The sequence below is a fragment of the Calypte anna genome, chromosome 2 (genome assembly GCF_003957555.1).
Source record: "Calypte anna isolate BGI_N300 chromosome 2, bCalAnn1_v1.p, whole genome shotgun sequence".
NCBI classification, from domain to species: domain Eukaryota; kingdom Metazoa; phylum Chordata; class Aves; order Apodiformes; family Trochilidae; genus Calypte; species Calypte anna.
The window spans coordinates 130171253-130315431 of NC_044245.1; the positions used below are offsets into that span (position 1 = coordinate 130171253).

Consider the following 144179-nt stretch of genomic DNA (forward strand, 5'->3'; position numbering starts at 1 on the left):
TTTTTTTCCTGCTGTGGCAAGACAGACATCTAGAAGTTCAAAAGGAACAGGATATTAAAGAGCAGACTGTGAGAAGTTGGCATTAAGGCCTATAGATTCATGCTATTATCAGTATGAAATCAAATCAATACTTAAAATAAACAAAGAAAAAAAATCCATCTACATACTTGAGAAAAATTCTTCCAGGATAGAAAGGTATGCTAAAATAATTCCAAGATAACAGCAAACCCTGAAGTCTGAATCATTTCCTTTCCCTCTCTCTTTTACCCCTAAAGGTATCTTAACTTTCATATTCATTTTCCCTCACTGCTTTTTCCTCAGTCCCTATTTTCACTTGCCGAAATAAATGACAGTGTAAATAAGAAACGCAAAACTAGTTTTAAGCTACTTATTTCATTAATTAGAATAACTTCTTTGACACTGCAGGACCAGTTCCAAGCAGTGTCTAGCATTTCATTTGCATCACTTCTCAGCATTTTAGACAATATTGCTGTTTTTAGGCTGAAAATAATGTGTCATGAACTAAAGAATAAGTTTTAAGAGACAGGAAAAATGTATGAAGATTCTCTGTGTAGCACATTGCTGCTTTTCTGATGTTTGTTCATGCTGTGAGCTCAGAACCAGATCAGCATAGCTCTTCTTCTGAAAAAGAAGGAAGACCAAAAGAGACCTGCAGTAACAATAGGGTCACACAATCTTTGTGTATTCTACAAAAAGAACAGACTTTATTTTCCATGCTGAATTTTGGTGAACTGCAGTTAGTTAGCAAACACTGCTAATGGACAGAAATTTAAATTGTGAATGCTCTTTAGATACAGATATTCAAAATTCCAGCCCCTCCCTCTAAAAAAACCAAAAACAAAACCCAAAACAAATAAAAAACCTCAACAACCAAACAAAAAACCCCACTACAAATAATAACGAATCTCCACACTCACACCTACCTTTAGAAATAATAATACTTTCTTTAAACACAGTCAAACTAACCGTGCATTTAACAAACGTGCTTGCAGGTTTAGAAACAATGTTCAGGCAGCATGTTGAAGAAGCAATGAAGGAAAAATCACATTTGCAGTTGCATTCTCAGACATTCCATGGGAGAAATTATATAATCTTATTAATAACAGAGTAAATTTAAAATATTAAGTATAAAATAATTTAATCAAACTTCTGTTTCAAGTAACATAACAGAAAAATAATATTTTGCTTCTGTAGGGGAGATCAAAATAGCAGAGTTAAAGGAATATTGACAACTCTAGTAAAAGCCTAAAATACGATGTAAATACAGCAGCGTCCAGCAGAAGGAGCCTATGAGCTTACCAGACTGATTTTGAGATAACTTTAAAAAAAACATGGGGAAGCCTACTGCAATACAGAGATTGAATGTACAGTGTCCATTATACTTCTTTACAGCAAATACCAGCACACACCTCAAGTTTGTATACATTCATTTTCTCCAAAAAATGTTACTTCCTCAAATTTTACAAATAGACTACGAACGGGAAATTATTTCAGCAGCACTGAATATCTCTCACAGTAGAACAAGATAATACTTATATTCTTGAGATAGCTAATAAAACCTTTTATGACTTGTCTGGTGTTTTATAAGCACTTCCTTTTTAATCAGGAGAAAAAAATTATCTACTAGGTTTGATATATTAACATCAAGCCTTTTTCAGTTGGGGATCGTGAAGTAATTTCAGAAAGTATTGTTTACCTTGTTTTATCATGGAAGAGTCATGCAGGGGAAAAAAGACTGATGACACAGCAAGTAGTTTATAGAGGAAGTAATAGAATTTGTATCTAGTAAGTGTAGATTCGTATGCTCCATACATTTCTCATATCTATTTTTAGTTTCATAGTTCTCAAATTAATTTAAAAGTCAAGTGCAAACTTTCTGGTGGCTTATGGGACAAAATATTTAATATTCAGGAATTCGAACTAAATTAAGAACAGAATTCAGACATTTAGACAAAGAATAATTTCTGGCAAATGTAATCTTAAAGCATCCTAAAGAGATTTAAATGTTTGTTGTTAGAGGGCAATGTAAATGATGCCTATAATTTAGACACGAGGTCTAGAATCACCTCACGTTTGTAACACTAATGTACATTCCCCAGTATCACACACTGAACATTTATGCCTTGAATAATACGTTTTCTATCCTTGCTTGACACAGTTCACCACAGTTAAGAAAACAGATAAAGGCAAAGGTTTGGTGTAACAAGAATATTTTCTCCGTCATTTAAACTTACATCTGCAGCACAACTGACTTTATCTGGAACACCCAGATCTAAAAACACAGAAGACATTAATACCTTCAAAAATATTAATAGAAAGAATGGCATAGCTAAATCGTACCTATAAGATGTGGATCACTTACCCCTAATTTATGAGGCAACTCAAGATCTTCCAAAGCAAAGGTGCTACATTCAAGGTATTGCTTACCACAACTGATAACCTAGAGCAAGAAGTTACATTGAGAGAAAAGAGAGGTGTAAAAGGAACATTACACAGCCAAAACACCATTTTCAGTTGGTCTGTACATGCGTTTACTGCAACGTCTAATTACCCAGCTATTAAGATAATTGACAGCTACCGAGGGACCAGCACCCTAAGGGTCTCCCTCAGGTCTCAGGGTGTCCCGGGGATGCCGGGCAGGAGCAAAGTAACAGCTTCACCTCCTCATTCGGCAAATTGCTGGGCACAGGAAACAGCCGGGAGGCCCCTGACCACGGAGTGCAGCTGAGGCGGCTGGCGGGGCTCACTGAGAAGGGGTGAAGGCAAGGAACCTCCCTCCCCGCTGGCTTGAGGAAAAAGAGAATCCTGCTGCCTCAGCAGCTCGCTGCCCGGCTCCGGGACCCGTTGCCCTTAGTGAGCAGCCGCTTCGCTTCCCTCCGCCCTCACCGGCTCCTCGCGTGCGGCTACCGCTGCTTTCCCTCCCTTGGATTTGAACTACCCGCCCTTACCAACCGCTGCCGCCATGCCGCCCCTGCCCCCTCCGCGCTGCGGCTCTGGGGAGAGCACTACCGCCCTGGGACCAGGGGAGGATGTCGGCGGGGCGGGAGCCTGAGGAGAACGGATCCACCAAGCGGGAGAGCCCCCTCCTCAGGAACACTTATACTCCTGCCTATAGCTTCCGCCGCACCCAGCCCACCATTAAAAGTGCCCCTGCGCCGTTCTTCCCCCCTCTCGTGCTTCTCCCCAGTGCCTGATGAGGTGCGACTTTCCCGCCTCATTGAGAGCCCTCTCTGCCACGGGGTACTAGGGCTGAGGGGCGGCTTCAGAGGCGCTGGTTCATTGCCGTCAGCCCCAGGCTTTCACACGTGAGGAACCTTATCTGCACCACAGCCTTTAAGATTGAGTTGTCGGGGTGCCGATTAATGGGAGTTAATTAGTACATTTGTACCCGCTGGCCCAGGAATGAAACAATCACAGAGCGTTTGTCAACTGTCATCTCCATTGAACCAACAGTCACTCGGGTGAGAGATGCCCCGTGGAGTCGTGTGCTTTAATCTGCATATTAAAATAAAATTAAAAAACCCAACCAAACAAAAAATACACATTCTCATACACATTCAAAATGCAGCCGAATACTTGGGTGTCAGTTTCTACTGAGCTCGGTGCTGCTAACGTGGGCTACAGGGGCTCCAACCATGCATAGGAGGTTGCCGGCGGGGGGAACAGCCACGCGTCACAGCAGCCGCCCCGGGCGAGGTGCAGTCTCTTGTCACACGGCGGCAGAAGAAAGACAACATAAATCAGCGTTGTACTTTCCTTACGCTGGCTGTTACTCTCGTTCACCTCACTAATATAACATTTACTCCGTATTAACTCTAATTTTCTTGTTTCTTTCTCCGTTTACACTTCCAGCTTTCTCCCTCCACTAGCACAATGTCAGGTCTGCAGGAGATAATGGTGTGCGGTTCAAAAAGCAGCACCTACATCCAAAGAAGCAAAGCAGAAGCTTTTCAGAGAAACCCCGAAATTAAGTAAAGTCATTCCTTTATGTGAGGTTTAGCAAGCCTGCAGCTTTCCTCTTTGGCACCCTCCGCTCCTGCAGCCTGGAAAAGCCAAGTCGGTGAGTGGGAGGGATGGGGCAGGGGTGCTGGCCAGGCTGAGAGGGGCCTGAGGACACTCCGGATTAACAGTTACCTACACAGAGACGGGCAAAAATGACATTTTTAGGTTTAAAATATTGGTTTATTACGAGAAAAAAATTAAATATACAATAGAACCCAAGAAAGGCTCTTGGGGTATTTTCCCCTTCTTTTTTTTTGGAAGGAGAAAGCATCAGACTCTTTCAGAAATGTTATACAAGTTTTCAGAAAGTGCTTTCTGCAGTAGCATTTATTTGACATGAATCGAAATAAAATGTTTTCCAAATAATTGTATTTACTTATAAAATAAAGTTTTCTGTGAAACTGCAGCTTGTCAGCTCCTTAAAGCAGGAAGCAGCAGCTAGAAGTTATGTCACTCAAACCCGGGTGAACTTATGAGATTTGTATCAAATCTAACCTAGAAACATAACAAGTTGTAGTTGTGGCATTTCATGCAATACACATAAGAATCACACAAACAAGGAGTGTGATTAAAAAAAACAACAATATAAAAAAAAAAAAAAACCAAACAAACAAACAAACCAAAACCAACTAACCAACAGAAAAAAACCCCAACAAATCAGCTCACCCCAAACAAACACACACACATACGCACAAAATCAACACAAATAAACTAAACCAACCAATCAAAACCGCAACCCAAACCCGATAACTTTGTTTCTAAACAAATAACACTCGGTAAATCGGTCTGCCATACTCTCAAGCTCCACTGAATTTCCTTCCCACCGAAAAAGTACCCCTCGCACCTAGCCCTGCCAGCCATTCCTCACGTTTTCCTAACAGTTCCCCAAGAGCTGTCTCACCTTACAGGACAGAGGAGATCTCCCACATAGTCACAACTTCTCCTACTCTAAATCCAAGAAACATTTACACGGCTGGTGTTCGTCAGCCCATCAGAATGGGGTTTCACTGTAAAATCGCTCTTCTTAAAGAAGGAGGGCTTAATCACAAATGGATAGAGTGTCCGAAGCTTTGAGATCTGGTAAAACTTCCTATTTTTCCAAGGAAACAGTTAAAGCACGCCAATGATCAAGTAATTAGATTATTTATCTTGTAATAGTAGAGACCTTGTTTTCATAAAATAAACCGTCAGTTAAACTTTTTCATGGCGGCATTATTAGCAAGTCCTTCTAAAATTCAGTTTGAAAAACGGATTTTAAAATACGAAACGAGTCTGGTGAAACAATACCATTTTAAAAAAATTTTTTATTACTGTTTATTTAGCAGGGTCCGAGCTTCCCCCCAGTCCCCTTTCCACTCCCGGGACACACTCACCCCTGCACAGAGGGGACCGGTAACGGCACCGGGAGATCAGAACCGAGATTAACAGCTTTGCCTTTCATACACTATTTTTCTTGCGTATGCTTTCTTCTGGCACTCAGAAAGTTATATTTAGCTTTATTCATACACAGCAGTGAGGAGCTGTAGGTGAGCTGCCTAAAATTATAACTGCATTTTCAGTACGTTTAACTTATATGCGAAATGAGGAAAACAGCCGCGATTTCTTATTCCTCCTATTTGTTTTAGATTAGCTATAGGTTATGAAGATGATTTGCTTCTAGGAGAACATAATAAATTATGACTGATATGACATATCAGCTCCTTAAGGAAATAATTTTTATTCGGTATCCAGAAACAGAGAAGACTTTTGCTTCAACGGCATATTCACAAAACACAGTGTTTGTTAAATATTTTTTCCAGGAATAAAGCAAACATAGCTAATTCTACACGATGTTTCAGGATTTCTGCCGCAGGTGAGGTCGAGACAGCGACTGAGAACCGTCTGGTTCTGTTTCGGTTCTGTACACAATGGACCCGAACACTAGAACTGGTGTCATCATACAACCTTGCTCTTAAAACACGGCGTGTCTCAGGTGTCGGGATGGTTTGAGGTTGGTACCTACGGTACAGCCCACACGACCAAAACACCAAGACGTCGTTTTTGTCCACGGACCTCAGGTAGATCGTTTCTGAAAACAGGACCTTGGAGGCACAGCCCTCCCCTCCAGGCGAGCAGACCCGTCACAGGGTGCGTTTTCTTTCCGAGCACCTGCAGTGGGTCGGGTACAGACACAACAAATACCGAGCGCCTTGCTTCTGATTTTATCCAACCGCGCATCTGCCCGCTTTCTCCTCAGGGAGCTGGCGCTGCGGTTCCTATGGAATCTCACACATTAAACAAACACCACCCGAGACCCTCGCCTGTTATTTATTTATGTGTTTATTTATTTATTTATGTATTTATTTATCCCCCCTCAGGGTGGTTCCCAGCCGTAGCTCCGTTACTTTCCCAGCGCCGCAGCCCCCCTCACGCAGCTGGCAGCGTAACGGCTCCCACCGAAGCCCGCGGCGCCGGGCGGGCCTCGGAACAGGGCCCGCCTCCAGCGGCGCCCGCTGTGTCGTCATCAGCCGGCGCCGAGAAGACTGCGAAGCTGGCGGAGGTGCTTGGGGTGGAGAGTGGGCTTTTGGGGATTCTCCCGTGGGAGCTCGGTGGTCCTGTTCGCGGCGGGGAGGGCAGTGGCGAGTAGCGAGTAGGGAAAAGCCCGGCCCAGTCTTCGTGGACTTCTCTTCCGCGTAAAAGCCCTGCGGGGCGGTGGGGGAGGCCTCGGTGCGGAACTGGGGGGACTGTGGCTGAGGAGCTGGGGGGATGTGGTGGGGAGCTGGCCGCCGGGCTCCCTCCTTTGTGAGCTCTGAGAGACGCGAAAGGGTGGGTTTGCCTTTCTGATGGGTGCGTGTGGCGTTCTTTCGGTCACGGTAGCGGGATCGGCTCCTCACGCCTTAGCGGTAGGGTTGCGGTTCCTGCCCTGTGCATGTAAGTGCATCTGTCAGCTTGGCGGCGCCTATAGCTGCGGGGCAGGGGAAGGCTGGCTGCACCTTGGCATCTCCCTGCAAAACATGTAGCTATAGTTCACTGCTGTCCTTGGCAGCAGTATTATTTTGTTGCACGACCACCAGTAGCTCAAGTTGTTTAGCAGCAGCTGCGGGCTTCCCTAGTTCAGCTCTGCTTTAGAAGCTGCTGCTGTTTTCAAGTGCTAACGGGTGACTGCTTACATCTTACCGTATGTACTGACACAAAAAGACTATAACACGTGTAGATTAAGCCACCGCTATGGCTATGGGGTATCAAAACCTTACTTGAAAACTGTAGAGGTTAATGAATTGTCCCCGGTTCTCTCAAATGGAAAATGGGGGTTTTAACAAGGTGGCCCCTTGTTTTGATTGTTGTTTGTCCGGGTTTTGGTGTTGTGGTTTTTGTTTGTTTTGTGGTGTTTTTTGTTCTACCTATAGTCTCTTCCTGGGTTTTCTAAACCCTTAGATGAATGAAAAGGTAAATTAGATTAGCTAGTGTTTTATTGGGGGGGGGGAGGAGGAGAGGAATTTAATAAGGTTTATCTTGTTTATGATGGCACTGTTGTTATGAGTAATTTGATATGATCCCATCTCTGTGTTTGGAGGTTTTCAATACCAGATTAGTAAAGCTCTGAAAACCCTGATGTTACTCTTCTTTTGAGAAGTCAAACTAGATGACTTATTCAAGTCATTTCCAACCTGAAACATCCAGTGTCCTGTGTATCAAAGACTGATGGAATTCACTTGTATTTACTATTAAGGAAGTTTTTAATTCTTTCCTAGCTCCAGATTGAGATACTGGAATGATTTGGTATGTCTTGAAAAAAACCAAACCAAACCAAAAAAACCCCAACTGATTGGCATGTTGTATGTTTTTTATTTAGAACATGGATTCACAGAAGGATGTTCAGCCACCAAAGCAGCAGCCAATGATTTACATTTGCGGAGGTAAAGAAAAGACATCAGTGGTTTTTTTTTTTCCACTTGTTATGGAAGATTTGGTGGTTTATTAATTTTAATAATCATTATAATGCAGAGTGCATAAATACAAATAGTTGCACTGTGGATCCTGATGTTATTTAAAGCTTTACACACTGAAGGGACCTCAGAGATCATCAAGTGCAACCCTTTTACCACCGTTGCGGTTGCTAGACCATGGCACTGAGTGCCACATCCAGTCTCTTTTTAAATAGCTCCAGGGATGGAGAATCCACCACTTCCCTGGGCAGCCCATTCCAATGCTTGATCACTCTCTCCGTAAAGAAATTCTTTCTAATATCCAACCTAAACTTCCCCTGGCACAACTTAAGACCATGCCCTCTTGTCTTGTTGAAAGTCGTCTGGCAAAAGAGCCCAACCCCCACCTGGCTACACCCTCCTTTCAGGGAGTTGTAGAGAGCGATGAGGTCTCCCCTGAGCCTCCTCTTCTCCAGGCTGAACAGCCCCAGCTCCCTCAGCCTCTCCTCATAGGGACTGTGCTCGAGTCCCTTCACCAGCCTGGCTGCCCTCCTTTGGACCCGCTCCAGGACCTCGATATCCTTCCTGAACTGAGGGGCCCAGAACTGGACACAGGACTCAAGCTGTGGCCACACCAGAGCTGAGGACAGGGGTAGAATCACTTCCTTGGACCTGCTGGAATATTTTGGACCTCTCTGGAATATTTTGTCATTTAAGAAAATAAACATGGGCCTCTGGGGGAGGCTAAGCTGAAGTTTTTATTAGTAGATAGTCTTGGTGTATCCAGACTGGAATGTATTCTGTGCAGTAATAATTTTGTGATTAATAGCAAAATCAGCTTTGATCTTAATATTAGTGAGATTTTTTTTTTCTTTTCTCACAGTATCTTGATATCATTCAGCTCTTGATACAAATTCACTACAATTATTTTGTATTGTGGTTTGTTTGCCACAAATGGGAATTTGACTATTATGGCTTTTGAAAGTTATCTGTGCTTTAACAATGCTGGTTTTGTTTACCCACTCCCTTTCTCTTTCATCACATCAGAATGTCATACAGAAAATGAAATAAAGGCAAGAGATCCTATCAGATGCAGAGAATGTGGCTACAGAATAATGTACAAGAAAAGGACAAAAAGATGTATCCTTTACATGGGCACTTGAATGAATTTGGGAAGCTCTGGATAGAGATAAGGTATAAAAAGGAAACCAAATGGCTGATTTGAATAATTATGTAAGAATTCTTCAAAGCCAAAAAATAATACGGTGGAGAAGAGTACTATCGGGAAATCTTTTCAGTGTGATTTGTGATCTTGTCATCTTTCCTGACACTTTCTCTCTTTTTTCCATTTTATATGCAAAATATAATAAGCAGAGATAGTTTGCTGGGTAATGTACTGTGAGTTTGTGATGGTATTCAGCATTTCAAGGAAAGGAAAATGTGAATTAAAGATGAGTTTTGAAATGCTTTTATGTAGTTAGGACTTCAGATTCAGTGTCTCTCCCCTGCAATTTTTTTTTCTCTCCCTATTTTCTTTTCTCCCTGATCCTTTTTTCAATTACAACACTTTTTTTTCCTTTAACTGCACTATTCTAGTGGTTGTTTTTGATGCCCGATGACTTCTGCTGAAGATACAGCAACTTTATGCTGCAGTTTAATCTCGCTGATAACTTTGCTCTGTAAATCCATTGCTGTGCAAATGCACACTCTTATCTGTGTTTTAAGATATTGAAATATTAAAGTTTCCTGTGTTACTAAATTTTGTCTGTACTGTCTTCCAGAAATAGATTTCTAAAGCTGTCATTTAAATTCTTGCCAAAATAGGTGTTAGCAATTCAGGAGTATTGTATTTTTTTTTTTCATTACTCTCATCTAGACTTGATAGGCATTTTAACTTTGTTCAATGTTCTTTTGACTCCTTTGAACTGCATAACTGTGCTTTGAATAAATTTTTTTTGAAAATGGAAGGCTCCCCAAGACTAGGTCAGAACCAGATCTGGATTTCGAGAGGGCAAATACCAGATTACTTCATAGGACCCAATTCAGGCACCCAGCTGTGGAGGAGGTGTGCGAAAACATCTCGGTAAAGGAGAGGGAGACAGATGTTAAGCAGCAGTGTGTAAAACAGTGTTCCCAAAGTGCTCCTTGACTTGGTTGTACTGAAGGAAAGAATTAAGACTGTGCCATAGAAAATTTGGGTGGTGTTCCAAAACCTAAAATAGCAACGTGTTTTGCTTTTCAGACGAATTTTCAGGGGTCTGTACTAAAAAGGTCAAAGTGGTTGTTTTTATTGATGACCCAAATCTTTATGCATCTGTCTTTTTGGAATATGGGTTGAATAATAATGCTAAAATACCCTTATCACTGAAGTGTACCACAAAATACCGCTGGATTGTTTCTGGTGCTAATTTAGCCTCCTTAAATGCTTCTAAATCTCAATTTTGGTGGTGCTAGCAATGCCGAGCTGACGCGTTTAACTCGTACCGGCCGCAGTAAGGTCCCTCAGATGAACTACCGTGGGTCGTTCGGTTTTTCGTTCGTGTGGGGAGTCTCGCAGGGCTGAGGGGTCACAGTGGGGTATGGTGCGGGGGTGCCTGGCGCTGGCAGGGGTCGCGGTCCCATCCCCTCAGCTCCTCAGCCCCGGTCCCGTCGCTTCGCCCCGCGCTTCCCCAGACCAGCAGCGCGTGCGCGGCAGCGGGCCCGGCGCGTGCGTCCCTAGCGGCTGAGGCGGCGGCCGGGCCGGGCCGGGCCGGGTGCCGGGGGTGAAGCAGCGAGCGCGGCGCAGGGGAGCAGGTGGGTGTCGGAGGCCGCCACACGACGCCAGTGCCGCCGCTGGAGCTCGGTGGAGCTTTGTGGCAGCCTCGCAAGGGGGTCACTGTCGAGGGAGCGCAGCCCCGCGCCCGCCACTTCGCCCCCGCTTCCCGCTTGGGCGCCTCCCTGCGCGCTGCGGCCGCCATGTTGTACATAGCAACAGTTGCTAGGCACGGGCTGGCTGCGCTGCCCGCGATCCGGCCGTGGCGGGAGGGAAGCGTTTGATGTGGGATTTGGAGGTAAATTCCCTACTCCTAGGGGTGAAAGTTACACTGTCAGTGGCCGGGAAGCAGGGGACGGCGCTGGGGAGCTGCCCAGAGTGCCTTGGGCCGTGGCGGTGCTGTGTGCCCCATGCAGCCGCCGGCTCGTTCCCACCGCACCGCCCCAGAGCTGCTCTGGGCACTCGGTGAGGGAACTCCCTGTTCCCAACATCTATGGAAATAGCGAAACGGGAGAAAATGTTGCAGCTTTGCGATGAGTGCCTCTTTTGTGGTTTACTCCGGCCTAATTATTTCCTGTATTTGCCTCTCTCCATCCGTGTTGTTTCTTTTCATGTAGTGAAACTTAAGTTGTTGGGACAAAATTCTGTCTTTATGCAACACCTAACACCAAGTAGCTATTACTTAAGTGACACCGTATTGTAAATATTTTTGTGCAACTTCAAATTTATATGTGTAATTAGGCTAGATATTATAAACCAGTTATTTTAATAATTTTAATTATTTTTAATTGGGTTCATATCCGTACATAGTTGTTACCACATGCTTGCTAGCTGCCCTTATACTTGTTAAAAGTAACTGAAAAAGGAGAACTTCTGCTCCACAGATCTTGGAATCAATATAGAAAAAAAGATAAAAAGATAAAAGGTATCAGGAGACAGGAACTGTCCAGTTTGAACACCTCACTTCATCAGTTCAAGACTTTTTGGAAATTACTCACATTAGTACAGTAATATAATCCAGAAGATGCAGTTTATGAGGAAAGACAAACAATCGGAATCATTTTGGCTACAGAGAAGGCAAAGGCTGTGGTTCTGTTAGACATACTGAGCTGGTTAACATCTCTCTGAAAAAAGTAGAGGATCATCATTCCCACCACTTGTTGTGTTTAAAGAAAAATAGATAATGTGGTAGGCAAAAACTGGCAATTTTTCTTGAATCAGTCTTTCAGACTTCTTCTGCCTTGCAGAAGCCATAGGGTTGTACATATTTTTTCCAAAACCTATCTCACCTATAACCATGCTTCTATCAGTAAACTGTCAAGAAGAGTTTGTGTGATCAGATCTTCACATTTGAAATTATCCTTTTGTGGCAACAGGTCTGCTTGCATAACAGAGTAGTGCTTTGGATCACGAGCACTTCTATTCCCTAAAATACCATTCAAAATACATATTAAGTGCTTACAGATTCACTTAATTTTTTTTCTTTTTAATCATTAGTTATGGGTGATGAGTCAGTACCATTTTTGCTGGACCAAGGAACCACTAAGACATATCAAATACCCATTAGTCATCTGGACTACAGGTTCATTGAAAAATGCACAGATGTTAAGTACCTGGAAAAGATTCTCACCATATTAAGGTAAACATTATATTTTCATTACTAATTATTTTCCTATTCTGTAAAATCCAAAGGAACCCATACCTAAATACTCTATTGGTCTTGAGCCTCTTTGTGGCTTTCTATTTCAAAAATAAAAGTAACAATTTAAAGTAATTTTGTTAGAAGTGTCTAAATGGAGACACTAGAAATCCAAGTCCTGTTTTAACCATCCAGGTCTGATTAACTTAATGCCAGGTTTTTCTGAAATCCATTTAGTTCCGTAGTGAAGCCATCATACCTGACTGGGGTAATTTTAGATGCTGTACCTGTTGAGCTCTTGCTGAAAATTACACATACTTTTTTTTAGTGAGCACTGTGATAATTTTGAACTGTCCATGTCCTTTGGAATGTGGTTGAAGGTTAACTCACTGGAATTTTGTGATCAAAATTTTATTAGGTGATAGTAGAGCCTAGTTGTAGTAGGAAGATAGTCAGCTGCAGTCACTGTGGTGCCTACACAGACACTACACATGTAGAGCAGTATGGAGGATGTGATACAGTTTATTTCTCTTTTGTAAGTTTTATATCTTTGCATTTTAAAGGTCTGGTGAAGAGGGATGGTATCCTGAACTTACCTTGTTTTGTGAAAAGCGTATTGAGCATTTAGATCCAAGGAGCAGAGCTCTGAGAAAAGATAAGCCTGCAGCTACAGCTGCTGACTTCACAGCTGAAGAATGGGAAACAATTAATGGTGAACTAATGGTATGGTATAACTTTAGTCTATAATGGTCTGTAATATAATTGCTCTGATGTATCAGTCCTCCTCTTGTGCCTGAATAGAATGTAATTACTTGAACAAATGTGTGTTTTTTTCATATTTTCTTTAATTAATGTCCCTGAATCTTTAATGTCCATTTTATCTCTACAGGGTTTTTTTATAATTATTTTTTATTCCAAAAAAGCACAATTACCTTTTTGTCTTATGCTTTTCCCCATTAAGATTTGTTAGTGTCATTACAAACTATGAAGTTCATCTGCTTTCCTTTGCAGATATTTATTTGTTTTTTTTCAGAGCTGGCTGACAGAGATGAATGAAGATAATAAGAAATCACAGTTGTTGAGAACAGACACACTGTATGAAAAACAAAATAACTTGCCTCCTATTCGTTGTTCCAGCAGCTGCCTTCCTTCTAATCAGGTATCTGCAATTTTCTAATGTATGTTAGTTATCTGTCTTTATAAAAGAAAAGGAGGTGTGGGATGAGATTTCTTTGAATTTGAAATCTTTTGAATTGTCAGATGTTATAATAGATGGCTTCAATTCAGGTTCCACTATTTTCTTTGGAATTTTGGGACACTTCTAACAAATTTACTGAAGGATTTTACTTTTTGGAAGTTGGGAAGTTACTGTTACGAGAAGATCCTTTCAAGTAATGTGATATTCCTTGTTAATTTGACAAAATTTATGGTATAACAAAATAGTTATGTATCAGTAAATGCCTGATTTGTGTTCCTATGTTGTCAGAAACTAGTATTTATTGTCAGCAGGAGCTTAGACATCAGACCAAGACATTTGGGAATAACTAGGCAATCTCCATTATGTGGTATGCAGGGATGATCTGAATTCCAGTGTAATGTTTTATAAGTGGTTAGTACTGGGTCCAAGACGTGCTTTTGTTTTATTTGGGGTTGTGTTGGCTGTTTTTTTCATTAATCTATCCTCTTACACATTTTTCCATGTATGTTCCTCTTTCTATCCTGTTTTGCTGAGATGAAGAATACCACTGTAGCTTTACTTTTGGCTTATGTCCTATATAAATGTTTCTTAGAACAGAAAACGGTAAATAAAATATGAACACAGTGAACCCAGATAAGAATATAAGCATTAAATTAAGTGGATATAGTTTTGCTGAAGAGCATATGTGCTCCACTCAAAGACAAAATATTTATTCAGTTTTTTTTCTGCGACTTTAAAGCATGCAACAGTCTTCAGGTCAAATTTTAAACACTTTTGTTCTCCAAGTGTTCTCCATATAAGGTGGTTTTTTTTGTTAGCATTATTACCCAGGAAACTTAGAGAGATCTTTATGCCTTATCTGTGGTAAATGATTTCCATTCCCTTTTATCCTTGCAGACAGCCTCTCAAGTAATTGTAATATATCCTGGAAAAGGGGGGCCTGAAACTGAGGTTTAGGATTTAATCTTTTTATGTAGCAGAGCAGTTATACCACTACTGAATAAAAAGAAATAATTGCCAAAGCATGCACTAAATTTATACCTTTTAATATGAAATATCAAAAAAAAAAAATCTATTAATATTCATAATCAGCTTTTATTTCTTTCTTACTGGTAATCTTATACTTTTTAACCATTTTGATAATTAGTTAGGACTATTTTTTACACTGGCTTCACATTATTTTGTAATGTGGTATAAAGTAAAAAGCTGGCATGATTAAATTTCTCTGCTAGAAAGAAATCCACAAATCCTTCCATGATTTTATGTTGTTATTTGATTGGAAACTGTTAATCTGATCTGATGCATTAAAGGTTGAGTATCATCAATGAAGCCAATTCTGGAAATACTAATTGCACCAATGGATACAAGTATGGTAAATGGAATCATCTTATATCTGTAACCAGGTTTTCTTGCTGATACTAGATGTTGGCACAGTTTCAATTCACTACTAACAGTTAACAACTCTATGCCTTTTTTTTTTATTGGTGTAAAGTCATGGAGAGGAATTTCCAAATATTAATGGAAAAATAGTGAACCTTATGGGGTGTTTCTCTCTTTAATATAACATGGATACTGTAGAGTAAAAGAGGACTGGAGATACAGCTTGATGAGTTTTTCTGTTCTTAGCTGTCCACATTTCTTAATTATTATTTTTACTGCCTCAGTTTTTACAAGACAGAACTAAATCATAGGTTTAAAGTTATCCACTTCCAAAACAGTGTATTGATGGGATTTCAGCAGACTTTGGTTCTTTTTGCTGAACAGTTTCTTTCGTAGTACTACTCCCTAAAGATTTCTGTCCTCAGATACTTTTTCATGCTACAATCCAGACCATGCAACATATATGCCAAGCTTTATGTTATAAATCTAAAATATATTTATCTATATAATCTTGCTATTATTTTATATACTCTGAAATGAAAAAGAATACTGTCTATCAGGCACAGAATAGTAATGCCTTAGGCTATCACACAGAGCCTAGAGAGGAGCCAAGGCCAAATTCTGCAAACTGAAGGCAGTCAGTGCATTGATCAGAAATTGTTCATGGTCTTCAGACCCTGTGGGATCCATGCACTGTGAATTCTGGCAGGGATTTATGTTTTTTGGTTTTATGTTTTTAGTTACACAGGATGCAAATGTACATTTTCCATTGAAGCCTCCTGGATGAGATGCTGAAATATTACTGATTTAGAAATTCCAGACACTTCTGGATCTGCAGTGGTCCCAAGAATATTTCAAAGGCCTAATATTTAAAAAATCATGCATTTTTGTGTCAATACTTCTGCATTATTCTTTAAAAGGACAAGCTCTAGTTCTTTCTCTAAATTCAAGTTGCATTAGTGTAAATTAGGCATTCTAAATGCCTTATGAGTTTTCTTCTATGAGTTTCATTGTTCTTGTGCTCACTTAAGGACTTCCCCTTTGAAAAAATATTTGATATTTATTAAATTAGTAAGTTTGTAATATATGCCATGTGTATACATAACACTCGCTCATGTTTCAGGAAGCCATATTCAGGAGTTACCTCCTCCAGACATGTGCTGATCACTAAATGTATTTGTCATTTTGTCCAGCTCCTGGCAAGACTGCAAGCTTTAAGAGTAATTCTGAAGTTATATACTATGAAAGTTTGTGTAACCTAAGATAATAGATAGTCAGAAGTGTTTACAGGAAGGGTCAAATTTGCATTATTGTAAATTGAGGTCTTCACGTCCAACTGCAAAAGTATTTCCTTGTTACAGTGTCACCACTGGTAAAGCTAGTTTAAGAAGTTGCTGCTTGTTTCTTTGGTCCAGTTAATCACATGTTCAGTGGAACTGGTTACATATATTTAGGGATATCTGTAATCTACAGTATATGATTGTACTGTAATCTCTATCAGATTGTTTGTTTGAACCCAGATAATTGTAAATCTGCAGCTCTACAAGCAATTACCCTGGGCTAACTCAGTGAATGATGAATTGTAAAGCAAGAGGAGCGCTGAGTGTCCAGAACAGAGTAGATGAGAATATTCTGAACTGGCTGTTCCACTGTGGAATACCTGTTTGGAACCACACCTTGCTATTAAGTCAAGAAGCAGGGAGGGGCATATCAGAAATGCAGTCTTATGACAGAGGTAGAAGAGATACCACAGGTGCCAGGTATGGAAATAGTGTAGGAGATTAGGGTAGGAGATGGGTTGCAGTACAAGTCAGTCAAATCTGTTACCAGGACTGCTTGTTGCAGGAAGGACCAAAGGGTAAATTGTAGGTAAGACAAAGCTCAACGATGGAGCTTGTCTAAAAGCTAGAATCAGAGTAAATTGCTTTGGGAGTTAGCTTGAGTGGAGTGTAAAATAGTCAAAGAAGTTCAGACATTCTGAAGTTAATAATTTGTAAGTTTGTTGTGAGGGTTCCAGGGACACTCAAAATCTGTGCATTGCATTCTCTTGGGAATGGCAAGCCTGAAGCAAGGTTACTGATTCAATGTCAATGAAAAACACCTCACCACAAGTCTGGATTTTCCCCATACTGAATTCTCCCCTCCTGTGGTTAAAAGATGTTTGGGAAGATGGCAGCATAATGCACTGCTTTGGAAGAGCGGCCTCCTGTCTGGAAGTTTTATTCAGTGTCTCTTTGGCAATGAAGAGGAAGTTAAGGCTGAAGAGCTCCTTGGATTTCAACACAAAATATTTAAATATTGTCTTTAAAGCAAGACAGATTATATTTTCAATGCTATGCTGAGATTAGTTATGATTAGTGAATAGATAGATTGCAGAAAGAAAACAAAAAGCTGTCAATTTCCACTTTAATAAAAAATTCTATTACAGACTGGCTGTTTCTTTTTCAGAAGGAAAATTTACAAAGCAAACAAAGAAATAAGAAGAACACACCACGGGATTACAGTGAGTGGGACAAGTAGGTTAAATCCTTCCTGTTGAAGTTTTTTATTAAATCTTATATCTTTAATAAAATGTTTTCCAAAAACATAGCATTAAGGTCAGCATTTTAGAGAATTATGCTACTTCAGTGAAGCTTAATTTTTTTATAATAAATATTCTGTTAAAATGCAAATGATGAATTGTGGTGCTATTAGCTGAGAACAAGTTAATCTATGCTTCTGTACAAGCTGCATGAAAGAAGCAAGGCAGAGGAATATATGAATAAAAAGTGATTTTATTTCAGATTTCCTCTCAACATCTAAGGGATAAAATCTATGGAGTTATGTAAATGCAGAGAATTACAATTAGCTTCATTTATAATTTCTGAAAGCACTATTTTATTTAACATGGGTTTATAAATTTGATCTATGTATCTAAAGCCATGGTTCTAAAGTAAAACCAAAACTGATGAATCCCCATTCCTGCATTGAGCCCCACTGACCTCAGAAAATGAGCTTGAGACAGATGCAGCCGTTTGCTCATATTGAATTGCACATAATCAGAGGTTTAGACTGTTGCTGACTGTTCCTGGAGTGGATGGAGCCCTGATAGAAAGACACTGTCTGCATCATGTAATGGTGGTGCATTACCCTCCCAAGTTATGCAAAAGATTGCTTGCCCACAATTTTTGAACATGGAAGGGAAAGAGTCATTTCTCTGCTTTGCATGGTAGCAGCTACTCTCTGGCTCCAGAAATCTGGAATATGATAGTGCAGAGGCACTTGTTTCCAGGGCACTAGATGGGGAGCTAAATTTAGAGATTGTGAAGTCTGAATAATGAAACTCTTAATGTCTTACTCTACCTCAAGACCCCTACAAAGCCCCCATCTGCCTAAGATGCTGTTCTTACATACAGTTGTGCCTATCAGTTGTTTTCATGAATGTATGCTTCAGAAATTGAACAGAGGTCTTCCTGTTCAAATGTGGACAAACAAAATAGGTTATCAAAGTAACTTCTGCAACAATTTACTCTTATCCCTCTTTCTTCTGTATGATTTAAAGCAATTATTTGGGGATTAATTGAACATTACCTCAATCTCTTTTTTTTTTTTGGTTTATAATAGAAACAAAGTGTGCATTTTCATTAGCAGAAGAGTCTTTCTGTGCAGAATTACTGAATTTGATATTTTTATTAATTTAAGGTTTGACGTGGAAAAGGAGTGTTCTAAAATTGATGATGGCCATGAAGAAAATAATTCAAAAGCAAGATTATTTACTAGGCCAAGTCAACCTATAATTAAAAAGGAAATAGACACAACTGGTAATGTCTTAGAAACACATAATTTTTCTTTACTTGTAATACTGTGTTATAGTGTGCGAGTAAAAATTGAAGAAAGCATATTACAGAATTAAAAGTTCCTTTATCTATTTTTCAGCCCCTAGAGATCCTAAAGTTGTTAGGAGGTCAGCTGAGTCTGAGGTTTTGAACAAAAAAATCCAGTCTTGGTGTTTGTAATCCCTTAAAAATATTTATCTTGTGTTTATGTTGAGAGTGCGAGTTAAAGAAGTAGACCCTACTCCTGCTATTGTAAACCAATGGTAAAGATTAGCCAGCTGCTTGCATTCTGAGTTGTATGCATATCAGAATAATTTAGGGGTTTACTACAGAAAATAGAATACAAATTTGTCTTTTTGTAATCCATGTTTGTTAAAAAAATAATATACAGATTATGACATTCAAAGTATTTTAGTGGACAGTGTTTGATTGCATCTGCACAAGTTGTTAGCTGTTATGTATAATTTTTTTCCCAGGTTTGACAAACAAAGAGAAGATTTTTATTGCTACTCGTGAAAAAGAAAAGGGCAATGAAGCCTTTGCCATTGGTGATTATGTGGAAGCAGTGACTTATTACACTCGGTGAGTAAATACTACTGTGTTCTTTTATCTTAATGATTGCTCCTTGTGAATAGAATTTAAGAACGTGAGAGTCCTACAGGTTACTTGCCTTATTTAGTGTGCAGTGAACTACATTGAGACTTAGGCTTTACTACAGTCAAGGTAAGCAACATCCTCTGTTCTTGCTTCCTCCACTGAGCCACTCAGCAAAGCAAGCTACCAGGCTGGTGTTGGCATGATTTGCCTTTAGTCATCTATGCTAGCTGCTGCCAATCACCTTCTTATCCTTCATGTCTCTGGACAGGAGTTCAGGATGACTTGCTCCATAATCTTTCTGAGAAAAGAGCTTAGACTGTCCAGCCTATAGTTTGCCAGGTCCTCCACCTTGCTGTTCCTGCAGATATATTCAAAATTAGCCTTTACCAGTCATAAGGAGCATCTCCCAATCACCATGACTTGTCAAAGATGATACAGAGCAGCCTTGAAGTGACATTGGCCAGTTTCTTGTACAGACCATCTGGAACTCCTGTGAATCCTATTTGCTTAAATGTTTCTTAGCTTTGTCTTCCTATATTGTAGGTACTGCTTCACTCCTACAGAATTTGCCTCTAGACTCAGGGACCTGGGAGACCTGAGAGAAAACCTTACCAAGGAAGAAGGAGGCAAAAAAGCCACTCAGTACCTGAAACTTCTTAATTTCCTTTGTCCTAGTCTTCTGACACATTGACCAGCGGGACCACAGTTTTCTTAATCTTAATTTTGCGGCTGATATACCTTTAAAACAAACAAACAAACAAAAAGAAAGTCCACACCACTTTCTCCTTCTCACACTCATTTTCTCTTTTTAACTTCAGCTAAGCTTTTGCTTTCTTAATTCCATCACCTGCACTTAGCCAGTGTCTCTATAATCCTCCTGGGTATCCTGCCACCACTGCCATCTGCTGTGTATTTAATTTTCATGTTTTGGCTTAGTCAGGAATTCTCTGTTCATCCCGGCTTGTATGCTTGCTTAACTTCTGCACATTGGAAAGGATCATTCTTGTGTTTTCAGACAGCTGTCCTTAAAGATCAACACTTCTTCTGGCATTCTTTGACCAACAGGACAACCTCCCTGTAATAGTGCCAAGCATATTCCTGAACAGGCAAAGATCTTGCCTTCTGAAGTCCAGGGCTATAATTCTAGTATTAATCTTGCTCATTTCTCCCAGAATCCTAAACTCTCACCACCTCATGGTTTGTGTAGCCAATGCTATTGTTAACTTTTCCATTCCCAACTACTTCTTGATTATGAATAACAATTCCAGCAGCACATTCCCCCTTGGCAAGTTTTTGATTGTGTCAAGAAGTTGTCTTCAGAAATTTCACAGATTGGTTTTTGTGCTTTGTCATTTTGCCTTTCCAACAGATTACCAGAGTGGTTCAGGTCCCCACAGGAACCAGTTCCTATCTGTAATTGTGAAGCTTCCTTTAATTGCCTGAAGACAACTTCATCTGCTTGCTTTTCTTCATCAGGCAGTCTGAAGCAGGTGCTAACCATGATGTCATCAGATCTGTCTGACCTCTTTTTCTTAACCATCAGCTCTCCTTGTCAGTCTTTTGCCTGTTCCAAGACAAACCCTGCTGGTTCCAAGACTAACCTACACATGTAATCTCTGCTTAGACTAGAATGCATCTCCTCCTCATTTACCTTCGTAGTCTTTTTCAAGAGCCTGCATGCCTCCATTGCAGCACTCCAGCTATACAGTTTACCCCACCTCTCTCTTGTTATCTCACCAAGATCAGAGCAGCATGGACCTTTTATTCTTTTTTGTTTCCCATGCTTTGTGCATTTGTGCACAAGTACTTGAGATTGTCCTCCAGTCATGCTTTTTTTTCCTCAAGGAAAGTGTGAGAATCCCTTCCAGTATCCAGAATATCCAGAATCTCTTGCCCTCAGCATTTTCTTACTGCCCCCTTTTCCCAGTGACCACAGAGTTCTTCTTGCTAAGTTACCAAGGGTTTTCGCAAAGATGACATCAGTGTGTCATATGGGTCCCAGTTGCCCTTATTCCTTGGAGGTGATCCTGTTGTAAACAGGAGCTAAAGCCTTGCCTACACTACCAAACATGCAGCCAGACATGGGCCTGAATGATTTGTTCAGTGCTACCTGAGTCCTTCCCTTCTATAAGCAAGATGAAGAAGTATATGTGGCCCACCTCATGCTCTTCATCAGTCTCCAGAGCTCTGCAGTTACTCTTGATAACTCTCAAAGGTTTCATTTGGCACTTGCGTTTGAGTCTACATGGATGGCAGCATGAATAAATATTTTAAGGGACAAATGAGTCATGGCATCTTCTCTGCATTATCTCAGGTCTTTGACCTGGCAAGGCAAAGACTTCTAAGGATGGTAAACCTAGTTGGTGGATGGTTGCCTCTGGTCTCACAGGAAGGTATTTCTAACCACTGTTGTGGTTAGAATAACAGTATTAATATTGCTTTCAGCTTCCAATACTGAAGTGTTTGTACAGTTAGGTATTTTAATGATGAGACTGTCATGGTCAAAACTCCCCTTTTTCAGGAGTATCTCAGTAATGCCCACAGCAGCTGCATATAATAATAAAGCTCAAGCAGAAATCAAACTTCAGGACTGGGACAGTGCTTTGCAGGACTGTGAGAAGGTGCTAGAAATGGAACCTGGCAATGTAAAAGGTAAAGCAGAACATAAACCTATCCTTCTATGTATAAAATGATACATATCCATTCATGCTATTAGTTGACTTAACTGAGCTTTAAATCAAGTCCAAATATAAAGAAGGAAACAGCTCCCCAAAGTAATTTAAACAGCATTTTGGGGGTTGGGGAAGTTTTATGAAGTACAGCTTGTTAATCTCTTATAGGTATTCTTATGCAGTAGCATGGGACTAACTCTTTGTTTTTACATTATGAGTATGAGTTTGTGCAGCACCTTGTTTCCATAACACCCACACTAAAGTATTAATTACTTTAAAAGTGATACAAAAGCAACGAGAGTTGCTGATTTAATCCTTTCCGAAGGCAAGGAATTGAATTCAGCCAACTGTATTTCCATGAGAACAGGGAAAATATTGGAAAAATATGAAAAGGTGCTCCAGAATTCATGATTGATATCTCAGAAAGGTGTCATGTGAAATTGCATTGTTAAAAATGAGCAAGAGAACAGTTATTACTAATGCAGTCATTATGAAATAAATGCAGAATTAAAAAAATGTTTTACACTTAATATGTCTGGAAAAAGTAGTGTATTTTTAGCCACTTTATGCTTTTAAATACATAAATATTACACTTTATTCCTTTTGAGCTCTGATACGCCGGGCCTCTGTACACAATCAGCTACAGAATTACCAGACAGCTATAGAGGACCTGAAAGAAGTATTATGTGTTGAACCAGAAAACACTATAGCTAAGGTAAAGATGGGCTGAGTATGGCTAGAAGAAGTTTGTGTACAGTTGTAGTAAAGTGAGTGCAGTTTATATTGTTTGATTTGAATGTGAGTTTGAATGTGGAACTTAGGTATTTGAATATGTTCACATCTTCTGTTAGCTGCTTAATTGTCAGAACATGTGGACATAAAAGTCCTCTCTCTCATCGTAATTTTGGTGCCCAAAAATTTACTGCTGAACACTGGTATTAGTGTCCTAGCTGATGAAAGGTATTCTGGTATTTACCTCAAAAAGATCCACTGGAATAGGGGTGCTTAGGTTTGACACAAAATTTCTGAGAAAAGTCAGAAGAGACGCCAAGCTTTTATTTTATTTTTATTTTATTTCTAAAAGACTGAAATTGAGTAGTAACCTTGGATTTGATACTGACTTTTGGAAAAGTCATGTTTGTTTTCTCTGGTTTTATATTGGTAATGTTTATCTCAGAAGATCTTCAGGATCTTATGTGGATTATTTAACATAATGTAGTACAATTCATAAGCCTACTAGAAAACGCTTCTGCACTTACTTCTTTTTATGTATTGCAGAAAAATCTGTTAGAGATTGAAAAGAAACTGAATGGTTTAAAGCCTGAATCTGAGACTGAAGGCAAAGGAAAAAGAATACAGATTCAAGATATAGAGGATTCAGAAGGTGATGAAGAAAGAGGGGAAAACAGAGAAGAACATGAAAGAAGCAGAGGAGAGAAAAGTAATGTCATGTTATTTCTTATTTTATTTTACCCTGATGACAAAATAATTGCCTTTGATATTGCAATGTTTATTCACACAATTCATCCATATTTGTTTGGAAAGAAATTTACCTGTTTCAAAACTAAAATAACATTCACTACTTACAGTTGATCTGAGTGTGAAATTTACAATCCAGTTTTATCTTTGGAATTATTTCCAGAGAGGATATAAAGGACACACATGGAAACTGTTGCTATAAATCACCTACTTCTCTGTCTCCTGCATAATTTTATACTTACCACTCATTGTGGACCTTTTGACATGTTGTGAATTTCTTCAGGTATTAGCAAACATTTTTTTCTTCAATTCTTTCTCTTGCATGGCTCACCTGCCTTTCTTCCACCACATTTTTCTTCAGCAGTTTTCCTCTCCTAATTGGATCAAAGTGTGTAAAAATTTGATTTTTTTTTTTTATTGTTTGTTTTGAAAGGTATAAATCTTTAGTTGTTTTTAGTGTAAGAGCTCTGAGCTCTGTGTGCTCTGAAATTATCTGTTAGAGGTAAACAACATGTAATTCTTGCACTGTCTGTAGCTTACAAACAGTTGAAGCATAACTCCCATTCCTATACTAATGTATGATGAAATGCAAGACTGCTGAGATTGAACTACTGGTGGCACGATCAGACTTTTCTGAGGAAGTGAGGAAGCAGAGGTTACTGAGCCTTGCACTGGCAGGTTGCTTTTAGATTCACCTGCCTATAAGGGCTCCAGCCTGCAACAGAATAACACCCCTGGGTTGATTTCCACCCTTTCTTCTTTCTGTTGGTTCTTCAAGGGATGACCACTGTGGCTTTTGTGTGGTCATGGTTCTTTGTCTTGAAATTAAATCAGTCTTTGGGTTTTCCAGCTTAACTGTGAATATTAGAGTGTATGTGTGTTACATAGTAATGTATTATTTGCACAAGAATGTATTGAAAATACGTTTTTTAAAATCAGCAGGCACCCACAAAGTCTTCTCAATGAAAACCCTGGAAGAAAGCACGGATCATGTCCCTAGTCTTAAATACGAGTTAATTTGGGGTTGGGTTCCTTGAGAGCATTCATCTGACTAAGTGCCTTCTAGCTCCATAGGAAGACTCCCATTCTGTTAATGAAAGGTTAAGCTTTTAAACACAGGGAAGATTGTCCACTGATGTCAGTCTCATACGTGTCCATGCGATATACATAAGTATCTTTGAGATTTAGGAGGCAAACAGCTGCAGATTACTCTGTGTTTTAAAGTACAACTGGAAAGAAACACAAAGTCATTTCAGTTGTTGAATAAATTGTTATGTTCTGTAAACCTAGCAGCAATAAGTAGACTAAGTATATATCTTCTCCATACATGTAGTCACGTAGTCAGAGTGAGTCCAGTAATCCATGTATTCTAGTCATGTAGTCACATTTATTAAGACTCTAGTTTGTAAGCCACATGCATTCCTACTAAACTTTTAATTTTGAGTTTGAGAGAAAACCAAGAAAATATTTTTTGCTTTACCTTTGAAGAGTTGATTTGTCAGCTTTAAACAAAGCAGTGTAAATAAAGTGTAGTGTTTCTTCATCTTCTATGTATCTGAAAGCAAAAGCAAATAAAAGCCTTTTGTTAAAATAGAAATAAAAATGGCTTATGTCCTAGAGACTGTAAAAACTGGTATACAGGCACTGTAAAAACTAAAGTCCATGCATGTACTTGACAAAGTACCAAGTACTATTTTCTTTATGTTAATCCTTTATCTGACTTCAAGTTTCACTGCCTATGTGGTATTCACTCTACTGGATGCCACAGCAGTCAGCTACAGAGCATAACTGTGATTTTTTCCGGTCTCTTCTATCTGTTAACACCAAATTAAGGTCTTTACCATTGATGACAAGTACCATGATTTGGAACATTTCTTAAATTGAAGATCTTCTCTTTGTGTCAGTTCATTATCATGAGACTTTCTTTTCTTTTACTAGATTGTCCTTTTTTCGCTATGCCGAATAGGCACAAAATTGCTCTCTGCATCCCTGATGAATTATGTTCTGTGTTCTCAACTGATCTTGACCATGTATGTTTCTCTGAATAGGCTTTCTGCCCTTAAGTAAACAGAGCTGTTATCATAGTGACTGATCCGCAGCTTGGCTAAACAAATAGCGGTTGGTAATCCTCTTGGAATTTCTACTGTAGGGTTTCTAAACTTGCTTTATGAAATGCACATCTTCAGATAAAACTGTATTCTTTTTCTTTACATTTTTACTTTTTCTTGAATCATTCCGTGTGCAATAATGAAATGTTTATTTGGTGTTTCAGGTAATTCTTCACTATATGTATTAATCATTCATGGCTTTTTACAGAGAACAATGAGTGAAGTCTTAGATTTGCATTTTGGAGTTTCTGACTTCTTGTGAAAGAAAACTTCCTGGGTAGTGACAATTAGAGTTCTTTCTTACTCAAGCAATCAGTTGTGCTTGCTGTTGTATTTTTTGCATTCCTGATACTGCTTTCTGCTGTCCTCTATCACAGGCTCTGAGAGAATGGAGATGTTACCTGTTGGATAATGCTTACAGGTTGCGCTCTATCCTTGCTTACTTGATCTTCATGCCACAGATGAATTCACACTTACACAAATCTTATGTATAAACAAGTGTCATTCCCATTGCAGCTTTGGATAAATTGGCTGCTTCTGTTCTCCTTAGGGTTAGGAGCCTTGCTGTTAAGGTCTTGTATGAGGACACTTGGTCACTTTGTTATCCAACATTGTAGTTATTCTGTATTGTTTGATCCTCTGTCCAGCATGCTTGTTTGTTTGTTATTTTTAATTTTTAGAATTGTAAACTCTGAAGAAGGAGCTCTCATGTATAATGAATACATATAGCATCTAGCACAATGGGGCCCAACCTGCTGTGACTTTGAGGCTCTATTGCAGATCTATGAATATGAGAATTTAGATCATGTTAAAAGAAAAGAACCAAAAATTAACTCTAGAGTTGCATATCCTGAAGTTGAGAAAACCCCTCAATTACACTGGTCAGTAAAAATGTTTACCAGTAAATATTTTTTAATTCTTTACAAAAAAAGATTGTTCCTAAGCAGAGAACAGAGTTCTTAGATTGTTCTGGCTCTGAGCAAGCCAAGTGCAATCTCAATCAGCTAAAACAATTACATTTAATACAGAAGTACAAAGCAGATGTTTGCTGACCATGTGTGGCACAAAAGTGAGAAACTATTTAAAATTATAAAAAATTAATCTGCAGAGACTTGAACCATTCCAGTTGCCTTCATATGTCGCTAATTTAGAGGAGATAAGAGTTAAAAATGTTTCCTGGCTTCATAATAGGCAAATTCATTGTGAACTAAGCTTAGATACATTGCTTTTCATTCTGCCATCACTATTTTGTGCCTGCTTTGGCAGGATAAAAGCTTTGTGTAGCTGGAAATTAATTGTGAATTAAAGACAATATAATCAATTATAAAAAAATACTTCAGATATTCCTTTTAGAGTATCCAGTGGCTTTTATTTAAGTTCCTAGCTTTTATTTACTGTTATTCTGTTATTCTGGTTAAAATCCTATCAATACTTTTTGGTTTTGTGTTCTGTTTTGATTTTGAAGTTCATAAGCAGTGATTTTTATTTTTTTTAAGGCAAAAACCTAGAATACTGCTTTAATGAACGCTTTTTTCTGTACAGACCAAGACAGGAATATTAAGTTATAAACACTGAAAGACAATGAAAATTAGATTTGAGAAATATATCTATAATTTTGTGCATGTTTACTCAGTCCAGAAATATGTAGGCAATTACCATAACCTGACTGCTAAACAAATTAATTATTAGCATTCTTACTTTGAGGTTGACTTTGAATGCTTTAAATGTTTCCTGTTTAGTTCAGGATTGGTTCTGTGCGCTTCATATTCAGGAAATTTTCTTCTATATTCAGGAAATGATGTTTGCATTTATGACATTTATGACATTCACATCATACATTATCTGCCTTCCCTTTTTTTTTTGTCTTTAGCAACTGGGGTGTTTTTCAAGACTGTTTTGATGTGGTTTCTTTTCAAAAACCTTGTCCCGTCACCTGTTTGTCAGTGACATTTAAAATGTGGGGTGTTGGGGTTTGTTTTTGTTTTTGTTTTTTTTTTTTTTTTGTTTTTTTTTTTTGTTTGTTTGTTTTGTTTTTTTGTTTTTTTTGTTTTTTTTGTTTTTTTATTAGAAGGTATGTGAAGTATTCCCTGCTTTGGTGGACATAAAATGTATATGTTTTAGCATTTGTCCTAAGGAAATTATTATTGTAGTACTACTGTCTTCACTCATCTGCCCAGCTAGCCTTTTACCCTCATCCTCCTTACCAAATAGGCCTTCAACTTCTTTTAGCATATTTAGCATTGCCAATTTTGATGGATTGATGGATGGAAGTTTCAAATATAAATAATTTGCTTTAGGTTTTGCCAAAATGTCTGTGTGGATAGAATAGTTTTATCCTATCATTGTTTTCACCTGCAGAGTATGAGCTTGGTATGAAACATGATATTTCAAATCAGATGCCATAGCTATGAAGGGATGCAGTTGGAGCTTTTTTCTATGAGGCACTAGAGAATCTATTGTTTTATGAGATAGTGTTGAGTTTGGTTTCAGTAACATTTTGTCCATTTAAAAAAAATTACGTAATTTGGGACAACCTGAATTTCACCCATGTCAAACCAGCTTCAGAAGTTTAATTTGATTCAGTTGGAGGTACCACTCCAATATATGAAGGTATAAAAAAATTGTGTGGGACAGATGAGCACATCAGGTTGAAGGAAGGTGAAAGCCCAGCATCTTAACATCTTACGAAAACAGTTGCCTTTGTGTGACAGGTGGTATCAAGAGTCAGGCTTTCTGCTGAAATCTGTGTCTGTATACTGTGGTGGTGATCTGTTAGGAACTCAGGTGAATAAGAAAATTATATATGTTTGTATTTGATACCTTTCATGTATGTTTTGGCGGTTTTTTACAAATTAAGAATAGTTGTGAAAACAGAATTACCAGAAGTGTCTAAAAAGACTTTTCGACATTGTTTAAAAGAAACCTTTTTGAGAAATATGTTTATAATTTTTATCCCTCCTATTCTATGTTGTATTTGAGGAGAGTTTTGAAGGGTTAGCTGCGTGTTCGAATTTCAACATGAGAGCATTTTGATTTAGTCCCAGTATTGTAATAGCCCGTATTTAAAGAGTTAAGTTCCAGGTGAACTCTGTACCATTGGGACACTGCAGAGCAGGGTTTTTTTTAGGCAGGAGGAATGAGATTCCCGTGTTGTGTTCTCACTAATGAATCTCAAGTTACAGGTAAGTAGGGATTTTTCTGTGTTCTTGGAAGTGTTGTCTGAGGCAAAATCTTGGTAACGTTAAGATGCCTGGAGGATTTGTAACCGGGTACACCCCTCCTTGGCCAGGACGATAGTTTCTTCTGATGATGCAAGCTCCAACTCAGGTCATTAACTTCCCTGCAGACACCGCCGTGCCACTGAGAGGAGAGGCGGCGAGCGCGGCGGCTGCGATGGGGAACGCGCATAGAAAGTTTCATAGCAAAGGAGGAGGCAGTAAGACGGAAGACAGAGAGACACAAAAGCAGAAGGAATCCTCCGAGAGCCGATTAGAAAAAGGCACGCCAGAGAAGCAAAAGCAAAAGCATTTGTCAGACCATGAGGATGAAGTGAACGGCTACGTACGGAGTGACCGAAAGAGTGAAAGCCCCGAAGTGAGGATCCGCGGATCGCCGGGAGCAGGGGCTCAGCCGGGTGATGCTGCCGCCGCTGCCGCCGCCGCCGCTGCTGGTTGTGGTGCTTGTGGTTCTGCTTCACTTCCTTCGACTGCAGCAAAACTCAGAAGTGAAGGAAACGAGTTATTTAAGAATGGACAGTTTGGAGAAGCTGCGCTGAAATACTCAGAAGCAATTGAGTATGTCACCGGTCGAGGTGAGTGCAATACCTTGTACTTAAATCTAGGATTCTTTCTAGATTTAGGCTACTTAAAAGGAGCTACAAATGACCTAACCTAGCCTATTCATGGATTTTTCGCAGGAGCATCTGTGCAGTAAATTCTTTGTCATCATTAGAGGATCACTTCTTACAAAATATAGGAAGCTGCATGAAATAGTATTTTCATTTCCTCAGGGTAGACCTGTTTGCTTTTATTTATGTGTTTAAATAATTGCATATTCTGGGTGAAATGATAAAGGAAAGCTCCTTGCAGCTTTGCATTGTCAGCAAACTGCATCACTGCAGTGCAGCTTACAGTATGGAAGTCTAATTCCTGAGTGCCAGTTCAGTAATGGTCTTTGATTTTAACTGTAACTTTTTCTAGAACAAAGTCCAGAGGATTTAAGTATCTTGTACTCAAACAGAGCAGCGTGTCACCTTAAAGAAGGCAACTGCAGTGACTGCATTCAGGATTGTAACAGGTAAGTTGCAACCACCCATGTAGGGCAACAACATTCCTTGATGATGATTCAACACTTTAACTGATATATATTGTTATTGCAGTTTGACTTAGAGCAGTCTTAAGCAAAGTCTGATTCCATGACTAAATTATAGGTATCTTTGTCAGTTATGTAAACAATTATATAGAACTAGGGAAGAAGTAGCTTTTAACTTACTGTCTTACTGTGAGGGCAACTGTTGGGCTTCTTGTGTACATGGAAATGCATAGCAGGATTAAAATTTTCCATACAAAAGCTGGCATACTTCAGTGATGCTCTGTAGTAATTTACATTTAAAAACTTTGTTAAGCCAGATGTTTATCACTGTGTTGTAAATTGCTTTCAATAATATATATGGTGTATATGTGTTTGTTCTCTGTGCTTGGTTTGTTGTTTTGTTTTTTTAAATATATACTTGGCATAGCTATGAAGAGAAATTACAGCTGTTCACAAATTGAGCTAAGATCCTTTGTGCTTATTGTGGCTTTTAAGGATACAGGAGTCAGAGAGAATCAGACATGTTCAATAGCTTGCAAACACTGCCTTCCTCTGAATTATTACTGTATTTATAAATGTCTTTTTAATATTTTTGTAGATGGAGTTAGTAAGACTGAGGCTTAATGTGCAGAAAAGGATCCCAAGACAGTTGAAATTTTACTAATTAAGCAGCTGGGTTTTTTACAGCACAACCCAACTCTTCAAAACCAAACCAAAACCCTAATAATAAAATATGCATGTATTGCATATTAGTTAATAAAGGTATTAATTAATATTTGGCTTACTGTATATTATTTATCTAACAGAAAAGTTTTCAGAAAATATACCCTGAAAAAATTGACTTGTTAACAATATTTTGTCAAAAAAGATGTAGGACTGTAAGCAGCTGGCTGATAAAAAAAGATGGCATACTTAATGGCCATCACATTTCCCTGTAAATGAGTTCGCACTATGTAGGACTTTAACAGTAATAAAAAGGTTTGGGGTTTTGTATTCTTAACAATTAGAAGCTTATTTTCTTATTGCTTAGTGAAGTGTCCTTAATGTTGTGGGTATTTTCTGGATAGGAGGACCCATGATGCTTAGTGAACACAACAGAGGTAGAAATAATTTAGAGACTGGGAAGCACAACTGCAGAACTGCAAACACACATGAGTTAGGCAGATCTTACATAGGCAACAAAATGTGAAGGATGTTCTGCAAACTGGTTAATTGATTTTGAAGTAAAAGAGCTTGTGGTGTTTATATTAGTGATATAAAAATAAGTATCAAACATTTATATTTTATTAAGGTCTGTCTATTTAGGGCTTGGAAGTGTATCGGAACCCCCCTGTTTGTCTCAAGGATCTGATCAGGAGTGCCTTTGATTCTTGTTACAGAAAGTGAAATAGGGCTCTTATGCACTAATGTTATTTTATTTAGTACTGAGGTATGGGTTTGGTTCCTGTCTGTGTTATGTTTGCATTGAACGCTGGAAATGTAGTTTTCCATTTGCACCGATGCTATTTGTCGAACAGCGTTGACTTTCTATGAGTTTATTTAGGGTTGGTTTTTTTTTCATTCTTGATATACGAGCCCAAAATTGCATTATTACTCTTCTAAGTTACAGAATGTTGAGCATTTTTGCAGAGATTTTTAAGGTCTATGGTGTTGTGTGCTGTTGTATTTTTCAGATACACTCAGCAAAATAAAGAAAAATGGAATGTTGGAAATGTTTATGAAATTGAAATTGGAAATGTTTACCCCTAGAAATCACTGTTTCTTTAGCTATATGAGGAGTTACAGTGCAAAGCCAATTTGCAGCAAAGAAGGCCTGTACTCCCAGCCAGTGTCAGCAATGTAGTCAGCAATGGATAGATGGCATCTATGATGACTGGGTTAGGTTTTGGCTTCCCTAGTACAGGAAAGACAGTGATCAACTGGAGTGAGATCAGTGAAGTGCCACTGAGGTGGTTGTGAACTCTGGAACTCATGCCTGGAGAGGAGAGGCCAAGAGAGCTGGTTTTGTTCAGCTTAGAGAAGATTGACTTGCAGGGGTCCTAAGAGCAGCCTGCCAGTAGCTATGGGGAGGTTGTGCATAGGATAGATTGTGGCTCTTTCTGGCACTGCATTATGGGAGGACAGGAAACAACAATAAAAATTGAACCAAACAGAGCTTGGACTGTGTGTTTTAGGAAAAACCTTTACCCCACGAACAGTGTGGGACATCACCACAGGTTTCCCAGAGATGCTGTTCAGCAAAGAAAATAGGTGTCACTCGTGTCATACTACATACTTTTTTTAATGTGCGTACTTCCATCTAAGGAAGAGTAAATTAAAGTCATGTAGGCAAAATCCCCATAGATCTAGGTATCCTTAAGTAAAATAGCTTTGCACTTAAACAACTGCCATTACATTAATATTTTCTTGGTGATGAAAGTAGTTTTCCAGATGGAAGACAGGGATTTGAGTAAATTGTAGTAAAAGCATTAACAATTTCATAACTGCATGCCATTCAGGGTATTCATATAAGCCACTTAGTCCCCTTTTCATTGGTTATGTTACTGTAAGGCCCAGCTGAAATCACAAAGTCATTATGTATAGTTGTATATATCATAAAGTAGTTTTAATAATAATATTTCAGTGACTGTTTCAAATCTGCATTTCTCTTTTGTTTACTCCAGAGCTCTGGAGCTTCAGCCGTTTGCCCTTAAGCCTCTTCTACGGCGAGCAATGGCCAATGAGTCCCTGGAGCAGTACAGGCAGGCATACGTTGATTACAAAACAGTCCTACAAATAGACAGCAGCATCCAGGCAGCAAACGACAGTGCTAACAGGTAAATCCACTTCCAGATTTTCTATTTGAATTGGTCCAACTGGAAAAGAAGCTCAGTTTTGTTTGGTTTATGTTTTTCCTCTGTCCTGTATTCTTCAGAGACAGGGGTTATCACAGCAAAGTGTGTTATATATGACTGGAAGACTGGTGGGTTTATTTAGTTGTTTTCCCTTAGCTTCACAGTTTTCCTCTGCCAGCACTATGTCACTTTCTGTTTTAAAAATGTAGTACTTTAATGGCTTTTTTAACTGATCCTTCAACTTGCTTTCTTTCCTAACTTGTTTTTGATACCATGCAAAGTAATATTTCAAGGTCCATAACTTTTGTCTGACATTTCTATTTCTTTTTTTAATTATCACTCTTCCTGTGGCAATTGGGAAATATGTGTTCAGTGTGCTGCAGTTCCATAAACACTGAAGTAGCTTAATACAGCATTTGGCTGCAAAGTTTAGAGGTGTAAAAAATATAATTTAATATTATTTTAACTTTAGTGTTAATACCTCCACATTAATTTTTGCTACCAAGAGAGATGTCTCAATATCTATATAATTTAAGAGTGTAAAATCAGTGCATACACACTATAGTAATGATGTTCCTGTTAACATGTAGTTAGTGCTGAAGAGTGAGGATTACAGGAATATTTATTTCCTTTTCTTTCCTGTTCCTTTTTTAGTGGGCAAAGAAATTATTTATGAAAGCAGAACAGCTATTACTCATTGAGCAGGAACCCACATGCATGCAGCTTTTAACAGTGGAATCTAGTACCTTTTTTCTTTTTAAGACAAGGCCATGTGCACTTACAATATTACTTCATTACCCAGGAGTCCATAATATCTTTAAATTCTGTTTATTTGAACAGAGGTGGCCAAAGGAGATTATGACACCTTACCATCCCCTCTTAGAAGTGTTTTTGTTTTTACTAGCAAATTGTTAGTGATCTCCCTTGTCTGTGCTGACAGTAGTGCACTTGTGTTAGTGAGGTAACTGCTTGACCTGGTACCTGTGTGATGATTAAACTTATTTTTTAAATCTTCTTGGCTTATTTTATCTGTAGATTATCTTTTCATACTCCTCCTTGTCTTGTAACTTGCTTGGTAATAAGCTTGTTTCCTTTTTTTTCCTTAACACTCTTCCTTTTCTCCTCTCTAGGCCTTCCTTATGTTTTTAGCTTCACTGCTCATTACTCTTTCCTCCCTGGCAACCCATCACCTTATTTCAGCTGCTTCTTCCTTCTTCTCTTCTGCTGGTAATTCATTTTTGCTTGCAAATTCTTAGTTTCTAAAGCACGGATCTCCTGCACAGTTGAAATTTTACTGGAATTTATTTTGTAATATTTATAATTTATTAATTAAACTGAAATTATTTACCAAAGTGATAATTTGATTTCCAAAGTAACAGACCTTTCTTTAAAATTAATTTTAACAAATTATAATATTTAGTCTACTGCCTTCTAACTTAACCTCCAACATGTAATTTAATTTTTTTTTCTGTTACAAATACTCTGCTTTTAGTGGAGAATTTCTTTGTTTTTAAGTTCTTGGGGGAAATTGTATGGTGATGCAGTAGAAAACTGACAGGAAGAACTCATCAACGCACTTGTGTCTGAGGATGGTTTTGGTAAATCATGTTAAGGTTTGTCTTTCTGTACTTACCTGTATAAAGCAGGCTTTATAAAAATCTTAGAATCAAATGGCTGTTCAGTCTGATATTTCCAATAATCTTCACATAAAATAAGTAGATTTTTTAATATGAAGCCTCTATCTGATAATAGAGAGCCTTTATTTTCTTTTGATTGCAAAATGATCAAGAAATTAAAAACGTAAGTACGTATTTTTATGAGAAGCCAACTGAAAACAAGTACGAACAATTATTTGAGTGTTTATCATGTTGATTAGGTGATGTTCAATTGTGTCTTTAGTGGTTATCCTGAGGTGATTTTTAGATAAATTGAAAGACACTTTCTTTTAACAGTGTGTGCCAAGTCACAGGAAAATGCATTTCCAGCATGCTTTTAACTAGTGGCATTTTCCTAGCTTTGTGAATATCCATGGATTTCCTACTTTGAGTATTTGAATTTCCTCTTTAGTGTTTTGTTACTTGCTTTTCACAGTTAGAAACACTACAGAAGCTTTAACGTGGAGCAGTATCTTTATGCATTCCCATTTACTGAATTGAATCTTCATTCCAGTTGTCTCAGCTCCTTCACTATCAGTTAGCAAATTGTCTTGGTAGCTTGGGAGTTTTTATTACAAAGTCCCATATGAGTATTGTACTGTACAAATAAATTTGTGATAAACTAGAAAACTGCACCCAGAAAACTGAGTGTTGGTGCTGGGGAATGAATGTCTTTCTCCCAGCTTTTTCATGAGACAGATGTGCTTTTTAAGCTAACCCCAGCTCAAAGGTACGTAGTTTTGTAAATGACTGTTCTTAGATAATTATATTACAAGAAGTTTATCTATCATCAAAGACTGCAGGGTCCTTTCAGTTAATTTCTATGAATTAGATAATTTTTGGTGTAAATTTTTAAGCCCACTATGCCAAATGGAGAAAAACTAAACAGGAGGTCAAAGGGACCCTGCTTTACTGTAGATAATTGTTATTTTCTATGGAAAATACCTAGATGTAATTAATTGCCTTTTTAATATGAAGTGCAAAGTTTTGTCCTCTATTAAAATAAACAGAATAAATCTTAGGGCTGTTTAATTTATGGTGGTGTGCCACACTTTCCTTAACAGTTGAATTCAGGCTATTAAAAACCCTATAGTTTATTAAAATTAGAGCAAACCAGAACCTGGACAGGCTGCTTTGTTGTTACGTTCTATAAGATACCTCTTAGTAATGATACAGGTAGAGCAGAGCCTCTGGGAGGGCATGTGCAGCTACCACATAGAAAAATACTTGTCCTGTTCACTTAGGACAAGTGAACAACAACTTAGAATGAAGCAACTAGGTAATTCTGTGAAATGGGATATTCTTTGTGTATTCTATATAAGGAAGCTTATATTCAATTCAGAAATAAAAAATTTTATATTTCATGGAGCATTATGAAATACATAAAAGCACATATTTCATAGCTCTTTGAACTTCCTTTTTAATCTGTACTGTTCTTTAAAATATTTTGATCTGTTTTACAATGAGGAGGATTAGGACAGGTGCTGCTGCTTCTGTTGTTTTTTCCTTCAGATCTTAATGAGAAAAGAATTTGGTCCTCAGTACTCTGCCATAGCATTATACTGAGGCTTTTTTTAATATAATTGCTACTAAAGTATTTTTTAAAACACAAAACTAAGCAAGAAGATTCAGTTGGGTAATTTATACTCATTCTATCTCATTCTTCATGTCGCATTCAGGGCTCATTCTATTTTTTTAATGTGTATTCATGTAGCATGTTTCTTATACCTGTGTTAGATGGAAGTGCACCTGATATACAAATTCCAGATTTATTTGCTATAGTATCAGCATGACTTGCTTTTTCCTCAATGTAGAGTTTTCCTTTGTTAAAGTAGGCATTAGATTTATTATTAGATTTATTAGATACTTAAGCTCATTTTGAGATTAGAAGATGTTTATCTTGCTATTATCCTCATTGTTGCTTAATATATTTTTATTTCTTTTGAAAAACACTACCAAAATTGTAATGCAACTGTGAAGTCTTCTGTGGCTTTTTTAATTATGTTCTTAGGTCTTTCTCCAAAATCTATTACAGTAATGGGAAACTACCACTTGAATGGATTTTGGATTAAACCTCTCATGTATTGAAATAGTTGACAGCCTTATGTATTTATGTTGGTTTAAGAAAGACTAAACAGGTTTTATATATTTTACTTGCATTTTTACATGAGGATAAAGAATGACCAGTTGACATATTTATGACTTGTATTTAGTGCAAGTTAGGTACATACTTTGTGACCTGCATTGTTTATTTAGAGAACTGTTGTGTAAGAGGTTTCATCTGACATTGGCAAGTTTAGGTACCACACTTTGTCTGACCTTACTGTAATCTAAACTTGTTACTAAAACACCTATGAACAGCTGAGAAGAGTAAACAAAATAAATACATCAGGTTTTTTTCTATTTCATTATTGCATGCTATACACAATATTTAGAGCTTAGTTGCAAAATCAGTCATTTGCTTAAATATTTACAGGTGACACAAGTCAGCTTCTTGTCTTCTAAATACTAGCATAAATACTCTAATAAGTGGAAGAAGTCTAGTTCTTAAATGAATGCAATACTTTTTGACTTCTGTGACAATATTTTTACAAAATAATCTTAAAGATGATTGTCCAGTTGTCTTTTTAAAAATTGGAACCATTATTCCATTTGGATGCAAGTTAATAAAGCATGAGTTAAATATGTGAAAAGTCATGTTTGTGAGACTTTTCTCTTTCAGAATAACAAAGACGTTAATAGATCAGGATGGTCCCAATTGGAGGGAGAAACTGCCACCAATTCCAGCTGTCCCAGTAGCTGCTCAGCTACACATGTGGGATGGAGGAGACACTACTTCAGAAAATAAGCCAGGAAGTACTGCAGATACCAACAGAGAAGAACAGTTACAGATGAATCGTATGTATAGCTAATGCAAGTATATATACCAACCAGAAAATAATGTTAATTGAGAAATGGAATATGATTTAATAATGTCAAAGAAAGCCAAATTAGATGATGATCTTTTATGTGATTTGATTTAATGTACTTTATGGAAGCACATCTACAATATTTAAGGCAATTTATGTAGTTTGCAGTGCGTATGGGTCAGGGTATGAGCTTATGTATGAGTTTATGGGTCAGAGTTAAAGGGAAAACAGGGGCAGTGATGTGAGAGTGGGAGTCGGCTAGAGGCCAGGATGACCAAGCAGACAGGGCTCTCTGCAGTCCCATGGGAGCATCTTCCCATGCACAGGCTGTGGTCCTCACGGGGGAATTCCAAGCCCTCCAATGTCTGCTGGAGGGACAACAGAGCAAGGCACCATAAATCCAGGAAATTCCTGGATGACATTTACTGATGACAACTTCCTTCTCCAAGTGATAGAGGACTCAACTAGAAAAGGTGCTAGGCTCAACCTAGTTCTCACTAAAAGGATGGGCTTGTGGACATTGAAGCTTAAGGGCAGTCTTGGCTGCAGGGACCACAAAGTTATAGAATACAGGATCCTCAAGGCAACAAGAAGGCTGTGCAGCAGGCTCACTCCCCTAGACTTCAGGAGAGCAGACTTTGACCTCTTCAGGGTCTACTTGGTATGGTATCATGGGCTAAAATCCTAGATGGGAGAGGAGCCCAAGAGGGCAGGTCAGTGTTCAAGTATCACCTCCTCCAAGCCCAGGACCATACATCCCAAGAAAAAAGAAGGCAGGCAAGAATGCCAGGAAACCTGCATGAACAAGGAGCTCCTGGACACACTTATACAGATGTATAAAGAAAGTCTACAGAGGGTGGAAGCAAGGGCAGGTAGTCTGGGAGGAATACAAAGAAGCTGTCCAAGAAGCCAAGGATCAGGTTAGGAAAGCTAAACCCCAGGTAGAATTAAACCTGGCCAGGACCTTGTTAAATTAAACCTTGTTGCCAAGGGCAACAAGAAGTGTTCAAGAGGCAGACTAGGGAAAATACGGGCCCTCTCTAGAAGAAAACAGGAGACCTGGTTATGCAGGGTACGGAGAAGGCCGAGATACTCAATGACTTTCTGCCTCAGTCTTCACCACCAAAAGCTCTGGCCACACCAGCCAAGTTGCAGAAGTCAAAGATAGGGACTGGAAGAAGGGAGATCCACCCACTGTAGAAGAGAAAAGAATGGGTTGAAAACAGCCTTGAGGAGAAGGACTTAGCACTGTTGGTTGATAAAAAGCTCAGTATGAGCCAGCAATGTGCACTTGCAGCCCAGAAAGCCAACCATATCCTGGGCTGCACCAAAAGAAGCGTGGCCAGCAGGTTGAAAGAAGTGATTCTCCCACTCTGCTCTTGCGAGACTCCATCTGGTGCACTGTGTCCAGTTCTGGAGCCACCAACACAAGAAAGGCATGGAGCTGTTAGGACAAGTCTAGAAGAGGGCCATAAAGATGATCAGAGGGCTGGATCACTCTCCTGTAAGGACAAGGCTGAGAGCTGGGGTTGTTCAGCCTGGAGAAGAGAAGGCTCTGGGGAGACTTTGTAGTAGCCTTCCAGTACCTGAAGGGGCCTACAGGAATGCTGGCTTTTAGTGATAGGACAAGAGGGAGTGGTTTTGAATTTGAAGAGGGTAGATTTAGGTTAGACATTAGGAAGAAATTCTTAAGTGTGAAGGTGGTGAGAACAGGTTGTCTGGGGAAGTTATGGGTACCCCCTTCCTTGGAGTGTTCAAGATCAGTTTGGATTGGGCTTTGAGCAGCCTGCTCTAGTGGGAGGTGTCCCTGACCATGCATGGGGGGTTGGAACTATATGGTCTTTAATGTCCCTTCTAACCAAAACCATTCTGTGATTCTATGATTTGATGTAATTTCTGAAGTCACATAAAATCAAGTATAGCAGAAATAGTATCAGCTGTGTATTGAGTACTACCACAACTTTCCCTGACATCACACAGTTATAACTGAGTTTTCCCAAAAAAACCCCATGACCTGAACAAGTGAACACCCAGCTTCAGTAACAGAATCAGATGCATCATTTATAGGTGTCATTTAATTGTGCTTGAAAGCATTGCTCAACTCTTCAGAATAGAAAGGCCTCTGATGGCCAGTGGATGTACAAATGAGTTACAGAACACTGTTTGAGGAGGTTTTATTTATTTATTTTTTTTTACAATGTATTGTGACTTTGACAGTAGCCATTTAGTAGTCACCTTTTAAAGATGCTAATGTTGGACCTGTTTACATGTAAGTGCTGGGTGCCTAACTGCTTTAGGGCACTTTTTTTTCTCTTGTTTTTTTTCCCCTTCATAGTAGTTTCTATAGTTCTCCTCCAGTAAACCAGGTGAAGGAACCTTTCTGGTTCAGCTTTTATTGACGTTAAACACTCTTTTTTGCAAAGGAAGGCCTTAACTATGTTAACTGTATAATTTTTTTACTCCTACTTGACTGATAACTGGTTTCCCTTTGAGTTTATTTAAAAAAGAAAAGTAGTGCTGAAGACAATCTGACTGGGCAAATATGTAGCAGTGACAGGGTTAGCTGTCCATAATGAATTACAGCAATAGTCAATTCCTCATATAACCAGCACCCTTGGGCACTTGCCACCTGAGGGGTGACTGAGGAGGCAGAGCAGGGAAGTGCTGAGCACAGGCACTTCAGGCTCAGTGGCTTTAAAGGTGATATTTCAGATAGCATTGAATCTGTCTGTAGCTGATGTAAAAAAAGAAGACAATTTTCAAATACGTGCATGTATAAGAACTGGACATTATTTCTCAAGAATAAAGCATGGTCTAGAAACTTGTGATAATACGGTTTATATGTGATTTGAATAATACTGCACACTTAACTGTAGTAACACTGCAGAGAATTGCTTTTCATTTAAGAAACATGAGGCATGTTGTTTAATTTAAGATCAGTTTAATTGATAAATTCATAGCACTTGTCAGTGCATGTCATTACTGATTCATCACTCTTAGGGACTGGGCAGCTATTGTGTTTAACTTGTTTTTTTAAAATTAAGTAGAAAAATGGTATTTTCACAACTGTTGCTATTAAATATAAATGCTTAGCTTGAAAAGTGCTTTTTGTTGTACTGATTATACTCCAGGCTTTTTCTGTTGTTAAGGAATACAACTTGTGGAATTTTTCTTTCAATGTACAGCCAATCTATTTAATCTAAACCTTTTAAGTACTAAATTCAGATCTTTATAAGAGAGAATTTGAAGATCATCATAATAAAAATTACACAGATAAGTGGCTCCTGAGAACACCAGTGATTGTGTTTAGCCTGTTAAGAAGCTTAGGAAACTGTCTGGCACTGTCTTCATGAAGTGTGATCTGTGGCACATGTCTCAATCAACTTCAGATCAAGTGTGCTGTGGTTAGGCTTTGTTTTTAGAAATACTCAATTCAGGCTGTGTAACTATTTTATTCACAGAAGAAGTGACATTAAGGCAGACGTTAAGGTTGTTGTTGCCTTCATGAATGTGTACTAAATCAGTGGGATGAAATGGTAGTAGCTGATGTCACAAGTGAATTAGTAATAAACTTCAGGTAATAGCTAAGCATTGCTGTTGGCTGACACTTTTCAGCAATTGTCTGTTTGTCTTCAGTTACAGTTTAGTTGTGTTTCATGCATGATTCTGTTCTGGTTTCATGTTGTTATTTAACTTTTACCTCAAGTCCACACAGGAGGCTGCCATGTTGTTATAAAAGAACTCAGTGAGTTAAATGTTGGTTAAAACTATCTTGTTATATGCAGTGCTTAAAACCTGAAGCTTGTCAGGGGCTCATGTTCTTTAGCAAGGTATGAAAAATAGATTTTTCCATTATAATTTATTTAGAGCTTTATTTAGAGCTCTTTTACTAATAACTGTTCACTGTCAACAGAGATGTGAAACTATAGTCAGGGTTGATTTTCCACTGCAAACATAGCTAAAAATTGTGGTCTAACTCAGAAGCATATGCAACAAATAATGTGTAGTTCAGAAGGAAGGACAATTAGGGAAGAACACAATGTTAGAAAGTATAGTCAGGTGTTTTCAGGTTCCTCAAAACATCTTTTACTATCAGAATATTACTGATGGATCACTAATCTCTACTGATGTGACTGTCATTGTCAGTTTAGCATAGTAAGTGTGGTAGGTAGCTGCTTGCAGAAAGAATGTTAGACCAAATTATGGCCACATTGATGGGATGATGGATCTAGGTGGCCTTTAATCCTGCTGGTTAAGTCTCCACTGTTGCCAATAAAAGAGGTGGCTCAGGGGAGGTACATGGTCCCTCTCAGCCACTCAGAAGGGGCAGATGGAAGTGAACACGTAGAGTGGGCAGTTGCATTCCCATTATTTTCAGCAAAATAGTTACCCTGGTGCATAGGGAAGAATGAGATATGGTGGTTTATGTCTGCCTTAGAGCATCTGGGAGATCTGGGGCAGAAATTGCAATGTACAGACTGATAAAGTTATTCCAGTTGCCAGGCATTTATTCTTAGTCTGTGTAGATTACTCAGCTACCCGTAATGAACTGACTTTCTTATGTAACACTGTGATCCTCTTGCAATGCAGGTGAGGAAGCTGAGGAGAAGTTCAAGGCATTAAAAAGTGAAGGGAATGATTTTGTAAAAATGGGTAAATACGAAGAAGCTGTAGATAAATACAGTGAATGCCTGAAATTAAATACTGAGGAATGTACGGTCTACACTAACAGGTAAAGATCCAAAGCCTATCCCTGCTTTGTGGGATAACAGTAATTATATTTCCTCATCGAGTTTTAGCATCCCTTCAGTCACTTGTAAAAAAAGGAGGGTTTTTTTTCCCTCCTTGAGGAGTGTTTCTCATAACGAAATTGATTTTTTTGTTCAACTGTGTTATTTTCCCAAGGGGAGCAAGTATTAGTATCACTGATGTATATCTTAAAATCTTTATATAAAAAGAATAAGCAGTACTAGCAGTTATAATTAGCATAGCATTTTACAGCATTGTTTGAGAACACTGTTATGATTTTAATTAAAAACTAACATGTAGTGGCAGTATGTCAAATATGAAGAGTAATAGTTCAGAGAAAATCTACGTTTTGAGAAAATAAAAGTAGGAACACGGTCATAAATTGGCAATATTTTAAAGGTTGACTTAATTAATTTATTATGCTGTAATCTTATCAGGTTTCACAAACTAAGGAGGATTTTATTAGACCAGTACTTGTCTAGGAGACTTCAAAGTAACAATTAGGTGCAGAAAGCATTATTGCCTATGTAATATGGAGCACTTTTTTACTGGAATGCCTATATGAAATCCATACTATAGCCATTACCATATTTTCATGCCCTAACTTAGGATCTACTTTTAAAATGCGTATTTGCCTAACTTCAAGCATTAGTTGTACTTGAATTTTGACTTTTATTGCAGGAATTGGCCTTCTCTAAGTTAATCCAGTGGTTTATTACTACTTACTGGGTTTGATGTACCACAAAAAATACCACATGGAGACTGAATTTTTGTGAATTATTGTAATTAACATTTATGAGTCAGATACTATTGGCACTACAGCTTTGTAGATTTTACTTATATTGCAGTGTATTCTGTTTTTCTGTGCTAGAGCTCTCTGTTACTTGAAACTGTGTAAATATGAAGAGGCTAAGCAGGATTGTGATCATGTTCTTCAGAAAGAAGATTCTAATATTAAAGCTTTTTACAGAAGAGCACTAGCGTTCAAAGGAGTACAGGTGAGGAAAAAGAACATGACAGGTATTCTTAACCACTTCTGAACTTGCTTATCCCCTTCAAAGGCAGCCAGGTAGTGGTAGTTAATGGGTGTATACAAACAAAGTATGCAGTGTGGGTGGTTTGTTATTCTGTAGAGCATAAGGCATACATAAAAATGTTATTGCAACATAAATTGCACGTTGGCTGGAATCGTTTGAGAAGACACAAGAATATTGGTTTGACTAGAGATTGGTTAAGCAAGTTTCAAATCTGTTCTAATGTTCTAAAATACTTTTGGGTATCCCAGTCTGCTACTGCATCTTTGCTGGTGACAAATGGATTCTCCCCAAGTCTTTCAATCCACAAGAAGGGCCGGAAGGAAGAGCCGGGAAACTCCAGGCCTGTCAGCCTGACCTCAGTGCCTGGCAGGGTTATGGAACAGATCATCCTGGGGGCAATCACACAGCACCTGCAGGATGGACAGGGGATCAGACCCAGCCAGCACGGGTTTAGGAAGGGCAGGTCCTGTCTGACCAACCTGATCTCCTTTTATGATCAAGTGACCCGCCTGGTGGATGAGGGTAAGGCTGTGGATGTGGTCTATCTGGACTTCAGCAAGGCCTTTGACACCGTCTCCCACAGCATCCTCCTGAGAAAGCTGGCTGCCCACAGCTTGGACAAGCGTACTCTGCACTGGGTTAAGAATTGGCTGGAGGGCCGGGCCCAGAGAGTGGTGCTGAACGGGGCTGCTTCCAGATGGCGGCCGGTCACCAGCGTTTTCCCCCAGGGATCAGTGCTGGGCCCAGTCCTGTTCAATATATTCATTGATGACTTGGATGAGGGGATTGAGTCCATCATCAGCAAGTTTGCTGATGACACCAAGCTGAGGAGAAGTGTTGATCAGCTGGAAGGCAGGAGGATTCTTCAGAGGGACCTGGACAGACTGGAGAGATGGGCTGACTCCAATGGGATGAGGTTGAACAAGGCCAAGTGCCGGGTCCTGCACTTTGGCCACAACAACCCTATGCAGCGCTACAGGCTGGGGACAGAGTGGCTGAGAGCAGCCAGGCAGAAAGGGACCTGGGAGTCTGGATTGACAGGAAGCTGAACATGAGCCAGCAGTGTGTCCAGGTGGCCAAGAAGGCCAATGGCATCCTGGCCTGTATCAGGAACAGCGTCACCAGCAGGTCCAGGGAGGTGATTCTGCCCCTGTACTCAGCCCTGGTAAGGCCACACCTTGAGTACTGGTTCAGTTCAGTTCTGGGCCCCTCAGTTCAAGAAGGATATTGAGGTCCTCGAACAGGTCCAAAGGAGGGCAACCAAGCTGGTGAAGGGACTCGAACACAGATCGTATGAGGAGAGGCTGAGGGAGCTGGGGCTGTTCAGCCTGAAGAAGAGGAGGCTCAGGGGAGACCTCATTGCTCTCTACAACTACCTGAAAGGAGGATGGAGCCAGGCGGGGGTTGGTCTCTTTTCCCAGGCAACTCTCAGTAAGACAAGAGGGCATGGTCTTAAATTGTGCCAGGGGAAGTTCAGATTGGATATTAGAAAGAATTTTTTCACGGAAAGGGTGATCAGACATTGGAACGGGCTGCCTGGGGAGGTGGTGGACTCTTTGTCCCTGGAGACATTTAAAAAGCGACTCGATATGGCACTCAGTGCCATAGTCTAGTGACTGTGGCGGTAGTTGATCAAGGGTTGGACTCGATCTCTGAGGTCCCTTCCAACCCAGCCTATTCTATGATTCTATGATTCTATGATTCATCTGTCCAAACTCAAATCTCAAGCTGTGTGTTTTGGCATCAGCTCATATTTGAATGTTTGCCATATTAAGCCAGAGGTTTTATTATCTTCTCTCTCTTCCTTCTCCAAATGCATGAACTTTAATCAGTAATCTGCTTTTTTACTCTGTAGACAGTGTGGAGGCTCAGCTTTTTCCATCTACCTAGTGGTGTTGTCTGTGCTCTGCTCACCTTGCATACAGTTTTTTGAGTATCCTTTTACCTGATCTTCACAAATGCAGACTTTCATTGCTCATCTCCATCGTCAGTGTGACAGAACATCTTGTATTCTGGCACTTGAACCATGTGGCTTCTTTTTCTCATCCCTCTGATAGTTCTCCAGTGGAGGTAATTAACCTCTAGGCTTGATAAGTCTTTGATAGCCATCCTTACCCTACCTGTCAGCTCTTACCTGTTAGTGTATTGTCAGCTTCTCACTTCTTTTGGCTTGTGATGGCAGCTGTCATCATCTACTTTGCATTAAATTTTACAGCCATCTAAAGAAGCATTTTAAGTTCTTTCTGCCTTGTTGCTCTTTACACCTGGAAGGGATCACTCCAAGCATCTGTCATGTTCCAGCAGCATCCATCCAAGGAATACTTGCTTCAGACCTCCATTACCTTTAGTCCCTTAAAAAATTACCTGGATGTCTCTCAGTTTACAGATTACTTGAGGACAAGTAATCTGCTGTTTGTGCTCAGCAGTATACTGGCCTATTCTCATCCCATGTTGTAATTCCAAATGCAGGTTGTAAAAACCATGGGATAAATGTTGTTTTTGATAAAGATTTTCCTGTTACAATAGGTATGAAACTTGGGAAAGTTTCAAATTTAATTTCAAAAATTAAATTAATTTCCAATTGATTTCAAAGAAGGTGAGAAGTCTTTATTTTGTGTCAAATCTTTTCTGTAATTGTGCCAAGCTGCCTTGTACTACTCATCCATACCCCTATGGTGTTGAAGTTGATAAAAAAATAATATAAATATGGGCAGTTAGAGAGTGAGTCTACCAGTCAAAAAAGGGAATTACAAACTAATGAAGAATGTCAAGAATTGGAGAAATAACTTTTGCTTTTTTTTAAATCCTAGGAAAAAAATCCTATTTTTATATTATTGAAGACATAGCCTGAAACACACTTCTGGTGGATTCCTTCAGACCATTCTGAGCTGGGGAATCCAAAACATTCTTTTGTGGTTGGATTTAATGCCTTCCTTATTTCTAATTCCAGGGATGTGAGTGATTTGTAAAACCAGAGAGAGCAACAAAAGTGATTTGAGGTTGACAAATTACTCTGTAATTAAAAATTTTTCAAGCTAAAAGCATATGGTTTGGCAAAGACCTAACTAAGCTGTGGAATTTAATGTAGTAAGAGAGGTTGGGTTTTTTCCACAGATTTACTGAGATGTAGTTGAGGGCAGATCAGGAACAAATCATGCTTGGGTGATGAATCTGAACTATAACATGGGACATAGGACTGCAGACTGCATCTCCTAGAGCTGATCATCCAGTCTTTTGCTTTGGGCACAAGTCTTGCACCATCTTTGTGGAGAAGTCTGGCAAGCTGCAATTTTAAATCCAGGAGGGTTGGTTGTTTGCTTATCCTTGTGATCACTTCCAGAAGTCTGTTCCAGAATCTCCTTTCTCTGTAGTTGTCAGTCTTCACATTGCACTAAAAAGGTACTGCTTAATTAGCAGCTGTTTTATGATTAAAGCAATCTGCCCCATTTCTGCAGTCATTTGCTGAGGCTAAATAATTCTAGTTCTCTTACTCTTCTTTCATGACACAGGAGACTTCATTTCACTTACAGACTTACTGAAGTGTCTCTGCACCTTGAATACTGGTCATCAGTACTGAACAAAATATTCTGTGTAGGGAAGAGACTGTGACTTGTACACTAGAGCTTTTTATTACAGTTGAGATGCAGAGGAAATACCTCAGCTGGTACATGAGGATTTTGTTCATAATAGGAATGACTTACAGAACCTTATGATACTGCCAGGGAACAGAATTAAAATTAGGTCCTGTACAGAAGTAAATTATGTTAACTTTTTTACTGTTTGCATGGTCTATGACTGTTTACTGTTACATTTCATCCTTATTTTTGACATTCCAGCACACAAGTGACATTTCCAGCCCTCCTTGTGATATTTCAGTCTTCCTTAAAATTAGTGCTATTTACTTGATCTTTCCAGAAAATTTGGTTTTAAAAAAATAATTTCTAATGCCAAAATTTGAAATAAAACCACAAAACAAATGACAAGACTGCTTATTGATGAACTGTGTACTAATGCCACTCTTATCTTCATGTTTGTCTTTCTAATCCTGTTTATCCCAAAGTTCATAATGTAATCCAAATCTTCTCAAGCAGCAGCAAAAATTTCCCTTCTTAAGCTGTAAGAGATGGTCTGTTGGATTGAAGACCAGGAAGATGTGGTATATTTTTAATTTAAACTTAATTAAACTTTCTTTTATTGGCCAAGTATGCAGACTGTTGATGAACTTAAATTGTATTAATCTTGAGGAACTGTAACTCTGGAAACAATTATGCTTGAAAGCAGCAGCCTTCAATGATCTGTCCTCTGATACAGGGAATATACAACTCAGAATAAATTAGTTCATATTACGTATTCAATACAGAAGTACTTAGTCACAAAACAATGTCAAACTCATACTCAATCTGCTTCTCCCCCTCTAATGAAATTACACATCTCTGTTTAGATTATTTTTGTCTACTTAATATGAAATCCTAGCATTTTTGGTTTTATTTATTGTAAAGGACAATATGGTAGTTCAAATGTATTTTTCTAGTGTTGTGCTTATGAAAAAATCTGTTTTGCCTTCTAATTACAGGATTACCAAGCCAGTATTGATGATTTCAACAGAGTACTTCTCATAGATCCATATGTTGTCGAAGCAAAAATGGAACTAGAGGAGGTAACCCAACTGCTGAACCATGACAGCAGCACTGCAGCTGGTGGTCAACAAAAGCAAAGGAAGAAGATAAGCATACAAGAGGTATATCTGTTCATTTTTAAAAGCAGGCAATACAGAAGCCACACGTTTGATGAGATAATATTAAAGCTTTTGTTTTGCACTTCTTATCTCTGCTATTTCCTTTTTGGGGGGTTGTATTTTTCATGTTATTTTGAGGACACACTGGAGGGTTCTTGCATATGATGTGTTCAGTGTCCATTACATTTTACAGTAAAGTTTGGGCTGCTTTCAGGTGTATTCAGAACCATAGCAGGAAGAGAGTCCATTTAGATGGCATTAAACCAGGATAGGCTCCCAAAAAACTGCTTAGACTTTGAAATGACAATTTTTTGGAATACGGCTGTGCAAATGCAGTTTACTGGGGAAGCCCCTGGAGCTGTGCTGGCAAAGGCTCAGAGTCAGCAGGCGTGCTGGCTCTTCTTGTGCTAGTAGCAAAGTTACTGGTCTGAAGGACAAAATCCTGCCTTGAAGAGCAAGAGTATGAGTGAAATACCTGTCAGATCTTATGAAGGAAAATGTGGTGTAACTTTCATGTACCAGATCAAAGAATTAGGCGGTGAAAGGATTTTCTCAGTCATCTGATATGTTTGGATTGTTGCTTTGATGGTCCTTTAAGAATGTTTTGGGGCTTTCTCTCTTTTTTTATTGTGAAACCTATAGCTAAAATACACAGTTGCCAGTCTGTACAGTAATACTGTAATTTGAGAATGTAATTCCAAAATGCAGGTAAAATGGGAACTGCAGTGATTATTGTAGAAATAACTCATTCTGTTGAAACACTTCACGTTGTCACGAGTTCATGGGATTTTATGTAAGTAGTGTAAGCTGGGTATAGTGTTAGTTAAGCTCTGATTTGTGACAGCCAGAGGGACCTGGAGAGTGTTCTGGGAGGTTAGGAAGTGTTGAGTACATTGTTCAGAGACCAGGTAACTACGCTGCTGGCAGTGGTAGATTTTCCAGGGGTGGGGCAGGAAACATAAATGTTTGCTGTCATTAACTACAGCTGCCCTCTTAGAGAGCCTTCCCTGTTTTGTCTGCTGTAGTGCAAGCAGACTGCAAAGAAAAGTAAGAATTGGGATTTATCATTATTACTCCATTTTAATCAAGCTATAATTATGTATATAAGTATCAAGATTTCTCTCTTGATACTAAGGATTGTTGAAAAAATAGAAAAAATGTTTATAAGCCCAACTAATGTAGCTCACAGCACTGTATGTACGTGATCCTCAGACTTTCTGAAAACTTTGGCATCCCTTGGAGAGACTACATTCAATGACACCTTACTCAGTTTGTAATAATTCCACAGCTCTTGATTGCTTGGAATGGATTTCAGCAAATGTAGTCAACCCCATTGGTAATTTTCTAGCAACTGATGAAATGAGTACAGGCTGCAAACTCTGGAGAAGTTAAGTGGGTATTTAGGCAGTGAGATCATGCTGAGCTTTCTCCTTCTTCAGTGAGATTCGCAAAGAGGTTGCTGTTGCAACCTGATGGAACTGTCATGTACCTGAAGTACAGGTACCTGTACTAGTCTGAAGGCCCAGCAGTGAACTGAGAGGTGGGTATCTGGTGACAGAACTTCAGTTCTGCTTCTCTCCTGCAGCTTCACTCCTCATACATGTATACACAGTGGTCCTCAGCCTTCTCCCAGTGCACACTTTTAACTACAAGCCTTGAAGATTAATTAGATGCTATTCTGGGGGGAAGTAGGACATAGAGGACTCTTTTATGAAGAGTAAAGTGTAACTATAATTTAGTGAAATTATAGATCTATTCATAAAATTTATGAAGCTTCAGAGTATTCACTTGAAAGTTATTTATTGCCATTTTCTCTGTGAAGGTGACTGAATCTGATGAAGAGGAAGAGAGACCATTTGCTACATCAGATGATGCTGTGACTGATCATGTTCCTTCTAAGGAAGCAGTTCAGAAGAGTGAACTGAAGACCTCTGAGAAACTGCGTATTTCTGAACCATCTAATGCTTATGACTTTGGTCAGATAATGAACGCAGTGCGTGCCAGTCAGGATATAGCTGCTTGTGCAGATCTTTTAACAATTACTGATCCAGAAAAATTACCAGTGCTACTAAGTAACAAACTCGAAGGAGAAATCTTCTTGATTCTTATCCAGTCATTGAAATATTACATAGTTGAAAAAGACCCTGGCCTTGTATATCAGCACCTTTTCTACTTGAGCAAAGCAGAAAGATTTAAGGTAAGAAACTCGATTGAACCTGTACTTAAGTTGAACAGAAACACAAAGGAAATTTTCATATCTTACAAATTCAGTCTATTATTTCCTTTTATCTCTATCAAATCCTATGATTTTTAATCAACGTGTGTTAATTATAAAATTTAATCTGTTTTTTTAGGTGGTGCTGGCCCTTCTTAGCAGAAATGACAAACAGCAGGTTCAGCAACTGTTCAGCAACTTACTTTCAGAAAACCAGAATCAGCAGTATTCTTTGGAAGATCTTCAGAGCCTTAAAAAGGTTTATGAACTTTAAGAAGTTAAAATTTGTTGGTCGCATGCACATAGTTCATGTTTATAAGATGGATTGATAAACTCTGCAGAGTTGTATGAGTTGAAACAGGTTTTTACCCAGGCTGTTGGAATTCTGTTCTGTTTTGACAGCATATGCATATTTAAAACTTGCTGCTCTTTTTTTCTTGTAGTTGTAAACATTTTTAATCCATAGAATTCAATGCATGTGTTTGTGTTCAGTAACAGTTCATGTTACATGTTATTTGGAATACAGATTTTATTTAGATTGTGTTAATTATATATATGAAAATATATTTTACAGTTAAATAACTGGATGGTATGATAGATAATACACTTTAAGTCATCTCCTAAGATTTTGTGGGTTGTGTGTTCTTGTGATAAAGAAGTGGTGTCTTCAAGCTGAACGGGTCAGCTAGAAATAGGTTTGCTAACATGAATTTGCAAAAAGTATTAAATGCTTTTCAGATAAAACTACAAACCATCTATTTCTTCACTCTCCTTCCTCTATACAAAACAGTTTTGGTGCAGCTTAGCAACAAAGGTGAATGAATAATATATTAGCTTGTCATAGAACCTTTGAATCAAAAGAGTTAATTATTAAATAAAACAATATGTTTTTAAAATTATTAACAAGCAAGTACTTTTTAGTGCACAGAGGATTAAATTTTTTCAGTATGTGGAAGGACTGTGAGTTTGCATGGCTTTTGAAGTGACTGGTGAACAGGAGAAGTGGCTGCACTTGGCAATAAAAATACTTAACTTGAGTTTTATAATCAGATTATTCACACCACCAGCTATCTCTGTTTACAGGCATATTCATAAAGCTAAAAGTAAAACCTTTTTGTGGACCAATATGGTTTATTTTTGTTATTTCAGGCAGTACTTGTTTTATATTTGACTCTGACAAAGCTCGCTTTTTCCAGATGAAGCTTTTAAGTTCTTCCAAGCACCCCAATGCCTTCTTTGCACATGTGATATAAATGTATATCAAATACTAGCACTACAGAAATACTACTAAGAATGTTGTTGTAATGTTTTTCTCAGGTGTATATTAATTAAAAAAAATAAAGTTTGTTTCTGGAGAAGAACAATTATGGTTTCTCTTCTCTGGTCCTACACTGCTTAGCCTTATTCAGACATGTGGATTATAAATTTTGTCTTGAAGCAGAGTGCTAAGAATGAGGTTTTTAATTCCTAAGGAACTGTCACTACTAGTGGTGGGTTTGTTTTTCCTTCAAAATTTCCTCTTTTTGTGAGAATGTCATGTTCAGGACAGATCCATAGCTCATAGAATCTATGCATAACCAATTGTACTTCACCAACAAAGTGCCAATCTCATTCTTCAATCATAGTGACATAGTATTCACATTCACTAACTTGTGTCTTAATGGTTTAAATCTTTTTATTTTTCACACTGTAGTTAAGTATTTTTAGAGAAGATTAATTGTATGTGTGCAACTTCCTGACATGGTTTAGAAAACCTAATCAATCTTCATTTAATAGAGTTCAGAGTAGTTTTAATAATAAATTGAAGGGTTGTATTAATAACACATGGATTAGGAAAAAGTTATTTTGCTAAAAAGCATAAAAACCAGCTATGTAATTTAAAAATAGTCTCACTCATTTGAAAATTGTAGTTGAGTAAGAGACAAAAGTCACTGCATAAAAGCCTTTGGTGAAGTTGAATCTGTGCCACAAAAATCCCAAGTATTATGAACTCTTCAGCTGTCTGCTAGGAAAGAGTCTTGACTGCTAAGGTTGGTGTCTTATTTGTATAGTTCATTTTGAGACTGATGACAAAAATGGGAATTTTTGCAGCAGTAAATCATCAAAAATATAATGTAGTAAATTTAGGAGACATTAAAAAACCCAAAACAAACTACTTTAAAAGACAAGATTTTTAAATGGAGTGTTCTTGACAAGTCCTCGTGTATCCATGAGGAAACAGACACATGGGTTTTCAGAGACAGGTGTAGAGTGTCACAGTTAATTTTAGGACAGTTTTAATCAATCCCTTAATTAAACCAGAAACCTAAAAACAGGTTTCTAGCAGCACTGTTTCCTGCCCACGGGGATGTCACCCATTTCAGTGTGAGATGCAGCCTCCAGCTGTGGCAGTGCAGGGCCCTGGTGTCCTGCTTGCTAAATGCCACCCTGGTGAATAAATGCAGCAACAAACATCAGAGTGGGTTTGCTTGTAAGCAAGAGGAGGCACAGGGGGCAAAGAGGGGAGTGAAGTGTCCGGGACACAGTGATGTGTTCAGAAACACCCTGAGCACAGTCTGTGAGGGAGGGGTAGCTTGAGCCACATAAAACACACCAACATCAGCCTGGTGCCTAAACCCCGCCACTCTAATTTAGGCTGCTGTGAATTTTAATGTTTTTTACTGTGGAGATGGTAAGCAGTAACAGTCCTGTTGCCAGCTCAGCTCCTCAGGAGCTGGTGAAACAGGTGCTGGTGTATCAGCAACTTAACATTTGTGGTTGAGCTTCCAGCTGCTGCCAAGAGGCTGAATTTTTGTGCCAGGCAGGTACCTGTTCCCTCTGCTGCCTGATCCATTCATTTGAAGGGGAACCCAGTGCAGCAGTTTCAGCACATTTTAGGTATCAGCTCAGAGGCTGGTGAGAGGATGCTCTTACCCAGCTGTGCTCCCGGGACCTTTCCCTCTTTTGCCTTCCCCACAGTTCCAGCAGAGCATGCAGTTACTGCAGCCAGGAGCTGGTGGTGGGGCAGTTACAGCAGGAGCTTCACACAGAGGTCTCTCTGTCTGCCTACCTTGCCCTGCTCACTCTCTGACACTCTGCCGTACAGACAGGTTTGCTCAGTGCTGAAGGGCCTGCTCTGCTTTGGTCCTGTGTTCAGCCCTGCCTGATGCTGGGGTTGGTGCTGCTCAGCACTGGCTGCCCGTGCTGTACCTGCAGCTTTCTGTGCACTGTGAGTGCTGGGAGGTGAGGTCAGGTTTTCCATGCAGAAGGGAAGCCAAGCGAGGTCACACAGCATCCAGGAACAGACTTTGCCGTGAACCCTGTGTTTGTTTTCCTGATAGAGGAGGGAATTGCCTTGATGGGGATGGTGCAGAGCTGCAGCCACTCTCTGCAGGAACTTCAGCTCTGCTGGTCTCCCTGCAGCACATCCCTGTCCCTGCCTAGCAGCCTCCAGCATCTGGAGGACCTTCCTCACCAAGAAGGACCAGAAACCAAAGCTACTGTATCAAAAAAACCAAACCCCAAACCCAACCCAAATCCCAAAAGCACATTAGATGGTGCATAGGCCCCACACTAGGCAAGGTCAGCAGCTCTGGAAGCAGAGGATAGGGAGCACTGCAGACACCTGAGCTGTGAGCCCACAGCTGAGCATGGTTACTCATGAGCATCTTTTCCTACCCCTGCAGCTGCACAGCATCCCTCGTGGGTTGCTGCATCCCGGGGTACTGAGGCAGCAGAGCCCACCAAGGCCAGAGAAGCTACAACAAAAATCACCAACTTCTGAAAAGTTGTTGTAATCTCTCTGCTATTGAAAAGCAAATAATTAGAGAGGATAGAGACGTATAACAAACACATATATAAAATCTGGCTCCTTTTGGATAACAAACCCAACTTCTTTTCTTTTCTTTTTTTTTTTTTTTTTTTTTTTTAATAACCATGAATTCCTGAACATTTAGTTGTGTCTTGATGCTACAATCTTCAGCAAACTAAAAAAGACAACTCTTGCTTCCACTAGTACTCAGGGGCACTTTAAAATAACTGTTTCAATTTAATTATGTGAAATAGATTGCTATATTATTCATTTTAGCAATAACTTTGAACTTCAACAAAAATGTTTTATCTGAGAGAGCCCAGGAGGAGGTCTAGATGCAGCTACTCAGAGGATCTCCAGCACAGCCCAAGGGCTCCCTTCAGAACAGGAGGATCAGAGCTGCCATGTGATCTCATCAGGACCCTTTAGAGAAGTGCAGCTGAAAGCAGGGATGCTTCTGTGTACTGAGCTCCAACTCCTAACCAGACAGACCAGTGTGTCCTGGCCAGGCCTTGTCCAGCACCTTTTCCAGTCCTATCTTCAGAGGATGGTTTCATGCCCTCACAGAGCATGGCCATGCCCCCACCTCCTCAAGATTTCTTACACCAAGATTCAAAACCTGATATGAAAAATTTTGCATCTACTTAGAAACCCATTGCAAAACCGTAACACATGAGCTGATGGATACTTGCCAAATTTTCCTCTTCAGACTCCAAGAGACTGTTCACAAGTTACACTGTGCAGTGTCTGTTGCTCCCCCCCCCCCCCCTTTGGGACACAGCAGCTTTGGCAGCAAGGCCAGCGTTCACACAGACAAGCAGAACAGTACGAGACCACCTCCTTCCTGGAGGAACCCTGGGAGCTCTTCATTCACTTGTCCAGTCTATACCCTTGGTTTATATCTTATGTCCTTAAAATATCATCTTATGAAGAGCAACAAACCACAAATTTGGATTAAAGTAGTATCTTCAGAGCTGTCTTCCAAGACTTGTGTAGATTGACTTGTTAGCTGTGAAAGTTCAATGCTACTCTTGTGTTTTGTGTGTCTAACTCTGCCTCCCATACTGGCTTCATGATCATCCCAATGGCTGGAAACATGGAGTTTCTTGTGGGATCCCACAAGGACAATGTAAAGGTAACAGTACTACACAATTTCATTGAAAACAGAACTGGTAGGCATTAAAACTATGGTTGTTAGCCTAATCCTAAAGAGACAGAAAAGAGAAGAAAATAGAAGAGGAGACAGAGAGGAATCATAGAATCATAGAATCGGCTAGGTTGGAAGGGACCTCAGAGATCATTAAGTCCAACCCTTGAACCACCACTGCAGTTACCAGACCATGGCACTGAGTGCCACATCCAGTCTCTTTTTAAATATCTCCAGGGATGGAGAATCCACCACTTCCCTGGGCAGCCCATTCCAATGCCTGATCACCCTCTTGGTAAAGAAATTCTTTCTAATATCCAACCTAAACTTCCCCTGGCACAACTTAAGACCATGCCCTCTTGTCTTGCTGAGAGTTGCCTGGGAAAAGAGACCAACCCCCACCTGGCTACACCCTCCTTTCAGGTAGTTGTAGAGTGATGAGGTCTCCCCTGAGCCTCCTCTTCTCCAGGCTGAACAGCCCCAGCTCCCTCAGCCTCTCCTCATAGGGTCTGTGCTTGAGTCCCTTCACCAGCCTGGTTGCCCTCCTTTGGACCAGCTCCAGCACCTCAGTCTCCTTCCTGAACTGAGGGGCCCAGAACTGGACACAGTACTCGAGCTGTGGCCTCACCAGCACTGAGTACAGGGGCAGAATCCCTTCCCTGGACCTGATGGCCACACTGTTCCTGATCCAGGCCAGGATGCCATTGGCCTTCTTGGCTACCTGGGCACACTGCTGGCTCATGTTCAGCTTCCTGGAAGAGAAAGAAGAGAGAGAACGAGAGAGAAGAGAAAGGAAAACAAAGCACCACCCAAAGGTAGAGGGAGATAGAGAGAAAAGTCACCACCCAAGGATCCAGCAGCATCCCGGGTGTCCCATGGCAGAGAAGAGGGGATTGGTGGACCCACCCTGGGAGAAGGGCAATGGGCTGGAGTTTCTCTTCCTTTCATGCCACCCATTTCTTGCTGTCCCACAGCCACTACCCATTCGTTGCTCAGCCTGACTTGACCTAGAAAGTTCTGTCAAGTGATTGCCTCCCTTGCAGTTTGCCTCATTAGCAGAATTAACAGGTTTTGGTTAGGTGTTTTCCTCTAATTGTCTCTCCTAATTAACAGGCTCCAACCTGGGCCTGCCAAGGAGCTGCTTTTTTTCAACTTTCTGACTTCCCTCTTCTCAAGCTGTCTCCTCTCAAGCTTTATGGCCTCCCCTGTTAACTCTTCCCAAGGCCCTCAAAATGCCTGAGGCATACGCATCCTTCATCCCACTTGTTACAGAGAGAGAAAAAGGCAGAGTATCAGCACCTGCAGGATTCCATGGCCTGGGGGGGTAGGGCAGTCCTATGCAGAGCTCCAGGCAACATTTCTTTCCCCCTTCCCACCCCCTCCCCTATTGTAAGACATCTGTTGGAGTCGGAGGGAAGAGGTCGTGCTCCCAGTTCCCAATTTGAGGCAAAGCCTGACTGGAACCTCACAATGATAAAGAATTCCTTCATGCCCACATTTCTTAGATTCTTCTGCCCTTTGAGACTGAAGGTAACAAAGACAACGTGACCTGTCTGGGGTTGTGTTTCTCACCAAGATCAGACTTGGGGGTTCTTTGACCCTGACAGAACATTTTGCTCCTGCAGCAACATCAGATTGTTCAGTCTGAGAAGACCACATGACTCTTACCTTGGGGCAGAGAGGAGCAGACAAGATGCTAATGGTGCTTTTCAGACTCTTCATTCCTGAGTTTCTGCTCCACTGTCTCATTTTCACCTTAATCAGACTTATTAGTGTTTGTACCTTTTCCTCAGAAACACGACCTGATGATGGAGAACGTCATGTGGCTTTTTTCCCTTTATAAAGAAACAAGACTTTTAGATGATGGGACTGCCAGGCAACAAGATGGCAGTACAGACACAGACAAGCAGTGTTATTTCCAAGGGAGAGAAACCTCTGGTTTGCAGGGTCCACACCAGAGCCCAGGCTGTGGCAGCGGATCCACCAAGAATTTCTGCCATTTAAAAACATCTTTAAAAATAGTCACTTAAAGGTCTAGATACACCCTGAAGACTCCACACCCAAGGCAGAGGCATCCAAGAATGCTGTTGCCTTTTACAGTGATTTGCCATCACTGCTCACCTGCAAGGCAACCTGAGAGGTGATCTGCTGACCCCTTCAGCTCCCTGTACATTTTCACCTCCTGTCTCAAACTTTTCACCTTTTCACAGGAGAAGCATCTTCTGTATGAGAGTATTGACAGAAGTATATCTGTTTTTGAACTTAAAGTTCAGTGCCTTTCTACATTCATTAGTGCTGGTTAGACTGTCTCACATATGAAGTAATAATACCTCTGGAAAAAAAAATTAACAAAATGTATTAGCAAAACAGTTTACTCCTAAAAGCTTAACCAAAAGAAAACAGAAAAACTTACCTCTTACCTACATTTCAACATTAATTACATCTTAATGTGGCATAGAATATTACCAAGGATGACTTCAGAGTGACTAAAAATAACACCATCTTTTGATAAAGTTTACTTACACGAGTAAAACATATTTCCAAATTCCTGCACAGCAAAAACAAGGCCCTGAGAAATTAGGTTAGGTTTAAACTCACAGAAATAGGTCTTCCACCTCCCAACTCACTACTATTGCACCTTCTGGGAACATACACAATTTTCTGAGGCTAAGCAGCATACTAAACAAAGGGCCACTAGAAGTCAGTATTTAGACATTTATTTCAGATATGCAGCTTACACACATATTATTGAGCAAAACTGAATTGCAAATATACAAATACTGTAACAAGCATTATCAAATAACATAACTGGCACTAGTGTTATAAGCATATTACTGAAACTGGTGAGGATAAGTCATGGAAGAGGACTGCAGCTGATGGCATTTTATTTTTATCCAACCAAACTTCCAGTAGCACCATAATGGCAATACATGAAACACAAGACAGAACATTGTTAACTGTTATTCTGATATTCACAACTTTTTTTTTTTTTTAAATTTTTAATTTTTTTTTTTAATTTTTGTGAATTCCATAGCAAAAAAAAAAAAAAATGTTAATAGTGCAGGCGCTTTGGCCAACTTCAGTTTGTGTTCAGCTGTACATCTTCCATATACAAAAGAAAAGGAAAAAAGCCAGCATATTTGGAACCCATCTTTGCATCTGGGCAGTCATTGCACTGCACTTTGAATCTGGGACTGAAGATATGCATGTCTTGCAAAGAGATGTCATGACCACTAAAGCCTGAGTGAGTCTTTGGTAGGCTGATACTTCATTATTATTATTATTATTATTATACATTTATCTACCACAGTCATTTTATTCACTAGAATTTTCTTTTGTGATCCAAGGTGGCCAAAGAGGACATTCCAGAAAACATTACAGTAAAATCCTCAAACGACCAGGCACTTCAAACCCAGTCTTTTCCAAAGGCACCAAGAATTGATGGGGCACTGTTTTCCCCCTAATGAAAGGTGACAGCATCTGCTTTTCTACAATGCTTATAAATCACTGGACTGTTATTTTACAGTTTTTATACACTATATAGGAGCCTTATCTGCTGCATGGTTGGTTGCATGAATAAATAAGTAACCCCGCTGTTCTTCACAGGTGACATCTCCATTCCACCATACATTAAGTACCAATTTTTTCTGTTTCAGAATTATGTAAAATGCCATAACCTTGCTCAAAGTGTACACACATACAAACACTTCTGACACAGGCTACATCCATCTGAAGATATGCGGTTCATTCTGCATGCATTCTAATTACAGTGTGTGTCCAGTTACGAAACAAAATTATCATTATGAATATTCACTGTTGAAATCTGTTAGTATAGGTCTCTGCAAAACTTTTGTTTCCCTTAAATATTGTTCACACAAGAATGATTTTAAGTCACTAATGTTCAGCTAACACCCACTTATCCCAAATGCTGTATTTTCCAAGTGAACAGTGCAGGACATATTCATTTCAGCATTTAGCATATGAAGAATTTGCCAATTTTTACCTAAATACACCAAGTATAGGCTTTCAAGCAAAGTTGTGGCAAAAATACAAAACATGGACGTATTTGTACTGCTGTAATGCACTTGGTTAAAGCCTTCATGTCTCTTCACACAGGTCTAAGATCCATATGAAGTATTTTGCCTTCTGAGACAAGTACATATAAAACACAGTTGTATCAAAACCTTCCTTCTGCTGGTCACCTGAAACTTACAGAAGTTGCATGTAATTCAACCAGCTTTCAGACAGGATTCTTTAGTGGTAAATACATTTTTGCAGCACTTACAGGCTTAAATTTCAGTCTGAATAGCAGTGCTTATTTCCCCAGCATGTCGTGAATGGTTGTTGTTTGTTTCTTTCAGCGTTTCACCTACACCTAAATCTGTATCTTTTGCAGATCCACTGGGAACACCTTCCTCAGCAATGTGAGTCAGCTGTGGGACATCAGTGCTTGGGGCTGCTGGAACAGGCCCAGGGATTCCACTTGGCTGTGGAGAATTTTCCAAGCGATCGTTTTCCACCTCTGGGAGAACACTGACTGCGGTGAAGCGAGTGTGATAGTCACTGGAACCATGGCTGCAGGAAGTTTTCATACTTTCCATATCTGAGCAACTAAACTCGGAAAAATGACTCGAGTGAGAATCTGCTACAGATGGAATACTATCGCTGAGAGAGGGAGAGTCAAATTCACTGGAGTTTGTGCTTTGTTGTTCCAACAGCTGAGCATCCATGTCCTCTCTGGACTCATTTATCTTCATGCTGCTCTTCTTTCTCAGCTTACCTTTACATTTTTTTCCTGCTGTTGTTTCTTTGGACCACTTGGTGGCACTGGATTTACTTTCTGGCAAGCAGGCCGACGAACAGCCGGGATTGCTGCGGCCTGCGGCGCTGCCATCATCCACGCTACTGCTGCCGCTGTTGTGTCTGAACTTGGCTGGTTTCGACTCAATATCCACTTGCACTTCCATACTGTTGCCTTCCCTGGAACAAGGAAGAATCCGTCAGTGTAAGTGATCATCTGCGACAAACCAGCTAACACAGCAAAACAAACTCTTTACAAGGTATATAGCAAAAAAGTTGAGAAATGTAACTTGTTTTAGGAAAGTTAAGTGTTAGCCAAATAAACTGCCCAAAAAACCCCACGATGTGTGAAAGATCAGACACTTGTCTGAGCTACTGCAGTGGCATTTCTTTTTGTAAATAGCCTTGGTGAATGTAAGTAATCACATGTAATTCAATGAGTAACAAAATTTGCAGTTTCAAAGGGTAGTCATTAAAGTAGAAAAGCTGAGACATGCTTAAAATATCCTATAATAAACAAGGCTTGTTAATCTTCTGTTTGCACCACATAACTCTTACCTGTCCAAAGGGATGTAGGAGTTCAGAATGGATCCTGCCATGGCTTTGGTACTGGCATTGTCACTAACTGTTCCCAGGCTCACTGTGCCAGATTCTCCACTCAGACTGTATCGCTCTTTCTGCACATCTGCTTGGACTTCCAGTCTTGGAGAGAAAGAAAAGAGTTGCACACACTGCACTGCTGCTACAGCTCCAAGCACCCTAGTTGAAAATTATTTTTCTATTGCCTTGTAGAATTTTTCCAACATTCAGTAGTTAGAGTTTATTATGAACTTATTATTAGTTGCTCCAGTACAAATGCACTGAAACAGGTTCTCTCTTCCCAGTTTCAAAAATGACTATTTTCTGATAAAAAAAAGAGACAAACATCCAAAAGCAAAATCAAATTAACTTCCCACCAAATAAGTTTTGCATGCTAACTACAAGTTCTGGGGTTTTTTTATCCTTAAGGTTTACAAGAACAACTTCAAGACTGAGCTGCAACTGTACTTTGGTTTTTTCAATCTTAATCCGAAGGGAATGTAAATTCAAGATTTTACAGTTCCCATTTCTGCATCTGCAAAATTATTACTAAGCAGTATTATTACTAAGCAAAATTATTACTAAGAACTGTGTTCTGTACTCTGCTTTATACTGTATCATTATCAACTGCAATAGGAATTATAGAAACTTGAGCAATCTTAAATTGGGCTGAGCAGATAAACCAGAAATCAAATAAGATTTTTTCCAAATGTTTTGTTCAGTGAATTGGGAGTGGTTTTTATTTTGTTTTCCACTCTCAGGTCTTTGTAGAAGAGGGCAGGTAAACCTATCTCAGCAGTCACACCTCATCTGTTGATGACATCTCAGCAGTTGAAACACACGTGGAAACCCTTGATATGCTATACTGATTTCCTTATTCTATATAGCCTGGACTGCCAAGTTACTCAAGAAAGTTTTTTTTTTTTTTTAAAGAAAGTGTTAGTGCCAGATTTAAAGATGAAATCCCATTCTGAACTCTAAATGGTAAAAATCCTTTTCAGACATTCCCTTTCTCTTCAGGGTGCAGGACAGCCAACAAACAGTAAGGCCCCAATTCACAGGAGATACTGAACATGAAAGTGATAAGAAGCTGCCACCTCAGCAAGGTCAGGTGTTCAGCTCCCTCTCCTGCTGCCTAAATCTATTTTCAATCCACACTCCAGCCAGATACTCTGAAGGCACAGCTTATTACTTGTAGACTATTGAGTAAGTCAACAGTTCTGACTCAGGTGTGGGATGTGCCAGAGAACATGACTGTGCTGGACGTGAAGATGTCTCCCTCTGATTCCTGGGAAGCAGGAGAACACTCTGAAAAAAAAAGTCACTCTTCCTGCCAGACCAGAGTCCTCAAAGAGATGAAATAAAGTTTGTCATTGGAGAACTGCCTCTATCTCCCAGAGGCAGTTCCCTTTAATAGGAAACAATTTAAAAAACAAAAACAAAAAAAACCCCAAAACCCCACCCTAGTAATGCCACTTGTTCTGCTTACAGAGCTGGATATGTATGGCAGAAAGCAAGCACCTCTCTTACCTGTTAAAGCAGCTAACCATTGCACTTCCTGAGAGGCTCCCTGTTATACTAGCCCCAGCCAGGGCCATGGTACTGGCAGTCTCACTGAGGTTGTCTCGAATGGCTCCTATTCTATCCATGTGGCTTCCACTTGCACTCAAGCTGCCAGTCAGTCCTCCAACACTTCCTTCACCTATGCTGGGGTTATGACGTGCTTCTGCTACTGAAGTGGTATCTAGACAGAAATAAAGGAGGTCTGTCAGCTAGGGAAGTAGAACTTCTTAGTTTCTCGAGTGTGACCATGGAAACCATTCCTGAAATTATGCTGAGAAAACAGCTTTATAAAGCATACTGTGACCAAAAGATAAGTTGGTAAAAAACAAACAAAAACACAAAGAAAAAGAGAAGTTGCTATAATGGTTAGGTACTTCAGATATCAGACAGTTAACTATCTATAGGATATAACATGGAGTTAAGGAAAATAGGTTCTATCACAAAGGATATTGCTATGTAATTAAAAATAGCACCAGATCAGGATTAATTTCCCCATATTATAAAGATTAAAGCCATCAAGCTTCCACACACCAGTACAATGAAAAAGCAGCATTAATTTTATCCTAAAAAACTTTTCTCTGTGGATAAGACTCAAATTTATAGCAATTTATAGAAAATGAAACACAGAATTTTCTTACCTACAGCTGCATTTGTCCCACCAACATTTATATCATTTTCATCATCAAATTCTATCCTGACACCTTTTCCATTGCCTGCTGACACACCACAGCCTCCACTTCGGCAAAGGGAAATTGGGACAACTCCATACACATAAGCCAGCATAATAGGAACACCAATACCTACAGAGCAAAGTACAGTCATTCATTAAATGTGACTTACATTTTAGAGCCTTCCATAAAAGTGATTTAATTTTCCATGAGAACTTAATTTTTCACATGTGAAAGAAGTCAGGAAGGAGCAAAATTAAGAAATATTGGTAAATTAGCAAGGTTAAATGACAGGAAAGTACTTTTAGCAGGCACAATGTCCTGTGTGAGCATTAGTAGGCAGAGGAGCTTAATGCTTGCTGAACTATAGACTTCCAATGCATCCATAACATCTTTTACAAACAAAATTAATATACTTTAAAGGTTCGTATAAGCTCAACTGGGGACTATTATAATTGTTCCACCTGAGAAGCAGAAATAAGAGATCTATTTCAGAAGTTATTCAACTAAAAATGTTACTACCTCTACTAATTTAATAAGGTGTTCGATTTTGCATCCACTTAAGCCAGCAGGGCTTTGCTATCAATATAACAGAACTTCACATTACTACTACTGTGGAACCTTTCCTGTTTATTGTATCACACTGACTCAATTTTAAAAAGTTAATTTTAGAAGTTATCCTTGAAAACAAACAATTCTGTAGAAAAGAGTGGCAGGAGTTAAAGGAAGGCACTGAAACTGTGGGCTAAAGCACACACAAATGTACATACACTTCCATCCTACCACTTCTAGGGGGCTGTGAAAATTACACCTTTGGCATATGACTTAAATGACTCTATGGCTTTGCTGATGGAAGTACACAGAAGGTACAGAAGAACAGCAAGCTGGCACATTCTTGAAAAAGCCAGGACAGAGGCAGACCCAATGCAAAGGCTTCTCAGTCTAACCTAAAAGAAGAAGGTTTGTTCATTCAAGGAGGAAATCCATATTCTCAAGACCATTATTTTGTAATTCTTTATGTCCTGAGACTGGTAGCCATGTGTTAATGGCATGGGGCAAGAGTCAAGAACTCCACAAAATAAAACCCAACTGCTTTTCCAAAAAAGCTAAGTTTTATCTCTGGTCAGGAATATGAAACAGCTTAATAGATTGAGGTAAAGCAGATCTGTAAACACATCTAGAAGACTCTGTGTCTCACTACTTGTCTAGAAGGGATCTGTGACACCACAGCTACATGAGAAGAGTGCAGTGCCAACAGACAGCAGGGAGAGTTTTATGACTGACACAGCTGCACTGGCACAGTGATTCACCATCCTTAACAAACAATTTCATGTCCAATTTAAACCATCACTTGCTAAAAGAGGCCCTGTCTTCTTGAGGCCACTCATTCCTCTCTAAGCATTCCTTCTGGCACAAGGGGGAAACACTGAATCCATAACTGCATGATGAATTGGATCAGGGGACTGATCCAGCTTAAAACTAAGTGGTAAGTCTTAACACGAATCAGTTATCCATGGCAGCTTACTGTGCAGCTGGAAAGATGCTTGCCCTGCAACACAGTAGAAGCAAGGCAGTGCTGGGCAAGTTCACTCCATTTGAAAAAAAATCAGGCTTTGCTTACAGTGATCTTGGAATTACATGGTAAGATGGTAAGTATTTTGTAATGTACTGCCATATTTTCCTCAAATGCTATCCTCAGCAATCTTTTTGAAAAAGAAGGTGATAGAATTCAGACTGACTCCTAAAGCATAACAAATACTTTGTCAACTACTTCCATGTTAAGTGTAAGAGACAATTTTTCTTTTGTGTTGAGAGAAGTTTGGTACTCAAATATGAACAGACTCTGTGGCAACAGTTTTTTCTTAGTCAGTCATTTAAAAAAAGCTTTAAGTACTTGTTTTCAAAGCCAGATATGACAATGTGAAAATTTCAATTTGCAAGATAAAAAAGAAAAATTAATTCTTTGTTTTAATGCACCATTTTTTAAGCACTGTATTCTCTGTTCTGACCCATTAAATGCATATATAACCTCAGACTCCACACTGTCTCATTTACTTCACCTGTAAAAGGAAACTATAAGACCTTTCTCAGGAATTTTATTCATTGAGTGATTGTAGAGTTCTGGTGGCAAGGTGCTGCCAATACACTGAAGTAATAGAAGTAATATTTTACTTACCTACAGTGACTGCAGCTACAACTGGAGAAACAATCACAGATAAGGTGACACCACCTGCTATAGCCAAGTTTCGCTTGTGCTTTGAAATGTCTTTGCCTTCATATCGATTGTGAATCTTAGGAGGAAAAAAGAAAGGGTCTTTAGAGTATTATCACCATCAATAATACATTATTGCAAGGAAGGAAGAACTGACATAAACCAGTTTGGAATCTGTACTCTGTTCTCTTCCAGAAAGACCACATTCTATGTCAGAATTTATTCCTTATCTCAAAGAAAAGCAAACATTAATTTCTTAATTTTAGACAACTTCCTAAAAGTTAGAAGTCCTCCCATCCAGCAACTAATACTACAGTTTCACCATCAAGGTTAAAAAACCTAAGTAACTGAACAGCTTTACTTGTTTGTTTAGTTATTACTCCACCTTACATCTCTGTTTTACAGAGATTTCCCATTTTTGGGTGTTTCACTTACTCTCTCTAGGACCATGGCTTTTCAGGGATATGCACTTCATCTGTCATCATACTAGTTCACTATCTTAATAGTTGTCATAAGACTAAGTTAATCCTCACTACATCTAAGGAGGAACACAAAAGCACCAAGAAGATAATCACAATGTTCTAATAGCAATATGCTACTGCAAAAATAATTCCAAATTGAGCTGCAAATTTTCATAAACATGTTTTCTAAATTACAATTTCAGTTAGAGACTTGGTAGGGCAGTTCTCATTTTGGAATAAATTTAGAAGTATTTGTTCAGGAAAGACAAGCTAGGGAAGGGCAGAGAAGACACAGCATTTCATATAGAGAGAATGTATTTACTTGCTCTGAGGTATATTATACAAAGAGCAACACAGAGCAAGTGAGCACCTGAATGTAGAACACACCTCTGGATAACAAAGGAAAAACTGACCATGAAAACTCTCACAGTCTGGGTGTGTAAGAATTACAACCACAGGCACACCAGGTTCCATGGACTATGTAAGCAATCAGCAGGATCATATCAGCCACTGAATTTTACTGTTACGGGCAATCTTAACTACTGAAAGAAAAGGCATACAACAAAGATATCTATAAAGGCTATTGCAATCCTTAAATGTAAAGCAACAACAAGGAATGGAAGGAAATGGTTATACAGGAGAAACTAGATGAAACATGAAGCTAGGAGATTACATCAGTAGGAATTACTATGAAAGACTTCAGAATACCAAGTAAAGAATATCCGAATAAAAATGCAGGGACAGAAATAAAACAGTTTCAATAAATGCAGAGAACTTGTAAGTTACAGGCCTTGTTTCTATAAAAAGAAAGGACTAGCACTTCCTTAAGGAAACTTTTATCAAAGCACAAGTACAAACTCTTCCAATGCAGAAGACAGACAGAAAGTTGTAAAAGAACACGAAGCTTCACGCATCGAAGCAGTGGCAGCATTAAAAAATAGAAAGTAGGTCAGATTACTATGAATGGGTATAAAGGAACAGCATGAGGGTGTCAGGACAAAATAAGAAAGGTTAAAACTGAGATGACAAAATGGAAGGGGCATAAAAGTTAACAAGAAATTTTTCTACAACTACAGTGCTAGCAAGAGGAAGACCAAAATGGTTCAAAATTTGCTATTATCAGAAAAGAAAGATAGACAGCAGATGAAACTGGAGACGTTCAATTTTTTTCCCGTCAGTTGTCACTAAAGATCAACTGTGAGCCAGGTGACTGGCTCAGCAAACATCTGAGCTGTCATTACTTTCCTTTACTCCCTAATTGAAACACTTCATTCTATACATTTTCCAGGAGATACTCCCTGGACACAAGAGCATTCAACATTTTCAATTAACCTGGAAGACAGAAGAAGAAAAAGAACGTGTGTGTTGAATTACAGAAGAATACACCTTGCAGTTATTGCAAGAATGCCAGAACTCATCCAACCCTTGAGAAGTTGAAAAAATGGCCTGAAATTACTAAGATGCAGCACAATGGTAATCAGTTCAAGATTACCCTTAGAAGAAACCAACTGCCTAAATTACCAGTACAGAAGGGAAGGATATGCATTTTAGAGAACACAAAATAGAAACAGCATTTTATTAAGAAAAAGGTAACTAGCATTATATATGCACATGATCACCCCTTCATCTAATTCAGTAAAACAACACTTCAGCTTCCCTGTTGTATTCAAACTGGACAAAACCAAAGGCACTTTGAAGAACTGGAAGGAAATTGAGGAGATGAGAATCAGAGGCCTAACCCGGTGTGGGTTTATTGACAGTTTGTCAAGAAAATTGCAAGTGCTAAGTTTGCATAGAGGTAAGGATGAAAAGTGGACTTTAAAAATATCATAGAATATGTAATGGGATACTGCAAAGCAAAAAGATTCTTTATGTCAGGTGAAGATAGAGCAATAGGAACTCAGTGTATGAAAAGCATTTACAGAATTGTTAGAAGAAGCGGTTTTACTGAGAAAATTAGGTTTGGAGAGCCTGTGGAATCTCCATCATCAGATATTTTGAAGAAAAGTGTAAACATACAATGAGAGTCACAGAGAAACAACCATCAAGCAGTGGGGTACAATGGAAATTCTCATAAGGCTGACCTGAGGCTAACTTTGAGACTTTACCATTAATACAAGACAGGTGCTCAGTGATGGGTATCTATCTAATGAGACAAGCAGAACATACAGAACATGCAGTATTAATTTGAAGCAAGGTAACTGTTGCCTTCTTCATTTTACCACTTATGAGGTTCCAATGACTGTATGGGAGGAAGACAAAACAGAAGTGTCAAAAAAAAAAACAAACAAAAAAACTGCACCAGAAAAGAGGTGTGCTTGCTTGAAAGAAAGAGATGAAAAAGAACAGTGGAAAAGCTGCATCCCTGGGCTTTTTGTCTAGCAGCCACCACTTGTGTTCCCCTCCAATAAACATAGAATTGTATGTCTGTGCCAGTCACTGTGATAATCCACACTGATAAAAGCAGAAAAGCAAATCTGGCTATTTTATCTTGATTTCAGGAAGGCATTTGACACCATCTCCCACAGCATCCTTGGAGCTAAACTGAAGAAGTGTGGTGTGGATGATTGGGTAGTGAGGTGGATCAGGAGCTGGTTGAAGGAATAAAGCCAGAGGGTTGTAGTCACTGGGATGGAGTCTGTTTGAAGTCTGTTTCCAGTGGAGTCCCTCAAGGGTCAGTACTGGGACCAGTACTGTTCAATATATTTATTGATGACCTGGATGAGGGAATAGAGTGTACTATAGCAAGTCTGTTGATGACACAAAACTGGGAGGAGTGGCTGACACCCCAGAAGGCTGTGCTGCCATTCAGGGGGACCTGGACAGGCTGGAGAGTTGGGCAGGGAGAAATCTGATGAATTACAACCAACAATGTGCCCTTGGGGCCAAGAAGGCCAATGGCATCCTGGGGTGCATTAGAAGGGGGTGGTCAGCAGGTGGAAAGAGGTTCTCCTCCCCCTCTACTCTGCCCTGCTGAGGCCACATCTGGAATATTGTGTCCAGTTCTGGGCCCCTCAGTTCCAGAAGGACCAGGAACTGCTTGAAAGAGTCCAGTGCAGAGCCACAAAGATGGTTAAGGGAGTGGAACATCTCCCTTATGAGGAAAGGCTGAGGGAGCTGGAGCTCTTCAGCTTGGAGAAGGGGAGGCTGAGGGGTTAACTTATTAATGTTCATAAATATGTAAGGGGTGAGTGCTATGAGGAGGGACTAAAGCTTTTCTCAGGGGTCACTAACAATAGGACAAGGGGCAGTGGAGCATAGGAGGTTTTGTATAAATATTAGGACGAATTTTTTCACTGTGAGGGTGACAGAGCCCTGGCACAGGCTGCCCAGGGAGGTTGTGGAGTCTCCTTCCCTGGAGACATTCAAAACCCACCTGGATGTGTTCCTGTGTGACCTGCTGTAGGTGACCCTGCTCTGGCAGGGCGGTTTGACTCGATGATCTTTTGAGGTCCCTTCCAACCCCGAACTTTCTATGATTCTATTTCATCCAGGACATGTACCTTAACACTTAGCACCTGCTGAACCAACTCATCATTTCTAAAAGCCCACTTCCAAGAGATCTGGATGGCTTACTACTTTGTCCTAAATTACAAACAGGAGGTGTAATGATCTTTAATTTTCCTTGCAATTTGTCATTTACTTTATAGTAAAAGCTATTCTATTTTGGGGAGGAAATAATACTACCTGCTTTTAAGATAAATAAGAAGGATATCCTTATTGCCTTCCTTCTCCACTAAATATTGTTTACTTCTAAGGAACACAAAAGAAACCACAGATTTTAAAAAAGAGCAGTTTTGAAAAAGCATGCAAGAACTTCCTTGGTAAGATGCAGAAACTGGAAATTATTCAGTGTATTTATATGCTTGTTTTAGGAGAAACTACATTCTTAATAACACTGCTTCTCCTTCCTGTACAACTGAAACAAATAACCTCAAACAATTCATAGACAGGTTGGGTTGGGTTTTTGGGGAGCTAATTTGTTTTTCAAAAGGCTGGTAAAGATACCCAACTAAACACAGTATTACAGAAGTGGTAGAATGCAAAAGGTAAAACCTGAAGCATGTCAGGAGTTGTAGTGTGTTTTTACCTTACGTCCCACATACACAGGAATTCCAATAATCATAGCAGGAATAGCAATGCCAGCTATTAAGGCAATCCCTACAGGAGCCCCAACAAGTGTCCCAAGCTGCCACAGGATTTTCTTCTTACGGCTCCATGGTTTCTTTCCCCAAAACGTGCAACCTGATGGGCTAATAGAAAGAAAAAAAAAAAAAACCAGTAAAGAAACTGTATGTTAATCACCATGACTATACAGTACTAAACTGTTCCCTAGTTACAAAATCACTTGAGTTCCAGTTCCAGATGTTATCAATACTAACTCATCACCTGTCACTTGTTCAAACTTTTATTCTTTAGAGTTTACAGCATATTTTGCAACGTAAAGAGAAGCATATTGCATATTACCACATGCCAATCTGTGGTTCACAAGTAACTTACATAATCAGAGTTTTTGTGTTGCTTACTACAAAGCCAATATGGCAATATAAAGACATCACTAAAACTAGTGGGTATGTTCCCCTAAAACACTTCATTTGTTGTAGTAAGTACATATTGCATGCATCACACTTAGAAAATATTTTAAAATAAAAAAATAAAGCAATGATTTAAATACATGCACAGAAAAGTAACTTAATTCTCAGACATGGATACTTCAACTGTGATTATATACTCCAACAAGAAGTAAGCTATGCTTAAACTTCAGAAAATGTATTACCAACCACATAAATCTTTTTGTTCTTAAATGTACCTTAAATAATGTAAATCTGAGATTTCTTTCATACATAGCCAACAGAATTCACAGCCACAGACAGCACAAGTCATATGATTGCAGCTTCCATCATTCATTTTTATTATATAAGCAGCACAGCGTGGGCATGGCTTTATGTCATCAGCTGTTTAAAAATGAATATTAAGATATCAGTTCTTCAGACAAGCATATTTAATCAAAATACATACACTTGGGAAAACTCATTGAACCATTATTGGAAAAATTGAAGAAATTTATAATTTTGCTTTACAAATCTTGATTTGGCAATGACTTGAAAGTAATTTGTATTTGCAAAATGAGTAAAACTAATGAAAACAAGGCACATTAAATCACATTCAAGAAACTGAATAGTTAACGCACACACTCTGTTCAAGGGCTTTCTAAGCTCAATACAATATATATTAGAGTAGGACATTAAATATGGATATGTATACATGACTGAAAATATGGTGTCTTTAAATATAATCCTCCTTCAAATTTTATGCAGTTATGAATATTTTACTTGAATATTCAGTCTGCACTCTGTTATTATTTCTTATCTATCTCACCTTCCACATTAAGAGCATTTCTTTGGTATCAACAGCCTCCTCATGAATCCTTTTCACAGCCCTACTATTCTCTGGAAGGAAAATATTGTAGCAGGAAAACAACTGTGGAGGTTCTTGTTCCCAAGTCAAATACTGAAACAAACAAGGGATCACTGAGCAACAGTGAAGCACTTGTATACTGACACAACCACTCTTGTGATCTTCATTCCTACACAGTCCTGGTTAGCATCTGCACTTTGGGACAACCCATTTACTCACCAGCAGCAGAAAGAGCTTGCAACTCCTAGTGCAGAAGTCAAGTTTATGGGCTGTGTTACTACATAGGCCAAATGGAATGAGGGGGATTGTACTTGGTATAAAGAACATCCAAAGAGGTGCAGAACCAACAAAACCCAGTACCTGTACCAACCCCAGTGCACAGAGACAGCGAGCAGCTGACATGGGAACAGATGCACACTAAACTGAGCAAGTTCTCAGACCACAGGTATGGCAGAGCTACTGCTGTTCATGCTAGGACTGAAAAAGAATATAAAGATGCCGGCATGCTAATTTACTTGAAGATATTCTAAAATATATTTGAAAACCAGAGCAAGATGCCAATTTTTAAGACAAGATGAGGTGCCTTGTTAAAATAAACGACAAATTAGAGACTCACAATTCTAGGGCTAGATTGGAGAACAGCTCTAGCTACCTTCAAGGTACAAGTGGGATTTCCCCCAAATATCTACCTTGTTTTGTCAGACAGACACAAAAGCTCCCAAACAGATCATAGTTTGGTGTAATCCAGAGCCGGTTCTTTTGAATAGCAAAATGGACTCTTGTTCTGCAAAATACCAGTCTGGATAGTCTGTCCTTTTTTTTTCAGAGGTTACCAAAAAAAGCTCAATTTTAATATATGGAATTGTTTGCTTTCAGGTAGACAAGACAGATGAGTTATTTTATTGAAAAACAAGAATTAGTACTAACACAGATGTCAAACATCAGAGCTGGCATCAGACTAAGTCTAATTTGAAAGCAGAAAAATCAGTGGCTTTGAGTTTTAACAGCCCCTTAATTGTATTACTAGCAGCCTGTGAAACCTCACATAGAGTGGAGAAAATAAGTGTTCTTGGTACATATGTGATACCACTAATGAAGTCAGCATGCCTAACAGAGAATGCTTTGCAGCAATTGCCTTTGACTTCAGAAAGTCAACAGCTTCAGCCACAAAGTAAGAATTTAAAATGCTGACAAGCTGCTAAGATTGGTGTCAGGTGCTCTGGTCACAGAGTACTTATAATTGTAACATCTAAAATTGAACTCAGTCTCTAAATTGTATATCTTATGTTCCTGAAACACAGAGCAGCTAGTATCTACCAAGTTACTACTCAGTTCTTTCCTTGTTAGAGCTAATTGTGCAAATGTCTTGAAAAGATCTTTTCCAGACACAGTATCCTAATCACAAATACCTGCTGCTCCAGACTCCTGGCTGTAGCTAATAGATGAAGAACGAATTGTTCTCAGGCGCAGACTTTGAGCTCTCTCTTGGCGAGCAGCATCACAGGTCTGGTTGGGATGCCAAATCTGCTTACAGTGGTAGCAAAACTCAGTTCCACAGCCTTCCCGTCCACACGTAAGTTTGGGACAGCTGGCACATCCAAAAGCAATCACAGCGTATCTTGAATGATTGAGAGAAGCAAGAGAGAATTTTGTTAATAAAAACAATCCTATCTGTAAACCAAAGCAGACGGAGCAACTAAAGCGGGTACAAAGGCAGTGGACATCAGCAGCTGACATTGCCAGCACAGGTTACTTACCACCTCCTTCAACAATTCTGTTGCTATTGCGTAAGACTGAACTACAGTTCATGAGACTGACTACTATTAGAAATACCACAATCAGTGCAACACTTTGCTCTCCCTCTTCTTCTTAACTTCATACAGTACTGAAATACAATGAATCTAAGGCTGAATGTAGTATGTAAGGTTTACAGTCACAAAGCAACCAATTTGAAGATCGGAACGGTAAAACAAAAAAACCCCATTTAAGCAACTAGATTAAGTCATAGTTTCAAAAATGTCCCAGTCACTATGGGCATGTCTAGGATTGATACTTTCTATAACCTGGGAGGATCCCTGCTAAGTAATCTGTAGTGTAATCCTTTACTGTAAAGCATCTGACTTGGTACTGCATGGCATTTTGGTATTTTACTGGTTGCCTTTTATCAAGAGTATCATTAGCTTTTTTAATAAATGTTTATTTACTATTTCTATTTCAAAATGTCAAAACAAAAAAGCAATTATTTTCTAGGTAAGGACTTGGATTTCTCAATTATTAAGCCAATTTATTTTTTGAGGCTTTAAAGAAATACATTTCAAACAGTAAATGCAAAATTGGTAAGAGTTCAGGACCTCATTGCTACCTTTCTTATGATAATATTATATAGCAAAAAAGCTCCAAAACCACTGCGACTTCCAAAACAGTGTCTGATTACAAGAAAATGTAACAAAGCATGAACAATTCTATAAAATGACACAGTTGTTGCCACAAATTGACTCCTCCATCAGGTCTGCATTTTAAAATTCACACGATAACTATCAATCTATGCCCTGCCTACCACTGCTAGTAAGCAACAGGTGCATCCCTGAGAGCTCTCCCCATTTGGGACTCCTTTGTCAGTGTATCTTTAGAAAGTAACTTCTTAGAGCAGAGCAAACCTCAGCTCAAACTGTACAAGATTACAGGTTTAATTTCAGCATTATACATTCATTTTACAGGTGATGTGAAAATCAGAAGTTCTTGTTAGGCTGAAAGAAGGGACACACAACCAAACTATAAGTGATAACATTTAAAATAAAAATTAGAGGCAAAGAGCAAATAATTGACAAAAGGGTGTACAGTGGGAAGAGAAATTCATAATTTGCATGCTGTTGCCCAATCTGCCTGTTGCTTGACAAAGATAAGAACATCTAGGAATCAGTGCTCTCTTCTAATAATGTCAGCAATACAGTCTTGGAACAAAACCATTAAATAATTCAGACAGAGGAAAAGACAGAACACCTTCAGAATACTGATTTACTATGGCTTGCTGAAATGACATTGGAAAACTGCCATGAAGAAACAATCTCAAAAATTTAGCCTGGAAGAAAACCCAAGACATTTCCTTATCTATGCTCTTTTGCCCCAGAGAAATCACCTATGTGGCAGTGTCCCATACCAAGTCACTGCAGTTAGGTCACAGCTTCTCCAAAGACTTTCACAGTATTCCAAGTAACAACAACAACCAGGATGTATTCGAGCTTGCAATAAAAAAACCCCAAGAATGAATTAGCCCAGGGTCAGAACCACCCTGATGCCAGTGCTATGGGCCCTTTCTGGCATGAGACTGCTTTAGTGCTGGTGACCTGACAGCTCCCAGGAAGGCTGTCCAGGGCATGTCTACTGCAGAGGTTCTCCTCCAAACTAATACACAGTTCTGTTGTTGGAAACAATAGGAACAGTAATACACATATTGTGGTTAACTTTGTTTCAAGATCTCTTTGATTCTGTTTTTGACATTTCTAGGTCTTGTTTTTAGCCCAACAGAGTAGGTAAAACAGACCATTTTATTCTCCAATAGAAAGAAGCTGAGAAAGAGATATTTACTTCCAAATTATTCTTTGTTGTTTATAACACAAACTTAAATTGTTATGTTTAAAAAACCCCAGGGGCCCATGGTGCAGGAAAAAAGCCATCAGGACAGAATAACTTAGGCTGCCTCCTTTTTTTTCCTACCACTTTTTTTTTAGTGAGCAAAGTTTTTGTAAGTATTTGCTCTTCATCTAGTTGGGATCCTTTTTCCACGTTTGATGCCCAGTCCCTGAAAGAATATTACACAGGATGTTTCATCAACACTGACAACAGTAGCTCTGACATGCACCATCAGCTCAGTTCTTCCTTTTGTCTATCAGTGCAGTAAATTTTTCCTACCAGAATGTTCTACATTGCACCCATTTCCTATTTATTACAGCACTTCTAATGGGAAATAATGCTAGCCTCTGAAATTACTGTACCTCTCCTAGTTTGGGCTTAGTAACAAATACAGTAAATCACATTCCATCCAGCTACTTAATGAAATATTTGATCCATGCTAATATCAGGTCAGGTCCCATCATGACCCTAATGCATTCAGCCAGCACTATGTATCAAAATCTGATAAAAAAAAATAATTTCAATTGGAATTGCACAAGTTTATTAGAGCTGCCAAAGCAATTAAAAAATTAAGCTACTGCTGTACCACAAGATTATTTAACCTGCTGATTAAGCAATGCTTGTTAGCACAGGCTGTTCAGTCTGAATAGTACTTGCTTCCCTAAACCTCACATCTGTACAATTCTTTCCTCCATCCTCCTTCTATACTCCAAAATAATATTAATCCATCTAATTACATCCTACATTGCTTCTCACTTCTACTTCCACGTCTGAGTGCCTTCTCCCAGCTTCCCCAGCTAACAGTGAGGTGAGAGACCAGTGCTGAAGCAGGCTCCCAGCTAAGCACATATCCACCTGCCAGGCAGTGCTGTGGTGGCTGCCTGGGAGGCAAAATTTAAAAAAAACAGGTAACTGTAGCATTCATATGCTGGTATTGTGCTTGCTGGAGACATTACTGACTGTTTTTTACTTAAGCATTATGATTTTTCCTCAAAAATTCTTTGATCAGGTTAGGAAAGCAAAAGCAGAGAACTGGATCTGGCAAGGGGGGTTATGGACAACAGAAAAACTTTTTTTAGGTATGTCAATGGTAAGAGAAGACCATGTGGGCCCACTCCAGGAGGAAATGGGAGAGCTGGTCACCCAAGATGTAGATAAGGCAAGATACTCAGTGACTATTTTGCCTCTGTCTTCACCAGCAAGGACTTTGGTCACACCCTCCATGCTACAGAGGCCAGAGGCAGGGACTGGGAAAAGGAAGATCCTCTCATTGTAGATGAAATGCAGATTTGTGACAACCTAAAGAACATGAAGGTGAACAAATCCATGGGACCTGATGGGATTCACCCACAGTTCCTGAAAGAACTGGTGGATGAAGTTGCAAAGCCACTGTCCATCATATCTGAAAAATCATGGCAGTCTGGGGAAGCTCCTGCTGACTGGAAAATGGGAAACATAACCCTCAATTTCAAAAATGGAAAAAAAAATGACCCAGGGAATTACAGGCCAGTCAGTCTCACTGCTGTGCCTGGCAATATCATGGAGCAGATCCTCCTGAAGGCTCTGATAAGGCAAGCAGATAACAAAGGGATGACTGGTGACAGCCAACACAGCTTCACTAGGGGCAAGTCCTGCCTGACTAATTTGGTGGCCTTTTATGATGGGGTTACAGTCTCAGTGGACAAAGGGAGAGCAACAGACATCATCTACCTGGACCTGTGCAAAGCAATTGACACTGTCCTGCATGACATTCTGATCTCTAAACTGGAATGATATGGATTTGATGGATGGACCACTCATTGGATAAGGAACTGGCTGGCTGGTTGCACCCAAAGAGTTGTGATCAGTGGCTCAGTGTCCAAACTGATGGATGGGGTCTTGAGCAACCTGGTCTAACAGAAGGTGTCCCTGCCCATGTAGATGATCTTTGATGTCCCTTCCAACCCCAGCCATTCTACCATTCTGATTCTATGATTAACGTGTGATGAAAGCTCGATCCCACCTGCTCAAGGTATTTGAAGGTGCTTAAGGTTTCCAAAGCAACCAGAAGTGTGAGAAAGACAAAAAAAGAGATGACATGAGTTACTGCTTTCTTAGGACAAACACCATAAAGAATGATCTCTCACACAAAAACATTGCACAGTTTAGCTGTCTGGCAATATACTTTTTTCCACAGTATTCCTCAGAGTAAGGAATATGCAGTAGGTGGTTTTGGTGCAATGATGGTCCCACAAGATTGCAAGGAACTTTAACTTTGCTCTAAAGACCCAATTTTTAATATTACTTGGTATTACCTGGAACAATTACCATTACATTTTCTTATGATTTAAAGATACTTAAGACTTTTTTTTTTTTTTTTTTTGCAACAAATGAGAGAACTGAGGTACAAAACTTAAACAAGATGAAAAGTCTCCAGTAAATTCACCCTACATTTTTAGTACTTAAGTAGGCAGACTACCTGACTCACTGAAATATGGTTTAATAGTTCTTGCACACTTCACCTCACCTAAAGTAAAGAGTTTGTCCACAATGCCAAAACTCAGGAAAACCTAAGCAATGCATCCTTTCTATCAAATGATGCTTTCTAGTGGTTGTTTTCTTTTGCAGTTATCAAAACATTTAGAGCAAATTATACTGGTTTTGTCCACAAGACTTTGTTATAAGCTCATGTAACCAATCCATCTCTTAAGTAATTTTTTCTACTCTGTTTAAACTATACCACAGCAATACCATCCACTTTGAAGAACAGGACCTGAGAAGGTATGGCCTTTCCACTCCCTGCTTTTGACCCACAGCAGCAAATTCTACTTCACTTAAAGTATGAAAGCAAAGCTGCATTTCAAATATGTTTCTTGGCATATTGTTTAAATTTGAAAACCTCCAAAACACTAAGCACCAGAACATTAATATTGGAGTATTTAATCTACCTAACAGTCAGTCCTAGGCTTTGTTTTTCTCTTTCTACTTAATGCTCATCTGTGAGGCTTTGAAACAGAGATGTCATCTATGACTTTTTAGAGTGCACTGCACATCTGGATTGCAGCCAGGGCTGTAAGCTTGAGATATTATTATAATGCAAACAATCTCTAAAAAAGCAACTTGCTGAAAAATGGCATTGAGACACTGACAGCAGAAAAGCATAATGAGCTGCTCAGTAGTATTTAGCCTACTCATGTCAGAATTCAGAATGGTTTCAGAACTCTAAGTATTAAAGCAATGTTAAAACATTACGTTCCTCAGATAATAATAAGCAGGAACAAACTGATTATTATCTTAAATCAGAATCCTGCTGACAGGCAACAAGTGGTGTCTCAACCAGCCATAGATGGAAGATATCTGAAGCTAGAGAGGCCTCTTTATTGAAAGAAAACTTTAGGTATTTTGTTGGTTTTTTTTTAACTGTGACTAATGACAATGTGTTTTAACAAATAGACTAAGCTGTTAAATAGACTAAATAGACTTTTTGCCTGCTGTAGATGTATAGCAACCACCTACCAAAAGGCTGCCCAAAATTGCTGAAATTTCTTCTGTGAAGAAAAAAAAAAATCCTACTTGAGGAAGGGTTTTATTTTGGAAGGTGGGTTGTGGGTTGTGGGTTGATGTTATTTGGTTTTCATATAACTTCATTTAATTTGTTTTGATTTTTAAAGATATTTCACCTGGTACCTACTCATACAGCACATAAAACACTGAAGTAAAGCAATTACCTTTTCAAAAAGCATGATGCTGCTACCTACGTATGCTGTCACTTCTCTACAGATACTGGGGAAAAAAATACATACCCACAATCTGGAGCAGGGCACCACCTACAATCAGGATCTGCAACGAGCCATCGCCTAAGCATAAACTCTTCGTATTTTTCCATCAAGATGTCATCATTCAGTATCAAACGAATATCATGAGGATTAAATCGTTCTGAGCATTCTGGACAGCTAATATTAACTCTGCTCTCGGAGATTTCTATCCGGAGATACTGACGTAAGCAATCCACACAAGACCTATGGTGACAAGTCATTATCTCCGGGAACCTGTCCTTGGAGTGCCGCAAAAGGCACAAGGGGCATTCCATGAAATCTCCACCTGGTTTGCCAATAGAGGTTGTTCCATTATCGGAAGAGGTGCATGTGGAGAAAACAGAGTTCTTGTCTGTACACATTTCTGAATGAATACTTTCAATGCTTGCAATTCCATCAACACCTCCATTTAAATCCCTAGACTTGCGTTTTGTGTCTTTTTTTCTCCGAAAAAGAGAGCCCAGTGAAATCCTTCTTTTCTTTGGTGCCTTTTTAACCGATGGCAAGCTCACAGAGGAAGCAGAAGACTGGAGGTCCCGATCAGAGCCCATTTGCCGATGTAAACTCATGTCTAGGTCACTCATGAGAAATGGATCAAATTTCATATACAACCCTATTCATTTTTAAGGATCAAAATAACAAAGTCAGAGGATACAGACATCATATTATGTAATCCAGGTTGAGAATCTTCACGCAGAAAATTCACACATATCCACTTCCAGAAAATTCTTCACAGAGATGTCCTGTATTTGGAAGAAAGATGAAAAAAGGTAGATTAGTGTCACCATCCATCACTTTTGGTTCTGAAAGATCACAGCACTCTGATGACCTGTCATAGATGGTACTACCACCTCTTCTCCTCGCCATCTGGCACAACGTTTCTTTCTGTCAGCTTTTTCTGTTGATTACACCCTTCTCATCTTAAGGAGCCTGAAATTTCCCTGTGGTCAAGTAACATCTTTGTTACACTTAAGCACTGCTGAGAACAGCACCTTCACTCCCCTGCTCTCTAAGAGGGGGATGGTTTGTTTGTGTGAGTGTGTACATACCCATGTGTAAAGATTTCCATAACTCAAGGTGACAATTAAACAAAGGTGTAACAAATTCTTCAGTAAAGCATGGTAACATGTTTACAGTACTCAAAAATTGCTTTCTCTACCTTGTATTTTCCACACATGCAATAAGGTCATGCACAAACCTAATATAGTTTAATTAAAAGAAATTAAAAGGTTTTCGTCTGTGTTTTGAATCCATTTAGATCACCACCAGAAACTGAATCACTGTGCTTAAACAACTCAAGATATTACCAAAAGCTAAGGGTTCTCTAGTAACTATGCAGATGCATATTTATAATGTAAGGCACCTGAATATTTCAGGAAACAGAGATGCAGAGTGAGTGATAGCCAACACTGTCTTGCCCATTAATTTCCATACTGGAATTCAACCAAAGACTAGAGTTAAGTTGAGGATATTTGAATTTTTCATCATACGCATTTCTATTTTTTAAAAATAGCAGCCCAAAAACTAGATTCCCATCACATATCAAGCTTTAGTTATTTCCTACGTACAAGATGACATCAAGGATTTTATTCTCTTCCCCGTTTCTTAACTAACTTGCTCCAAGCAGAGAGAAAAAGGTGTTTTCCTGTTTTCCTTTGACAGAAGAGGCTGCTACAAAGAAGTGGCACATCACCTCCAAGCAAAAACACTAACTTCCCCCAACCATGCAAATATTCCCACTGCTTGGAAGTTTGCTCAGTCTCACTGTGGGATAAGCAGGTTCATGATGCTCTGGGTGAAGAACTGGCTGCAGGGCACGGCTCAAAGGGTTGTAGCAAATGGGGCTACATCTGGCTGGTGACCAGATGTACCAGGAGTACCACTGGTGGTACTCCTCAGGGTTCAGTTCTAGGGCCAGCCCTGTTAAATGTCTTTATCAGTGATCTGAATGCTGGAGTTGAAGGCATCATAACAAGTTTGCTGATGATAACCAAACAGAGAATAGTTGACCTTCTTGAGGAACAGGAGGCTTTGCAAAGGGTTCTAGATAGACTGGAGCATTGGACAATGATTAACGGGATGACAAGTTAAAAATGTTGGACTTTGCATCTGCAATGGAGTATTGCCAGGCACAAGAATAAATGGGAAGAGGAGTGGTTGGAGAGCAGGCCTGCAGAAAAGGATCTGGAAGTGCTGGTTGACAGAAGACACAAGGTGAGTCAGCTGTGTGCTCTGACAGCCATGGGCCAAACCCCATCCTGGGGAAATCAAACACAGCAGAACCAGCTGGCCAAGAGGCAATTATCCTGCTGCATTCAGCACTGGTGTGGCCTCACCTCGAGCTCTGTGTGCTCATGCCTCATCATTTAAGAAAGATGTAAAGGTCCCTGAATGCAAGCAGAGAAGGGCAACAAAGACTGTGAAAGGGCTGTGAGGAATGGCTGAGGACTTTGGGCTCACCTAGCTTGGAGACAAGGCTGAGGGGCAATCTCATTGCTCTCTGCAGCTTCCTGAGGAGGGGGCAGGAGAGGGAGGTGTTGTATCCAGTGACAGGACACATGGGGACAATTCAAAGCTGTGCCAGGGGAAGTTCTGAGTGGACACTGGGAAGCACCTTCACTGAGGCAGCTGCCAAACACTAGCAGAGGCTTTCTAGGGAGCTGGTCAATGCCCCAAGCCCACTGATGTTAAGGGCATTGTCCAAATGCCTCTACAACAACATGCTTTAACTTGATCAGCCCTGAAACAGGCAGCTAGACTAGGTTTCTGTTGTCTTGACCAACTGAGATAGTCCATTTTAATCTGTTGAAGAATTTTTTCTAACTCTCTGTGAAAGGCTTCTGTAATAGAAGAATGAGAAGGTATTTCTTGCGCAACATCAGTGTCACATATCTGGATGGAACTACTGCTGGCACCATTTCTTTCCTCAGTATTTCCCAATTGACCTAGAAAAAGGTGCACTGTGATTCTATGTGGCCTCTATGATTTTACCATAAGGTGATAAAATCAGAAACTGCATACTAAAATAAACCCAAATGCAGAAACAAAGGAACATGGTAATACTAAGTTATAATTCTAACACACATTTTGGTACAGAGAAGACCAGGGAGGAAAAAACCAGTAACTGAGGCCTCTATTTACTGTCACAGACAGTCTGCACACCCACTAGAGACCAACCAAACAACAACTGTGTGCTCCACAGCTCCAGACAGCCACTGGATCACCAAGATGACTGGGTCAGCACTGGGAAGCTTCAGAGAAGACTGACCAGAGGAAACAGGAATTCCTCTCCAAGGAGGAAACACAGAAATAGTCCACAGGCTGCCCACTTCACCAGAACAACATGTGCAGCAAACCCACTGCTGGATCCTCTGAGGCCACTGTAGCTTGATAATACACACACACACACACAAATATATATAAAAAAATATTTTTATTTACACATACTTATATATAGTACCATCCAGCAGAGTAGTACCCCACAAGAATACTATCTTCTTTGGGGTGTAACAATTTTTAAACAATAACAAGAAACCACCTAACAAAAAAACTACCAAACAAAACATTTAAAATAGACAAACAAATCAGGCAAAACAAAAAATCAAAAAACCCTCAAATTCCTCACATCTCTAGGTTTTGCTAAGAAGAGGTCTTATATTTTGGGCCACGAGACTTTTCTTGGTTTTGTTTTTGTTAATTAAAAGCACTATTTTGTATTTTTTTTCAAATCCTGAATTATGATTTTTTTCCCCCCTATAAAGGAAAACATTACCTCCGTGGAATACTATCCATAAAGGTCTCATTTTATACACAGAGTCTAAAATAAAGCATATTTCAAGAACATTACATACTCTTCCTTCCCTCCTAAGGGAACATTTTCAGCCTAAAATCTAGCCAAAAGGAATCTTGGATGCTTTACCTGCTTCTGTTCCCAAAAGAAGTTTAATAGTTTTACAGCTGCTGTTTCTCATTAAATGAAATAAGACATTCCTTATCTAAAGAAAAGGTGAACTGAAAAAACTGCTCAACACTGATGACAGATAGGAACAACCTGCTTTCCAGGCTGTTGACATGATGTATCACTGATACATACAGTTGGTAGAGGGCAAGAGAAACATACTATAGATACACAAATCCTATGTCTTATGGCTGACAATAAGTTTGTGTCTAGAAATGCAATAACAACCTTGAAAGCATTGAGATAACTACAAACTTAGTAACATTTGTATGTTCGCATAGATACTACCAGAACAGTGGAAAGTGCCACTCCCCCTCAAGCCAGCAGAGTCTATGAACAACATGAAGAGCAACCAAAGCATTTATTTCAGACTGTAATCTTCCTTTGGTTATGTGTCTTATTTTTATTAAAAAAGAAAAGAGGGGGGAAAAGGGGGGAAAGGGGGGAAAGGGGGGAAAGGGGGGGAAAGGGGGGAAAGGGGGAAAGGGGGAAAGGGGGGAAAGGGGGAAAGGGGGGAAGGGGGAAAGGGGGGAAGGGGGAAAGGGGGGAAAGGGGGGAAAGGGGGAAAGGGGGGAAAGGGGGGAAAGGGGGAAAGGGGGGAAAGGGGGAAAGGGGGGAAAGGGGGAAAGGGGGGGAAAAGGGGGAAAAGGGGAAAAGGGGGAAAGGGGGGAAAGGGGGAAAAGGGGGAAAAGGGGGAAAAGGGGGAAAAAGGGGAAAGGGAGGGAAAAGGGGGAAAGGGGAAAGGGGAAAAGGGGAAAAGGGGAAAAGGAAAGGGGAAAAGGGAAAGGGGAAAAGGGGAAAGGGAAAAAGGGAAAAAGGGAAAAGGGAAAAGGGAAAGGGAAAAGGGAAAAGGGAAAAGAGAAAAAGAGAAAAGAGAAAAGAGAAAAGAGAAAAGAAAGAGAAAAGAGAAATAAAAAAATAAAAAATAAAAAATAAAAGATAAAAAATAAAAGATAAAAAATAAAAGATAAAGTAGGAAGTAAACACAGAAAACACAGCCAACCCTATGACTACAAGCCTTCCCCTCCTCCCTTTCTCTGGAGAGGAAAGAATGCGTATCACAGCATTTTTGCCAGTTCCAACAGATGTAAAAAATCAAGAAATAGCAGCTCTGGTGATGAACCAATTGTACTGTGTATTTTTTTTTTCTTTAAACAAACAAAGATTCTCCCAAGCTTTAAAGAAAGTGAAAAGTACATCCTATATTCCTCTTTGCACAATGGAATCTGGCAAGTAATGTCAGAAATAGATCAGTCTTCTAAAGAATATGGTTAAACTGTCACGATTTTTGAATAGAGAAGTTGCCAGTTATTTCAGGCAATCATAAACTATGCCCTCAAGATTTAAATGCATAAACTACTTTTAAAAGCCACACTCTTCCTTATAGAGTAATTTTGGGTTGTCGGTTTAGTGACGTTCAAAGATTACTTTGTTGAAGTGAAAAGATTCAGCAGATGATTTATTACAGGAAAAAATGAAGACAAATGTTACAATGCTAATAATGGTCAGAGCTCTGTAAAATCACAGAAGCCCTTACTAATGCAATATGGAGCATTGGCCAGTTCTCATATTGCCCAATCCAACACAGCATCTGCATATTTTTGCTGACAAAAAGAAAGAAAAATGGATTCTGTACAGACAGAGAACACAACGCCTTGTATTATTCCAGTAACAATGTGTCCACATAAAGGAGATCTGCTGGGTGAAAAATGAGGCTGTGAAATCAAAAGACCTGAAACAAGGCGAGATACACAATTAGGGTAATAACAATGAAGAAGCTGATTTTGAGAGGCAGCGTTCATTTAAAGTTCACAATTCTCACTGGCCAGTATAAACTCTGTCAACATACAGAAGAAACTAACAGGAGCAAAGGGGTAAAACCAAACAAAAAATGAAAAACAACAAAACAAACAGAAAAACCACACACAGAAAAAATCCAAACAAACAAACAAGAAAACCTGAAAGAAAACCATACAGATCTGTAAATTCACCACTGTCCTCAACATTTCCTCAAAAGCACTTACTGACTACAGAAAGACCATGTTTCTGGCTCCCTGCCATGCCTAAGGGCCTGCCACAAATCCAAATTCCAGCCGTGTTTTGCATTCTCCTCGCACTACAGACTACCACAAAACACCAGTTGCCACAGCACAAACACACCTTGTCAGCTGAAGATTTTTAAAAGCACAAATGACATTTTGCAGACGTGACTCATGTGAGTAATTAACTGCTATTTGTTCCTTTGCTAATCCATTCTGAACTATTTTCCAAGGAAATGAAACTAACATCAAGTTCATTTCCTTCTGTAATTCTTTTTGGCCATGCTGCTTTAAGTAAATACTATTGCTGACCATATAGTGGAAGGGGAGGGAAAGGAAAGGGGAATAATCTTGCAAAGGGCTAAGTTTACAACTTAGAGGTGACTGGGGTGAAAAATCTCTTCTAGCATGGCTCTCCATGACGCAGCCTTTGCTTGTTTCATCTTACAAATTTCAAAACTTCTCAGATATGCACTAGGGCAGCTGAGTATAATCCTATTGATTTTGTAAGAAGAGAGATATAAAGCCCTACTTCCGTAAGTGAGCTGCTGGGGGACATTCACTCCGTGTTCCTAAGTGTCCTACGCACACTCAAGAAGCACAAGCTCACCATGCTGCCTCTTTTTCCATTACACCTGGTGTGCAGGAGCAATGCACACGTGAGCCTCTGCCATCAGGACAAGCAGCTCCACACACTTGCAAAACGAAGGCAGGCTTGAAGATTTATGTAGGAAAGGAAAAAAACACCCCACCATAAGCATAAATGTAGCTACATCATCACTAAAGCTCTTCAGCACCTCCCCTCATGCCAATGGTGCTTATATGGTAAATTCTGACTTTTCCAGTTGCAAATGGATGTTCAGCATCCTAGGCATTCACTTCTCCTGGCAATTTAGCCAAGCACTGGCTTTGTGTTAGTGTATCAAAAGCTATTTCTTCATTAAAACTTATTATTAACAGTCCCCTTCTATGACATCTGTAATTTCCAACATCTAATCTCCATAGCTGCTTCCTGGTATGCACTGCGCCATCTTAAAGAGAGTTGTAACAAAAAAAAGCCCAGAGTTTAAAGTTCACCTACCAGCAATGCACCTACAGATCTGGAATACATTTCTGCTTCCCTCTTCCAATAAACATCTCTTATTGTGATCCCACAGTGTCCTGGAGTTTCTAAGCTACAATGTTTTTAATAGTTATCTCCAAATGTTTCAAAGAGGCATCAAAACCACATTACTCTTTGTTTTATCTATAGTGTAAGAACTGTAAGATAGTAGAATAAAAGAAGTATGCAAAAGCTTAAATACCAACATACAGGATTTAAAAACCACAATCAAGTTTATCGTTTCCACAGGCACACTTTTATAAAAACATCAATTAATCCCAAAATATTTTTAAAACTGGGGAAAATCCCCCAACACTTTTGTCTGAGGATTTCTAAAAGAATATACCCCTACCTGCTTTACACATACCTCAGGTTCTGCTAAAAATCTGTCATCACTATGAGTTGAGAAAAGGTCAGAAAAAGCTTAAAAATTTCAACAGCTACGTGCTTCTGTAGCACTGCATCCCATTAAAAAACCCACTATACCCACCTCAATGCACAATGTCAGCAAGCTAGGACTCTTATTTGGCTTAATTGCAGATCATTTAGATCAAACAGAACCAACATGTTGCCAGTTGGAAGTAAACAAATGGAAATTATATCAAAACAAGCAAAGGTCCTGGCAGAACCTGTATATACACTTGGATGAAAAGTAAGAATTTTTTTAAAGGTCACATCATGCAGCAGAGGTGAAATGCTTAATTACAGCAATTAGCACAATGTACTCAGGACTACTCCTTTGGTGTATTTCTCCTCAAAAACTAAAATTAAGATTAGTGACATTTTCCATATAATGTTTCTAGACTATAAAAATATTTGTCTGGATAGGGTTTATGTTTTTGAATCTTGATTTCCAATAAAATGTGAAGTTAAGGAGTTGGTATTGCTTTGACTAAACAGAACAAGTTATTCTATAAAGAAATTTAACAAATATGTATCAGAAGACCTAAGCTTTTAAACCCAGATCAAAGATTAAGTAATATCTTATATATGTGATTTGTTACATTTTTGCACCCTGGCATATTCTAAAGTCAAAGTTACCTCAATAATTGATTTAACTCAAATTGAGCTGTGTAAAACTACTTTTAAAATATACTCATGTAAATTTTACATCATCGTGGCTTTGTCTACTGAAATAATCAAAGCCAAAAGTAATTCCTGTCTTTCAGGCACTTTTGCAGGAAGGTATCTCTATTTCCCTGTCCAGCTTTGTTTTAAGAGTCACACGTGAATGCTTCTCTTAAAAGCACAAAGACCATTTGTTAGGAAAGCTACCAGAGCTGCTTTTACCAGTAGTAGAACTTTTGCAGAGTGAAAATTACTTGAGCATTTAGTTAATTAGGCTCTCATTTCTTTGGGTTTACAATGGACTACTGATAATTGCACAGGGGTCATTATTTCAAAAATAGAGGACTCCCCCAAAAATGTCACGTTTTTTATTTATGCAAATTCAGCAGGCTGGAAGTTGGAGCTGCCTGCAAAGGGTTGTACCAAGCATTCCCTCACTAATTTCACACTGGAGCTTGCAACAGGTTCAGTGAAGGTGCTGACAAGATCTGGGACATGCCTGTATCAGAACTGATAAGCAGAACAGAGTAGAGTCCTTACCCCCTAAACTGAAAGGCAGCTGAACTCTCAGGGATGAGCCAGCTTGATAAACTTAGGCCATTAGACCAGAGCTGAATAAGAAACAAAGGATCTTCCAGGAGCAAGAGGACTTGTTTTAACATATAGGAGCTTCTGTAATGCAGAGTTGATTTACTTCAGGTAAGCCTTCACATAATTAGGATCAGTGTAGAGACACTATGTAATGCCTTGTAAAAATTAAGCAGAAGTCCTACTAGCTACCAAAAGCAGACAAAAGGTTAGAGCAATTTCCTTATCACATAAAGCCTTTCTTTTCAGCTGTTAATCTGCACCTAGTGGGAGGTACAGTAAAGCAAGAAAAAGATTAACATTTCAAAGTATCTTTCACAAATATTGAAGTAAAACTATAGATTTCCCAAGCAATTTTGTAATAATAAAGTTATAAAATATTACTCTATATTCTAAATCATGTTACAAAAAACTTGATATTCACAGACACTACTACAAAAGAAGTTAAGAGAAAAGCACTTGTGAGGCAGTTTAATATCTTAAAAGGCCAAACACTGAGCTGTTACCATGGCCCAGTTTATTCTGATTGCACTTCATTCTTCCTTGAAGTCCTGTGTCAATTATCTGGAAGTTCTATTTTCACTTACTGAACAAAGCAATATTGTTTGCAAAACAATGAAGCAAACAGAAGGACTATGAACACACTTGGGCTCAAAGCTTGAGACAGTCAGACTGACTGTGCTCTAAAATCAAAAGATTGACAGTACTTAAAATACACTGGAGCCTGCACAGTACACACTGCATTAATTGCCAAAAGTTAACTGGTATACAATGTTCTAGTTTAAAATTCACAGTGGTATGCAGGGCATGACAAACCAATCCTGTCAGCTAGAAAAATCACCAACAGTGTATTAAAAAAAAAAAAAAAAAGGTAGAAATTTATGAATTTATGTGCAATACATCCTGTATTGTGTCTATGACAGCTGCTATTAGGAAGTCTTGCAAGCTGCTCAACTCATTCTGAAAGTCTTTGAGCCACTGATTGCCAACTCAAGAAAAACTGTTCCTCTTGCAAATAATGCCTGTAAAGAAGGGAGTACATGTAAAGCATCACCCCCAAGCTTGGCAGGGTTGTTTTTCTTTTTTTTGGTCACCATCCTTTCAAACCCGAACGAACACACCATCATCAAACAAAACTACTTAGAAGAAACATCTCTTCCTCTACAATTCAAATGCTCAGTAGAAGATTTCATCAACACATTCACAAGCAAGGTCAGCCACAGAAAGCTGGAGATCCACTAAAATGCCCACACTGTTCTTCTGTTAAAATTCTAAAAATGTTAATTTTCCAAACCAACAGCATTAAATGTGGATATATTGAGTGCATCAGTTGACCAAAGCTAAGAACTGAGTGGAGAAATGCTTTCTATTTGTGAATCTCCAAACCTGCATCTGCTGAAAATAAGATTAACAGGATGAATTTTCCCTTATCTAACTAAGCAGAGCAGTCTTGGTTTAAACATGCACTCAATTGCTGTGTCAAAGGCTTATGCTATGCACTGTGGTGCATTACTCTCAGCAAATGTATAACAAACTCAGCTAACAAAATCCAGTCTTAAAAACCCAGTATGGATGAAGAACTTTTAATTATTTTAATCCTTTAAGCATTAAAATCCTCACACTACAATTTTATTTTTTTTTTAAATATAAGTGATGGGAATTCTCTTTGTGAGATGGTCATGTATTTTCACTTCTGAATATTTTTGAGAGATTTATTTATATATACACAAATGTAAAGCTGACCTGCATGAACAAATCGTTCAAACCATTGACAAAAAAATGCTTGAATAGCCTGAGACAAATAAAAACTCCAATAAATTCAAATCTTTCCCAAACTTAAAATAAAAATGCACTGTAAATTCTGATTTTAAAATCTTAATCACCCATCAGCCCACATAAAAGAACTAAGGAACTTAATTCTGAATTCTCTCTGCTTAGAACACTTATATGAATAGATCCAGACACTACATCCATGTGGTCTTAACAGAAGTATAAATGAAACAAAGTAAATTATCTGGCAACAGAAATAGCAAAAATCCCAAAGCAAATTTTCAGAGTTTTTTAGCTCTGTATTTATTTTAGTTGAAAGTAAGTATTCCCCACTTTTGGTTGAACTCTTTGAAATTACTCCTGAACGATACCTTGGAATTCACTGCAGCTGCTTTTTATTCCAAACTATACATTGCAAAATAATTGGAGTAAATATATACACCAGAGAAATAACAGAACAAAGTTTTGTTTCCTGCTTTGTCACCAATTCTGCAAGTGGAAAACATTGCAACACTACTGAAAGCTGAGATCATTCCTACAGAAAAACTGCTCCAAAATGAAAATAACCAAGACTCACAGATTTCCAGATGTAATTTCAGGTCTGTAATTTTGTCTAATCAAACGGTAAGGACAACATACTGAATCCCAAAAGGTTTTTGTTTTCAAGCAGGCATTAAAATTTTCCCTACTATAAAAACAAACTACATAAAATGTTCCAAGATACAAGGTAGGAAAATTATTGTAATAGAGGGATCTTGAAATGAACAGCAAGAGCTTCAGAGAGAGCACACAGATGGAATTTGAACAGCAAAGCACAGAGAACAGCTTGGGGGGGGATATATAAGAGGTAACAGATCTCAGTTCCTGGCTCTTATCGATTCTTAAATTCAGCAAGAGCCAGGTGTTTCTGTCCTGCACTGAGGAAAGATATTATTGACCAGATGACTGGCAGCATCTTCTAGCTTTTTTATTTTCCTCTGGTGTAACTGACCTCTAGTTTCAGAGCAGGAGAGAAAAAAGAAAAAGAAACCAAAACAAAACAATAAAGCCATTCGCCATGCATTCATCTTGAAATAGCTCTACCTCAAAGAACTGCTGGCAACTCTTCTTGTATCACTTTTTAACCCTCTGGTGCAATTTACCAGTTTTATTAACAAAATGGATACAGATAAAACTTACAAAGCAGACTAATTAAAGTAACTAAAAGGGAGCAAGTAAAAAAAAAGTTTTGAATTCTTCCAGTGAAATGAAGTTAGGCTATATTATCTTGGTAAGAACGTGGTCACTGATACTGAAAGCTATTGTGACAACTCACAGCAACTTAATAAGCCACTGTAAGCTGACAGTAACTCAGCCCTTAAGAACAGAACAGCTACTGCACAGGAGTCTTGATATAAGCTTTCATAGCAGAAGTTTGGTAAATATAATTCAATATAAAACTTTCAGAAAAACGTGGGTGACTGAGTGAATAATCCAAATCAGCCCATTTGAGTAGGTGCAAGTCAGGATAGAGACAAGAACTATGACAGGGTTTTCGACCTCAGCTATGACCTCAGCTCTAACTCCTGAAATTGCCCTCAGGTCAGGTAAAATGTTACACCAGCAGACCTAACCCCTCCTCTTCACTCAAGAAGCAATACTGCTGCAAAACCTACTATAAAAACACCAATTCTCCTGTTGCCTGGCCTATTGCTTTATTCTGTCAGTATGTTCACTGAAGAAAACTGCATCGATGTATTTGAAATCACCAAGTCTGTTTTTTGTTTAATCATAGCTCTGGTTAAATTGATGCAATTTCAAATACAAATCAAGATCAAAGTATAATGATCAACTGAGAGAAAGAGACAAAAACAAAGACAGGGTCTAGACAGGGAAACAAAAATACTTCATCCTGCCAGAAACACTGCTTCTAACTTCCAGACAGGAAACACTGCCTCCAGAAAAACCATTGGCGTCAGGAAATGGCAGAAGTACCATGAAACTTATCTCACAGCTGAACCTGATGTAGAATGAAAGGAGAACATTAGGAAAGGAAGGTAAAGATAAACCAACTGGCCATCAAACACACAAATCTTTGCTTATGAATACATGAGGTGAAAAGTTCAATCTTGACACATCTTCGGAGGAAAAAAAATAGTGGAAAGGATTCTACCGGTTCCACTGAAAGTAAATAAAGAAAAAAACCAACCAAATAAATAAAAAGACCAGGCTGGAAAGATAAGAGCCCATTCAGCACAGACAATGCAAGAAAAGGGGAATGATCTAGCAGTCTTTACACACAGGCTCCACTAGCATTATAAACACTGTAAATACTAGTGAAAAAGCACAAAGCAAGAAAAAGCTGAATGCTTGTCATTAGAAGTACATCTGATGCTGTATCTATGCTGGCAATACAATATATGGCAACAGGTAGTGTTATTCTGCCAGCACAGTTATTCTACGTGCAACATCATACACTGCACCAAAAAATAAACTATGTCAGCACACATCAGGATTTAGCCTGGTTGATGCGAGTGTTTTCCACAAGTTTTTCACTGACAGCAATGCAGTGTAACTGTAACACAGACTGGGGACTAAGCAGTATTTCTCTATCCAAAAAACTGGCATTTCAAATGGATAGAAAAATTGCTGCAAAAACACCATGGCTTTAAAAACTTACTCTTGTGAAACATCCTTAGTCCTCACTGTTTCTTTAATGGCATCCAAGCAAGAAGAAACATGGGGGATTCTGGTGATTCCACTGCAAGCCACTGTGTATTAGCCAGAGACCTTACAGTGCTGCATGTCTGGGTCACACAGTGCTGTTGAAACCCTGCAACATTCTGGATTGTCAGAACACTTCACACCAAATGTTTAGAAAAAAGGATTCACCATAACAACAAAAAAAAACCTTCAAGATTCCCCGCTGTGCTTAATTCACTTAAAAGCAGAATACAATTTTTTAAAAAATATGCATGGAACCTACAATGATTTTCCTCTGACAAATGGGGAGTGCTGAGCAGTGCTTAGTGGGGCGCTCAGTGAGAGACTGCTGGGATGGAGGAAAAAAGATGGGGGTCAAGATGCATTTGTATTAGTCCATTTCCTCCATGGCTTTTAAGTTAGCAAACTACATCTCCATTGCCAGGACTGGCAACACAGGGTGTACTTCTAAAATTTAACTCATCTGCCCTCATGCTTTTAAGGAGGGATTACAAAGCCTTTTCCCTAGCACTTTTTTCCTTTTCCACCCCCCCACTTACACATGCAAACTCAACTTATCCTAACACATCTTTAAAAACACTTTTTTTATGTTACTTTTTTCCCTCTGCAACATTATTGTAAACAGCTCTTTCTACACAATTATGGAAAGATTAGCTAAGACCCTTTGTTTGACAGATTGTGAGATATCACCCATTCCAAACAATTCCAGGCACAAAATAAAGAAGCAAGTATAATGAAATTCCTAGAAGAGCTACTGTGCTTATTTTCTCCATTATTTAGAGGAGCTAAACACTACAATTATAGTCTCCAAACAAACCTGTTATTACAGGTTCTGAGGTAAAACCATACTTTGAGGTTTTTAAATAGTAACACTTGTATATGCCTTCAACTATATCCTTTTTGGTAAAACTTAAAAAAATCCTCAACACCTTAAGTCAGATTTCAAAGCTTCCTAGACCACTGGTAAACTGAATTAGTACACAAGATGCTGCCTCAGGCCAAGAGTACTTGTTAGCCTAAATGTGAGATACAGTCCTCAAATGTCAGGATGAGGTTTTCTTTTAAAATGTGGAGGAAATAATTTGTAAATGCTACAATAGCTTCTTGTTTATTTTTAAAATCAGCTGCAATCCTCCAACTTGACTCTGAATCCTGTCACAGTGACACCCACAGTTCTGTTCTGATGGTCTTAAATATAGCTCTCCTGAGCTGTTTTCATCCAGATGAATCTTAGATGAGTATCTTAAATTGAATCTAACACACAGGCTTTCATATTTATTTCCAAGTCAAAGATATTTGTTTAATCAGCAATAACAAAACCTGACCCTCTGTCTTTAAAAAATAATACCACTTTCTCAGGCTGATCATAAATCCACGCAGTGGCTTTATAACCTTGCTTTCTTTCTACTTGTGAGTTAATCATTATGAAGTTCAAATTGCAGTAGATGATTACCGATTTCTTTCCTTTTTGCTTATGTAAACCTAGTGTCAAGAGTTGAGACAAAAAAAATATCCTTGAGCAATACATGCTGTTTGCTTCTGAAAAATATCTTTACTTGGAACACCAGAAAAGAACTGTTACTGTAATCCCCATTTAAAGAGCTAAAAGCAGTATCCTGCAAGCCAAGAGTGTCAGACACAAATATTTACAAAATAATCTGAAATGTCTGTAATACACAAATGGGACAATATATAGTTCCTCAAGTACATTTTCTACCCACAAAAGATACACAGACTGAGTAGCAGGCTACAAACACCATTCACAGTGATTATTTCCCCCTCCCCAAACCCTGCTTCATTTCCAACATGTCATCATCCACACCAACCAGAGCGACTGAATGTGCGCAAAGCAAAACCTCACCCTAATTTTGCTGACGTCAAAGTTTTCTTGCCAACAGATGCTTTGGAAGTAGTTACACAGCACAACGGCGACTTAATGTAACTCCGAGGTTGGATTCATTAATCTGAAAACAAATGCAGGAGAGTAGGAAAAGGGGAGGACAAATTCTGTTTTTCTGTCCCAGACTACAGCTGTATCGGGCACAGTCTCTCCATGTGACTGGCTCGTTTTTCTGGCTTCAGGTAAATTCTCTGTATGAGCGAGAGCCAGGAAGGAAACAAAGCAGCTGTGGAAAGAGCTAAAGAGGTCAGCTGAAGCTGAAGCAACCAGACAAAGCAGAGGCAGAGCCCTCTGCCCGGTCTGTGTCCTCCCGGCCGGTCACAGCACAAGGACTCGGCAGGAAAGCAGTGCAATCCCTCAGCACACCTTGTCCCTTGGGGCCACGCAGCCTGACCCAGACAGAATAAGGGCAGACAGCAGTGCATTTGTCTTCTTTTCCATCAAAACAGATGCCTCAAGTAAGAAACAGTCGCTTGAATTATCCTAAAAGCAGAAAGTGGAGCCAAAGCTAACAGTTTGTATACTCTGCAGATCACTGCAGGAATTCCTGAAACTGCCTGCAGACACCATGTCCATGGCGGTGGGACAGTACCTCACACTGGCTCTCTGGGGAACAAAAAATAATACTAAAAAGATCTCAAAAGTTAATACAAAAGCTTCTACTAATACAGCTTTTTACAACCCTTTGCAGAGGGGGTCACCTCTGCTCTGATCCAACACCAGGAGCATTCTGAATTTTTACTCTGAAAGTAACATTCACTCTGGGTAAGCTACACACAGACATGAAGGTTCACAAAGCTGATGTCTCATGTCACAGAGCCTCAGTACACAAGAGGCCTTTCACAGTCACCTCACTGCACAAGGACCCCAGAGCCACCTTCACACCTTGTGCTCAGGTACCCACACACATTTGTAATTAAAGGCTCCTCACTTTTTTTAAAGCTTCTACCTGACTTACCGAGAGTGCTGCATAAAATAAACTACCCTCAAAGAGGACAGCAATAGGTAAAACAGATGTAAAACATGGATTTTACAAACCTGCAAATGAACATAATGACATTTAGCTTCCACAGCCACTGACAGCATGACTTGGTTCTTGAACAAAAATCAGCTCCTGGGAGAAAAAAGTGTCTGACAGAGAACCCAGACAAACCAGAGATGATGCTGACATGTGAACGAACACCAACCCCAAAGAGCTTCAAGTTTCATATTCACAAAAAGGCTGTGTCTGTCTCTAGATGACCTGATGACACTATCGAACATTACTAAGAGGTCCTGTTCCAACTCAGTGGACTGTGATCTGGACGAACCTTTATTTGCATTTGAGATGTCCCAGCAAGACCAGATCAATACAAAATACCTGCACAGTGCTAGCTGCTCTTTGTAAAGTCCAGTTATCACAGCTTCCTTCCCCTCAGCTGTAAGGATTCCTACACAGGTATAAATCCTGTGCTCCTGTCTCAACCCAGACCTTTCCTCTAGTAATTGAAATAAATTTAAAAAATGGAGTAAGTTTTCTTGGGGGGATGGGAAGGAGGAAACAACCAGAGTAAGCAAACTTCAAAACTATTTGAAGTTTCAAGAATGGAACATTATCACCAGTTTCATTCTTCAGGCATTATAGAACTGCCTACAGTGAAGGTGAAACATCAGTGCAAGAGATTCAGTTTTTGCCCCAAATCTGCCTTTTAACACAAGATGAAACTTCCACAGTATGAATAACCATCCTTGATGACTGTTTTGTATTTGATTTGAAATATACTTCTCTAACCTTGTGACACTGCAACGTGTGTGTGGTTTCCTTGCTCAGCTGGCATGACAAAAATGAATCATATGCTGTAACAGTGCCAAAACAGAGAATAAAGCAGGCCCTATCACTGTTACTGAAGAATGGAAGTGCCCTGCAAAAACCTCAGTTACACATCTGTTTCCACTGTACAAAGAAAGGATTACCTTCTTCAGTTATTTTGAAATTTAAGAAATACACATGAAAAATAAGGCATACAAAAAAGATCTAGTAGTCTAGAAGTGAGACATTTGAATCATGTTTTAACACAGGTAAGTTTTAAAATTTTTAATTTTTAAAATTGCCATTAAAAATGGCAATTTTTAAATATTTCTGGCATATATTTTAGTAAAAGGTTTATAGTCTACTCTCTACGCAATTACTCAACTCAGCATTGAAGAAAAAAAAATAATCAAAAACTGTAACTGAGGAGTCTTCAGTTTTCAAGTTTTTAGTTGCTCTTCCCTTCCTTTTTTTCCTGAAGTCTTTTTCCTGCCCACATCTCTTAAGATCACCATTATCAGTAAAAGTATTCACAATAATTCCTTTGCTGTCACTATTTCTGACCATTTTTATTTGCAATTTGTTCAGCATGCATCCTCGAATCACTCTACCAAGTGAAAGCTGTCAAATACTTGATCAAAGGAACATAAATGATTCCTTACTCTTAAAATTGCATGCAGCTACAGAAGTATTGTGCTTCAAAATTTTAACTGGTATTATTAAAGAATCCTCCTTAGAAGAGCAAAACTGTTGTCACCTGGCAAAAGCAAATCATCACCTTGTAGCTAACACAGTTGTAGAACTGTGTGAGCTGTGCAATGGAATTTAAGGAAGCAGAAATGCCAAGGCAAACTGAAAGGAATTTCTAACATTGAAACAAGTAGAGAACATAAATAATAAATGCAAATAAACTAGAAAAAACGTTCTGCCAAGTCAACCCGCATGTCACAAAACTATGTCCAACAAGGAATTGCTGGGTCTCACATCACAAGACCGTTACTATTTATTTGCACTAGCAAGAAGCCTTAACTCAAACTGAAATGTATGCCCAGAACAGCCTTTTATACGACTGCTGGTCAGGCTGACATTTTTCCCTACTGGGAAGATAACAGCCACATTCAAAACGATACTGCTTTGTTTAAAGTTAAATTTTGATATAACTGGAGTTCATATCTGATCACATTTCCCAAATAGAGATGTTACAGCAGCTTCTTCTAAATTTGCAACTTTTCAATGGAACAGGCAAGAGTTTGTGTCAGAAACAGCTAGCAAGTTATCAAAACTTAAGTTTCCCTGTCTGAGTACAACCCCTCTCCTTTCTATTAATATTCTCCAAATGTCCAAACACAGAGTCAGCTCTAGAACAACAATCCTAGTGAGGATTATGCAGCTGAGACAGAATCAGGGAGAGGAAAAGCAGGAAGAAGAAATATGAAATGGGTGGAGTGAAAGCTCTCAGAGAAGTCTCAAGTCTCTACAACTGGCAGATTGATGCAATATTGTTTATGGAAAGGCAGGGAGCATGTGAAACAAATTGTTCTCAGGAAAGTAAGAAAAAAAAGTACAGGTTTTTTTTTCATTAGGTACTCCCTTAGCATGGCATAAAATTAATTGTATACATGACATCTTCTACTCCCTCCTTATGTTTGCTTTGATAACAAAGAAGGAAATAAATTTGCAAGTTCGGATTACACCACTGCCCCAGCATTTGTGATAACTAGGGTTCCCACTTTAACTTTCTTACTAAGAACACCTTTCCTAACCTTTTTACATTTTTCTAGAGTATCAAGATACACCAGTAAAGCAGAGCTTAAAGTCGTCTTCTGGGAACCAGAACAATAATTTTTTGTATTAGGTAAGATAATGTTTCTCGTGTAGAATCAAGTATTTCCCATACTATAGCTAACTGTGCTATATAAAAGTTCCGTACAACCATTCTGGCATGAATTGCATAGCAAGACTGACACAATCACATCACAAGTGCTAATGTGGTTAAATGTTACTGTACTTCTGCCCCCCAAAAAGTCCTTGCCCCAATTAATATGCTACCTGCTTCTAACACACAACATTATCAAATACTCCACGGATAACAGAGACACACAAAACTACACCAAGAACTGTCTGAGCATTATATAATGCACACTTGAGCGTTCAAAAATTAAGGATCTCCCATCCATCCATCCATCCACTTTATTGTGTAGCTGACACACTGGAAGACAATGCAAATGCTGGTCCAGTCTCATCACATATGATGGCTGGATCACTGTCACCACTTTCAGGGATATCAGGATATCTCTTCTCTACAAGAGAACCAAGTGCCAGGGTGTAGATTAGGTGGAACCAATTGCTTCCCACCCACACAACTGGCTGCTTACTACACAGACAAGCTGTGAGTATAGAACCAGGTAGGTGAACTCTAGTGAGTGAAGATAAAAGACTACTGCTGTTTGGACACCATTTAGCACTCTAAGCAGACAATTCCAATCTTCAGAAGAAGGGCATCAAGACAGATGGAAGTATCCTAAAGACCAGGGCTGGCTTCTAAACTTCCTATAGGATAACAAAGACATACTGATTTTCCTGGAGATGGCCTTATTCTATGAATGGCTATTTCTAATTTCCCTATTCAAGAAGCCTCTGTAGCTTATGTATTGTTCATTTTTTGCTTTCAAGCAACATTATACAATAACAGACAATTCCATAAGATATTTTCCCCAGACTAATGTCTTCAAAAACATTGACAAATCAGTCTTCAGAGTACTCCTGTGAAGTCTTCATAATAGTTCTGCTATGGAAGATTATTTTTACAAAATGGCAATCAGACACCAAGGCTAAAACTGCCACCTGACAGAAGATTAAGATATTGCAGGCTGAAAAAGCTGTAAGGCTGTTTTGTGTCAGTACAGGATTGCACAGGTACAAAACTTACAGTGAGCACTGACAGCTGTAGCTACCTGCAAATCAACATCTGAATGTCTAAAGATGGGCATACAGGAAAAGAAATATCTAATTATTCTATAAGGGCCTTACTCAGCATCACATAGACACTCTAAGACTACCACAGACTCCTCATTCTAGCATTTATCCAAGCACACTCCAAAAAAATATGGCTCTTGTCTATAATGATTTAAATGTCAACGTTTTCCCTTAGAGTATGAAAATGTTCCATTACACAATTTTTTATACAATTCAGTGGTGTGCAAACACCAAATAAGAAGATGTAGCTAGGCTCTGCTAGGATTAGTTTCTCTTTGAAAATTCTATCCCCATAACATGTTTTATTAATATTGGTCAATGGGTAATAAATGGGCCAAAGAGAAAAACAGAGGGATATGTTCCCCCAAGGAGACTACAGTCAGCTAGAGTGCTTCCCCAGTTAGGGGCTGTGGAGTATATTTAAGTGGAAGAACACAAGAAATTGTGAAATAAATTTAAGCTTCTGCAAGAGCAGACTTAATAGAGGTTAAAGGACAATGCCTTTGAACAGTCCCTTTTTTCCTTCTATAATTTTCTTCTGCAGATGCTCAGGTTGAAGAGCCACAAAAATACACGTATGGCAGAAGGGGAACAATAGTGGATGTCACAGTTCTGGCCCAGCTGGTACCAACCAGGCCTCTGCTGACTCACTCACCCCCACCCTGCTGTGGGATAGGGAGGAGAAAATTCACTTTAATGTTTGTTAACTGAGACAAGGACAGGGAGCTTTGCATTCCCCAACTACAGTAACAAGCCAAAAACACACAGGTTCAATTTGGGAAGGAAAAAGCTGAATTTAATCTACAAGGAGAAAGGGAAAACATGGCCAGATCTTAATACCTTCCCCCTCCACCCTTTCCCTCTTCCCAAGCAGGGATTGCTTCCCTCCCACCTCCCCCTCAAGGCCCAGGGGATGGACAGGGGGGGTTGAGGGTTGGTTCACCACAATTTGTCTCTGCTGCTCTTCCTCCTCAGGAAAAGGACTCCTCACATTTTTCCCCCAGCTCACACATGAGGCTTTTCACGGGAGAGAGTTCTTCACAAACCCCTCCGACATGAGTCCCCCCCGTAAGGTGCAGTCCCTGAGGCACAGACTGCTCCAGCCCAGGCTGCCCATGGAGTCACGGCTGCTTTGGGAACAGTCATCTCCTCTGGCTTGGGGTCCTCCACAGCTGCAGATCCACATCTGACCCTCTCTGCAATCCTGCACAGACTGCTTCTTCATGTCTGCCCACCTGTGACACATCAGGGGCTGCAAATCCACATTTACCACACCATGGTCCTTCGGGGACTGCTCCACTGGGCTTCTTCATGGACTGTTCCACCACGCTCCTCCATGGGCTGCAGCGGCACAGCTGCCATCTCACCACAAACTGGGAAAAAATCTCTTCTTGGGCTCCTTTCCCCCTCCTTCACTGACCTTGGTGTCTTTTCTCTGGCATTACTCTCTCATCTCCTCCTCTCCTTTGCTTTGCAGGCCTTTTTTTTCCAATTTTTGTTGGTTTTGTTGATTCGTTTACCCTTTCTTGAATATGTTACTCACAGAGGCACATCCAGCACCCCATATCTGCTCAGCCTTGGGCAGAGGTGGGGCAGGGACTGAACCAGGAGAACTTCCAGCACCTTCTCACCACTGTTGGCCTTCCCAAGACAGTGGGAAATAGGGGAAAGCTATTATAGAAAGAAGAGAGATCTAAAAAAGTTTAACAGCAGCTGTTTTGGTGGTTTCAGTCCTCATCATCCTTCATTCCCCCATACCAGCATGAAGTGTTTTCTTCCTACTCTTCCTCAAGGCATACACTTACCTTTTCTTTCCCCTCTGCCAATCTCACCAATTGCTGTAATGGATGAAGAGGCCTGACTGTATGTGAAATATTCAGAAAATTAGGTATCAGACCAACCAGTTTTTAAAGAAAATTCTCAAAACATTTTTCTAAAAAAAAAATCGCAGTTCTTTGCAGTTTCATAACAAAAATGGAGCAAGGCTTCTCTTGAAAGGAATAGAGACACCCATCTCTGGTTGTCATCACAGCTGCCTCAGCAGCTGCAAGGGAATACATGTTTAAAAATAAGAAACCTGTCCTCTGTGTCTCAGAAACAACATTGGTGGTGGTTTTTTGTTTGTTTTAAAATCCAAGTTGAGCTGCAACATTTTTAAGTGTTTCAGAACAACTACATTTTGAAGAAAGTAAAACCTTAATGCCTGTTTTCATGATGTGAAGTACAAATCTTATTTATAGAAGATACTGTCAGTTCCAAGTATTGTTTACACATACAGCCATACTCTCCAAAAAAGATTATTTGTTGCTTACTTGAAGATAGCAGTCCCAGCAAAATGAGCAGCTACCAAGACCATTTCCACTGTATCATCCATTTGGCATGTGTCAGTGTGCCTTTGCATTTAGAGCATAAATTTGAAAAACTAAGCAGGAAGAGAGAGGACACATTGCTCTTATTTCACAGACAGGAGGTTGAGACAGACAAACAATGTGGCTTGCCAAACTCACACAGACAACACACAGAACAGTCTGACAACTGACAGAGGAGAAGGTGTCTTATCTCACAGCCTGAAATCGCATGAACTGTCAGCCTCCTGCATCTGAGCTACTAAGCATTAAGCTACAATAACCCCACACCCTGCACTCATTTGCCTGTACTCTACGTAGCACACAGATCCAGTCTCTCATCACCGTGGCTATCCTTAAAAACATCTATGAATCCCATCACCTTTTGTGCAGAAGTAAAGCATGTTTTTTCCTCCCTCATACATATAAATCCCCACAGTTTCTCGAATACCCACTGATGATGCCTGTACCAAAAGATTTCCCTCTACTGCTCATTTTACAATACAATATCCCCTATATGACTGACACCACTGCAGAAAAGACCCTTAAACATTTATTTGCACAACAAAGCACAATTTGTAATGGTAACCTGGAGGTATTTAATGCCATTCAAGAGTAAACTGAAGAGAGGACCATTCTTGAAGGACCTACCTATCTAGAAGAGATGAATACTTGATGAAAAAAGGACAAAACAATCCTAAAGAACTTGAGATTTCCAATACTAACTTCTAGACTAGAACAGAAAAACTTTGATACTTCTAGATTAAATTTTCTACAGTTAAGCACCTAATTAAACTTCATCTATGCATAGGAAAGCTCACTATGAAAGGAATTCAAAAGACTGAAAGGCCTCACGTTTGCTCCTCCAAAGTGAAGCAGTCTTCCTTATCTGAGACGCCACCATGCACAAGACCAAGCCTGCTATACAATCACTCAAGCTAATTCTGAAGATTTAAATACTGCACTACTGAAATAAATTTAATTTAAAATGTTATTCAATCAATTCCTTCAATTTGATCATATTTTGTAGAGGAAACTACAAACTGAAACTTCCAACTGTCTCCTAATTAATAAACTTGAATTATAATATAGACTACAACATAATGAAAAAAATACCCTGTTGCAAATGCTTATCTTTTTCCAGGCATTTGCTTGAAAGGGATGGGATTTAGCTTTTATGTGAGGCATGCCCTTTTGATACACCTTTAATACATATTGCATTAAGATCAACCTACAATTTACATTCTTGTAAGATTTATGATGTTTGAGCATTAACATGTTAAAATGTTAATACATTTCAAGATATCGGTAACCATGAGAAAAACCACACTGTCATTTGAGTAATAATAAACATTCATTACTACCCTCAAAGTTCACCAGAGCGACTGCACTGGATTTCACAAGTACAGGATCCTGTCTCCAGAGTGTGTAAGACTCCATGGTGTAGAGGAAGAATAAAAGACATTTCCCACTGGTTCCATGCCCTAAACATGAACTCCTAACTTGTCAGACTGCTTTCAAATCTGAAAAGTAAGTTTATTTCCCTGCCAGCATGTTCTGGCACTTTCTATACTGCCATCCACATAAATATGAAATATCTCTCTCAGTGCTGTGAATCCCCAAGGAAGTCTATAGTAATGAGCTCAACAGCCTAATGAATGAAAGACAGCCCAAAAAATACTTCTTTAAAATCAATATTTAATTTGCTACTGATCTTACTGAATACCTCCTTGTTCTCATAAGTTATAAGAACCGAAGTTCTAACTTATCCCCATCTTACTCATACCTAAACAGAACTGCCCCCCAGAGAGACATGAAGCTTTGAAGCAGCATTTAGCCAGGGACACAAGTGGATGTCCAGATGCTGACAGAAGGAAGCATTATATTAATCTTTGCATTATTTACAGCTACACACAGTCACCAGTAATACAAAAAACCCCCACATTTTCTAGATTTACAAACAACTGAAGGATACTTGTTTCTGCTTTTGTCAGTGCATTGGCAGAAAAACAGGAAATGAATCAGCATGAAATAATAAACCTTAAGAAGAAACTCCATAAAATTGTTGGTATTACATAAGATTAATTCTTTTTTTAAACTATAGGAACTTTAGCAGGCAAACTGATCTAAAAATCATGATAGAATAACTGGATTGTTCAGAAAGGGAAAACTAACTTGGGTATTTTTCTTTATTATGGCATATCACAGGTCTCTTCCACAGTTTTTCTGATGCACCACATTCTCAGATGGCTATTGAGTAAATGGAATTTAAGCAATCCATATGTAAGTGCACTGACTGATGGAACACCAGCCAAGATAAGAAAAGAAGGGAGGGCTGCCAAATGAGCATCAGTGCTAAATTACAGCAAACCTTTCATTTTTCTTTCCAGCTTTGCCACACAACAGGCTTTATTTTGAACAACTCCAGGCCTGGTTTACAGATATGCTGTTGATACTGCATTTACATTGCACTAACGCTTCCTTCAATAGATTTTAAGAAATAAGATACGATGACAATAACAAAAATTAACCTCAAGTTTTGAAATAATTTTTTCCTGTAAGATCCTCTCATCCTTGAGCACCATTTCTTCTAGACTGTCCCATCTCTTACTTAAGAGGAACAAAAATAACCATGTCAAAAATAAAAGAAAAACACTTATCAAGAAAATGCCTTTCCACAAAAAAAGTGTCAGTCAAAAAACTTTGACTCAGGATGTCTGTCCAATTGCACAGACTGAAGAACAGAACCAGGCTATTTCCCCAAATATATACCACACTAATCACTTGAATTTCAATTTTGGACTAAAATATTTCCCCCCCCCCCATAATCAAAACTAGTCTGCAGGGGGAAATAAATACAACTCATTCTGAGCAGATACAGCCTTTGTCTTAAAACTAAATTTTACAGCAAACTGACAGCACAGTTTTTTAGCATTTGTGAAGCATTATTAAAATCCCCTCAGAGCATGTTCCATGTTTTTCATCTGAGACTCGGGTCTGTTTCAGTGATTTAATCCCAGGCTACAGAATTTTTACTGGACACCTGCAAGAAATGAAATGAAAGTGCTTCCCCAGCCCAATGCATAACTTCTGCCCTTTCCCAGTCTGGGCTGGGGAAGGGACTTGGATTTTTCTTGGCTTGGTTTTAAAGGTAGAGGGGAAATTTGACTTCCTGTCAATCGTGTGCTGGCTGCAAAAAATCCCCAAGGGATACAACATGAGTATTTTGATACTCAGGCACCTACAGTTAAACCAGGTACCACACTGGCTTTGAGGTGAATTCCCTTACTTTGATTTCGTTTATAGCATAGGCTTGAAGTAATTCCCTATTTCCATTCTCCCCTCTGATTACATATAACATCTAAAAAAGTCCACACTTTCAAAATCATAGGATTAAAGAAAAGCATCTAATATTGTAGCAGCTCTAACTATTAAAAAGAATTATTTTTACTCTAAAGCTTATTGAAACCGAGAGGACATCAGACCATTACTGAATTAGAAAGAACATTTGGTATATAAAACATAGTTCTTGCATTCATATGTAATTCAAGCCTGGTCTGGCTTGTCAATAAGAATAAAATATTTAACTAATCGGGGACTTGGAAAATGTTTCTCTGAACATAGCAAAAAACTACAGTGAAGTAGAGCTGAACTGACATAAATCTTAGAAATTATGTTATTTCCAGGAGACTGCTGAAAGCATTGCATTACAGAATGTAATATTAAAGGAGCACACTTTAATAAAAGGTTTTCATTGCAGACCAAAAAAAAAATAAAAATGAAGTTTTTAAAAATACAGCAAGAGTACATACACACTCAGCATCCTAAGAGGATGGGGAAAATAGCCCTTACAGATCAGATCTGCAGGACTGAACTGCCAGTGAAATCTAAACAAGACAATTTCAGAAGCATTCAATACTGTAGTTCTAGTTAAAAAAAATGAAAACAAATAGGTGTCCAACACTTTTAAACATGTGATCTGTGTGCACATATAAGCTTATTTTGAAGATGAAATATCCACAGGCATCCTAATTAAGCAGCCTTTGCCAGTAAAAACTATTATGTTTTAATTATATTCCTTAAGTAATGTCCTGGTTAAGCAGAGCATGAGAACAGATGCTATCTAGTCTATTTTTGGGATACTCTAGGTAAGCAGTCATTGAGGAAGAAAAGACACAGCCCTGCAGCATCAATGCAGAAAAATTTTGCTGGTTTGCCTCTTTCATCCCACGAGCTCATCTCCAAGGAGAACTTTTCTTTTTCCATCACCATAAGAGAGATATGCAACAAGTGAGAAAAAAATGCAATAAATGATTTCCAAATTCATAGAATCAATAAGGTTTAAAAAGACCCTAGGGATCATTGAGCTAACCTAACACTATTAAGTCCACCAATAAACTATGTTTCTAATATACCCTAATTTGAGGTGTCCTATACTAATAATTCTTTTCCTGTAGAGGGCCCAAGGCATAAAACACTACAGATTTACACACCTGGACAAGAAAATGCAACAAGGTATGGTATGCTTGCTTTTTATTTATTTGAGAAAGGAAAGTGAAGTTATTTCACTTTTGAAGGAAGTTCTTTGAAGTCAGGAGTGTCACTGTTTATTTGAAGTCATTTATTTCCTCCTACAGTTCCAAAGAAAATAGTTACACAAATACATTGGAGGAAGCAGGTGTATAATTTCATTGAAAAGCTATTAAAGTTTCTTAAAAAGGAACTTTATGTCAGCAGAGAAGATCTTTCAAACACTTCCTTAACTTACATGCTAGAATATATTCTTTACTATTTATCTTATTACTTTAAAAAAGAAAAGCAACCACAGTGTATTATTCCATAGCACTAATAAGCACTGCTCTATGGCCCTAAGCACAAAATCAAATTATCACAGTACCAGGAAAACACCAGTGCTGCTTCAAGATGTAAATAAATGAAGAAAATTTTGAGCATCACTACAATCAAATGGCAAAATACCTAGGGACATGACAGTCAAAAAAGAAAGAAACTAAGCTACACTGCAGAATGCTGTAAGATACTATGCCTTGTTCACTTTAGTTAGAACAGTAACACCTGGAACTGTTTAAAAATAATTAAACTATATACAACTTCAAGAAATTTATTTCTGCAGGGAAAGAAAGAGACATTTACAGAATTCTATTAATATGCAGTTAGGCAGCTTGCAGGTTTTTCATCTTTTAATATAAATTCTTCCAACAATGCACAAAGCATCTCAGTGTGGACAGAAACATGGCAGACAGGTTCTACAGGAATGTAGATAAAAAAAAGTTATTTCCCTGCATTTTAAAGTGTTGGAATACTAAAGGAACTGCTATCCAATACCCAGAGCAAGAAGATCAGGCACAGAGGGACTCCATGCTCAGCAAGCATCGCTACATAGTTTGAGTCCTACAGATGAAGCCCTTACTGATCTAGCTTAAATGGTTTAAATTCATACTAGTAGCTGCCCATGCTCTCTCTGCTGTGAGTTAACCCACCCTGCAGCAGATATTCAGACCAGGTTCACCTTGCCCTCTTCAGAATGAGGTCAGATATTCAGTTTAAAGTGCCATAAAACAGGTTGAAGCTAAATCTCCAGATCTGAATGGAAGCAAGGGCATTAATTTCATTATATTTATAGCTGCAGGTTAGTAAATTCCAAGAAGAAGACATTAATAAATAGGAAGTGTTAACAGGTTTAACATTTTAAACAACTGTGGCTATGTGCTAAATGAACACTGTCCTTAAGCTTCTAAGCAGCTTGCTACACTGTTCTGTGGGAATAACTCCCAGAAGGCAATCATCTACCAGAACTTACTCTACAGCTGCACAGAAGAGTAGAGCAGTCCTAAAAAAGGCAGCAGCAAGCTTAAAGCAAGGATGGATATAGCACCTTATGGTTAAACAGCAGATGTTATGGGGGAGGAGAATGTAAGCAGACAGTCAGATTAAGTCAAATTGGAAAAATATAAGCATGCTATTGAAAACAGAAACCAAAATAGTAAGTTAAATGCCTTGTGATTCACCTTATTCTTACAATTTAGTAGGTAATTTATTTCAAAAGACAAAGATTTACCATTAAAAGAAAGGCTACTGCATGATACTTTTGAAATATGTGTTGAACTGCCTCAAGCAAACTAGGCTAAAAAGTTATATAAAAATCTTCTTCAGAGCTCTTATTTCAACCAAACTACTTAAACTGATAACAAAAAAAACCCAACAACCTAAGCCCCAAAACCCCACACTTCGATGAAGAAAATTATCTCTGAAAAGAAAATAAATCCAAAACTTGGAGATTTCTCTGGAAAGGTTTAGCATAGCACACTCTGAGGCTGGAATTTGAATTCTGACCTGTGTATCCATCATCAACCTTCCAGCAATGTGAAGACAGCCAAGCTTGCAAGCTTACAGAATTGAGAGAATACCTGGTATTCAGCAAAGAGCATTTATTTGAACTCCTAAGAAGTCTTTGGAACTTGATCCAGCTTGCGATCACACTGAATCTTCCTTTCACTATCAGGCTCACAGTATACACAAAGTACCAGAAAATAAAGCTAGGAAACCCCTTCCATGAACCTACTACAAAGTAACAGCAATGCAGAAGATAATCTAATCAACCGTGGAAGCACAGGATTAAACTCAGGGAGACAAGGGTGTTCAGGGAGAAAGAGCAGATGAAAACAAGAATAGACGTAGTCCAGCCATGCTTACACATGGTCCTGAACAACCTTTGAGCAGAGGCTGGACTCCATGCCCTCCAAAACTTTCTTTGAACCTGAACCATATTGTAATTTTAACACCAGTGAAAGTGAGAGCTGCCAGAAGAGTGACTGAAGTCTGCACCAAAACAGGGTGTTTGCCCCTGTACTCAGCCCTGGTGAGTACACAGGTGAGTGTGAGGCCACACCTCGAGTACTGTGTCCAGTTCTGGGCCCCTCAGTTCAGGAAGGATATCGAGGTCCTGGAGCAGGTCCAAAGGAGGGCAACCAGGCTGGTGAAGGGACTCGAGCACAGACCCTATGAGGAGAGGCTGAGGGAGCTGGGGCTGTTCAGCCTGGAGAAGAGGAGGCTCAGGGGAGACCTCATCGCTCTCTACAACTCCCTGAAAGGAGGGTGTAGCCAGGTGGGGGTTGGGCTCTTTTGCCAGACGACTTTCAACAAGACAAGAGGGCATGGTCTTAAGTTGTGCCAGGGGAAGTTTAGGTTAGATATTAGAAAGAATTTCTTTATGGAGAGGGTGATCAGGCATTGGAATGGGCTGCCCACTGAAGTAGTGGATTCTCTGTCGCTGGAGATATTTAAAAAGAGACTGGATGTGGCACTCAGTGCCATGGTCTAGCAACTGCAACAGTGGTTCAAGGGTTGGACTCGATGATCTCTGAGGTCCCTTTCAACCCAGCCAATTCTACGATTCTATGAAATTACAAGGGTGGCTGAGCAGAGACTACATCAGAGAGTGCCAGAGAGAAAAAGATAAGAAAAAAATGGGGACTGTGGAGTGAGAAAAGACCAACAGGAGTTGTTATTTAGGGAAGTAAGCTGGGAACTCCAGCACAGAGACAATACAGCTTATAAAACACCCTGTGAGGCAAGGTAACTGATTAATTGATTGGCTGATCATAAACATTAGAGGAAAAAGAACTAACAAGTGCAGGGGGAATTCTGATAACAAAGACAGCCTACAAAGATGAGTGAACTGGTTGGTAGAAGAGGGAAGGCACATCTCCAAATGACTGGACTGAAAGACAAAGACATCAAATTAGGTATTGAAATGGGTGTAGATTTAGACTTCCTAAGAAATCTTCCAAACAAAAATTTTAATTGACTGAATGTGACTAGGATTTGCATAGGACATTGTTAAATATGCAGAAAATAAAAGGTACACTGATGGTGACATAAAAAAAAAGTAGCAAAACCAGCTGGTACTGTCAAAGTACACCCTCCCCTAGAGCTCATCCTCCACAGTCCAGAGACATGCACAAAACCCTCTGCATAAGCACATGGATCATACTGCCTAGGGCTGATCCCTACAAAGCATGGCACAGTATTATTAGATACCACTGGCTCAAATAGCAGTGGTCAGCTTCCAAACCTGCTGATACGATTGCAATTATTATTTTTGACAGCTAGGAAACAGCACACAAACTACATTAGAAACAACTTCGAGTACAAAGAATTAAGCCTTGGAGTTTGGAAATCAGTGCTGAAATAAATTATGAAAGTTTTAAGGCTTTTATCCCTTTCACCCCTTACAATATTTGCAAGGTTCAGATTTACCAGGTCTACTACTTTGTTCTCAGTCATCGTACCCCCTCTCTAAAAAACAAATTTAAAAAATACTATATATATAATGCTATGCAGAAGGCAAGAATTGATTTTCTCATGGGCCATTGGAGAACACTGGTATGTTAAAACTAATCTCTCTCAAATAGTCAATTAGCATATTCATCCCTCTTAAGAAGCATGGATTTTACATCTATTAACAGATACAATATTAAAGCATATGATTAAGGATGTATTTATTTACCAACCTCAAGTGCTTTATTTGAGATACCCAATAACTTAACTTATTTCAGGCTATGTTACACAGCAAATTATATGTTCAAAGATACCTACAGTATCAACTGTGTACACACACTCCCCAAAGCTCCCCTCTCCCAAGCCACGAAATACCACTGCTACTACATAGCCAGGATCTAAGTGCCTTCAACAGGCAAGAAGAAAATATTTTCAGTCTTCTGCTTTATTTGTATTCTAGCTCCAAACTTATTCAAAGGAAACAAATGCACTAGAGACTTGGTTTACTGACACCCAAACCTAAACAGACTTCCCAGCAGACAGGAAAAATTTATTCCAAGGAACGCTTCTCCAGGGAAGAAGAAGAAATCAAAAAACCACAGCTGTATAATTAATATAATAAAAGTAGACACAAATTAGGCTTGAACTATGGCTGCTTCTTCAACCTTAATTCTGGCATTTGACATTTGAGAGTTTGACGTGAAACTTTAAAATGACAAAAAACTGCATGCAATGGCAGAGTCGATTTTCCCTTATTGACACGTGCAATCCTTCACACAAAGCCAGGGCAAATAAGTCATCCAATTGCTGAAGAAGCCATACCCATCCGAATCTAGTATTTCTAGTGCAGTATCAGGTGTATTATTAATTAAGCAGGTTTCTGCAAAACAAAGTCAAACTACCAACATCATGCAGGCACCTTCCTTGTCTTCAAGGAGATTTTTGAATTCTACACGCTATTAAAACCTGACCCATCCTTCACCTACAAAATTCATCATTTTGCAGAATGCCCATTAGAGAAGTTACTTCAAGTATATATCATAGAATCATAATCATAGAATGTCAGGTTGGAAGAGACCTCAAGGATCACCTGGTCCAACTCTTTTAGGTAATACTGTGGTTTACATGAGATGCCTCAGCACCCTGTCGAGCTGAGACTTCAAACTGTCCTAAGTGGACATTTCCCCTGGAAACTATCCCAATGTTTGACTGTCCTCATGGTGAAAAATTTGCCTCGTGTCCAATTGGAATCTCCCCAGAAGCAACTTAAGCCCATTACTCCTTGTATTATCCATATGCCTGCTTGTAAATAAGGAGTTTCCATCTTCTTTGTAGCCACTTTCTAAGTATCAAGGCAGACAATACTTCTTCAAAGTCACACTCCCAACTACTCTGATGACTTGACAGTCAAGTCATTTAATAATGAAGGTAAATCTAACAACCTCCTTTCTGAAGGAAATAAAATCACCAGAACAAGTTTCTGTCTTCCTTACCAGATTTTTCAAAACCATTTTCAGTATACTGTAATACTGTACAAACAAAGCACCCATTTCAGAGAGCCGAACTTAAAAGGTAATTCTAACTTCAGAGGGACCATATTTTACAGATAGCTTCAGCACCTACATTGCTTTTTTACAGATAAAAGCATCAATCTACTGAAGCTGTCCTATAAAATGCATTTCTGTTCACAGTACTGCCAACTGGAAGCTCCCTCCTTTCACAGTTCTAATTTGTTCTCTCACTGAATGACTTCTAGCACTATAATACTATTCTTCTGCCTGCTTGAAGGTGTCTTCTCATTAATTACAGGAAGAACACCAACAGTATCAAAATAAAAATTCTTTATTATTTTTACTTTAACCACAAGAGATGAACAGAAGCAAATTTACAAAAGGTTCAGGAGAATCTGTCCCACAAATGCAGCATAATGTGGCTTTACATTAATTGTGCATATGCCATTTTCTGTATAATGGCTTTAAAAGGCATATAGTGCAAAGATCCCCATGGCTTGTGGGAGATAATTTAGGTTGAAACTGAGACTTAGAAATTATCTGTAACCCTTAAAACAGAAAGATAATATTGTATGACATTTAAGGTTTAAAAAAGGGTATGATTATGTAGCCCTAAAAGAAAAAAAATGCAGCAGTATCTCAGAAACAAAACAGAGGCAAGCAACAATGATACCAAAATCACATCACTGTCTTCATATTTTACTCAAATGACACTTGGTCTAGATCCAGCCATGATATTATGCTGATTAGGGCAGGGTGGAGGAGGTGGGAAGAAATCATTTTCACTACTTACTGTTTTAGAGAAAAATCTGAAACACAGCTGGGCAGGAATAAAGAGGATGCTTCTATTTCTTAACCCATTCTTCAATAAACACCTCCTTGCAAAGCTTCAGTTCAACGGCAAAAGGCAAACTTATCTGGCACATCATGCACCTTATCTATTAACTAAATTAACAGTGAAAACAGAGGAGCTTTTTCTTCCTTTCCCAGACAGGCAGGCAGCATGTAATCCTAATCTGAATTCCTGGGAGGCAGGATGTTTCTCTTTTTTTATCCTGGTTCTCTTTTCGCTAGTTAGTTAATCCATTACCTAATTCATCTTGGAATCATCTTTAATTGTTAATAATGGAAAGACTCAGGACTTCTGTGCTGAGCTTACAGGGCTCTCTTCTATTCTTACCCTGGCTGAATTTCTGCCTGGTGTCAGGTCACAGAAGGCAAAGTCTACTTTTCTGCAGCAAACACCACCACAGAAAAAGTTTGAACAAAAGTGTACTACCACTTAAAGTGAGGACAAAGGCAGAGGCATAAGCTAACAGGAACAGGGGAAGAAAGAAAGTGTATGGGAGGAAGTAACTAGTTAGGTAGGAAAGTATAGAGGAGAATACTTCTGGTCACTAGACACAAAAATCCCTCAGTTCAAATGGAGATGGCTTAAAACCAAGGTGTTGTGAAATTCAGAGAAATAGCAAGCACAACAGCTTTGCAGTTTTCTTCTCTATGTCTCCAACAGACACACTCACAGTTTTGGTTCCATCCTGTCTCAAAGCAAGACACACTGACTGCAGAAAAACAACAGCCTGGCTTCACAGGTTATAAGCATTTGCTTAAAAATGACCTAGAAGTTTGATACCTCCATCTCTGACTAAAAAAGGGTTCCTGGTCTCCCAAGATCAGTGATCAGTTTTTAACAGTATCATATAAAGGAAAGCCTGATTTTTTTTTTATTTTTTTTTTTTCTGAAAATGCGAGGTCAAACAAGTGTCAAATACAGCTTTCCAGTTTGGTACTGAGAAGGTAACTACTCATGAAACTGAAGCAAGATCTTCAACTCAGAAAAAAATCCTTAATTTTTAACCCTTTATTTTGTTCATACCTGACCATGACACACAGTGGAAAAGTCTCTCATAAAAATTATTTTTCCTGCACACATTCTAAAAATTATGTACTTAACCTTGAACACATTTCATCTTACAGCCACATTTCTTTTGCTGATCACCATATTAGATTGCTCATTAAGGAAAACACAAGAGGCAGACCCAAAGTAAGATACTTCCCAAAGGCTGACCAGAAGTAAAAGTTTCTCAGTAGGCTTTACCTTTATCAGTTGGGTGGTCTCACTACAGCCACAATTTATTCCCATGCAACTGTCCTTCCACCAACAGATGTCTGTGGGACAACTGGATGCTCCCTACATAAAGCACTTTGATACGAAGTTGAAAAGCCAAACAGCATTTTGAAACAACCACTCTGTCAGCATCTTTTCTTATCACATACAGTCTCCACACAGCTGTTCAGTTAATGCTTACTAAAATATTTACTGTCAAGATACAACTAGATCCTGATGCAAGGAAGAGCTGCAGCACTGAATCCAAGGTGAACATCTATTTTTATATCATAAAAAGACCAAAGCACTCAACAACTATCTAAGTCACATAGAATAAAAGTATTTTTATTTCATTAAAAAACCTACAAATGTTTCTTCCTGAAACTGAGTTCTCAATGACAATACTGCAGAAGACCTGCCAAGCATCCCTCCCTTCGTCCAATTTCACTGAAACATGTTTGTTCCATGCACTGTGTACTTTCAGCAAAGGAAACTGATGAATGACACCACCAATAGTCTTCTCTGGACTGCAGCCATTATGGTGCTAAGAAAGACTCATTTGCCTAAGAGCTGACAGTTAACAAGGCTATTTTATAGAGACATTTAAAAATAAAAACAAGGTGCAGCAACACTAGTGCTGTCATGTCAACACATCCAAAACACTAGCACTGTAAAGTCCCTATGTCTCAACTAAAGCCTTCAGTTCCACCGTGAACCTCTGCTGTTCAGTAGGTCCTGTGAGGTACAGGACCACTTCCCAGACTCTACAAACAATTTATTGAAAATATACACTAGGTAAATCTGTCTCACCCCAAGTCTTACCCTGTGCCTTGAACAGTGTACCCTGAACTGCCTTACAGATTAAGCATTTTCAGATAACTTGATGAGGCTGGCAGGGCTTGGATGAATGTGAAAAACCTGATCATTAACTGAGAAATGGATACTTTTATTTATTGAGAATATGCAGCATCAGTGAAACACGATGAAACAAAGCAACATGATTCGTACTGCAGACAGTTTCTCCTGAGTTAGCCCTCTTGCTGAGGCAGTTCTTCATTCACTAAATGGAACAACTGAAGGGGACAACTAGAGGCTCCAATTTAGGCTGAGAGCTCTAATCCGCCTTATGGGAGCAACTAAAGGACCTATGGAAAAATGTTTGTTTAACAGCAATTTGTCTCAACTATAAATGGAAACAGAACTGACATAGTCCCATAATGATAGTTTGTGCTGAACAATAACAGGATACTTGCATTAACAAAGTTGTGCTCTACTTAGGAAGCAAAAACAAGTGACTATACCAAACTGAATTGATACAAACATTTATTTCTCCAAGACACCGTACAAATGTCTTACTGAAGACATCATCAGGGGATATGCTGGCCTCTAAAGAGAGGAAGTTTTAGTGTCTGAGGAAACACCTGTGTATATGTATTTTTTTATTTAAGCTCAGTTTGTCAGGTCTCCTTGCTATGTTGCTTTAGGTTAAAGTGACACTCATACCAGCTTTCTAGACTGGTGCAGTATTTACAGACATGAAGTGAACCTGCTGGAAACTTGTCCTTCTGTTAAAAAAACAAAGTAAATCTACAACTATTCTCATCTTGTAAATGTTGCAGTTTTCTGGCTACCTCTCAAACAATATGGTAATGGTCATCCAGAAGGTGAATGACTATAAGCCACAGTTTAAGAGTGAGAAAGTCCACAGTAAACTTTCCATTGCAAACAAAAAGTAATCTAAAATGGAAGCACTCTTTCTTATTTCTCAAGATAGAATAAATTTTTAGAAGTATGCCAAGACTTCCATGAAAGTGAAGCAAAGCAGACAGTTGAGGCCATCCTTACTTGCCTTAATGAGGAAAGACCTAAGGGATGGGATCACAAATGGCATCTCACAGCCCAACTACTGGGCTCTTCTTCCTTCTTTCTGCTGTCTTTGAAGACCTTAAAGACTGTTCTAAAGCTGGTATAATACATGCTTACAACAGAAAGAAAACTCCTAGTAGAGGCCTGTAATATTCTAGTCCCAAATAACGTTTATAGATGTTCTCTATAGATACCCATTGCTTTGATTTGGATCCTTGGGTCAGTATTTCCACTAATGAAAAAACTAACAACCCATGCCAGAGAAGGACCAGAAATAAAAACCAAGGTAAAGCAGCTCCACAGTGCCTGAGAATTGCCCAAAATGGAACAACACTCTTCACAGAAGAAAGACAAGTAGGCTGACTTACACTTAAGATGAGTAAAATCTCTCCCACAAAATCTCTTCTCATCAACTATAAAATAACCTTACAAAGAAATCTGGGAAAATCAGGTGAATATTAGCTTACAGAATTTTGGAAGAAATCTTCCAATCCATAAATAACAGCGGTAAACCAAATACCTACTTATATAATAATTTATCACAAAGTACTAAGAAATAATTTTTTTAGAAGTGTCTGAGGAAATCTTTTGAAGTAACCTTCACGTAAATACTTAAGAGGGAAATCTGAAATTCTCCTCTGGATTCTCCTCTTTAGCGCAAAATCACAGCTGTTTATTTGGACTTGTATCTTTCTCAGTTAATACAAAACACACAATAGCTGAAATCTAATCTATATATGGCACAAAAGGGTTTCAGTTTCTCCTTAAAATTATTTCACTGAAGATATAAAAGCCAAACTACTAGAAATTTACTAAGGTTAGACTAAACCAAGGATAAAACTTCTACTTCTAAACTTCTACAGAATGAGAAATAAATAAAAATTGTACAACACAACACTACTGAAACCAATCAATTCTCTAACACTCAACTTTTTACCTTCTTGGTGGAAGTCTACCTCCAGATTCAATTTAGATGCTTTTCGGAACACAAAACCCAACAGCACTCTCAGTATCTTGAAGCTGTGTTACATACACCAAGTCACACAGCTACACATCTTCCATCAATTAATACATAAGGGGCAGGGGAAACATAGAGCTAAGACAAATGCAGAAAGAGGAAAACCTGAAATCAACTTATTTAGGGATAAGCCAGTGCTACAATAAATTTTATTAGCCCTTCAAAGAGCCTTCCCTGACATTAAGAAAGAATCAGACTGACTCGCAACTCAGCTACAAAGCTTAAATCACTGAGTAGTGCCTGAAACATGTATCCATCAAGCCATTCTAGTCAGGTATTAAAATTTATTCCACAAGGTTGGCATGTAGTGTTTATGTACAATTCAGGGGAAAAAAAAACCAAGAAAAAAATAAATAAATCACAGAACTAATTACGGATGTCTGACCATGGGCCAGAGTAAACTGACCCCATAACAGAGACCACAAGCCTTGTTAAAGACCATCAGTGGAGAGCAGTGCTAAACAAGGCAGTTGTACTTCAAAGACCTTTCTTAGTGCTTCCAAATCATGATTCAGACCTCCTGTGACAAAATTTAGGCATCCTACTTTGTTCCCCTGGAAAGGAGGGGGGAGTGGGAGAGAATCTTTGTAAGGAATAGTTGAATCAAGACTAAGTAAGGATCAAAAATGCCCAAGCAAACATAAAAACACCAAAGTGGACTGGTTAGGAAGAATCATTCATCAGTGAACAAATTCAGACTGCAGGTTTTGTCATGGGGTATAGTAGGTAAATACTGTTAATTAATACTAGAATAAAAAAAAGTATACCCACTTTCCATCACAAAAGACTCAAATAAAAATTTGAGAGCTTGTGTTATTTCACAGGTTATACTCACATAAAAGAAGTTTTCCCAACGCATGTATTAATGCTAACCGGGAATTCCATAGATAAGAGAGCTTTAGTGATTCATTACTAATGGAGAGACCAGGCTTTGTACATGCTATGAAGGTAAACAAATACATCTGTCAAATACCTTCCTTCCTCCTGAGCCTCAGCTAGCATAATTAATCTAAATTTGATGATCACCCTTATAAGAAATGTGTAATTTGTCTCTTACCTTAAAGGGGAAGGGGAGAGGAAAAAAACACATACACATTTCAACTCTTTTAGAAATTATAATCTGACATTCTCAAAAAAAATCTGACAACATAAACATAACAGCCAGAATTCAGCACGCTGTAAATACTGAATTTTATAAAGCACTATTAAAACTGGTATTCTTCAAGAAATATGCATACAGAATTACACATAAGTAAGCCTTTTACCAAATTTGCATAATGTCAATAATGCTGCTCTCAAAAAAAAAAAAAAAAAAGTATAAAAAAACCCCACTTTCATTTTCTAGAGAAAATAGGCCTGCTTCACATGTAATTTTTATTAGGTGTTTTCTCAGCTTTCTGAAAGCTTTAAGTACAAGCATTTAAATGTTTACAGGTAAATAATGGTAAGATTTTGGAAACTTCTAAGTAACCTTACACAGCATCACTTCTAAGCATGCAATAGAATTATGTTAGCTGGGCAATCCAGAATTTATACTTCAGTTTGACTTGTATACTAAACTGAAACCCTTATTTTCCAACGAACTAAAGACATTTCTTCAAATACAGAAATATGCTTCTCTGGATGACAAAAAAAAACAAAAAATAAACAACCACCACACACACACACACACAAAAAACTTTGAAGGACAAATTGAAATTTTAAAAATTAATGTATTGTTACTTTTGTCTACAGAATTAAATCCTGTGCTTTTTTTAAAAAAAGCTGTCCTTGATGCCAATTGAGATAAAGCACTGATCAGTGCCAACTACAGTACTTCAACAGAAACAAGATTTGTTTTGCTCCTCACAGGGAAACACAGATATGCTTCCAATAAGAGACCACAAGGGCATGAAAGCTTCAAATTTTGATTTCTGTACTCAGCAACAACTGCATTCTACTACCGTCCCTTTGGCATATACCCATAACTCTACTCCACTATTATCCCGTTGGCAAAGCCCCATTTCTTCCTGTCAGAACTAGAGCAGGAGGGGAAAGGCAGGAGGACACCTCCCCAGCCAACCATCACCTCTTCAGCTCGCTTACATGTCCGCTGGCTTTCAGGTCGCTCGTTACTCGGTTTTCCCTATCCTTCCAAGATGCGCCTGCAATAGTTGCTGTGTGTGCAGCACACTGCCAAGTGGAAAACTCCCAGCTCTGCAGAAGGACCCGTGCAAGCAAAACACTCGGCTAAACGCTGGCTATCATCGCTGCTTCTCCACCACCGCCTTTACACTCGCTCGAACCCCCACAACTCCTCCGCTTTCCCGGATCCGGGGTGGGCGACAGAGCACAGCGAGGTAAAAGAGAAACTCCCGGGGCGGGAGGGGGAGCGTGCGAACGATGTCCCCCGGACTGCTCTGCAGACCCGGAGTTACGTGCACTGCTCTCCCCGTGCCCTGCAAGTACAAGAGTTCCCAGGGCCCCGCCAGCGGCCCGATGCCGCTGCCGGGTGGCGGGAGCAAGGCACCCGCCGAGGGGCCCGCCGCGGCCCACCCAGGCGGGAGAAGGGCGGCAGCTCCTCCCTGCACACCCCCGCCCCCCATGCCGAGGCCAAGCGAAACCCACCCGGCGGCTTCCCCGTTATCACAGCCCCTCGGGCGGGGGGCGGCCCGGCCCGGCCTGGCCGTGTTCCCCCTCCTCCGCCACGGCTCGGGGCAGGACGGGCCCCTCGCTCCACCAGGGGGTGGGGGGTGTGGGAAAGCTGAGGGGAGACAATGGGCACTATGACTTCACCCTCCAGCAATGTGAGGAGCAGAAGCAGACACCGCCGACTTCCCCCCGGCCCCCGGGACACCCCCGGGTCGCGGTTCCCTCAGCCGCAGCGCGGGCTCACCCGGGCCCTTTCCCACCCGGGCTGGGGCCCCCGCCCAGAGGCGGCCGGGGGTCAAAAGCTCCAGCTCGAAGGTTCTGCTCCACCCCTCAGCCTCCACCACGCTCAGGGCGGCGGCTGCCGGCCGCCGGGGGAGACCCGAGGAGGGGGACGCTCCGTGTCACCACCGGGCTCCTCTGCACCCCCTGCCCCGCCGCGGGCCCACCCATGGTACCTGCGAGTCGGCGGGAGGAAGCGGCGCCGTTCCGTTCGCCCGGGCCCGGCCCCACGCAGGAAGCGTCTCGTTTATATGTGTGTGTGTGTATGTCTGCATGTACGTATGTGTGCATGTACGTATGTGTGTGTGTGTGTGTCCGTGCGTGCGTGTGTGAGGAACGGAGGGGGCGGCGCTGCCGCGGGCGGGGCGGGCTGAGCCCGGCGGCGCGGGGCCGGGGCCAGGGCCGGCTCTGCCCGCCGAGGGAAGGCGGCGCCCGAGCGGTTTGGGTTCCGCGACGCGCTGAGCTCACGCGCACGGTGGTGCCGCCCCTCGCCCTCCCCCGGCGGCCGTTGGGGCGGGGCGGACCCACGGGTGTCCCGCGTCGCGCTGCCTGCAGGGCGATGCCGCCCGACCCGCCGCGCCCCCTGCCCGCAGGGGCGATGGGCACCGGGAGCGCGTCCCTCCTCCCCCGCTCTCGGTCACTCTTGGGCGCAGGGGTGCTCGGCACCGGCAGGGTAGGGGCGGTGTCCTCTCCCCGGTGCCGGTGAGGTCGCTGGGCCGGTGAGCGGGGGCTCCGCAGCGCTGCCAAGAGCAGCGCCAGCAACACGGAGTAATTATTGACTGTTCTGTGGACTTCAAAAGCAGGAAAATGTAAAAGTGCCGGGCGAAGAATGAGCTGCCGAGGCGCCTCAATAGGCTTATGTCGCTGAATGCGGATTTAATCGCAGAGATGGCAAAGCACTAGATCCCAATGCTATAAAATACAGACGTTTCTTCTTCTCACCCTCTCCTTGCCAGCTGAAATCGAACCCGTCTCGGGATTTGCCCAGAAGCCCCCAGCTTTTCTCCCGTGGCACAACCCTGCCCGCCCCGCGTAACTGCACTCAGCCCCCGTTCCCTGGGCGCTCGGCAGCCCCAGCCCCGCGCTGCCTCCCAGCCCGCCGGGCCGCTCCCCCGAACCGCCCCATTGTTCCGCTTCTCCCTTCCCTTTCACTGCTGACCTTCACAGCGTCTTCCACGGGATTCCCTCTGCAGTCCTGTCTTAGCTGCTGCCCCGTCGCTCAGCCTGGTCGCTGCTCCTGACCTCCACTTCTGGGCCACCTCTGAATCCCTCTCCTCTGTCCTCTCGCAAATTACAAGAATTATTTGTGTACATTGCTATTACGTCGGTTTTAAATGTTATTTTTCTTTCTTTTTTTTCCTAGCTAGTCACTCAGACTGGCTCGTGTCATCTCTGAATTCTCAGGAACTGGAGTTTATCCTGTCCTGCCAGATGCTTCCGCTAAGCTGGCGTGAAACCTTGAAAACTTACTCTAGAAAAAATTACTAAGTACCCAATCTGCACCCAACATGTGCAAATAATTGTAAAATGGATGAAGCATACCGTGCTTTTCCTGCAGGATTTGCAATGCTCAAGCCTGCTGAAGGCTTGAACATACTCTTACCTTTGTTTATGTGCATAGTTCCATTTAAGTCAATTGGACTACTTCCAGAGCATCAAATTAGCAGTGAATGCAAGTCATTCCATGGCGAGATGGTTAATCTGAAATGACAGAATAGACAATGGGGTGGGGAAGTAGAAAATGAGGGTAACAGCAATGAGATTATACTGGAATTTTGGTATGTTGTGTACAAACATGGCAGTTCCTTCTTTGCTTGTAAAAACCAGTAGCTAGGTGACTTTTCCAGTATTGCAAACATGTACATATTACTCAAGGTATGTAAATAGTGCCATTGTATTCAGTTGGATAAGATATGCAGAAAATGTTACATATAACTCTTTGCAGGGTAAAGTCTTGGCCACTGATTTATGTGTGCTAGTTGGTACAGAGAAATGGTATCAGAACTGAAGTTCATAAAATGAGGGGAGAAAAAGGAATGGCAAGAGATGAATGAGAGAAAGAAAGCAAAGAGGGGAACAGACAGAGCAGGGCATAGGGTAGCATGATAGGCTAGGTGAATGGATTTTGACAGCACAGGAACAGAAACCAATTTTACCAACTCAAATGTGCAGCCACCAGTAAAACAAAAAACAGCAACAAGAAATGCAAAGCAACACAGTAAGGTATTACTTTTTAAATGTCCAGAGAGATTGAGCAGACAAGAGTACAAATATTCTGAAGTCTCTTGGTCGGTGCTGGAGAACAAGAGGGGGGCAGAGCCCAGGTCTTTTAAAATTCTGCACTGAGAGACTGAGCAGCCACTGTGGTGGTCAGATAGTTTCTCCTTGATGCTGATGAGGGATAAGGCAAACCTCCAGCCAGCCATCATCCTGAGAGCTCTGCAGCAAGAGCCTGCAGCCAAGTAGGTGCTTTTTGTCAGAAGCATTCAAACCAGTCATTTAAAAAGATACAGAAAGCACAGGGAGGAAAGAGAATCTTTTCTTCACAAGCTGGATAGAAAAACTGACAGTGGTTTGTTTTGATATGTAGGAAAGATGTATTTGCTTGCTTGTTAGTATTATAGAACAGGATGACAAAGAGACAGTAAGGAAAAGTAGGGTCTATCCAAACACTTTAATAAAGCAGAAATACTTCATGCATACAAGATTTATGAAAACAACAAGCCTGTCTTTCCATAATATTTTCTGGATAACATGTAGGATTGAAGCATTCTAGGTACTTAATTCAGCTGCTGGCAAAAAAGTACCAAGTGTTATATCAGAAGGCAAAAATTCTGCCCTCCTAGCAAAACATCTGGTATATTCTAAGGAGACATAAGCATACATAACATGCAGTCAAATGTGGAAGGTCAAAAATTGTGCCATCATGAACAGAGGTAAGCAATTAGGACTGAGAAAGAAAAGTGTTTTTCTCTCAGGGATTGGAGAAAGGGTATGACATGGACAACCTTACCTTAATTCAGTATATTCTTCTCATAATCTATGCTTGTATGGACTGCTGGCCTCAGTATAGTTTCAGAATTTACACATAAAACTGTGGGTGGTCTTTTCTTTAAACTTCCTCTGGAAGAGTATAAATTTGATGGGGATATGTTTCCATCTCTCTGATCCCGCATCTGAGTCTCTCTTAGAAATCTTAATATTCAACCATCATCTTCAATACAAAATTGGCAAAGTTAAACTATTTTTTCTACAGATAATTTTCTATTTCCTGTAGTCTCTGCCATCATCTGGTGGCCAGCCCATCATTTTTAGGGGAAAAACAGACATCCACAACCTTTCCTCTTTTGACACATGTATATGTGCCTCTGACCTTTTTTTTTTTTTTTCTGAAGAACACTTTTCACTTGGGGATTCATGACTCTCCTACATTTTCCAGCTCAACTCTCTTGCCAATTATTTTTTTTTTTCTGGAGAGTTTATTTTTAGCACCTCTGATTTTACTGATCTGTCATCCAGTGTTTCCCCACAGATGGCTACATTTGCACAAAAACCAGCAGAAGATTGATGTGGCAACAGGAAAAAATTGCGTAGGGAAGGAAGAGAACTTTGACACTGGAGAAAATGTAATATGGAAATTTATTCTGACTTGCAACTAAAGAAGAAAAGATAAAAGCCTTCAATAAAATAAAATATCTGCAATATCCATTTTTAACAAAACATGTCTTTAGACCAGGTATGCAAAATTGCCAATGCTAATTACTATCAATATATAACTGAAAAATATCTTATTATCTATCAGTATCAGCTAAGATACAAGGGACAGGAATAGGTATTGAACTCTGTCAGACTTCTGTTTACTCTTTGGGAAAGGTTATTTATCATGTGTTTACTGTCATCAATTGTGCTGAGCTCAACAGGTAAAAAAATATATACTCTGGGGGGAAAAAAAAAACAAAAAACACAGATTAGGGTTTTTTCAAAAGGCATCATTAACCTGAAGAAAAAATGAAAGGATATTTAAATACTGGAGTACCGTGGTAGCAAGCCTTGGATGATGGATTAGTGTCGAATAGAGCTATTTGATGTAGATAGACCCACACTGATCCAAGTTACAAAGTGGCACAATACCAGTAAACAATGTGGAGGCTGAGAACTTTCCAAATTATCAGCATCTCATAAAACATTAAAGATGAAGGCTCCTATAGCCATTTTAAACATCTCAGATATCTTAGCATTACATCATCTGATATAATCAGTTTTTATAGTCATCATCATCATGGCTTGGCTTTGCGAATGAAGGTTTCAGAAGGGCTCTCCCCAAGCTTGCTACAAGCACACTGATGGCTGATAAGGCCAATGTGTTTCACAGGCAGTGTGGATGCAAAAGGCCCAGCAGAAAGTCTCCTGTGAGGGGACAGCCAAGGCACGGTGCTTTCTGTGCTGTCTTTTCTCCTCAAGACTGATTCCACGTGTGTTCTCAAAGGAGGCAGCAGCATTATGTATGCTTGTGTCTCCATGTCACCCATGTGGAGGCCAGGGTGTAGCACTGATAGCAGTCAGTATGGCCAAAACTGAGGGATTGTTTCAGGGATTGTTCCTTGTATCTTCTCTCTGGGGCTCCTCTGTTGTGGCAGCTGGTGGCAAGTTCACCACAGAGCACAATCTTAGGGAGGCTGTGATCCTCCATCCTGGGGACGTGCCCTGCCCAGCACAGCTGCATCCTCAGTATCAGTACTGGTGACCTCTGCCTGTTCAAGGACAGTGACATTGGTCACACAGTCAGTCCAGTGGATGTTGAGGATTGTGTACAGAGGCAGCACTGATGGAAGTGCTCGAGGAGTTGCAGGTGGTGGCAGTAGATGCCCCATGATTCAGACCCATATAAAAGAGTAGACAGTACATTGGCTCTGTAGACACTGATTTTTGTACTTTTCTTAGGTGTTTATTGCTCAGACTCTTTTATGAAGTCTTCTGAATGCACTGTATGCCTTTGCTAATCTGTTTTCTGTCTCTTTGTCGATCTTGGCATCTGAGGAAATAATGAATCCCAGACGGCTGAACTGTTGGACTGACTTAAGCTCTGATTTGCCTATGGTGATGTGGGGATGATGGAAGTCTTCCTGTGGTGCAGACTGGTAGAGAACTTCTGTCTTCTTCAAGTTGACTTTTAGCCCAAAAAGATCTGCAGCTTCTGCAAAGCAGGATGTTATGTGCTGCAAAGCTGCTTCTGTGTGAGCAACGAGGGCAGCATTTTCAGCAAAAAGCAACTCTGGGACCTGGTGATTTAGGGTCTTGGTGTGGGCCTTCAGTCACTTAGGTTGAAAAGGGTCCCACTGGTACCATCTCAGATGTAAATGCCGTTTTTTAGTTCGAGGTCTCCCATGGCTCTTTGGAGCATCGTGCTGAAGAAGATTGTGAAGAGAGTAGGTGCAAGAACGCAGCCTTGTTTCACACCATGGATTATTGGGAAGGATTCAGAGAGTGCATTGCCATACCTGGCTTGGCCCCACTGATCCTCATGTAGCAGGATGATCATTTTGAGGAACTTGGGGGGATATCCTAATCATTCCAAGATTTGCTACAGGCCCTTTCTACTCACAGTGTCAAAAGCTTTATTGAGGTCAATGAATGTCACATAAAGACCTTTGTCCTGTTCCCTACATTTCTCTTACAGTTGTCTGAGAATAAATACCATATCTGTGGTACTTCTGTTGGCTCTAAAACCACACTGTCTTTCAGGTAGAACTTCCTCTTTTATAGCAGGTGCTAATCTATTCAAAAGTATTCCTGCAAGAATTTTTCCGGCAATGGAGAGCAGTGTTATACCTCGGTAGCTGGAACAGTTCGACTTTTCTCCTTTATTCCTATAACAGGGTGATGATGACTGAATCACAGAGATCTAGTGGTAGTACTCCTTGTTCCCAAAGAAAAAGAAAGGGAAGAAAATTTAAGATATCTAGAGCCACATGCCCTAGTACATGGCCACTGCAAGAAAGTAAAACTGTTTGAATTAATTAAATAGGTTTATTTCCAGCCCCAAGGGGAGAGAATAGAAATAGAGAAATCTGGGTCCATGAATACACAAAGTTGCTCCTAAACATGTATCAGATGTTACACAACTTACAAGGCTCCAAAAGTCTGCAAAAGACTTGTTTATGAGCTTCAGATTTCTTGAGCATCTAGAACTCTACTCCTGGAGGTCATATTTATGCTCTAGAGACTATTCTGGAAGTCAGACACATAAAGGTGAGAAGTTGCAAGATGCATGTGTGATATCCCTGTATTTTCTTGGAGCTCGCCCTTTTTAAAGGTCAGTTGTTAACTATCTCTGTATCTTTAGGTAGCTTTAGTTTGTTAGAGAAAGAAATTAAAATCATTAGTTATACTGGGAAAAGTATCAGACTATCATTTCTGTTGCACAACACTGTTTTCATTCTAGACTTTCCTCCTTTTTTACTCAGAACAGCCTGAAACTTCTGTTTTTCTGGGCGGAGTAGTTGTGTGTGCAGTCTGTGCCCAAAGGTGAAATTGTTTCTGGAAAGCTTGAGTAAGAACATTTTTTGTTTGTTTGTTTGTTTTAAATGTGAGAACAGTGGGACAGGGGGAAAACTGCATAAAGGTAAAAGTGCTTGAGGGTTTTCTAAGTAACTTTTCATCAGCATCACTAGATGTGGAAATACTGAAGTCAGAGTCAGGAAAAGCCTATACTTTTTCAAAAGTTGATCTTAGATCAGTCAGAGGGTCCTTTAAGCAGCATATATGGTCCATCTTTGGCAGTCAGCATTTAGACTTGCCCTTCCCTGAGGAGCTAATAGCTCAGATTTAGGTATCCTTTGAGTCACAAGCAGTGACTCACTCACTGAGTGCACTGCGAAGTCCTAGTCCACCAGTTGGCCCATGACTGCATAATCCTTCCTGGAGTGGCTCATCTGCAGTGTATCTACAGGTTCCCCCCTGAATAAACTTGCCTGAGGAAGGCTGGTGAGGGAGGAAGGTGCTTCGTGCCCATGGGACTCCCACTGCAGTGTGCACTGTGGTCAATCTGCTGCAGACGGTACCTGACCTCCAAAAGTGTCACTACAGGCCTGGTGGCCTTGCCTCTCTGCATGTCCTCATGCCACAGTTAAGGATCATCAGTCACCCACAGGCATTTAAAAAAAATGCCATCTCTGTGAGAACAGAGGGCCAAAGAGGGCCTCTGTCACTGTGTCCATGGAGTAGCGTGTTTGCAGGAGCACCTTGCAGTGTCTGCTGAGATGCCTCTCATCAATAGCAAGGAGGTCAGTGAGCCTGAAGGGAGTGTGTGTCTGCACACACTGGTGACAAGTGCCAGCCTGAACAGCATGAGGAGGAGATTCCAGGCAGGGATGACACCACACAACCCATTGTCACATTTGATGACCAGTTGTGCCAGGCATTTACTGGCTGAGATGAGCACATGCTGAACCAAGACAGTGAGGGAGGTGTACTCCTCAGCTACACCTGTAGTGTACAACCTCTGACTCTCCTGTGCCCACAAAACCATCTTGTCAGTGAGCAGCACAGGTCAGGGGCTACTATGGTGTCAGGGCAGGACCTGGCAGCCAGGGACTCTTCTATGATCCCAGCTCTGAGCCAGGCAGCTGGAGGGCATCAGGCAGCTCCAGTCCTGGACATCAGACACCCCCCTGGGAACACAATCAGGCCAGGCCAGGATGTGAGCAGGGACAGTCAGAGCTCTGGGTGCCCACACATCCTTATGCAGAGACTCCATATGGCTTTGACCATCCCTGACTTCAAGAAGAGCTCAAACAAACAGAGCTCTGGTGGGAGCAGTCATGTTGGTAGAAAAGGACAGAGGTGGGGGTCAGTGAGGAGTGGCTGCCTCTAGTCCCTGCTTAGAGGGCATGTGGTTTCTGACACAGTGGCTAAGCCTGTAAGAGCCAGCAGACAGGTGGTGATAGGACACGGGACCTCTGTACAGCTTCCCAGAACTGCGTCATCATTCCTGGCATCACCAGGGCAGACAGACCATTCACAGAAATTCACAGGATTGTCACAGTTGGAAAGGACCTCTAAGATCACCACATCCAACTGTCAACATCCTCCCCATATATATATATCAATATCTGTATCACCCACATGTCCTGAAGTGCCTCATCTGCATGGGTTCTAAATACTTCAAGGGATGGAAGTATTTGTGAGGGAGAGTTGCTTGCTGTGCCAAAGGACATGCAAACACAGCTCTACAAGGTTGTCTGGTGATTCCTGCTTGCAAAAGAACATTCTGCAACCCCAGCTGCTGCCCAGTGATGGGGGACATGGGTAGGACACTCTGAGGTGGCCTAGCTGTTTACTGTAATTATTCTCAACATGATCTCCGTGAAGCAACAGTTGTAGCCTTGCCTAGAAGTCTCCTCTGTTGTCTCTCCTCCCTTAGGCCAGCCAGGAGCAGACCCCCTCTGGAGTGAGATGGGAATCTCTTAATTCCTTGCATGAAGCTGACTCCAGACACAAGTTAGTAACAGCAATTTCCTGCTGTCAGGAGCATCCAACTCAAATAATCTCCAACACTTCCCAAGACTTTTGGGGCAGCCACTACATAGGGAGAGGGCAGTGATTTCAGTGACATAGTTAAATGTGTGACAGAGAGCTCTAGCTTTGATTCATGGCAGGCAGCATACTAGGATGTGCCTAGTTTGGCCATGATGCAACATGAGTGCAAGATAAATAACTGCTGGTGTCAAATGTCCCTTCCACACGCAAGGGAAGTATCTGGAGCAGCCAAAGGTTTTCAGTCCACTACTCAGACCAGGATACAGAAGGAGAAATCTCAATGAAGACTATTGCTCTAGTGCTCCAAACCTTTGATAGGGATTACCTTCTGTCTATCAAGCTTCTTCAGTCTAATTTGGTGCTGTCAGAAAGGTGCATTGCCTAGGGCTGACCCCCACTTCCTGACTCCCAGATATATGGAGAGTTAGCTATGGAGAACTCCAGAGCTCCAAGTAATACTTCCTGAATTAAATCTGCAAAGGGCTGAGCCAAGGTTGCAGTGCTAGCCCAGAGGGTATGGGTATCTTCAGCAGATGTGCTCCACTGGGCATCTGAAGGAAATCACAGCAGAGGCAATAGAGCTACCTATCTGCACTAGTGTTACCCTCAGCTGCAGATCCACCACTGATGGCAATCTTTTCTACCATATATGCAAAAAAGGAAGCTGAACTGGCAGATGATCCAGTAAGTGTTTGGGCTGACATTTCAAGGGCAGCTCCTAGGAAAAAGAAAAACTAATTTATTTAAAGTACATTTAATATAATTTTTAGGCCACAGTTGTTGATTTCAAGAAGCAGATGTCTTAAGTTAGCCTGTTTCTTTTATGCTAGAATTTGCCTACTGTCCCAAAGTAATCAAACCAGGAATCAGTGGATTTGGCTTCTCTGAGGACCATGTCTGCCTAAGCTCTGCAGAATGTACGCGCTGTGTGTTGGTGTTGCTTCCTGGCTTTTTTTTTTCTCCTTGGCTTGGCTCGCCAGGTTTCTTTTCCCTTGATTTCTTTCTATTTTTGCATTAGATCAGCTCAACACATGACACCAAAGACTCCAGTCAGTCTGCCCCCCCTGTGCCCCCTGCACTCAATTCTGGCCAAGATACACGGACGGAGATTTCTTCTCACCCAAGGGTAATGAGTCACAAAGTCTGTATGGTTAGAAGGAAGGGTTAGGGTTACACCTGCCTTTTGGGAGATCATTTTCTCCTTCAGATACCGTTCCTAATCCCACTCTCACTGCAGAAGTGAGTCCTCTTTGGAGACTACAGTGCTACTCATCACTTTCATCAGAAAACATCAGAACATCAGAAGGTATTTCTGCACCACATTTACTCCTAAAAGGTTAGAACAGACAATGGCACTGAAGCTTCTTCAATGTTCTTTATTTTTGCTTCAGGTTTTAGTAAAATCTAACCACTGAGATAGTCCAGGTTTCTACTGAAACAACAAAAAGGCAAACATACAGCTTAGTAAGCAGGCTCTTTGACACTCTTGTAGGGTTTACCTATAATGTAGGGTATTTGGGCTAGCATGAAATGGATTCAGCCAGCTGTGCAACCACAGAGCACAGAGCCTGGTGAAGAGCAACAGCTCAGAAGCCTTCCAGGATGAGAAATGTTTTGTGCTCTTGCAGCATTAATATGGAGAGGATCTGAGTACTTCAGATCCTAGTCTTGCCACTGCTTGATTGTTCTTTCCTTCATTTCAATAGGGAAAGCTGAGTTAGAACAAAGCAAAGATTATGAGATTGGGTACAAAATTATTCCCTGGAATAGCACGACTCTGCTTATGTGGAGATATTTCTGCAATCCAGGAGTGTATGTTTTAAGCTTCATGTCACCCCAGTTCACCACTTTTTTAGCTGCCAGATCTGTGCCCTGCACTATAGGATCTGATGTTACTGATGACTGGAATTAATTATTTCACCCAGATCCATAGTTGACATTTACAGAAGGCTACAGAAGGATGAGTTTATGATTGATAAGAAATTCCTGTAACTACAGAGCTAAAGAAGACAATAAGCAAATGATGCAAACTGCTAACCACAAACCAGGGAAAAATTTGCACCTTCACTTTTCATAGTTGAGCAGTTCCTCTGAATCCTCTGGTATTGCCCATTGCTAGAGTCAGGACTCAATGGAGTAATTACCTTAGTCATAATGACAGGTATTCCAGTGCCATCATTTTAAATCCTTTTCACAGTGCTGAATTACAGCTTGACAGCAAAGATCTCATGACACTCCTGCTTCTAATTCTTCATCTGACTCGTGACAACTGTATTGCTTGGTTACATAAAAAAAAACATGACTGACTAAAATGAAGACAAAAATTCAATAAACTTATTATGATGAAATTTTGATTCTTTGCATCTCCTATTCCCTTTCTGTAATTTTTTCTTTTCCTGTTTACAGGATTTTACAATTATTTTGAATTAGTATTTACATTAATTGCAACTTTCCATTGCTCTGATGTGATTGCTTTCCAGTCTGTGATTTTTTCTGCATGCTGCAAGAAATTAGGATGCAGGGTCACCATTAGCATTTTTCTAGTTTGCAATTTACACCAATGGAACAACTTCCTGCCCCAAAACCGAGGTTAAGATAGTTGTCAAAGATGCTTATTTTAGGTTAGTTGACAGAAAAGAAAAAAAATATCCATCTGACAAATTTGGTTCTTCTAATCTGGTAATAGGAATACACGAAGGCTGTTTATTTTTTAATTTTTTTTTATCATGGTGAGGCCTGAGCACCTGCAATTAGGATATTAAGGGTGTACCATACTGTTCTGAAGACTGGAGATACTTAAATATTTTGTATTCTAACACTGAAGTCATAGTTTAATACAAACATTTAATCATATATCCAAGGCAGGCCATTTTCCCACAACATACTGTAGTCTCATGTCAACTCCTTGCCTATGAAGAAGCTGTATGATTCACCTTCTGGCTCTGTCTGTCTGTCTTCTCTTAGTGTAGAGAAAGCAACAATTACAATCTTAGCTTCATGCTTTACCATTGGAACAGTTAAGGTTAGGGAAGATGATTTTTCTTCCTTCCTCCACCGCACTGCTAAAGTTCTAGATAGTGATTTTTACATAATTATTTTCTATAATAAATGCTCATACTTAAAAGCGAAGTGCTGTAATTAGTCAGTGATGATAGCTTACATAGTTTAAGTTCCAAACAAACTCTTATTCCATTTCTAAGACCCCTAAATCAATTTTTCCACTGCTGGAAGATTCTGTCACACCAGGCAACTAGAGGAAAGAATTGAGGGCTTTTTGCAAGGATTTTTTTTTTTTCTGCCTGAAGATGTGAGCTAGGCAGTTGGTAGCTTTTATTCCTCTTTATTGCACATGAAACCTTGATTTTGTGCTTGTGCAGTACCAGAGATGTATAAGGTATGCTACAGACAAGTGAAAAACATTGAGAGTGTCCCATGGGGGATTAAACATGTCAGGAATAATAGAGGGTTTGAATAGGAATGAGTAGAGGGAGAAAGTACAGGATCTGTGCTCCATGCCAACCTGTCATTTTTGTCAGTTTTTCAAAATCCCCTTTTCCTGAAAAAGCCAGGCTGAGGTATGAAGCTCACTAAGAGAGGTAGGGTTCTCCCAGAAACCATTTGCATCTCCTGCTTGGACAGAGGGAAGGGGCTGGCATTCACAGATGCAGCTGGCACAGGCACCCAGACCCAAGAGCTTGCAGGCATTGGCTATTAATGGTCTTGAAGCCAGCCTTGAAGAGAAGTCCTATGGCTGTTCAGCAGCAAATAAACCAACAGTAAGAGGTTTATCCATGAGCACCTTTGGTTATAATTGAAGTTTTGAGGGAGTGAATGATATAAAAACAGGAGACAAAATGCTACCCGGAGCATCTGCTCTTGAGCCTCATCACATTTCTGCATCCAAGTCCATGTTCCCTGCACAGAAGCCAGAGGAGAATATTTCTAAACTTATTGCTAAACCAAGAATCACCCTCAAGACTGGTGGGTTAGGAAAAAGCCAGACAGTAGAGTGTTAACATCCTTATAACACCATGCCCATGATGGCCTGCTTTCTTTTTGTCTTACTGCTAAGCAAAATACAGGATGCAAAAATAGAAACACTGAATATAGACTGCAGGAGATTATTTTAGCACAGTATGAAGAACATGATGCCAGTAAACCTGTAATTTGAATATATATTTTTGTAGTGCTCTGTTTTACACAGACACATACATAACAAGCACAATGAGGCTGTCAGTTCTGTCCATCTCAGAAGCACTGCAGAATCCTGAAGAAGTTGACAAAACACTGCATTCAGCTGAGAAATCAGTTTAAGCAAAATGTTTAGAGAAAATAGATTTTTATCTACAGAAAAGGGGAAATTAAAGGCAAGTGGAACTTCACAACATTATGCTCTGTTTTGGAGAAAACAGAGAAGTTCTAAGCCACAAATGGAGCTGAGCTTAAACAAGTTGAGCAATTAAACTTGTTAAGCTCATTTAATTGAAAGAAGAAAAATCTGTAACATCTAGAGACTATATTTCCTGAAAATAAAATGGACCCTAGCAGAATATAAGGTACTTCTATACCAACTGTTAGAGAAGCATTCACAATAATTCATGTACGGAACGAAGTAGGATGGCAAGAAGAATACCATATGTAATGTTTTAAGAGGAGACAAGAAAATCTTTGGGCATCCAAACTGTCCAGTGCTCCTATTTTTAAAGAAAAGCTCCTGGGTGGATCTTCTGGACATTTTCCATTTAAAGCTCCTTTACCCCAATTGCCCAAGGTTCTCTTCACATTAGAATGCATCAATGAGCAATTTTTAAACCAATAAATAAACCCGATTGTTTGGTATGTACCTAATCCTAGTGCCATTCTCCAGATTCAGGTAAATCAAAGACAGTTTGAACACAGCTGTATGGAAAGAAGACTCTTCCCTTCTTTCCTATAGAGAGATAAGCTTGGAGGAGAGTGTTGATGGCATTTAATTTTCTTTGGGAAATATGAGGAGCTATTCCAACTGGCTTGGCACGTTTGCCAGAGCACAGCCTCGTCATGCACCCCCAGTTCTCTGCAGCTTGTTTACTGCCTCAGTGCCTATGTCCCTTACAATTTACTAAGATTCTTTTCCCTTAGTGTTTTGCAGGTTATTTGTTTTATTTTGTTTTGCTTTGTTTTTTTTTTCCAAAAGAATAATCATGCTTGCAAACATCTTAAACAAAAGGCCAAGACTTCAGTACAGCTTTGGAAATGCTGCACACTATGGGCTTTCATTTGCCTGCTTTTTGCACTTGCCTTTAGATTATTAATAGAAAAACTCCAAAAACACATAACTTAACCAATATAATCACTGAGTAACCTTGGTGTCACAACTAAATATAGTGTTTCAGTGTCAGTGCAGAGAGTGAGAGTGAGACCAATTCTTTTCAATCTGTTTAGAAATTTCCAACTGCAATCTGTGCAGAGCTGCCTGGTTGTCCCCACAGATTTATCTGATCACATGTTGCTGGCTCCTCATCTTTTCCAGCTGCTAGCTTCTAATAAAAGGAGGGGGAAATGGTATTCCACAGAAATAATGAATATGGCTGCCCCAGGGGTATTATGTGAATGTGTACCAGAGAACAGATGATCTCCACAACTCTGAGAGCAGGGGAGGCAGAGTTTGCAAGACTGTTTGTTGACCTGTGTTCTGCCATATGAAAAAGGTGGACATTTGAGTGGCCTTTAAAGTCTTAGTTTGATTATATTCTTTGAGGCCATTCTTTGCCCTCATCTTCCTCCTTGCAGTTGTGATACACTTTTCCTCTAAATCTAGATCCCTGGAAACTACATCCAGGGGAAAATCTTTAGCTCCTGAGGCTGGATCATTTCTCTGCCAATGCAGGACTTTTTAATAGCCCTACTCTTAATCTAATTACTTCTCCAGTCTAGTTTAACATTCTTTCAGTTAATGCAGAATTCAAACAAAACCGTAGGCTGTCTGAATAAGCCCAGCCAAATGGGAATTTTCTCTGACTAAAGGTCAACATTAGCCTCTAAAGAACAGCCTGTGTAGTAATGAGTGTTTGGCTCCCTTGAAAATTGCAATTGTATGGAAATGTCACAAGAATATATGTATCTTTATTTAAAGAACTGGGGGGTTGTGTATGGTTTGTTTTTGGGTTTTTTGTTTTGTTTTGTTTTGTTTTTTGTCTGGATTGCTTAAAAACACATGACTGAGGTATTTTACAATGCAGCTGTTACAGATGACTCTGACATAACCTCCTGTAGTCACAGGGAGCCAGGGACACTGACAGATCTTCAGATGGGAGAGAAATCAGTTGTAGATGTGCTTAGGCTCATCACTTTCTTTTTTTGCAGAAGATGTGGGTCAAATCCTGCCTTCACACCCATGGGACAGCACTGAGGGCTGGAGGGGTTCAGCCTGGCACCACATGCAGCCCACTGAGGGGCTTACCTGGGGCTCAGCCTCCTGACACCTCCACTCACCTCCAAGCACTGAAGTTGGGGAGAGTCCCTTTGATGCTACAGCCCCTTTTACACTGCTTTATCAGTGCCCAGAACCAAATTCAAGGTGTATTAGACTAATTCTCTGTGTCTGCCTTCCTCTCCTGTTATGTACCTTACTCTCTAGAAAAAAAAATCTGATCCTGTAATATTGGTAGGGCTACAAAAGCTCTACTTCAGCTAAAATAAAACAGAGGATAGAAAAACTCAAGTGCCTACTACTGATGAGCAAATAGCTTTGATTCCAAAAGAAAACATGATGTGAAAAACTATCCTTCAGACAGAGGATTGCGGAGACATATCAGCGAATGTTCACACTCAGCATGGCACTTACTGCTACCCTTTTGACAATTATCACCTCCTGGCGTCACCCAGGGCTGCTGAGCTGATAAAGAGCTGGGTGTCCCACTGTGGAGGGTGACAGTGAGGTTAAACGTGTCACTGAGGGGGCCACATCTTTCTGATGTGCTGCTGCAGCAGAGCCAGGGCCAGGCTCAGCCTCATCTTTGGCAGCTCCACACCACCCCTCTACCCTCTCCCCCCACTTCTTCCGAGCTCTGGGCAGCGGGTGCTTGTGATGCCAGCATGAGCAGGCCCTAGTCAGAGTCTAGGGCTTGTAGGGCACCCTACTTCAGTTATGGCTTCTCCTTGTAAGTGACTGAATAAAAAAAAGAGGTCCTGGAGCAGGTCCAAAGGAGGGCAACCAGGCTGGTGAAGGGTCTAGCACAGACCCTATGAGGAGAGGCTGAGGGAGCTGGGGCTGTTCAGCCTGGAGAAGAGGAGGCTCAGGGGAGACCTCATCACTCTCTACAACTCCCTGAAAGGAGGGTGTAGCCAGGTGGGGGTTGGTCTCTTTTGCCAGACGACTTTCAACAAGACAAGAGGGCATGGTCTTAAGTTGTGCCAGGGGAAGTTTAGGTTGGATATTAGAAAGAATTTCTTTACAGAGAGGGTGATCAGGCATTGGAATGGGCTGCCCAGGGAAGTGGTGGATTCTCCGTCCCTGGAGATATTTAAAAAGAGACTGGATGTGGCACTCAGTGCCATGGTCTAGCAACTGCAACAGTGGTTCAAGGGTTGGACTCGATGATCTCTGAGGTCCCTTCCAACCCAGCCAATTCTATGATTCTATGATTCTATGAATAGGAACAGTGAACCTTTCGGGGAGGGAATGAAACTAACAAGGTGGATGGCCAGGCAGAGATGCTGGGCTTAGATAAGGAAGGGATGCATATTTCACACATCCTAGGAAGAACACAACTGCTGGGAGGGACCACGCTTCTGGCATAATGTTCTTTTCCTCCAAAACATGTTTGTGTGGTTGTAGCAGGAGTCAGTGGACAGCTCTGCTTATTGTGTGACTATTCATTACTACCGCAGACTCAGGGTAAAATTCCCTAAACACTTGATATTCCCATTTTGAAATATTTTTTTTTAATTGCACAACCACAGAGAGTGGAGATTTTACAGTGCTGAAAATGAAAGAGAACCATACAATAACTTGCAGACACACAAAATAGCTTTTTACAGCAGGTTATAGACAATTTTCTGGCTACAGTTAAGCCATAATGAATGTGAAAGAGCACACACAGACACAGAAAAGGGAGAAGGAAATAAAAAAGGAAACCTATTTACTTTTAGAGGACGGTTGGTGGCTAACATAAGAGCAAAATTTAGGTTTTGAGAAAGAGTACAGTTTACCAGGCAAAATCTAATGAGGCTGCTTTTTAAACAACTTAACACAATTATATTGATTGCAAGAGCAATTAGGGTAATTACTTGTGGAAATGGCCATAATTAGCCAGAAATGAGCAAGAACCTTGCAAATGTTCCCATATACAAAATTTTCTTCACCTTTCTACAGGATGTTCAGTGCCCAGTACAAACTTCTTTCTTTCAGCCAACAAAAAGGTGTGCTTAGATCCAAGGAAGAGTTTGCTGTGTGTTCATAAATCATGTGTTATAATCCAGATACCCAAAACCCAAATTTTGGGGGACAGTTATGAGTTGTTACAAATGACCATTGGGATTTTTTTTGAGGAACACTGGGTGTCTGTTGTTACAATAGCAGTGCCCAGTGACACTGGGAGCAGCATTTTGGGATGCAAATGTGGAGGGGGAAGAATTGTGCATTTTGTGTTGGAGTTCTGCCTGGCATCATGTCAAAAAGTTAATTTCAGTGTGGTAAAAAGAACAAAGAACAATTTTAGGGAGGGTTTGATATTTTATTCATATTTAGATTAGGTCCAGAGAGATGATGAGAATGTTAATTGGTCTCTCTGAAGAGACAAACGTTCTCACCAAGAAGAAAAATCATCTCAAGCAATTGAGTCTTTTTTCTTATTTTTTCTTTTTTCTCTTTTAATCTCTTCTACACAAAGATGAAGAGAAGCTGAAGAAAGCCAGGCCAAATGGCAAGACCATCAGCACAAGAAAATAAGAGACTTCTACAACAGTCAACTGATTAAGGGAACTGTGGACAGCAGTGACAATGGTTAAGGCAAGTCCTGTCTTTCTGAATAGAAATTAGCTGGCTAGGACCTTTCATAATTTTTTATAATCTATTCTTGTTGTTGTTACCATTATAGATCTCTAAAGCAGGAGAAAAGTAGTTGATGGGAATTTATGGCTACTCCCAAGGCATAATGATGACTGTAGAAAGTTTCCCTGTTAAAAAGCCATGTTGAGTGGTTGTAAGAATCTTCTCTATTTAAACAAGTGGTCCTGGTGATAAAGGCTTCCCAAAAGAACACTCAAAATAACAGTCCAAAGCGACAATCACTATAAAACTCAACATACTGCCAGCTGAGTTATGTTTTTGGCAAAACTCACCCTACTGTTGATCAGCACAGTGAACTTCCTCTGTAAAACTCATCCGTGACCCAGCTGGATAAGGTTTGTAAAATAAATACAACAAAGTAGGTTAGCTTTAAAGCTCTAGCCACAGGGTAGCAAAAACAGGGGGGGCTGTGCCAAAGCCCTGTTGTTCAGCTCTGACAAGCTATCTCCTAGATTAATATCAAATTTTCAGTGTTCAATGTTATTTCAGTTGGCTACAGAACTCTTGTTTCCTGGTGGTGTTCCATCTGTGTTAACATGTTATATCTGTCTTTTGACTACTTTTTCCACTAAGCTCTCCTGCTTCCTTAGTGTTGTTACCAAACAGGACACAGGAGCCTGGCAGAAGTCCTTGCAGGAGGTTGGCTTTGGTAGGACCTGATGCCCATCTTTGTCCCACTGTGTTTGGCTTGACCTAGTCCTGCTAGCTTAAGGAAGAGAAGTAATTTCATAACCTAATGAGAAACCTATCCTTCTGTTGTGCTAGCACAAGGCAAACCAACCCCACATGAGTAGGGTGAGCAGTAACAGTACCTATGGTTGTAGGTTCTCATCTTGCGGTAAAAGGAAATTATGGGCAAGGAGATGAAGTGAGACTTTAGTGAGCCTTCAGTGAGCCTTCCTCCCACAAAGGGGACTTGCTGCTCTCCCTACACACCAGTGAATTGCTGCACAACCTCCACAGTTTGAGTGGGGCAGTGTGCAGGGTGCTGAAGAGAAGAGCATCTCTGCTTAGCCCATGCTATGCAGTGTGTGTGTGGGGTAGTGGCCATCTGGCCTATCACCTCCACCAAGAGGCAGTGCTCTCATTTGGGGCTGTGGGATGACTGCTTGCTTTTGGAGAGCTTTTTCTGTTCTTCATCTCTCCTGCCCAACAAAATCCTGTTTGGTCAAGTCCATCTATTTAATTTTCCTTTGGAGATGTGACATGCTGGGCATTTGTATAGGAAAATAATGTTTTTTCTCAGAGGCTAGGTGGGGGCTTGAGCTGATGTTTCCTTGATCACCCCTGAGAGTGAGCTTGCCAGATAGGTAATGTGATGTTAGACTTTGAGTTGGAAACATACACAAAAATAGTTATCTCTGGTGGAAGACTGGGGTTGACTGCCTCAAGCCAGTTGTACATCCTCTCCTCTCCTCTCCTCTCCTCTCCTCTCCTCTCCTCTCCTCTCCTCTCCTCTCCTCTCCTCTCCTCTCCTCTCCTCTCCTCTCCTCTCCTCTCCTCTCCTCTCCTCACCTTCACAACTTCTGTGGAATTTGACACCAGAGATTCTGAAGAGGAGAAAATGCATCTTAATGGCTAGTGAGGAAGCACTAAATGCCCTTGTGAACATCTTTGGCTGTGATGATCTACAGACCAGCATAAATTTAGGCTATATTTGGTTCTGGCTTCAGCTGTCAGCAGAATGAGCTCAACTAAGTTTTTCCACTTGGGTAGGACATGACACCAGATGAGAGTTGTTGGTCTATGGCTACTATTTAAATAGATGGAATATAACATTCTGATTTAAAAATGTTAATTTAAAAGACAATGCTTAGTTTAACATTTCAGGGAATGAGTGGATCAGAGCTTCAGCTGCCCAGTGACTCTGTGACTCCACCAAAGAGCTATTATGGTACATACCAAAAGAGGGGCTGGCTTCAGGGCTATGATTACTTTGGCCCATATTATCTCACCTTACTTTGTAAGTGAAGTGAGTCTGCTCATAAAGTAAACATCCATCATGCTCCATGAAAGGCTTGGGAACCAACAATGCCTCCCTGAAATGCACTCCTGTGTAGCTCAGTTTCATACTTAGGTGTCTATAGCTTTTTTATGGCCTGTTTGGGATCCATCAGGTGTATATTATATCACCTTTTGTTAATGTGCCACTGAGGCTGGCCCAGCTGTTCAAACTCAGCCCCTGCATAGTCTACAAGTGATCATTTTCACCACTTGCTTTGGCAAAGTTCCATAACCTGGAGAGGTTCAACTGCAGTTAGATTGAGTAGTGTAAAATTAATTACTTTTGTATAGTCCTGTGCTGTAAGCACTGGGTGCAGCTACTGTGCTGCAATATTAGATTAAACTGAGTACATTATTAGCTTTATCAATGATTCATTACACTTACAATGCTACCTGAAAAGACACAGAGTACCCTTTTACCAGTGTGCCTCTAGCAAACACTGCAACACACACAGGTGCTCCTTTTTACAAGGGCCTTTATCAAGTAATATAAAAGATCAGAACTTTCCTGAGCTGAGTACGTGTGTTTCAAGTAGATTATACCAAAAATAGGAAAAAAAAATTGACTTTCGACTTAAGGCAAGGTGCTCAGGTTTACTCTGAGCCATATATTTCAGGCAGGAGGATTAATCCAAAATCTGTGTGACAGCAAGACAACTGCAGAGTGAGAGCTGGATCAGTTTGTAACATTGATTGACAGCTGTGCTCATGGAAGTTTGTGTGAAGGCTGGAGAAACTGAGTGCAGCTGTGAAATAAGACTGCAGGGAAAAAAGGGACTCTCAAAGACTCTTGGTAGCATGTGACATGAGAGTGATTGCCATCTCCTCTCCATCTTCCCCCCACATTTTGGAAGGCTCTGTCTCCTTCATTCATTGTTCCACTGCTTTCCTCCACTGAAAAGCCATTCCTCATTCACTCATCCCTTCACAGCAGGTCCTGAAGGAAGGATGGGCATTTTGAGTGCTATTAATTGCTAAAGAAATGCTAACTAATAACAGAATACAGGGAACAGGGGATTTTTTTCTTTTCCTTTCCCTTTTGGATCAGGATGAGAAGGGGTATTTCAGAAAGCAGCCTCTAGCTGGTACGAATGCAATACAGAATTTCAAGGATTCCCAGTGTTTTTGAAAGCTGAGGCATTGGCCTGTGATATGCACACTTGTCAACAACTACATATTCACCCCTGTGGGCTTGAATTAGATCCTTTTACACCTCAGTTTGTATAACCACTGATTTCAGTTAAATTAATGTCTATTTACACTGGTGAGTATGAAGAAAGGCAGGCTTGCTAAGCACAGCAGATCACACAAAACCAGTTTTTTTCTTCATGGGAGGCATTAGTCACCACTGCAAGCACTTTGATTTGTTGGTCTGTGCACAGCACCAGCAGGCTTTCAAAAAGGCAAAAGTGTTTGTGTGGGTTTTCTGAGACATTCAGCACACTTGTAAAGCCTTATGCTGGTTTTGGTAAGGTTGGTTAAAATAGGTAATTGTCTGCTTCAGAAATAGATCAATGAAACTCCAGAAACAAACCACACTGGAGGTTAGAAGCAAGGGTTGGTGTGTGAGAGGCTGACAAGGAAATACAAGTGTCCCAAGAATAGCCTACAGCTGTTTACAGGGCATCTCTATTTGGACCTGAAGGGAATAGTGCCATGTGGCTCAGGATGCATGTACAATAAATATTAATCATTGGTAGCCATTTGAATGTGCCTGATTGAGCTCAAAATCTTTCTAAGAAAATAAATAGTTGTTAATGATAACAATTTCATTACTGAGGTCTTTGGAGGCCTGCTGGGATCATCTGACCCAGAACCAGCAGATTCCATAAACCACGGGTAAGAAAATGAAACTTCCTGTGATTAGGTATCATTTCACTGCAGATGAATCTGTTTTTCTCCTGGAAAATGTCTAGGGTTTAATAACTCAAAGAGAACTGAAAACTACTGAGTACCACTTCTGCCTTTAGCAGATGAGAGTTAAATGACATATAAATGAGGTCTAAATCATCAGAGTTAGCTATTCAGTCCAAATGGGGAGAATCACAGAAGGCAAGAATTATTATTATTGTTATTATTATTATTATTATTATTATTATTATTATTATTATTATTATATACAGAATACAAGAGTAGCTGAGATGGGAAGGACCTCTGAAGGTCTCCTGGTCCAGCTCATGTGCTCCAGCAGGGCCACGCAGAGCCAGATGCCCAGGGCTATCTTGATGGCTTTTAAAAGTCTCCAAGGACAGAGACTGCAACTCCCCTGGGAAACCTGCACCAGTGCTTGGTTACCCCCACAGTGAAAGTGTTTTATAATCTTAAAACTCATACATTAAGTCTCAATTTTCATGCCATGCACACACAAATGATTTTGGAAATTAAAAAAATCAGGTTTTGCTCTCCCTCCTTTGAAAATAAATAAGAAAACCAGACAATTTCTACAAAAGTCAACTAAATAGAACAATTTTAACATTCATTTCCCATGGAAACGCTTCTTCAAATCAATTTCATCCAAACCTCATTAGAAGGGTTATTTCCTTGTAGTTTTCAGAATACTTGCTCATTCCTTTCAAGTGCATTTTTGCAGTATCACTGCACTGCATGAAGCATCTCCCTGAAGAAATCTGGAAGGTCTTGTCTTTGATATGCCTCTTGCAGCTTGCTGATGCTACGGCACCAGCAGGAAAACCAGCCACTGTATATTACTTAGGCTAAAAGACAGCTGGGGAACAGCAATGCTTCATTAAAAACACTCAAGACATATCTATGTATAATTCTGCAGATACTCTATGCATACACGTATGTATTTAAAGTGCTGCATGCTTAAATCAGGAAATAGGTAACATATATGTATATAAATGCATTTATATATACTATATGTATAATATATGTGTATATGTATATGTATATATTTATATAGATGCACATGCATATAAATTTAAGTGTATTTTATTTCTCCTTGATCCACTTTCTCCTTAGATTGTAAGTTTGCTGGATCAGATGCTATGACTCTACTGGTGCATTTCGTCTTGAGGGGGGAAATTATGGTATTCCTCTAATATAAATACCAATTTGTAATCCAAAATATGTGTTCAAAGAACAGCAAGGCTGCAAAGTCAAGCAGTCAAAGGTAGGAAAGACCTGTGTCACTTTAATTAAGTCTCCTTTGCATACCACTAATTACCTGATCACATATTCCAGTGTATGAAATGTGCAGTACTTATTGAGCAACAAGGCAAGATTGTTTTTTCCCTGACTGTTCCACATGCGAATTTTCATTCTATATATACTGCATGCTGCTCAATTTCCACTACCAGAAAGAAATTGTTCCGTTCTTTCTTTATTATAATTTGTGTGCATTTGCCTTGAAGTGCTGCATGAGTTTCTATTCACAATATCCTCTCTTCAGTGGGAGTGATGTCCATCACTGATTGCAAACTGACCTAGAATAAGATAAAGTAGATTTGATTTGGTATAACTGAGGTAGATTAACATGAAAAATTTGGAAACTTGGAGCGTAAAGCTTGAGATATACCTACTTTTTCACAGTACCCATTACAAAATAATACTTGGGATTCCCAAGTTCACCTCTTGAACCCTTCTGTTTGGTGCCCAACCCTTCTGAAAAAGGAGCTCAAGGAACACCAAGACAGACCTGAAACTATGGATCACAAGCCCAAGCCACTGAGACATAGGAACCCAGGTGCATGCCTGTGCAATTATTTATGTTCAAGACACACATGAAGTAAAAGAAGGCTTTCCAAACTCTCTCCATCCTGTGGTGTGGGTCCTCTTACATCCTGGGTCTAGAAACCTTGATTCTGTCCTGCTCCATGTCAGCACATACCATGGGATCCACAAATGGAGTTTTAGAATGAATTAAATATGAAAATGAATAATGCACCTTGTGCAGCACTCCTGGGGAGACCTAGTTTGAGACCACATTTAATTTCATGCTCCTCTTAAATATTACATTGTCGTTGCACTATAGAATGCTAAAGCAAAACCACCGGGCTGCATCCCAGGAGTGGCAGCAGAGGTTTTGGCAGCCAGGCAAGGAGAATTGGAGCTGCCAGTCCTTGGGAAGGTAGCAGGGGCACTGTGTGCTGTGGAATGGGTGAGCTGTCTGGATATTTCATGAAAGTCATCCCACTTGACACCATTCCTAGTATTAAGGTCAGACTTATCGTCATTAAGCTTCAAAGTCAATCTTGGGTGCATTTCCGTGGGGCTGCCATTTCCCGTGAAGATTCTCTGGCTTTTCACAGCCTCTGATGTACTGGCATCTGTTTGCACTCACTTTGGGCTTGGAAACATTTCTCAAAAGAAGGAGCAAGTAGGGTGAAGATTTCTAAAAGAAGAGGTGGATTTCTTAAGCACAATTTATTAGCATTGCAGAAGGGTGGTTTGTGAGATATTTGTCTCCTTTCAAGTCTTTGGACTGATTATTTTTTTTCATGAGCTCTTTGGCTCTGCTGTCTGTGAGCTGTTCCCAGCTCAGCTGGCACAGACAGCCTCTGTGCGTGACTGGGAGAGACTCTGCATTTCTTATGACCTTTGAGTCTGTGCCCACGCAGAGAGCGGTCCCCAGGCTGCTGCGTGTTGCCACAGGTCCGGCATTTAAGGACTACCTAGGGTGCTGTGCTGGACGAAGAACATCACTGAGGCTGTTTCTGGAAACTAACCACAAGCACCCCATAAATTTTTCCTACTTGTAATTCATAAAACAGATATGAGCTGTGTCTGGATGGTGCCCCATGCCTGCACCTTTCTGGTACCCTTCAGTCCCACGTTGAGAGCGTGAGCAAAGAGAGAGGGAGAGGAGGGCTTTGGTGTCACAGGGCTTTGCTCCCTTCTTTTATCTTCTGGGTCACCTGTAGGCCGTGGAGCTGGCACTGCAGTCAAATGCTCATGAGGTGACAGGGAAGGCATAAGTTTGAAAGTGCAAAAGATTGCCAGGGGAGGAGCAAGCAGGGTGAGAGCATGAGTGGAGGTGTGAGGAATGGTGAGGCTCAGGTCTGGGGCAGAGGGGAGGTTTTGGACTTGATTTTTGGACTTTTCCAACCTCAGTGATTCTATGTGGTATGGGAGAATGGAGTCCTCAGCATGTGGGGCAGGCTGTGAAGGACGTGAAGTGGGAGTACACTGTAGGAAACTGGAAATTGAGAATTTTGGGAGGGGTGAAAGGGGAGGCCAGTGTGGCAGGCCTGGCTACAGGAGCAATGAGCTTTCTTCCCTTAGGCAGCTTAATGCCTAAGGCTAGGGAGCAAGACTGCCAGGACATTCAGAGGCTTTCCAGGGACACCTGAAAACTTCATGAGCTCTGAAAAGTGGATATACCATGAGAGTCCAGGTCCTGTGCACACAGTGGGGCTGAGCAGGCAGGACACCAGGTCATCTGTGGTGTCAAGAAGCTCAGGTGCAAGGAGAAGGTGAGTGTATCCCCTCTTGTCCTGCCTGAAAATTCATCCCAGGAATTAAGATGCAGTGCTTGTGGCAGTCAGGGGCTTGGCTTGATGAACCCCTCTTAACCCTTTTTCTCCAGCTCAGGCATAGCTGTCCATAGGTGTTGCTGTCCAACACCTCATGTGGGTACATTAGGTTCATACAGCAAACAGCATCCTTGCCAAGACCAGAAGTGGGGAAATTTCTACATCTGCAGTGTGTAGAGGTCGTATGCAGTATGCTTTTGCTAAAACAGGTGTGGAGGAAAGTACACAGTTTTCCCATATACATGTCTTCACCTTTCTGGTACTTACTTTATTTCACGATCAGGGCCTGCACTGGAGCTAGTTCTCATATTGACCATCAGCAAAACTCCAGCTGGCTTTAAGAAGTGAAGGAATGGACCATGGAATATGTGAAGTTCTGACTTCAGGAAGAGGGACTTATAAGACCAATTAGAAATAATTCAGTTAAATTTGAAAATTAAGGTGAATTCATGAAAACAATAGGAGGGAAACAGCTGACTTGGAAGTGTACTTTTTTCTACTTACAAGGAGGCAGGGCACTTCATTTCATTTGTCAATGGTTAAGAGAAAATAACCCCTCAAACTGCAGTTATCTGATCCCACAGCCACTGCAGTAAATCATTACACATTTTTTTTCTACCACAGCTGGTAAGGAACACCTCAGGTTCACACCAGGTAACATCTGTTACCTGGGCTTCCGGAGCAAGCCAAGATCATGACATTTAGTTACCTGCTTCTCCAGTTTGAGTGCATTAAATCAGTGATGTGGACCACTGTGAATTAATTGCTATTCCCTTTTATGTACTTTAGCGGGCTACATCTGCTTGAGACACTTTTACATATCCCAACAACTCCAGTATTGTTTGCTGACACTTTCTAAATTCTTTGCTCAGCATCTGGTTGTCTTGATAGTATCAAATGAGCTGTTTCACTCCGGAGCAGCCAGAAACTTTGGTTAAGGGTCTGTACAGATGCTACGGAAATAATCCAGGGCAATTTGAGTAGCATCTAAAAGCCATAGTGTTTATTTTTCTTTACACGTGAGCTGCTTATCACAACCACCTGGAAAATTCCACACATGCAGTTGC

At 40.0% G+C, this 144179-nt stretch overlaps 3 protein-coding genes across 7 annotated transcripts; 2 read left to right on the forward strand and 1 right to left on the reverse strand.

The window, feature by feature from the left end:
* The first annotated feature begins 6503 nt into the window (after positions 1-6503).
* On the forward strand, positions 6504-9687 carry POLR2K (RNA polymerase II subunit K). 5 transcript variants are annotated; one of them, XM_030445487.1, is made up of 4 exons: positions 6504-6562; positions 7856-7919; positions 8976-9068; positions 9525-9687. In XM_030445487.1, exons 2-4 carry the CDS (start codon positions 7859-7861, stop codon positions 9545-9547), a joined length of 177 nt encoding a protein of 58 aa, XP_030301347.1. In that variant the 5' UTR covers positions 6504-6562; positions 7856-7858; the 3' UTR covers positions 9548-9687. The 5 variants fall into 5 exon arrangements, with proteins under 5 accessions (XP_030301347.1, XP_030301348.1, XP_030301349.1 ...); XM_030445488.1 differs by lacking the exon at positions 6504-6562 and adding an exon at positions 6589-6634; XM_030445489.1 differs by lacking the exon at positions 6504-6562 and adding an exon at positions 6626-6645.
* Positions 9688-10671: 984 nt separating this feature from the next.
* On the forward strand, positions 10672-50744 carry SPAG1 (sperm associated antigen 1). The gene is given in 19 exon segments (XM_030445483.1): positions 10672-10721; positions 12178-12319; positions 12883-13042; positions 13353-13478; positions 17346-17413; positions 18579-18697; positions 19189-19294; positions 21831-21961; positions 22590-22696; positions 23260-23422; positions 28915-29385; positions 29768-29864; positions 32543-32695; positions 37091-37266; positions 41868-42009; positions 42898-43024; positions 47637-47801; positions 49621-49995; positions 50153-50744. Coding segments are annotated over 18 exon segments (2961 nt in total). The 5' UTR covers positions 10672-10721; positions 12178-12179; the 3' UTR covers positions 50288-50744.
* Positions 50745-57651: 6907 nt separating this feature from the next.
* RNF19A (ring finger protein 19A, RBR E3 ubiquitin protein ligase) lies at positions 57652-118414 on the reverse strand. Its single transcript, XM_030445414.1, has 10 exons — positions 118200-118414; positions 78064-78818; positions 72061-72269; positions 70044-70188; positions 69324-69486; positions 64737-64851; positions 62531-62692; positions 61860-62073; positions 60309-60452; positions 57652-59930 (listed from the first exon to the last, which is right to left on the reverse strand). The coding sequence occupies exons 2-10, from the start codon at positions 78678-78680 to the stop codon at positions 59240-59242; spliced, it is 2460 nt and encodes an 819-aa protein (XP_030301274.1). The 5' UTR covers positions 78681-78818; positions 118200-118414; the 3' UTR covers positions 57652-59239.
* Positions 118415-144179: the final 25765 nt, after the last annotated feature.

Coding starts and splice junctions, on each gene's coding strand:
- POLR2K (XM_030445484.1), top strand. CDS start 6,846: ATGGGTGCGTGTGGCGTTCTTTCGGTCACGGTAGCGGGATCGGCTCCT. Junction 7,920..8,975: donor AATGATTTACATTTGCGGAG/GTAAAGAAAAGA, acceptor TCATCACATCAG/AATGTCATACAGAAAATGAA. Junction 9,069..9,524: donor CAAGAAAAGGACAAAAAGAT/GTATCCTTTACA, acceptor GCACTATTCTAG/TGGTTGTTTTTGATGCCCGA.
- RNF19A (XM_030445414.1), bottom strand. CDS start 78,680: ATGAAATTTGATCCATTTCTCATGAGTGACCTAGACATGAGTTTACAT. Junction 62,693..64,736: donor TGTAGCTGCAGTCACTGTAG/GTAAGTAAAATA, acceptor TTTGCTCTGTAG/GTATTGGTGTTCCTATTATG. Junction 59,931..60,308: donor TCCTACATCCCTTTGGACAG/GTAAGAGTTATG, acceptor TCCTTGTTCCAG/GGAAGGCAACAGTATGGAAG.